The sequence below is a fragment of the Tasmannia lanceolata genome, unplaced genomic scaffold, assembly GCF_043159265.1.
Source record: "Tasmannia lanceolata isolate RefF3 unplaced genomic scaffold, GAP_Taslan_0.1 ptg000005l, whole genome shotgun sequence".
In the NCBI taxonomy this organism is placed as follows: Eukaryota; Viridiplantae; Streptophyta; class Magnoliopsida; order Canellales; family Winteraceae; genus Tasmannia; species Tasmannia lanceolata.
This window is the reverse complement of record NW_027518682.1, coordinates 7,225,656-7,369,834: the sequence shown is the minus strand read 5'-3', so window position 1 is coordinate 7,369,834 and position 144,179 is coordinate 7,225,656. Positions and strand designations below refer to the sequence as shown.

The 144,179-nt window shown below is 38.7% G+C and overlaps 6 protein-coding genes and 2 pseudogenes across 9 annotated transcripts; 5 read left to right on the top strand and 3 right to left on the bottom strand.

The window, feature by feature from the left end:
• Positions 1-3,083: 3,083 nt before the first annotated feature.
• Positions 3,084-21,825, bottom strand: LOC143877314 (DNA-directed RNA polymerases II, IV and V subunit 6A-like). Its single transcript, XM_077379310.1, has 6 exons — positions 21,676-21,825; positions 4,696-4,729; positions 4,410-4,585; positions 4,260-4,311; positions 3,512-3,579; positions 3,084-3,428 (listed from the first exon to the last, which is right to left on the bottom strand). Exons 1-6 carry the CDS (start codon positions 21,708-21,710, stop codon positions 3,359-3,361), a joined length of 435 nt encoding a protein of 144 aa, XP_077235425.1. The 5' UTR covers positions 21,711-21,825; the 3' UTR covers positions 3,084-3,358.
• Positions 12,620-14,199, top strand: LOC143876869 (putative (S)-N-methylcoclaurine 3'-hydroxylase isozyme 2 pseudogene; annotated as a pseudogene).
• A 32,096-nt stretch (positions 21,826-53,921) lies between the features above and the next one.
• Positions 53,922-56,707, top strand: LOC143876328 (putative (S)-N-methylcoclaurine 3'-hydroxylase isozyme 2 pseudogene; annotated as a pseudogene).
• A 10,316-nt stretch (positions 56,708-67,023) lies between these two features.
• On the top strand, positions 67,024-75,140 carry LOC143877313 (ATP-dependent zinc metalloprotease FTSH 2, chloroplastic). The gene is made up of 5 exons (XM_077379309.1): positions 67,024-67,218; positions 69,627-70,880; positions 70,996-71,309; positions 73,986-74,226; positions 74,574-75,140. Exons 2-5 carry the CDS (start codon positions 69,702-69,704, stop codon positions 74,904-74,906), a joined length of 2,067 nt encoding a protein of 688 aa, XP_077235424.1. The 5' UTR covers positions 67,024-67,218; positions 69,627-69,701; the 3' UTR covers positions 74,907-75,140.
• Positions 75,141-77,643: 2,503 nt separating this feature from the next.
• Positions 77,644-80,737, top strand: LOC143877312 (F-box protein At5g51370-like). The gene is made up of 2 exons (XM_077379307.1): positions 77,644-79,020; positions 79,809-80,737. The coding sequence occupies exons 1-2, from the start codon at positions 77,834-77,836 to the stop codon at positions 80,074-80,076; spliced, it is 1,455 nt and encodes a 484-aa protein (XP_077235422.1). The 5' UTR covers positions 77,644-77,833; the 3' UTR covers positions 80,077-80,737.
• Positions 80,738-89,653: 8,916 nt separating this feature from the next.
• Positions 89,654-100,720, top strand: LOC143877310 (P-loop containing nucleoside triphosphate hydrolases superfamily protein). 4 transcript variants are annotated; one of them, XR_013250589.1, is made up of 16 exons: positions 89,655-89,946; positions 90,047-90,130; positions 90,232-90,305; positions 90,397-90,430; positions 91,215-91,273; positions 91,556-91,670; positions 91,784-91,821; positions 92,737-92,834; positions 92,992-93,047; positions 94,028-94,298; positions 94,495-94,589; positions 95,660-95,716; positions 95,849-95,914; positions 99,436-99,510; positions 99,944-100,284; positions 100,368-100,720. XR_013250589.1 is itself a non-coding variant. In XM_077379305.1 (15 exons), the coding sequence occupies exons 1-15, from the start codon at positions 89,812-89,814 to the stop codon at positions 100,431-100,433; spliced, it is 1,323 nt and encodes a 440-aa protein (XP_077235420.1). In that variant the 5' UTR covers positions 89,656-89,811; the 3' UTR covers positions 100,434-100,720. The 4 variants fall into 4 exon arrangements, 2 of the variants coding, with proteins under 2 accessions (XP_077235421.1, XP_077235420.1); XR_013250590.1 differs by lacking the exon at positions 90,047-90,130 and having other exon boundaries at positions 89,654-89,946; XM_077379305.1 differs by lacking the exon at positions 99,944-100,284 and having other exon boundaries at positions 89,656-89,946.
• Positions 100,721-100,949: 229 nt separating this feature from the next.
• LOC143876537 (NAD(P)-linked oxidoreductase superfamily protein) lies at positions 100,950-103,164 on the bottom strand. Its single transcript, XM_077378247.1, has 5 exons — positions 103,019-103,164; positions 102,626-102,801; positions 101,890-102,133; positions 101,379-101,558; positions 100,950-101,236 (listed from the first exon to the last, which is right to left on the bottom strand). The coding sequence occupies exons 1-5, from the start codon at positions 103,136-103,138 to the stop codon at positions 101,009-101,011; spliced, it is 948 nt and encodes a 315-aa protein (XP_077234362.1). The 5' UTR covers positions 103,139-103,164; the 3' UTR covers positions 100,950-101,008.
• Positions 103,165-105,025: 1,861 nt separating this feature from the next.
• On the bottom strand, positions 105,026-143,601 carry LOC143877309 (transcription regulator). Its single transcript, XM_077379304.1, has 51 exons — positions 143,358-143,601; positions 139,700-140,000; positions 139,333-139,561; positions 138,865-139,234; positions 138,286-138,399; positions 138,070-138,198; positions 137,767-137,958; positions 137,481-137,675; positions 136,162-136,299; positions 135,909-136,031; positions 135,561-135,814; positions 131,594-131,697; positions 128,245-128,339; positions 127,925-128,167; positions 127,109-127,324; positions 126,880-126,994; positions 126,676-126,773; positions 126,133-126,278; positions 125,930-126,038; positions 125,690-125,836; positions 122,515-122,562; positions 122,302-122,430; positions 121,933-122,172; positions 121,710-121,850; positions 121,531-121,616; positions 121,334-121,439; positions 121,144-121,239; positions 120,818-120,970; positions 120,033-120,215; positions 119,565-119,800; positions 119,345-119,459; positions 119,136-119,255; positions 118,981-119,025; positions 118,512-118,589; positions 118,315-118,431; positions 115,965-116,091; positions 115,778-115,881; positions 115,510-115,647; positions 115,306-115,392; positions 111,233-111,379; positions 111,000-111,137; positions 110,823-110,870; positions 110,574-110,720; positions 110,404-110,465; positions 109,303-109,456; positions 108,968-109,159; positions 108,783-108,887; positions 108,346-108,480; positions 107,030-107,281; positions 105,705-105,806; positions 105,026-105,383 (listed from the first exon to the last, which is right to left on the bottom strand). The coding sequence occupies exons 1-51, from the start codon at positions 143,454-143,456 to the stop codon at positions 105,249-105,251; spliced, it is 7,383 nt and encodes a 2,460-aa protein (XP_077235419.1). The 5' UTR covers positions 143,457-143,601; the 3' UTR covers positions 105,026-105,248.
• Between the last annotated feature and the right edge of the window lie 578 nt (positions 143,602-144,179).

Here is a 144,179-nt window from a genome sequence, read left to right as displayed (position 1 = left end):
TACAGCAGTGACGTAAGAGCTGAGCTGGATGAACAAAAGGAGCTGAGTCCTGGGGGACCGAAGTGAACGAGTAGTGAAGTGGCTAGAAGCGAGTCCTGCTAAGAGGGCTGAGTCCTGCACAAGGCAAGCGAGGTCAGAAGACCAACCCGGGTTTTACTCCGGACAGGCCCTTCGACACTCAAGTCAGTATGAGCAGGAGTGAAGGGGAGAAGTCTAAGAGTTTAAGTGGAGGGGGTTTTTTCGTATTACCCATTGGTCTGAGCTTTGATCCCCTATTTATAGGGAAAAACCTGGTGAGGTGTCCAGGACAGGTGGCAGCCTGTGAGAGGCTGGAGTTTACCTACTCCAGGACAGGTGGCGGCCTGTGAGAGGCTGGAGCTCACCTACTCCAGGACAGGTGGCAGCCTGTGAGAGGCTGGAGCTCACCTACTCTGGGACAGGTGGCGGCCTGGTAGAGGCTGGAGTTTTTACACCCCATCAACTATTAAAATCCCCATGACCTTGAGAATAGAGCTCTCCATTTCAGATGATTGGATTCGCTCGTCAAGCGTTCGATGAAATGACTGAGGGATTAGATTTACATATATTATATGTTCTTCTTGTTTGATTAGATATGCATTTTGGATTTGGTTGTTAAGGGCAGCAGATTTGTGTCTTCTTCTTTTTTTGTTAAGATTAGAGTGAGCTTTGGGTTTTTGTTATTTATGGTGTTGAAATTTCATTATTAGTGATGAGTTATTCGATTGGAAATGGTTTAATGGTGGCCCAACAAATTAACTGTTTCAATCGTCCTTTGAAGTGGGTCCACTGTATCTCTGGAAAATATACTGGACTGCACGCCCTCACAACATATATGTAATTTCTCTTTAAAACTAATCCCTTTGAAGAACAAAATATTGTGGTTAGAGTTAGCGCAATTGATGAGAAGGAAGTGGTTGCTGCACTGTACATGAAATGAAGGGCTGAGATTAATTATAAAAAAGTAAGAAGGAACGCGAGTGGGCATACTCTGGACCTATTAGCATCAAGGATTCCAATGAAATGGCTGCGAGGGCTTCTCTCCAAAGCTTCAGACTGTTGGCCAGAAGAGCCTCGGATAACATTATTATGGAGGGTGATTCCCTTAACGTAACTAGGTGGTTAGATGGGATGCCCACTCCCCCCATGGAGATTTTTAGAGATGTTGGACGAGATCTTCGATTCTGTGGAGGGTCTCTTGGTTCGATTTCAGCATACCCGGAGGCTGGCTAATAGGGAGTAGACCGCCCGTTGTTTAGAAATTTTCGAATTTTTGCCTCCCTGACATCTTAGTAATTTGATTCCTTCTTGTTCTCCTTATGCACTCTGTGTAGCTACATTTTTATAATTAATAAATCGTCACCATTTGAAAAAAAAAGAAAAGAAAAAAAGAAAAGGAGGTATGCATTTGGCAAATCCTACATTTTGAGCAATAGAAAGCATAATTTTTATTTTTTTTTGAGTGATAGGAATCGACTCAGGCGATTCATATTCTCCCATTCCCGCTTCATTAAATAAATTAGTTTTGGATTAAGTGCAAAACCTACTTTAAAATAAGACACCAACTCTATTTAAATGAAAAAGGTGAGCTTTTCATATAAAATCAACCCCATTATGCTAGTAATCAAGTTCCAACGACTAAGAACTATTCGTCCTAATCCGTTTAAAGGAGTTCCTCTCTTTTCGTAGAAGATATCGGATGAGTTTTTGGAGTATCTTGGCGTTGATTAGACATGGCCAATATGATGTATAAATTTTTACTGGTGATGTTTGATATGATATTTGCATCTGTGAAGTCCAATATTTTTCAAAAAGTACTGTGGGGCCCGACTTCATACGACCATCCAAACATTTCACTTGTTGGGCCACATCTTCAGTAGGCTGTACCCCCATAAACCATCTCCCTAGGATGATCCTATATCTGTAGATCCGAGGGTCAGAATCATCCTAGGGAGATGGTTTATGGGATACAGCCAACCGAAGTTGAGGCCCAACAAGTGAACGGTTTGGATCGTCCTCTGAAGTCAGGGCCCACGGTACTTTTAAAAAAATACCGGACTACGAACTTCATGTGCACACACCATATAAAAATCTCTTTATTCGAAGAAGACTTATCGGCCAAAATCTGACATAATAACCGATATATCAATTCATCCCTTAATAGTTTGCATTGCTTGAATGGTCTAGATACTCACATTCTACGGCCAAGATGATTTACTAGCAATGGGAGCTCAAAATGGAGGTGTTGGGCTTTATAAATTTGGAAGTGATCAAAATATGGCCTAAACAGCCATTTGGAAAATTGATTTTGAGTGCAAAACTGATTATTAGTCTGTTTTTGTGGGTAAAAAACGTAGGGAATTTTAGAAATATTTTCCCTTTACAAAAAATTCCTGCAATCCAAACAGGTCCTCGGGAAAAAACTTTGTCTACACAATTTATAAAAAAAATGTTATGGTATCTAGTTTCCACAATTCCGAGGTAAATGATATGATTATGACTTAGAGGGATATCATTATCAGTAGAAGGTCCCTCTAAATAAAACTTTGAACTGTCCGGTGGGGGTTTTCAAGGGTAATCAAACAATGGAAAAGCAGGAAATACTACAAAACAATTTCCATTCCAAACTTTTCCAAAAAAATCTTGGAATCCAAACAGGGCCACAGGATGCACAAAATCAGCAGTAATTACAGAATCTCAATCTGATAGTTGCTTGCAAATGGACGATGCCAAGATTAAACAAAAGACCAAGAAGCACCCTACCCTAACCCTTCTGTCGTGTTTGTTTTCGATTTTGAGTCCAATAATCAGTTTTGGACCCTCAATCAGTGCTCAAAACCCAACCTTAGGATCACACGATTGCTTGCAAATGGACCATGTCAAGATTCAACAAGAGACCAAGAAGCGCTTCTAACCTAACCCTTCCGTTGTGTTTGTTTTGGATTTTGAGTCCAATAATCAGTTTTGGACACAATCAATTTTCAAAACCCAACCTTGGGAACACACGATTACCTCTCTGTTGAAGAATCCACATCAACCCAGTAAATCACCATACACCCAGATCATTAGAAAACAAAAGCCTTGTTCAAATCGTCCACATACTGACTTAAATATCCATATAGTTTGTAAGACCTTTGTTCCACTTGTCACTTCGACAATGTGTGACACAGTCTATGAAACAAGACTCGATATTATCTTTGTACAGACCATATACGATGACATTATAGATGCAAATAGTTACCAGCCCAAATCTATGAAACGCGACAATAAAAACAAAGTATTTAAAGGTTCAAGCTTGTTCATACCAATTTATCAGGAAAAGAAAGAGATTGAAGCATCATCAGTCACCTCCCACTTGCCTCTTCCAGGAGTCCTCTACTATCAGCTCATCAACTCCCCAGTCCTCCCAACTGTAACATTTCAAAGGCTATCAGTTTTCAAACACTGACATGGATGGAAAAGGAAAGATGAGCGTAGTTGGAAACAATCTCACCTTTTATCAGGCAGGAACCGACGGATGGTGAATGGTATCTTGCGCTCACGAAGCTCTTTCATAGCAATCTAAAATCACAAGATAATTCATGAAATATGATGCATAACCCTTTGACATTTCCGAAGAAACAAAATTTTGCCTGACTTTCTTTGAAAACATGATCCAAAAGTCATTGCAGCAAATGATATGTTTGTTCTGATGTAGGAGATAATACAAAGTTGAAAATCTTTCCATGAAAGCAATGCGAGGGAAAGTCAGCAATGGGCAAGTGCCATGCCATTTCACTCCAAGATTTCAAGATATTAAGGCCCTGTTCATTTCGGATTGTGACAAGGCACTGATTGTGGACGCCAAACCGATTATTGGACACAGACATTCTAAGACGAACAGGGCCTAAGAGAACAAATGCTGACTTATTTATTAAGCGTGGTGTGAGATTGACTCCCTTTTCAGTCCTCTTAACTTTTTGACCGAACCAGGTTTCTGTCATCAGTTATAATCCAATGATGTTTACGAACAATTTTAAGGGAGTTGGTATTGGCACCCCCCGGTTATTTCTATTAGCATGCCATCATTTTCATGAAAAATTCTATCCACAGCCAAAAAGAATGGAACAAGGTCAGTAGTCTAAAATTGGGAAAATGGGACCCCGTTAGAAACAACAAGGGGTTGCCAATAGCAGCTCCCTCTAGAAGAAATAAGATAAAAGCAAGTTTCTGTCATCATTAGAAATTTGGAAACAGCTTACCTCAAGTGGGTCGGTTTCGCCTTCCAATTCAACCATCACAGGTGCATTCATGCTGTGCTCAACCAAGGTATGGAGTGGATTATAAACAGGTTGCTCCAATTAAGTCATTAAGAACAAACTTTGAAGACGACTTAAAGCTTGTGAGCGAACCTGATCTGTAGAGCACGTGTACCCAAGATTCTTGCACGCTCATACTTAGTCATGTATTTTGACGTCTTTCGAGGCTTTTCTTCAGGTTGTTTACCCTCTTGTTCCTCAGCTTCAGTGCCTACAAAAGCGTCAGCGATCTCTTCATTATTATTTTCCACATCCTCTTCTGCTCCTTCCTACAAATAATCCAATTGATATTTGAACATTTCAGTTACATCCAATAAGAGGATAGCCCATCAAGAAGGTATTTGAGAGAGAGAGAGAGAGAGAGAGAGAGAGATCACACCTCAATCTCTGGTTCCGGAGGCTCATCCTCGTATCTGCAGCAACAATTTCCCCATCAATGAGTGCATATTTGATGCGAAGATCAGAAACAAGAAGGAAAAGCATAATAGGATCAGATAAAACATATTAAGAGGTTTTAAATACTTTTTACCGTTTAAAAAATAAATAAAACATATTAAGAGGATATGGAGATTTTCATTTCAACTACTTCACTAGGGCATCTGAAGCAACTGAACATTGACAGCAACCAATCAAAAAATCAAAATCAAAGAGAAGAGGATCAGATGAAACCAAGGATATATTATAATATCGCTCAAAAGCCTTTCTTTTCCACCAAGATCTATCAATCGTTATACATATGATAGACGCAGTGGCAAGGAGAAATATAAAAGGGCTCACGATTTCTGAATAGGACTGGGACTAGCTACCAAATCCATGTGCACTATGATAAATAAAACAACAAAAAAGAACTAAATAAAATGCAGCATACAATTTTAACATTTCAATTCATATAAAAGATAAAAAAAAATATCAAAATCAAAGAGTAGTTGGGTAAAATCTCCAACGCATAATCTAGTTATAATAAACAGTTTCACGAAATATATTGAGGTAACTACAATGTGTGGATCTAAAATGCAGTTATAGGGTCTGCATCAGCATCTCAGTGTGATCCAACATGGTCTACACTCTATTACATTGTAGTGAAATAGCCTAAACTAGGTAATTAGTTCACTAAATCAGTTTCCACTTGGTACACGACAAATGAATTCAACTTTCAGACTGGTCCATTTAGTATGATTTTTAAGCCAACGCAAATGGCCTTTTATGCATTAGTTAATATTTTGTTTGATAATTTTTAACCATTGTAGGGTAACATTTGCATCAAGTGCCAACTTGTAGCACATACCCAAGTCAGTATAAAGCAAACTCGGACCACACCCTGTGAAACCGAGCAAAGCCATTCCAACATTTATGTATGATGTATCCATCACATCGATGCAATATTAATTTTGAAAGATCACAATTCCTAGATATGTTATAACAAAATTGATATGAGGAATCCATCTTCATAATCATTAAAAACAAAAATAGCCGACTGAAATATTAAACATCAAATTATGTAATTATTGTCATGGTAAATTGCACGACTGAGCATTAACCTGTAGCTACACACACACACACACACACAGAGAGAGAGAGAGAGGTAATTCTATATCTTTTTAGTCTAAGAATTTCTGATATTTTATTAGTTGCATTGGTACCACTTTTTGTTTAAATAATAAATGTACTGAGACACGGACCAAGGATCCAACCAAGAGTTATAGCAAAGGTTGAAATGATCCTCACAGAACAAAGGAAAAAAAGAAAGCTAAAACTAAAGAAGATAAGAATCAGAAATCATAAGAGCACTGAGCATTACAGTCAGATCCAGCTTTAGCCAACCCATCAGTGAGCATATTCATTTTTTTTAATGGCAGAAAGATTAAATTAAAGAGAACAAATATTAAATTGAAGACAACAAAAATACAGAAACCACGACTGAGATGGTTGGAAAGCCAAGAAGAGGCAAAAGAAAAAACAAGATAGAAAATAAGGCTGCAACTGAAGGGGGGAAGATAATCAAACACTTTCAAGAGTTGCCTTTCCATCCCTGCTTTGGCAAGAGCATCCGCATCACTATTGGAGAAAGCCCATTTGCTGGTCAACAAATGTGAGCAAAAATCAACAATTATTTCCTTTTTGATGTCTCAAATGCGCGTGATAGGTTGGAAATCTCCATTGGCCAATAGAATTGCTAAGGGTCCAAGATATGACAACAAGTGAGTCACCTTTCACATGAAAAGTTAAAAGAAGTTAACCAATTCTCTCCCTTGCCGCAATGGTTTGGAATGTTTATTAAACCTGAAAGGTTGAGGTTTCGAGGATTGGTGCAGGCGAACCCAAAAACCTTCCACATGAGAAGTGTTTCCTTGAGTTGTTGTGAGGATGTTCAAACCTTCTATGAGCACCTTGAGGTTTGCTTTGTTAGAATCCACAGACAACAATGGGACCAATGAAAGTTTTAATGATCACAGCCCTGTGGCTTGTAACCACACCACCAATACCAGCCAGTCCAGGATTCCCTTTGTTGAGCTCCCATCAAAGTTAAATTTGAGCGTGTTAAACAGAGGAGACCAAATCAAGCCAAATTTATTTTTAGACCCTTTATCATTAACAACTTCATACCAGCATCTAAGAGTATTGGTGACCAAGATGGAACAGTCTTTTCCATTCAAAAAGAAAGAAAGATGGACCAGCTTTGATGCTCCGATGTCGCCCACTTCACAATATCCAATTTTATTTAGGAAACAACTTGTCTACCTTTGTTTCAATTTCTTCGAAAATGCAACCATTACATTCATTCCATAGTCTCCGCAAAGGAAAGTTCCACATGAATCTACCTTTCTTTTTAACTTCACTGATTTTCCAGCTACTGATAAAGTAAAACCAGAAATCATCGTCCAAACAAAAGCAGCCACCCGAGGTGGCGCAACAGATCTCCAAGCCAGAAATCATAGTCTCCGCAAAGGAAAGTTCCACATGAATCTACCTTTCTTTTTAACTTCACTGATTTTCCAGCTACTGATAAAGTAAAACCAGAAATCATCGTCCAAACAAAAGCAGCCACCCGAGGTGGCGCAGCAGATCTCCAAGCCATTCTTTTAGGACAGGGGACTAGATCTCTTTTGTGTTGACATATCTACAGAAAGACTTTGTAGCAAAAGCTACAATGTTGACTCCCATATCCAGCATCTCTTATCAGTTTGAGAAGCTGAGATGTAGATCTGATCCAATCTAGAGATAACCTCGAGAAATCGCCGATCTTGAAGAAACAGCTCAAATTCTAATTCCATTCAATCTTATAATGACCCATTTACATTTCAAAGACTTTGCAATATTTTTTCCTACAGATCTGATACAGAGAAAGGGTATTAGATTATTAGTTGCAAAGAGGAGTGTTTCCCAACCAACAATATTCTTCGAAGTTAAAAGAACTACATTGGCCAAAAGAAAATCTAATACTTAATAGAAATATTTTGCATCCGAGCTGGTCGAGGGCCATGCAACAAATCCTATTCTAGTAGTTAGTCTTTTAGTGGTCATCCATGGGGAGGTGTGTGACTGCCATAAATCTTAACCTTACGACACAGAGAATATAGATTCCTCTCCGTATCTCCAAAACCATTTGCCGAGAAGGGAGCAGTTTCTTCCAGGAATATTGCCAATGCTCGCCATACTTTTTTTTGGTCTCCTAACCTCTTCCCAATCTATCAAATGGTTATACAATTTCCTTTCCAGGCCAAAGGAAGTCGCACTGAAGTTTTTCTATCTTCTTTGCAATGAAGGGATCTTAAATAAAGACATAATAAACTGGAAGGTATTCTCCCTACCAAAATACAAATATTTTTTCTTCCGTGAAGCTAGTTTCCTTTCAATTCTATCGACAACCACCAACTACAATGATTTGAGGGAGTGTCAATCCCCAAAGGAAGACCAAGGGAAGTAATAGAAAGATTCCCCATCTTGCAACCAAAGGGTTCAATCATTTCAGACGATCGGGATTTTTTCACTTTAATGCCTATGAGAGAGCTTTCCCAATAGTTGATCTTTAAATCTAAAATAACCTCGAACCATCTAAAAATAGCTATAATATTAATGAGATAATGCAATTTGTTAGCAAAAATAATCACATCATCAACATATTGATATAATGAGTTGAGGGAGTGTCAATCCCCAAAGGAAGACCAAGGTAAGTAATAGAAAGATTCCCCATCTTGCAACCAAAGGGTTCAACCATTTCAGACGATCTGGATTTTTTCACATTAATGCCAATGACAGAGCCTTTCGAATAGTTGATCTTTAACCCTAAAATAGCCTCAAACCATCTAAAAATATAGCTATAATGTTAATGAAATCATGCAATTTGTTAGCAAAAATAATCACATCATCAACATATTGAATATGGGAAATAGATGAAAGGTTAGGACTGATTTTCACCCTTCCAAAAAATCCTTTGGACTCCACCTTAGTGAGGATTAAAGTTAAAACTTCCCCCACAATTACGAAGAGAAACGGAGAAGGTGGGTCTCCCTGTCCAAGGCCTCTACTGCTTAGTAACCAACCAGAGAGTTCTTGATGAGCAAGAAGGATGCAGTTGGGATAGGTATCATGAACAAGGATCTCCAAGTCTTGTCGAATCCCATTTTCCAAAAGATGTGATCTAGGTACTCCCAATTCATTTTTTTTTTAAGAATAAAAAAAGGAACTCCCAATCCATAGGATCATAATCCTTCTCAAGATCGATCTAAAAAGGAAGACTTCTACTTTGTTTTGATGAATAGAATCAATACATTTGTGAGCCAATCAGAATTCCATCAAGGTTCTGCCTTTCTCCGATAAAAGTCCCTAGTACCTGAGAGATAATGCTTGGCAACCCAACTTCCAACCTCGTAGCTAGCACTTTAGAAAGAATCTTCTAGAGACTAATAACCAAGCTGCCTGGCCGATAATCTTCGGTCACCACTGCCCCTTCCAATTTCAGAATGGGGACCATTAAGGTGGAGTTCATGCTTTTGTTAATTCTACCAAAATGGAAGTACTCCTCAAAAACTCCCATCGTATCTTCTTAGATAATAAGTCAAAAGACTTGGTAGAATGTCAAGGGGAATCCAATTGATCTAGGAGCTTTATCCCTTGGAATAGTGAAAAACAGCCATCTTCACTCCTCCCTCTTCAAACTTTCCCATAAGCAAATGCTTATGAGGTTTAGAAATTGAAGAGACATTGATGTCATCGCATTTAGGTCTCCACCAATCCTAATGTGAGTAAAGATCAGTAGAATAATCAATAAATGCTTGGTTAATGTCATTCTGATTAATTAGTAACTAAATAATCATTCCTGATTATTTTTCAATGTCAATCGCTGGTTTGGAAATCCAAGGATTTGATCAGGATCCAAATCACAGCGCAAAAAGGGCTACAAATGCGAGAAATCCAAATCAAAATCTTCTCGGCATCCAAACAGGCCCTAACTTTCTTTTGTCGGACCCCGACTTGTATGGGCCATACCCCACAAAACTTCTCCTCATCCTAAACTTTCCAATCCGTGGAGGTTTAAAATGGAAGATACAATATAGAAACCTCCACAGATCAGAGGGTTAGGAACATCCTGTGGAGAAGATTTTTGGGCCACAGCCTATTGCGCCCACTAAACCTGCGGTGGAGAATTGAGAAATTATAGGCGAATATTCCAATTTTCCCAGATATATTCTCCCCTTTCTCTTACTCGGTACATCATAGGGGGGCTGTCCCAAGTAATAAAATGGAGCGAATATATCACATCCCTAAAACAACAATGAGGGTTCCCGTTGTTTTTTTTAAGTTAGGGTTTTGGGGGTCTCACTTCCAAAGAAGAAGAAAACCTCTCCAAAAGTAGCGAAGCGGAAGGAAGAAGAAGCTACTCTCCATCAATGGCGGAGAAGACTACAACGATATGGATATGGGGTTTATTTTTCTCCCTCTCTATATGCTCTCTCTTTCCTTTTAATGTCTATTAATATCGTTATTCTTTTACTGAAAATGAAACAAGAACCATGGATTAGGCTTTTGTAATCGCAATAATTAGGGTTTATTTTTCACTGTCTTTACAGATTTGTTTTCCATTGTTTACCATTGTTGTGAAGGTTCAGTTGAGTGCAAAAATATCAAAAACTTGGAAACCTGTTTTTGTATTTCCGAGTTTGAATTGGATGAGTCGACGCAAAGCCTAAAAATGGTTAAAAAGCAAAAACGAATGTGGAAACAACTTGCAAGAAATGAGTTGTAACAAATTGGGCACAATTGAGAGAGAGAGAGAGAGAGAGAGAGAGAGAGAGAGAGAGAGAGAAATTAGTGTATGGTTTAATGAACTGTGGAGAATAAACGGGACGCATAAAGGTGATTACTTGAATTCTTTTAGAATGATAGTGATGGATTCTTTAGTGATTGGGAATGCGTGTGAACGGAGCCAAGATTAGAATCTCTGTGTGATACATAGTTTGGCTATGGAACCTCGAGGTCCTACGTGTCTAGTGTCATAGGTCTTATACTTTTCCTCAATCACAAACCCTCAACGCCCTAGCATACTATATGCCAAGTTCAGTCTGCTTTGATGCAAGGCCCAAAAGGCCTCACACGCTTGGCACCTCTTGTGTTTTCATTTACGTTCACGAACTACAAGCCACTCGAGTCATATTGTGCTACTTGCTTGCTCTCTTCGTGCTAGATAACCCAAATCAGTCCCTATAATCAGATCAAGCATTCAAGAAGTAATTGAATCATGCTAGGATTTGCTTACGTTAAATTAGTCATTGAGATAATTCAACAATGAGCTTGAAATCAATCCCAAGCGTGCAATGCTACTAATAACTCACATCAAAGAAAGACTATGTAAATGTGACTGCAATAAATATTAAGGCCTGAATACAAATTGATAATAAAGAAATAGATAAATCTAAGGCCCAAACTTACTACCCATCTAGAGAAAAATGGGATCAAGTGTAAGATATATGCAATGGTAGCAATCCAATGGGTGTCGGTAACTCAAAAGGGTATAATATGGCCAAAACAGAGTAGGAAGGATCTTACCCAAATAAGGCAGCACATCAACCTCGAATCTCGTAAACTAGAGCCCTATGAGAATGGTGAAGAAGTCTGGAAAGTCTGAACAGTCCCAAGGCTACGGTTATCAGTGATAATATGTGACCTAGAGTGAAAATCGATGTAGATATGGAAGTGTGCAACTCCAAGCAGCAAAGAATCCAGGAAGGAATAAAAACTTATAGTAAAGGGGTATACTCTGAGCGAGAATCAACAAGAAACTGTCCCGGACAGCAAACTGCGCAGCACGAGTAGTGGAGGATCAAGAAAGGACAAAGAAAGGAGACAAGAGGAGACTGTTTAGAATTATCAACCCTAAGATACTTTCTAATAGTCCTAAGGACAGTTGGGACTGCGAGAGAGAGAGAGAGAGAGAGAGAGAGAGAGAGAGAGAGAGAGATGTTTGATCACAATTAAGATACTTTCTCATAATTGTTCATCGCATCAGCATTCTTGATCACAAGTAAAGGTGCCGCATGAAACCCACGTTTGATGGTTGAGATCCAATCTCAAAGGTGAAATGCCTCATACTTGTCTAAAGTTGACTTGACTCCTCCCCCAAGTCAGGTCAAATATTTAAGTACTTTGAGGGCCTTTGGATAATTTTAACCATTTACTTGGGCCCTTTGGAAGAAGGGAAATAGATTCCAATTAATTTCTTTATTCCTTTTTCTCTAGATTTGAGAGGGAAGTGAAGAAGTTAAAAAAGCTTGCATTTGTCTGTCACTAGGCCTCTATACAGGACTGAGGACCCAGTACTATGTAACTCATTAGAATATGCCAAGTGATATTCGCCCCCTTTTCTTCCCTGGGACAGCCCCCTCTAGTTTATTAATGAGTACACTGGTCTGGCCCAAAGGGGGGAATTGTTAGAGAGAATCTTTAGGTGTGTAGCGTGTTGGGAGGATTGTTAGAGAATTATAGAAACAACTCTGGATCGCTCCAAATAATATCATGTTTTTAGTCGAAATAAACGGGGGAAATCTAGAAACAGGCTAGCCGAATGAAATTTCTAGGATGATGATCTTTTTGCTTCTCTCATTATCGATCTGCACCTAAAAAAGTGAAAAAAAAAAATATCTATACCACCACCTTCATCTCCTTATAAATATCCTCTAATTGCTAATCAAAATCCTTACCACCTCCTTCATCTCCTCTATAAATATACTCGAATTGCTAATCATCTTTCTCAGTGCAACTTAAGCTCGATCCTCTGTTTAGAAACTACTCATATAGCTGCTATAGTAATGGCTTTAACCACAGATAACCAATTCTTCCTTCCTTTCCTCCTTGTACTACCCATTCTTCTCTTCATCTTCAACCGCATTCGAAAAAAAATTTCTTCAAAATCCACTCTCCCACCTGGCCCGACTCCATGGCCCATTATTGGAAACCTTCTTGACATAGGAAGGAAGCCCCATGTTGCCCTAGCCAAGTTAAGCCAAACCTATGGTGCACCCCTAATTTCAATAAGGCTCGGCTCACCCCTCTTAGTAGTGGGCTCCACCGCAGCCGCAGCGACTAAAATTCTCAAAACCCACCACCGTCTACTCTCGGCCGGACATGTACCAAACATAACCAGCGCCAAAAGGCCAGATCCTCACCGTATTTAATACGTTGGCTAACATATATTTATCAAAGGATTTTATTCATTGGAGGATGGTGTAGTGGCTGGAGAAATGAAACAGCTTTTTTGGAAAATGGGGGAGATGACCACCACTGCAAATATAGCTGACATTTACCCAATGTTGGCACGGTTTGATCCCCAAGGCCTAAAGAAGAAGGCTTGGGATTTTTTGGATAGAGCAAGTTCTATATGGGAGATTTCTATTCAGAAAAGGAGAGATGGAAAAGATGGTGACGTTTCAAGGAGGAGAGATTTCTTGGACATTCTGATCCAGAATGAATTCACCAACAATCAGATTAACAACTTGCGTATGGTACAGTGACTCTCTCTCTCTCTCTCTCTCTCTGGACCCTTTTCCTACTTTTCCTACTTTTCTTACGTGCTGATGCTGGCATGTGTCAAGGTACTAAGCATAGTCACATTTTCTAATATTTCTATAAGAGAAAAGATATTTTCATCGTCTTTTTTGTTAATTACACCACGGATCATGCACACTACGAAAGAAGTTATTCTTAACAGTTTCTCTTGGATGGGCAGGAGCTTTTCACAACAGGCGTTGACACCAGTGTGACGACCATTGAATGGGGAATGGCAGAGCTCATCAAACACCCAGAATCCATGAACAAAGTTATTGAAGAACTGAAAAGAGAGATCAAAGAAAATGTGGTGGAGTCTAATCTCCCTACCCTCCCATACCTACATGCTTGTGTAAAGGAGACCTTGAGATTACACCCTCCTATCCCTCTTCTCCTTCCTCACCGAGCTCCGGAAGACTGCGAGACGATGGGCTACAGAGTCCCCAAGGACTCTTTTGTTCAGGTGAATGTGTGGGCGATTGCAAGAGATAACGCGACCTGGGAAGAGCCCCAGAACTTCAAGCCGGAGCGTTTCCTCGACTCCAATTTGGATTACAAAGGGAACGATTTTCGGTTCATACCTTTCGGCATTGGAAGAAGAATTTGCCCTGGACTACCCATGGCTACTAGGCAAATTCATTTGATTATGGCGTGTTTGATCTACTACTTTGATTGGCCCCTTCCATGCGACATGAACCAGCTAGACATGAATGAGAAGTTTGGCATCCCTTTTAAGAAGGAACAGACTCTCTTCTCATCCCCAAATTCAAAAAATAATCAATTCATCTTGCACGAAAGTGTTTTTGAGATGGGTCCTAATAATATCTTAGGTTTTAGTACCTAGGAGGTGCCCCTTTCGGAAAGCATTAGTTGTCCTGAAATATTGTCGAAACCAAGTATTATGTTGAGTTATACGATGCTTTTGATTTAGCTTTTATTAAAAAATGAAATGATATCCATGCTTCATTTATTTGATAAAGGAACTCCTCTCTTTATTTTATACTTTTTTAATTAGCAATTATAAGAAAACAGAATCAACTACCTGCCAACCTGATTCATGCGAAAGATATGTAATATGGGGTATTCCCATGAGATTACCTACGTGGCTCGGGTACCACACCACATTGATACCCCATTTGTAAAATCAATGCATACAAAAATCAACAGTTTAATTCAGCTACTTATAATATGCATTATATTAAGTAAACTAAGGAACTTTAGGGGATATTAGAAACTCTAAACAAGCATTAAAACTAAAGTTTACCTATATGCATGCAAACAAAACTAGAAGAAAGCATAAACTACAAATTATACTAGATATTGTTAGAAGTTTATATCTTCGAAACATGCTAACCATCAACCATGAGTATGGCCTTGCATTAAGGCAACTCTCACTTTTGGAAACTAACCACCTAAGTTTGGGAAGGTTCTTGGTTTGTGCTAAAGGACTTCTTATTCTTGTGCCCAAGATGCCAAACAAATTTGGCCGAGTTAGGAAAGTTTTATGGGAGCTCACTTGGCCTATGAAAAAGGCTTTTCGTCCCTCTTCCTCTATTGATTTCCACCTCTTGTTAGGGTGAGTTCAGGCCAGAAAAGAAAGGTTTCCTATGAACTGGATAGAGAGGAGAAGGAAGAGAAGAGCAAAGGGCATTTCTTGGTAGATCTTGTGCTTGGGGAAGCAAAGACAATCCATTGGATTCATCGGTTCTGGGAAGCGGCCAAAGGCGCGAGGTATGTCTAACCCTTTTGTTAGAATTAACGTTTTTCTTTGATTTGAATGCCCAAGATCCAAATGGATCAATTTAGGCAATGTTAATTTAACACATGTACGAGAGCTATCGGTTAAAGGCATTCAAATTAGAAGAAAAATCAACCATTTCTTGAAAAAGTGCTCATTATAGAAAGTTGATGGAATACTCTGTCGCTGGTGACCGGTGAGATTTTTCCGGTGACCCGCGGGGGCCATTGTGTTCCTCCTCAACCGATGAACCACCCTCTAAAGTTTCAAGTCAATCCGGCAGCTGGTTAAAGTTATGCCTGTTTCAAGAAAATATGACACCCAAAAGCCAACTAATGAGTTTCATGATCTTCTCATGAAGACAGCGAGCCGTAGAAATCCAACCTTTTGCGATCCATGCAACCATTGGTTTTGGTTTGTTAGGCATAGGGTCTAAAATGGCCTCGCAATTAGCAATTTTGAATTGGCAATATCACTTAGGTTTTAGAAGGTTCTTGGGATTTTGCCTTTGGATTTTGAGGGCTGTGTCCTTGTGGGCCAACAAGGAGTCAACGGTATTCCTGTCCTTTCCAAGGAGTTTTGAAATGTTAGAATCCGGTGTAGATGGGCGAGAATGGTTGGGCTTTGTGCCAGAAGAAGAGCAGGAAGTCATGGGCGGGGTAGCATTTGAAATTTCAGATTGGTGCCCAGCACATCCCTTTCCATTGTCTGAAATTCCAATGCGGTTTATCAAGGGGAGGATATTCTGACCAGCTGGGATATCTTTATCCTTTGGGCGGTCGATGGAGAACCAATGAGTCAAAGGTTGAACGTTTACCCCGGATTGGAGATGGCAGACCGTACCATCATCACTTCCCATCACATTAAATGCAGACAGACAAGGGGATGCAGAGGTAATTGAAGATGGTCTTAATCCTCCGCATATAAGCATTTCATCACATGTTTGGTTGTGCAAAACTGGGTCAAGGAAATGGCAGAATCAAGAGGCTGACAGCAGGGGGTGGCAGTGAGTCTCTCACGAAAGAGGAAAAAACTAGCTCATCTCTAATCGAGGACGAGTTGGGAACCGAAATGTGGTTTTCTGGTTTGAGGTTGGTGGTATTCCGGCAGTGGATACTCTGTTTTGCACCGGAGAGAATGAAGTGATCCTCGAGCAAGGGGGAGAAAAGTTGTAGTCTTCAGATTCTTCCTCCCCGATGAAGGTCTGGATGCTTCTCTTCACAATGCGCCGGGAACTGTTCCTCTTCTTCTTGCTCGAAGAGCTCGATAGCAAGGGTTTCATATTGCATTGGTGATCATTAGTGCGGGAAAGCTCCTCCTTGACATCTTTAAGAATATCCATTTTAGCATGAACAGATAGATAGATCGTCGATGTTTCTCTTGGCTATAAGATCTTTCAATTTCCACAATCTGTCAGTCAAGAAGGTTTCATTTCAAGCTTGTGTGAAAGGAGCTGGGTGAAGGATGACTTCCATTCGTGGCTCTGTTCCATTTTCCTCAAGGTGGGAGCCGGAAGGAGGGTCAACAAGGTGGGGGCCGTTAGGAGTGCCATGGCTATCATCTGTGTGCTTTCCTTTTCTTCAACCGGGTCAATCTTGTCTTGCTCCTCCACATCTAGATCATCAACAGATAATACTGGAGATTCCAAAACATCATCAGATGGAGTTTGTGTGGTAAGTCCGGCGGAATGAGAAGAAACAAGAGGAAGAGGATCAACAGAAACTCTTCCATAGCTCAGCAACATGTCATCCACATCATGTCTCACCTTCAAGGAAGATGGCAAAACAGAACAAGCACTTTTGGGTTTGAGAATCTAGGGCATCGTCAAACCCTAGGTCTTCTAAACCCGTGATCTATCCTGCAACTACGACTCGGGATTCGATTTCGCCTATGTATCAAAACCCTAATTTCTTTGAAGCTACTCCAAAGAAGAAGATATGGAAGTTGAAGCCCTTGGGTTTTGGGCAACCCCTCTTCAAAACCCCAAGTTAGGTTTGTGAGACTCTCTCTCTCTCTCTCTCTCTCTCTCTGAGAGAGAGAGAGAGAGATGCAAAACTTATAAGAGGAAAAGGGACCAAATGTCATGTATATAGGAGAACAAAGCTCCCATTAGATTTTCCATTCACATCTTAATTCTCTTGGGTTCTTGGGGCTAACCATAGCACCGAGGAAGAGGGGCTATACGACGAGGGGGGTGTGCGAGATAGAGGGGCATTAGGCACAAAAGGTTGCCCGAGAGAGGGATCCTCAATGATGGGGGAATCCATGGGTAGAAAATAAAAAAGAAGAGGCCTACTGACAATAAGGAGCGACTCTGAGAATGGAGATCGAAGAGACCAATGATGGAGACCGCGGCTCCGAAAGGAGACAACAAGGAAAGAGGGCATGAGATAACCTCTAAGACATAAAGAAAAAGATAGAAAGTCGGAGCTGCGAAGAGAAGAGAAAAAAAGGTACTAAGGTATTTAAAACATGAGGAAAAGAGAAGGGTACTAGGGTTGAAGCTTAGGAAGAGAGAGAGGAAACAAAGGAATTAGGGTTTGTAAAATTAGGGTTTTAATGGTAGTGAGATAGGGAGAAAGGAATAAAGAGAGATTTTTTCTGAAAGGGCGCTTGCCATCTTCTTCGATGAAAACCCTTTTCTTTGCTCTGACAAAAGAGGGCAATAATCTAGTCTTTTTCTTTTTCTTTTTCTGCCACGTCATTTTCGAGGGATTCCAAAGGTCGAAATGCAATAGAACACACCCTTGGATTCCTTCCCTTCTCTCCCCTCTCCTTTCTTCCTATTCTTTCTCTCATCACATCATTCATCTCTTTCTTCCTTGTTCACCTCCATGGTTTCCCACCTCTAAACTAGTCCCTTGACTGATTTGTAGTCTCGGCTGAATCTAGCCTATATTCCCTCTTCTCCGACCCCCTTCTCTCCGTCTCTCTTCACTTTCCTACGCCCCTTTTGCTATCTTTTCTCTTTCATTCAATCCCATCCATCCATAGGACTGTTGGAAACTATTTTAGGGATTGTTCATCCTAAAGGCTCTCGTCTCCGTTCTTGATCCTCCACTGCCCGTGCTGAGTAGTTTGTTGTCCGGGGCAGTTTCTTGTTGATTCTCGCTATGAGTACACCACTTTACTACAAATTTTTATTCCTTCTTGATTTCCTTGCTTCTTGGTGTAGCATGCTTCCATATCTGCATCGTATTTACTCTATGGACACGCATTATCGCTGATCACAGCCGCCTTGGAACTGCTCAGACCTTCCGAGCTTCTCGACCATTCTCTTGGGACTCTACTTCATAAGATTTGAAATTGATATACTACCTTATTTGGGTAAGATCCTTCCTAGCTCTATTTTGGCCATATTATACCCTCTTTTGAGTTATTGACACCCATTGGATTGTTACCATTGTATATACCTTACCCTTGATCCCATTTTTCTCTAGATAGGTAGTTACTATGGGCCTTAGATTTTTACTTTTCTTTATCATCAGTATGTACTCAGACCTTTATATTTATTTCAGTCATATTTATATAATGTCTTTCTTTGATGAGAGCTATTAGTGTTATTGCATGACATTTATATTTATAAATCATACTCACAAGTACATGAGAGAGGGACCAGGAGTCCCCCATGATTACAAGTATGAAAGTATCCTAAAAATCTCCAATGCCAGGAACATAGAATCTTAGTAAGGTTCAAAAAAACTAAAAAAGCTATCTATTTAATTTTCTGAACATTCCTTAACCTAGCCAGCATACAAATCCTTTACGACCACCTTGATTTCAAGCTCATTGTTGAACTATCTCAATGACTAATTCAACGTAAGTATCCTAGCATGGTTTAATTACTTCATGAATGCTTGATCTGATTATCAGGACATGTTTGGGATATCTTAATTAGAAAACTAACTCATTAAGCTCCTAAGTTCTCTGGGATTACCCGCGAACCTCTACATTTGCACCACAAGCCGGATCACGAGAAGTAGGCTTAGAGTGGTGAACGAAGAGGGCATGCTAGTAGCACAGGTGGACTCGAGTGGCTTATAGTTCGTGAACATAAATGAAAACACAAGAGGTGCCAAGCATGATCAGGGCCTTGCATCGGAGCAGACAGACCTTGGCATACGAGTATGTTAGGGCATCGAGGGTTTGTCATCGAAGAAAAAGTGAAGACCTGCGACACTAGACACCTAGGACCTCTTGATCCCATAGCCAAACTATGTATCACACAGAGATTCTAATCCTGGCTCTGTTCACATGCCTTCCTAACCACTAAAGAATCCATCATTATCGTTCTAAAAGATTTCAAGTAATCACCTTTACAAGTCTCATTACAGTTCATTAAACCATACAAACTAATTTCTATCTATCAGTTGTGCCCATTTTGAAGGTAAAAAGGAAACCCCATCTGTCGAGAGTACGAAACCCTAATTCATGCAATAAAGATATTAATAGACAATTAAGGTTAAGGAATTGATATGGATAAACCCTAATTCATGCATAAACCCAATCTGTCGAGATTATGAAACCCTAATTCATGCAATAACGATAAACCCAAATTGTAATGTTGAACTAATGAACATAAACCCTAATTCATTGCGATAACGATATTAAAAGGAAAGAAACAGCAGAGAGAGAGAGAGAGAGAGGGAGGGAGAGAACCCCATATCCATATCGTTGTAGTCGTCGTCCTCCATTGATGGAGAGAAGCCTCTTCTTCCTTTCGCTACGCTACTTTAGGAGAGAGGTTTTCTTCTTTGAAAGTTAGAGGCCCAAAACCCAAAACCCTAACTTAAAAAACAACGATTTCAACAAGGGAGCTGATTTTTTTCACTCCCATGTAGGATATTGCGCTCCCCTGTTAACGTGAATTGTGGGCACTTTAACGTTTTTTAACGTCAAATCAAGTTAAAAGTGGCACGCATTATCCTACCGAGGGAGGTGAAAAAATCATCTCCCCACCTCTTGTCGTTTTGCGGGTCACATTAGTGAAGTGATACATTTGCCCCATTTTCTTATTTGGGACACCCACATCTAGTGTACCAAGTAGGGTTGTAAGTTGTAACTAGGGTCTAGTTTTACCCGGCCCGCTGCAACCCGATCCGAAAAATCCATGGGCTGGGTTTAGGGATCTCGGGATTTTTTATTTTTATTTTTTGGAAAAATAAACCAACCCGAAGTAAGAACTACTCTGTCGAACATGTTGATCTTCTACCGTCCCAACATCTATAATGTCACAAGTAGACCCACCACTTATGGTCTGTTTGGTTGCCAGTAAAAATTTTATCCTAGGAGCTTTTTAATCCCGACAGTAAAGTCAACGGGATTTGCTAGGTTTTTTTTTTTTCCTACAATTCCTAAAATTCCCGCCAAAATTTAGGGGTGTCATTACCAAATATGGGAAGGGAGGAGAGAGAGGGAAGAGAGAGAAAGAGAGAGGCATCATTCCCTAGGAAAGAAAAAGACGGGACAAGGAGTCAATGTCATACTCATAAGCAATCATTACAAGAGTGAGATTAAAAAAGAGAGAGAAAGAGAGAAAACATAATAAGACAAGAACTTCTTGAGATCTCCTCAAATTTCACCGAAATGGTGAAATGGTGAAATTTGGGGAGAAGATTAAGGGTGCGCGGGGGGGAGACATCTCCGCCAAGTAGGATAAAATGTAATAATGATGTCTAGAAGTTGTCTAGTGGTCAAAGTTCTAAATGGCAACCAAACATGCTTTTAGATCTTTGGAAGATCTCAAGCATTTGAAACTCCTACAATCCCTCCAAAATTGGCAACCAAACAGAGCATAAGGAAAATACTTCGAAAACGGAACTCCCAGATAAGGGCCTAACTCTAAGACCTAGCCCGTATTGGATCCAAAGGCCCAGTGGGTCCACTCCCAATCGCCATTAGAGTTCGGTCCAATTACATCCCAACCGAAACTGGGCTCTTCTCAAGGTCCTCTAATAAGCCATCCAGTTCTATCAAAGCCTTCTCTCTCTCTCTCTCTCTCTCTCTCTCTCTCTCTCTCTCTCTCTCTCTCTCATAAAAAAAAATTCTTCTCTTCTCTGGAAACAGAGCTCTCTCCCTCCATTCCAATTACCAGAAATATGAAGAAGAAAAATAACGAAAACGAAGCTTCTTCCACGGCTATGAAAGAACTAACCTGGTTCGGGCCTCGCCCCATGCATCAAACTCCTCCTAATTCCAGCCTATCACAGCACCGATTTCGAAGTCCACAGACATTGGCTCGCCCTCACTCATTCCCTCCCCTTATCCATCTGGTATCTAGACGAAATAAGCCCTTGGACCCTTGATTATCCCCCTCTATTCTCCTATTTTGAAAAATTCCTCTCCATCTTCGCCAATCTCGTAAACCCTAAAATCGACGATCTCCACAATGGTCTAAATTACGCTGCAGACTCCGTAATAATCTTCCAGAGGCTCACCGTCATAATCTCTGATCTGGTTTTGTTCTATGGACTATATAGACTTACTAGAAATCTGCTACAATTAATGAAATAAACCCTAATTCATTGCAATAACGATATTAAAAGGAAAGAAACAACAGAGAGAGAGAGAGAGGGAGAGAACCCCATATCAATTTCGTTGTAGTCGTCGTCCGCCATTGATGATGGAGAGAAGTCTCTTCTTCCTTTCGCTTCGCTTCTTTAGGAGAGGGGTTTTCTTCTTTGGAAGAAGAGGCCCAAAACCCAAAACCCTAACTTAAAAACAACGATTTCGACAAGGGAGGTGATTTTTTTCACTCCCATGTAGGATATTGCGCTCCACTCTTAACGTGAATTGTGGGCACTTTAACAATTTTTAACGTCAAATCACGTTAAAAGTGGCGCGCATTATCTTACCGAGGGAGGTGAAAAAATCATCTCCCCACCTCTTGTCGTTTCGCGGGCTCACATTAGTGAAGTCATACATTTGCCTCATTTTCTTATTTGGGACACCCACGTCTAGTGTACCCAGTAGGGTTGTAAGTTGTAACTAGAGTCTAGTTTTACGCGGCCCGCTTCAACCCGATCCGAAAATTCCTTGGGCCGGGTTTAGGGTTCTCTAGTTTTTTTTTTTTTTTTTTTTTTTAATAAACCAACACGAAGAAAGAACTACTCTGTCGAACATGTTGATCTTCTACCGTCCCAACATCTATAATGTCACAAGTAGACCCACCACTTATGGTCTGTTTGATTGCCAGTAAAAATTTTATCGTAGGAGCTTTTTAATCGAAACAGTAAAGTCAACGAGATTTGCTAGGTTTTTTTTTTTCCTACAATTCTTAAAATTCCCGCCAAAATTTAGGGTTGTCATTACCAAATATGAAAAGGGATAAGAGAGAAGGAAGAGAGAGAGAGAGAGGACATCATTCCCTAAGAAAGAAAAAGACCGAACAAGGAGTCCATGGCATACTCATAAGCAATCATTACAAGAGTGGGATTAAAAGAGAGAGAGAAAGAGAGAGAGAGAGAGAGAGAGAGAGAAAACATAATAAAACAAGAACTTCTTGAGATCTCCTCAAATTTCACCGAAATGGTGAAAGTTGGGGAGAAGATTAAGGGCGCGAGGGGAGACATCTCCGCCACGTAAGATAAAATGTAATAATGATGTCTAAAAGTTGTCTAGTGGTCAAAGTTCTAAATGGCAATAACGATATTAAACCCTAATTCATAAACCTAACAAATCCTGTCTAGTGGTCTACTACTAGACGGGATCTCAATTTTATATGTAACTTATAAAAATGTATTAATAAACATGCAACCAAGAGACAAGAGATGCAAGTGAGAGATTTCAAAGACGGAACGAGACATGACATGTCTCCAATAATGAAACTCACAAGATTTGAAAGGTTTAAATATGTTTTGGAAGTGATCATATGAGTTTTAGATGCGAAGTTGTCATTTAGTTCAAGAACCAGAAAAATAGAGCAAGCTTGTTCGTGATGTGTCTCTAACAGGTCTTAGCATCTTTTAATGCTTAATTTTAGCTTCTTTTATATATTTTCAGCATGTTTTATTAATGTTTGATCATGATTAAATCATTTGTTTGTATACATCATTGATTTCAATCACTTAGCATTGAAAATGTATTGAAAGCACAAACACAACATGCAAATTTCACTAAAAATACCCAAAATTCAAAAATAAATCATAAGAATTACTCCATATATGATTTATAAGCTGCTAGTGTGCTCAACATAATCAAAAGCATCAATTTAAATTAATCAAAGCTCAAAACAATCTTTAAAAAAAATCTACTAAATATGCAATTTTTACAAAAATGTCCAAAAATACTTAGTAAATCATGAAAAACATCCAAAATATGATTCATGACTTGCTACCAAGCTCAAAACATCCAAAAACAACCACTAAAAATGATTAGTGCTCATGTTGTCCATGATTTTCAAGAAATTGCACAGTTATGTTATATAGTGTGAAAAATACAACTTTGCATTGAATTTCAGATCCCTCAAACATCAAAACCATCAGAAATCCTACTAATCAAAATTGTAGATCTCAGCATGAGTGACATTCTCTCAGTTGAAGTGGCCGGAAAATTGCCGCTTCCGATCCATCGCCATTAAAAGACATATTAGCGTTTCAGCTGAAAGTTCACGCTCAGTTTTGACACTCAAAACATCGTTTGTGGAAAAATTTGCTCAAATACAAAATCTTAGGAAATCATTCATGGAAAAAAAAATTCTTCTTCGGCCAGAAGTGCTTCAAAAATAACCGATAAGCTGTTGTTACAACAAATATAGTTTTTCATAAAACTGAAATTTTGAAAGTGATTTTTGACACACCAGACATTGTTTCTGGAAAGATACACAGCAGAATTTTATTTTTTTTTGAAAAATAAATCAACCCGAAGTAAGAACTACTATGTCGAACATGTTGATCTTCTACCGTCCCAACATCTATAATGTCACAAGTTGACCCACCACTTAAGGACACTGTACCAATCTTTATATGTTATGACATATAAAAATATTCTATCTCAGAGCATACGAATAGAACACCCAAAATCCAAATTCACTCACCATGAGAAGTGATTATCTCTAGAGACAGTGAAGACTGAAGACACCTCCATTGACCTATATATTTCTCCTCATCTACCATTACTATCGTTGTATTACTGGAACTCTCATCCTTCTACCTCTTCCAAGAATGCTATAAAAAATTCACTTTATATGACCATAATTCTTACAATGGTAATATTACACATCTTTTTTGCTGACATGTAAGATCTTGACCTATCTTTTTTAGATCCCTTGTCAAATGACCTATCTCTTTGATTCTCCTTACAAGCAATCAATCTATGATGGGATAAAATATGTATTACAGGAACGCTCACCCAAAACCCACTCATGCTTCTCACTTCTAGTGGTTGGAGAGGGGCAATCAATCTCTTTAATTCTCTTCAATTGTTTGTCCTCAAAGACTAGGCTTTCTCCTAATCTAGTTTTATAGCTAGGAGCGACACAATGACATCTTCCATATGACTACATTTTTTTTTCTTAGGCAGTAGCTCTTCACTGCATTTTCGTATGAATTAGGAAGGGGGTAAGAAGAAATAAAATATGTTCGACATAAAAGCCTATGTCCATGGGCGATGAGTTGATCTTCTCACCATGAGAAACAGATAACTGTATATTTCAAGAGGTTTAATACCAAATCTCATAGCCCATAATCCTCTCCTCTCTCTTCCCATTGAAAGGTCTCACTCACCATTCAAGAGACAAACCTCTCGTCCAAAGAAAATCCGCATCACTTTGCTCTTCTTCTTCTTTTTTTTGGTAGGTAAGCTGGGGTTAGGCAAGACCCCTACCAGATTTCATTGAAGAAAATAAAGAGAGAACAGCTAAGGGGGCATAAAAGCCAAGCAAAAGGGAACATGCTCCCATAAGACAAGGAAGAACATCATGATGGAAAATAGCATGAAACTACCGTCTTTGGTAGCAGACTCCTTCTCTATCAGAATTGAAGATGGAAAGAGGAGATGTGCCAATGATGGAAATGATTTAGAGCATGCCTCTTGAGGGTTCGTAACATTTAGAGATGTGCGAATCGGGTTCATAACATTTAGAGATGTGCCAATCACTTTGCTCTTCTTTCGTAAGGTATATAATATACCTTATATAGTTTTGTTTAACCTAAACCAAACTGAAAACCCACATACCCCACATAGGTGGAAAATAAGACACCCAAAAAGCCAACTGATGAGTTTCGTGATCTTCTCGTGAAGACAAGGATCCATAGAAATCCAACCTTTTGTGATCCATGCAACCAGTGGTTTTGGTGTGTTAGGTGTAGGGTCTAAGAAGATTTTAATTTAAAGGCCTTGCATCAAGCAATTCTTGAATTGGCAACATCACTAGGTTTTGGAAGGTTCCGGGGTTCAAAGTTTTTGCTCTAGCAAGTTGCTAAAGTATTACGTGCATGACAATCTGCTATGTGTGATGTGGTTGTTGGGATAAGCATGCTGAGGTGGCAGTTGAGATAAGCAACATGTGTTTTGAGTAGATTTTAGTTAATACGATTTGTGTAGGTTGTTTTTTTATCACTTTGCAATTTTTAGGAAAGTTTGCTAATGTTGAGGGTTAGTATTGCATGTAGGAAGTAAGTTAAGTTCTATTGGATTCATATAAATAATTGTAGCAGATTTAACGGAGGAAGGAAGAAATTCATCCCCAAAAATTCTGTTCAGCACAGAAAGGAGGACCCTTCCCTTGAAGCAGGTCAAGAGGCTGATCTTCCCTCTAAGAAGAACAATTCCGTTACGAGATAGAATCGGGTTCGTAACATAAAGTTAGCCTCAAGAACCCAAAAGAATTTGGATGAGAATGGAAAGTTTAATTGGATCTTTGTTATCCTATATATATGACACTCGGTCCCTTTTCCTTACTCTTATATGTTTCGCATATCTTGAGAGAGAGGATTCATGTCATGGCTGGTTTCCCATTGACCAAGGAAAGAAGAGCAAGAGACATTTTCGGAGAAATCATAAAGGATCTCCCATGTACAAAGGGTAAATACACAAAGGGGATTTCATTGAATAATTTGTTGAAGTATAAATGATTAAATAACACCAACTCTAACAGCTTATGGTTTTTGAGCAATTAATTGTTTAACATGGTATCAGAGCTATTGCCTCACGGCATGGGTTCAAACCCCAACAACTTTTTGATATTAAAAATCCATGTGTACGGCCAATCCAAAAAAGGTCCAGACGTACGTGAGGGGGAATGTTAAAGTATAAATGATTAAATAATACAATCTCTAACAGCTTAAGCTGTTGGTTGTTTCACATAGGTTGCGACTTGAAAGGGGTGTGAAGAGAAAGGCAACCCCAGGTAGACTGAACAAAAGGAAAGGGAGGGGGGATTTTGAAATCTCAACTATGAGCTGATTTTTCAATATATGAGAAAACTCATTCTTGGTACCAGTTGAGACAGAGAAAGCCCTAAGCGAAAAAACAGTCTTACTACAAGAAATAGAAGAGGTGGTAGGAAAACTCATTCTTGCTACCAGCTGTCCAGAGCACAGGGATACCCATAAAATCCATCTTTCCTTTTGTTGAGCAGCCCCAGCAAGAAAAGCAGGCGCGAAAAGGATTTCATTTACTTACAAGGACCCTCGCTGTTGTGCTCCCCTCCTATACTTATTCGGACATGTAATACTTGTTATATACAAAGGACAAAATTCATTTCGAGCAGTAGTAGTCTTTCAAAGAAAAAACAAGATTGTTGGTCCCCCATTATAAAGAAGCCATAACCACCAAATTGGCCAGTCCCATGTAGAAAATTTTGGCTTCAAATTAGAGTGTTAATACTGTCTAGTATAGAAATTTTTTGGTTTACAAGGCATCCATTGTAGGGCCTAGTAGATAAATATTTTGGATCACCAAATTGTTAGACACCATTTAAACTTTCGTTCCAGGCAAGCATCTTATAATTAGTCAAATTTATAAGTGTTAATACTAATGGTGCCACAAGCGGCATTTCATTAATGGGGGATCTCAAGAAAGAAGTGGAATGTGCTGGGCTGTGGAACCCCATTTGATGCCATCACCATTCTTCACATTTTTTTATATTTTTTATTCTCTACCGAGAAAAATTTGCAGAAGCGCTCTAGAGAAGGGTTAAGGAATGCAATTAGTCGTGGGGAGAAGCCTTATGATACTGACCGAATACTAATTCTTTTTTTTTTGCACACAAACAGTTGTATAATAGTTCTGATTACCTTTTCAAATGACAAAAAATTCTCTTATTAAGGCGAGAATTCGGGTCAATCCTACATTAAGCGGTTCTTGGTATCATTATATTTTTCAAATTGACTTGGTAAAAACGACTTTTAATTAAAGAACATTTTTTATCGACTGCTTCTAGATTTGTATTAGAGTTTACGCGCAAATTTCACCGAAAATATGTTAAGGCTGTACACCAACCTATCTAAACCTCAGACTTTGTAGCATCCTAATCCAAAAATTAAGGAAACAAATTGAAAAAGAAATCATTGTTTTATATTATATTGGTTTTTCGTTTTCATTGACTCTCTCTCTCCCTCCCTCTCTCTCTCTCACACACACACATCTAAATATAGAGAAAGTTCAATACACGGATTCCCTTGTTTTGATAATGACGTTTCTTACTCTTGAGTTCTTTTCTTAGGGTGATGATAAATTCATCACCCCGTGTAGGATAATTCGCACCCCTGTTAACGTGAATTGGTGTAAAAAAGGGGGTGCGAACTTGTCATCTCCCTTTACTTACCGCTCTTGTTGACAAATTTTTACTCTCAAGTCCTTTTCTTATATATTGCATGTTGACAAATTTTAGAGATTTTTTAAGGAATTGTTAGCTAATTAGAGAAATGTAAAATATAGAGAGGAGTTCATTGAAATGCAAAAGAGCACTAATATCACTTCCCCACGCGGCAACACACCCACATGAGAAATGATATATTCGCGCCCTTTTCTTCCCCCGCACACCACATTGCAGCGTAAAAAGAGTAGTCATAGGGAGTGGTCCCAGGAAGGAAGGGGGGTGGGGGACGATATATCACTTCATACCTTAGATGTAACATTGTATCATTGTCAAAATCATTTATTCCTTCGATGTAACAATGTATCATCATCAAAATAATTTATGCTTAGTGTTTGAAATAGTAATTTTTTAAAAATTTATTTTTGGTGGTCCTACGAAAACGTCTTTCCTGAGAGTTCTCAATCTCAATCATTTAAGATGATGTGAACTAACTTCCTTCGCTTTCCTGAGAGTTTACTTCCTTTGAATTGAAAGCGAAGGAAGTTAAATTGTCTTCTTAGATCGAACAAGTCATCTTAAATGATTCAACAGCTGACATCAACTGTATAACAGAAAGATTAATTGCTATTAAATTCTTTCAGTTCAACTAATAAAAATAGATTCAAAATCAAATCCTTTACTACTAAAAAGGAAAATCCCTGAAAAATCGTCTGCTTCTTTCCTGCTATTTCCTTATGCGTCCCGCCTTAATTTCCATAAAACTCCCAAATATGTCCTTTTTCACTACTTCTTATTCGTCATTTCCGCTTCTCATATGCTCTTCCACAAGAGTTAAAAAAAAAAAAAGACGATGTCTCCTTTTTTGCCTTTTTTGTCTGTAATTGTCATAATTTTTTAATTTTATTTGTAGTTTTGGCCGTAATTGTCATATTTTAGTACCCTCGTTCGGTATTTTTTTCGTAATTTTTTAGCTTTGCTTCCATTTTCCCGTAATTTTTCATTTAAAACTTACTACCCGCGCATGATTATTATTTATTGCTATTATGTATTGCTAGCCACCTTTGGACAAACCGTACTTCGCCGCAAATGATGGGCGAACAAGCAGAAAAGTACGCTCGGCGAAGGTGGCTAGCAGATCCCTATAAAAAAATCTTGATTATTATTTATTGCTATTATGTATTGCTAGCCACCTTTGCACAAACCGTACTTTGCAGCAAAGGATGTGCGAACAAGCAGAAAAGTACGCTAGGCGAAGGTGGCTAGCAAATCCCTATAAAAAAAATTCTTAAAAACATACGTCAAAAAACCGGTTGACCCGAGGGCCGGGTGCGGGTCCAAGCCCAATGACCCGTAAAATTTCTCGCGTCACTTTGACCCGGCCAGTTTGACCCGTTTCCCCATGATTTAGAGGGAAATGATGTGATTATGAGAGTTTTTATATATAGTGTAAGTCCTTACAGTGAGTATTGGTTTTCAAAAAGCACTGTATGGCTTACATCTTAGGATATCCAAACTCTCCATTTGATGGGCCACAATGTAAGTAGGTTGTGTGCCAATATTCATTTCCATAGGATAATTACAACCCTCCAATCAATAAATGTTTCCTAAATATGCCGTTCCTCTATAGACTGCATGGCTAGGATCATCGCATGGAAATGTGTTTTTTGGGAACATCCTATTTACGATGTGGCCCATCAATTGGACGGTTTGGATCATCCTATGGTGTAAGTTGCACAATATATTTTTTTAATAGGAAGTGTAAGAAATATGTTTTTGGTTTGCAAGCTTTGTCACAAAATTCTTGTTACAATATATATGGTGTAAGCCCATGTAGTGAACTATTTTTTAATAAGCCGGTAGGGGTCCTCACAAAACCCCAACTTACCTATCAAAAATTGGAGTGAATATTTTACCGCCTACACCATAGGATGATCTAAACCGTCCATTTGATCATTCCGAAATGATGATCGCATCCCTACAATCTATAGATAAATGACATAATTTGGAAACCCCGCAACTGTGTTGAGATCATCCTATGGAAATGATTTTTGGCATACAACCTATGGTGTAAGTTCGTACAATCAAGTATTTTTCAAAAGAATCGTACGCCTTGTATCATAGGATGATCCAAACCGTCCATTTAATGGGCCACAATATAAATTGATTGTTCCCAAAAAATAATTACATATGATAATTCCATGCCCTTCTTTTAGAAAAACTTCCTACTGTATCCTATTAGCTGGGGGCATTTAAGTCATTTTGATGCTAGAAGTTTCTCAGAATGAGAAATGATTTGAGGGTACAATCGTCAATTGCATACGAAAAGTACCGACATATGGCACCTGTCTATGACAATTACGAAAAAAAACTACCAAAAAGAGGTATAGACATATGACAATGACGAAAAAACTACGTTATATGACACATTCGGGACAAGTTACAAAATATTGACGGATGCCGAGCACCTGAAGAAGAACAACAATTATGGAAACCTCTATCGATTGGAGGGCTACGATCAGCCTATGGAAATGATTTTATGGGCACAACCGATTGATGTTGTGTTCCATCACATGGACAGTTGGATCAACCTATAACCCTTTATAGATCGGAGGGTTAGGATCAACCTATGAAAATTATTTTTAGGGCACAACCTATTTAGGCAGTGGCCCATCTAATGGACGGTTTGGATCATCCTATGGTACGGGCCATACCGTACATTTTAACAAAGTGAGGAGTGCAATCATCAAAATACGGTGAGTAGTGCCATTATAAAATATGGCAGTGAGGACATTAGCACTATATATAATTTGAAACCATCGATGTTCTTGGATATTCCCACGAGGGTCGGGTTCAACCCCGAATTTGGGTTGGGTCGGGTTAAGATTTTTCGCAAATCGGGTTGGGTTGGGAAAAATCAACCCGAATTGGAAATCGGGTTGGGTCGGGTTGGGTTCTCAGGCAACCCGACCCGACTCGAAACCCGAATTTGGGTTCCATCTGAAGAAGTTCTGTATATGTGTTTTTCTTTTTCAACATTGAAATAGTCTCCACAGTCCACAATGGACGGTTTGGATAATCCTATGGTGCGGGCCATACCGTACTTTAATCAAGTGAGGACTGTGATCATCAAAATATAGTATTGCGGATAACATTTCCCTTTGTTAATTGTTATTCCCTGTTTGTTTTGGATTTTGAGAACTGATTGTGAGTTAAAAACTGATTATTGGTGACTCACTATTGGTTCCCAAAATCCAAAACAACCCGGCTTGAGTTGAGGTAGTCAACAATTGGTACCATATCAAATTGGGTCAACTCGACCCAACCTAGCCCGAATTGGAAATCAGGTTGGGTTGGGTTGAGGAAATTGCAAATCGGGTTGGGTCGGGTTGAACCCAGCCGGGTTGGACATCGGGTTGGGTCGGGTTGGGTTGGAAAAATGGGTTCCTCGGGTTGGCCTCAACCCGACCCGAGTTACATCCCTAACGATGACGAAAAAACTACTTTTCCTTATTCACTATGTGAGGGTCAAATTACGGAAAGTTTGATATTACGAATGCAGGACACCTGTAAAAATATTGACGAATTCCGGGCACCTTAAGAGGAACAAAAATTATGGAAACGTCTATAGATTTGAGGGCTAGGATCAGCCTATGGAAATGATTTTATGGGCACAACCTATTTATGTTATGTTCCATCACATGGACGGTTTGGATCAACCTATGATGTAGTGAGTACAATTCTTTGTCGGCGCGTGCATTGCACGGGGCCCTTGCCTTCAATGCTGCAATGTCCCTGCCATTTCACTGAGTCGGATTTGTCTAGGGTACTTTCGCCATTTCACTACTGCAATGTCCCTGCCATTTGCCATGTTATTTGTGGGAATTCTTATTTTTGTATATTTTTTTATTTCTCAGTCGGAAATCCTGATAAGGTGCCTATGGTTTTCAAAAGAAAATCCGTATAGACTGTATAATATATATTCTAACTTGATTTACATTTTATTTTTATCAATCTTAGTAGGTAAAATTGTTACTAAGAGCCAAGTCTCTCCGATGGATCAAAAGCTTCGGGAAGAGTTGTGCGTGTTCTGCTGATGTTTTGAAATAGGGTTTGGAGATTTTTATCATGCTTTTTGTTCTTTGGTTCTTAGAAACCGCTAGATAGCGAGATCTTGTTCGGTGGTGGAAGCTGGCAATTGAAGAATTGTATGTTGATAGGTTGCTGAAATGATAGAATTAGGTTCTGCTGGAACTATCATTATTATTTGGTTTTTTATAGATTCGAAACTTGATGCAGATTTGCTTAGGTTTGTGATATGTATATGATACGTTTACAGTCTTATCTCTCTGCCTCTTAAACACTCCCTCCTCCTTGCAAAAAAATATCCCATTTCTTTCAAGAATAATGCTGAATTGAAGGGAGCCTCTGGAAAAACTCAGTTTCAGGCAAACATTCGATCCATGCCACCTCACAACATTTATTTCTTCCTCCAATAAATTAGAGAAGTTTATTTGTTCTTTCAAAGAAATTTTTTCCCTGTTTCTTCTACTAATTGATCATGTTGCCATTTCTTTGATTATTCTAATATAAAATTTCTTCTGAAATTAACAATAATTACGTAGTAATATTGAACAATATTTTTAAAAAGTTATACTAATTCATTAATAAATATTGAAATAAACAAATGGTAAAATACCTTAGTGGCACGTGCGATGCACGTGCATATTTTACTAGTATCTTTAATAGCTAATTGGAAAAGTGTAAAATGAAGAGATGAGTGCACTAATGTGCGTGTGATATTTTCTACACCTTTTCTTCCTCGGGCCACCCCCTTGTAGTGTAACTTAATAACTTTGATTATCCCCCTTTTTTGGGGTGCAACCAAACGGACCCTAAGGAGTCTCATCTTGTGATTTCGTGGCCCAAAAGTCAATTGATTATTCAGTCTTAACAATTTGATGATAAGGGCTTGCAATTAAACTACCAGAGCAGTGCTGCTGGGGAAGTGGGAATCCGTCTTGTGAAAAAAAGATAGGGGCACCATTATTTGGAGCCACGTCCAGTAAAAGACAAAATAAAGGAGCCTAAAGAGTAAAGACCCATAAAAGAAATAAACACATCGTCAAAAGGTTAAATCAATGGTCACATTACTCCCATTTTTATTTTCCACAAGGAATCCCATTTTATTGCTTTTATGGACCCGCTACTATATAACTCATTAGAATATGGGAAATGGAGATTTTATATGTGTGGACCCCGATCCTGAGGACGATGCCGAGGGACGCGAGATCCCTCCTGCAATCCTCTAAGATCTCCACAAAGTGAAGGAGAGCTCTGCCAAGGAACTCTCGAAACTGATGCCACCCTCATAGCATAGCTCGAGTGGCGATATAAAAAGAAAGAGATATGTCTTGATCCGGAGCCAGGGCTCGAAACCGAGACATACCTAAAATAAACTCAGAGTCGCCATCCATGGACATGCCATGGAACCAAAACAAATGCTCTGTTTGCAATGGATAACCAGAGATACAAAGGGTCCGTGCCTGATGACGAATGGGGAAGGGGTTAGGCGCCCCCAATTCGCCCAAGTGCGAACACTTGGTCTCTTATGCCATTTTTCATTAACTTCGAAGAAGTTTGGGTAAAAATCATGTGAAATGGGAACAAATATCCCCGAGTGAACGTCTACCTAATCATGCATGACTCGGGGATGAAATAATAAACACACATAAAATAAAATGAAAGATGTGTCACCTAAGCATAGCTAGGTTATGAGTGACATGCCTAATGGGTGTCTAAATTCTGATGTGCAAACACATGCAAGCTACAGCAAAAGGTATAGGATCAGTACGAGAAAGTAAGAAAACACATCAAAACATATAATAACAACATAATAAATCCTAAGACTCTAAATTATTAGCCCGAGTCCTCGGATGGTCTGGTATTCATCCAAAGAAGCCTACGTATCCCCGCCTCCACGAGAATCAAGGCAACGTAGTTCTTCGCGCCTATTCTAAGCTATGATGCCTAAGACACCTAGACCTCTATCCTAGACTCGATCTAAAAGACCGGACTAGTTATTAAAGTTTATTATATGATTATTTAAATTCCAGTGAATTGTGGATTTTAGGACACCATATATGCCCTAACTAAATGCAGATTAGCCCTAGGCTAATGCAGGTGGTTCCTACAACCTATGTGTAACTAGGCTGTATTTCCTAAGAAAAACCAAAGGTGGACTAACGTATCCTACTCTAGTCATCACTCGGCGATGTGGATCGCCGACTGACCGGACGGAGGCGCTCCTATAACTCTAGGACAGACCCCTAACTCTAAAACAAGCACACAGCAAACAAACAATCAAACAACCTATCAAAAGAAAAAAACCTAACTCTAAAAACTCTCTATCTAGGAGAAACTCCTAACTCTAGAGGAAGATCTTTTGAAAACAAGATTTTAAAGGTTTTTGAAGAAGGTTTAAAACGTTTATTTACAAAAAAGTTTGGCTGGACTTGGGATGTAAATCCCAAGCTGCACTACGTACCTCGGAAGAGGATCAAGCCAACGTAGTTCGAAATGAACTCTCAAACTACGCTTCTAAAAGAAACACTCACACTTCAGATTTTTTAAGGTTTTTTATATTTTCAAATGTTTTTGATATTTTTAAAGTTTTCAAATGTTTTTGAGTTTTAAATTTCTAATTTTTTTTGGATTTTAAAGCTTTTCCAATGCTCTAAACCTTAAAACGCTTTCAATCTTAAAGGGAACACGCAAGTAACACCATAAACTAGGGCAAAGCCCTAAATCCAAAGGGGAAACCCCGAATACGCAACTAACGCCTCAAAGAGACGAACCACAATAAGAAACTGGCGTCTCAAAGAGACAAACCACAACAAGAAAGATAGCGACCCAAGAAGAGAGAAAACGATCCAAGATCCCAAGCAAGCAAAGCTCTAATAAGACTGAGTTAGCCTCTAGTCAAAGCGAAGTAATCAACAACTCTAAAGGAGAAACTCCGAACTAACTACACTAAAGAGGGGGAATAAATGAGTCAGAGACTCTCTAATAACACTATCGAGTCAAAGACTCACTCTAAAAGAGGAGGCCACTCTAACATGAGGCTAGGTAAGCCTCCTAAAGGGGAAACTCTCTACATGAGACAAGGCTTGTCTCCGAGACACAAATGACGTAAAAGGAATAAGAGACCCTGCGCATATTTGGCAAAGGTAAAACACCTAGCCGAGCCGGACAGCTACCTAGCCCTAGGGTGCAACAAATGTGCAACCAGATACCCATATAGGATAGGGGTATGAAGCCAAGCCGAGTAGGGTGTTCTCCCAAAACCAAACGACGCACAAAGAGGAGGTTTAGCAAGAGAAAGAGACTGGGCAAGTCTCCTAGACACAGAGGTAGGATAGAGAAAAATGCTAGCAAGACTAGGCAAGTATCCTATATATAAATGAGGGGTATGCTACTTGGATTGAGCACGCCCCCTAAGGGTGGGCTTGGGCTAGCGCCTTCATCGCCCTGATACAAGCATTAGAATCAATATAGGCTCAAAACAATCTAAAAAAAATAGAAAAGGTAAAATTTCCACCTAACATGTAATTTTCACCAAAAATGGTCAAAAATGCCAAACAAATCATGGGAATGATTCAATATACGATTTGTGACTTGCTAGCAAACTCAAAACATCCCGAACACTCATTAAAATTAAATAGAGCTCATGTTGTCCATGATTTTCAAGAAATAGCACAATTATGACATATAGTGTGAAAAATGCAACTTTGCACCGATTTTTGGACCCCTCAAACATCAGAACCATCAAAAACTCTACCAATCAAAATTGTAGATCTCAGCATGAATGACATTCTCTCAGTTGATCAGTTCGTTCGGATCTGGCCAGAAGTGGCCGAAAAATGGCCTCTTCCGATCCATCGCCATTAAAAGACATATTAGTGTTTTAACTGAAAGTTCGGGCTCAGTTTTGACACTTAAAAGATCGCTTCTGGAAAAATTCACTCAAGGATAAAGTATTAGAAAATCTTGTGAAGAACATTTTTTCTTTGTATGGCTTCGGACGAAACAGATCTGGAATAGCCTAAAAATGGCCAGCAAGCTGCTGTTGCAGAAATGACATTGTTTTCAGAAAAACTGAAGCTTGCAAGTCGTTTTTGACATATTAAAAAGCATTTATGGAAACATTTACTCAATAAGACAGTTTTAGGAAACATTATAACAAACACTTTTCCAGTTGACAGTTTTGAACAATTCCGATCAGAAGCAGCCCAAAAATTACTCGACACGATAATTTCTAAAACACTTGGAACAAAAATATCATTATGGACTAAACTTTAAACGAGCATAACTCACGTCTTTTGGCCAAATTTGGGCCGCCATATGTCGAACTGACCGGCTTGACGAGATCTACAAGATTGATGATGTTTGCTTTTAAAAGTTTTGAGCATTTGAGATCGAAAAATGAAAATTCAAAACTAAAGATCACTATACCTATGAGAACACACATACACATTCAAACACATACATCTATTTATAGACATGCGCATATATATCTTCTCACATACATTCTCATTCAAACACATAGTCACAAGCTCACGTTTACATGCATGCAAACAAGTACACATCCACATACATCTTAGTGATGCTATTACTCATCCATGATGTACTCATACAATCTCTATGGAGTAAATTTTTGTGCTAGACAGAGACTGATTTCATAGGCTGAATTACAAGTAACCGGGCTGATTCCATAGCAGAGAACATGGACTAAACAACAAGAGATTGAACCGTCATTGCATTACATCAAACTGAATTGCCGAAACTAGGACTAAACCATGAGCTGAAATGTGTAAAAATCTATGACGGAATCATGGGCTGAATGTGCAAAACAGGGAGCCGAATCTTGAACTGAACTTTTGCGAAACTGGGACAGCAGTTATGGATTGCTGGACAGCAGACATATAGTGTAGGACAGCAGTTATGCATGTAGGACAGCAGTTATGCATGTAGGACAGCAATTATGCAAAATAGGGGCTGATTAGAGGGCTGAACTCATGCACAAACAAGGTGGGGCTGCCATCGTAAAGGACCATGGGCTGTTAGCACCAAGAGTGTAAGTGCTGTCATTACCAAAATGAAGAAGTGGCTGCTATGGATATCATCATGCTCAGCCAACAAAATGAGGGCTGAATTGGTGGACAAAATTGTGCCAAACAGAAGACAGATTTGGTGGACAGAATTTGCGTTAACAGAGGACAGATTTGGTGGACAGATTTTATGCATCAATTGTGCTGAAATGTGGACATAATGTGCACCAAAATAAGGGTGGAATGCATGGACAAAACTAGGCCAAAACAGAGGTTGATTATGGACAGATTCGCTGAAACAAGAGCTGAATCTGTGGACAGATTTGTGCCGAAACAAGACAGATTTATGGGCAGAAATCTGTACAGAAAATTAGCCAAACCCGCGCCAAAAGATGGCAGATTTATGGGCAGATTCATGAGCAGAATTTATGCCCAAACAGGGGCTGAAGTGGGGCTAAAAACTGGGACAGATTTATACTTAAAACAGGGACAAATTCGCGCTCAAACAAAGGCAGAAATTAGGACTGACTTAAACAGAACTGAAATGAAATGAAATTATGCAACTTACCTGTCTAGGAACTTGGCTGCTGTTGGTGAAGAGAAGGTGGCTGATGGTGGTGGATCTTGGGAAAGTTTGGTTTTTAGAAAATGGGTTTTGTGGGTGAGGGTGGTTGGACGAATGGTGGCTGTGAAGTGGGTTTGATGGCTACGAAATGGGTTTGATGTGGCGGAGGTTGCGGCCGATGGAGGTGGGCGGCTATGAAATGGGTTTGATGGCTGTGAAGGGGGTTTAATGGAAGTGGTGGCTTGGTGGAGGAGGAAATGGTGGAGATTCGGCCGGAATCCGGCAAGGTTGCCGGAGGAGGTGGAAATGGAAAATAAAAAATGGGTTTGGGAGTTGGATTTTCGAAGTGGGTTTTGGGGAAAATGGTAGAGGGTGGTTGGTGGCGGTGGAGAGGTGAAGATGAAGGTAGAGGAGAAGAAATGGGGGTTGTGGATGGCGGCTGGATTTGCAGAGGTGGGGTTTGGGCAAAAAATTGAAGAGGGTTTGATGGAGATGAATAGGTTGTGGTGGCTGGCAATGGAAGAGGGAAAGAAGAAGAAAGTGGAGGATTGATAGGCTTGCCGGATTCCGGCAAGCTTGCCGGAGAAGATGGATATCGGCCGGAGTCCGGTGGATTTGAAGAGGGGTTTTGGGTGCGGTGGTGGTGGTTGAGATAGGTGATGGGGCAGCAGAAATGGTGGAGATGGTGGTGAAGCTCGGGCCGATCGGGTTTGCAGAAAAATGGAAGAGGGTTTGGTGGATGAAAGAGGTGGGGATGGTGGTTAGTGGAGGAGGTGATGGGGTTTACAGAGATGGGTTTTAGAGGTAGAAAATGAAGAAAAAGAAAGGTTTAGATGGGAGATGGAGATGCAGGTGGTGGGAGGATGAAGAGGGTTTCAAGGGTTTGAAAGGGTTTGGGTCGGGTTTAATGGTGGATGGTCGATGGGATGGAGATGGCGGATGGCGGTTCAAGGTGTGGCCGGGTTTAATGGAGGTTGGCCGGAGTTGATGCCGGAGAAGAAGAACGGCCAAAATCCCTCCCTTTCTCCCTTTGCTCTCTCCAGCCTCTTCCTCCTTTTTTTTTTTTTAAAAAAAAAAAAAAAACGAAAAATCCCCTTCTTAATTTCTGAAAATCTCAGATCTAGATCTGAGATTTTCTCCCAAAATCTCAGATCCAGATCTGAGATATTTTTCATTTTCAAAATCCTTCTTCTCTCCTCTCTCCCAATTTCAACGAAAATCAATTCCTCCCCACTTTTTTTTTTTTTTTTTTTTATCAAAAACGAAATGATAAATTTGACCCCTCTGTTCTACCCGTGGACAACCCCCTTTAAGATGATTCACCCTCCCTTTCTACATCTGTACTACGCACATTCTCTCGGCTCGTTGGCTAGGTGAATGGGTTCAAATCTCGACGAAATTTTGTGAGGATCTGGACGGGACCCTAATCTACGCTGGGGTTAAATTTGGGGCACGTACTCACTCATTGGACAGGGTTTTGCACAATCAATACGAATTTGGGTCTGGTCAAAATGGGGTGTTTACAGATGCCCCTCTTTGGCAGAGCGTGTGTAACACGCGAATGGCAAAGCTGAACAGACAACGCATTTTGATCGACCCGAAAACAAAAGAAATTTTTTTTTTTTTGGGATTTTTCGGTTCTAAGAACGATACTTACAAGGATAAAATGGATTTTGGTTTTGAAATTCAACACTCAACATGACTTATGAGTAATTTGGTAAAAGGCGGGACACATAACTCGGCAATCAAAACATAAGAGAAACTCTCACCAGACATAACATAGTAACATATCAAAGAAACAAACGTAGGCATACCTAAATCCACACGTGGGTGGCGGCGGTATACTGCAGAACAACAAATCATGTAAAACATGACCCAGGCTTTCATTACGAACAACAAAAATAACAAGATAGAGTTGCGGTCCAACTTTTTACCAAACTAGACAAGAAAGAACAACAGTTGAATGAAAATTTTGATTAAGGGTCCATGGTGATAAGCCACGAAGAGCCTTGAAAGCGGGAATCAAGGGTCCACGGTGATAAACCGTGAAGAGCCAAGAAAGAAGGAATCAAGGGTCCACGGTAATAAGCCGTGAAGAGCCAAGAAAGAAGGAATCAAGGGTCCACGGTGATGAGCCGTGAAGAGCCAAGAAAGAAAGAGCCAAGAAAGAAAGAATCAAGGGTCCATGGTAATAAGCCATGAAGAGCCAAGGAAGCAAGGATCAAGGGTCCACGGTGATAAGCCGTGAAGAGCCAAGAAAGAAGGAATCAAGGGTCCATGGTAATAAGCCATGAAGAGCCAAGGAAGCAAGGATCAAGGGTCCACGGTGATAAGCCGTGAAGAGCCAAGGAAGCAATGATTAAGGAAAGGATCAATGACATGTAAAAGATATGAATGGAATGACTATGAATAGTGGGTCCATGATATATCTGAGAGGACACATCACGAAGAGCCACTCAGGGAGCAAGGGTTCATGGTGTACCTGACTGGTAGACCATGAAGAGCCAAGGATGAACAAGGATAATGACAAGCAATGGAGATGAATAGAATGAGTATGGATAATGGGTCCGGGATATAACTCGAAAGTCAGATCACGAAGAGCCACTCGGGAAGCAAGGGTCCATGGTATTCCTAAATGGTAGACCACGAAGAGCCTTGAATGAATATAGAGGACTAATTTATTGAATGGAGAATTGATTTTTGGATTTTTTAGATTTTTCTGGAATTAGCTTTCTCTTGCCAAGAAAATTGGGAGTATGAGTTCCTTGCTGAGGATCAGACTTAAGTACTTGACGGGGCTTTCAGGTGTTTACCCTTCTTTAACAAGTGAAAAGCATTCTGCTGAGGTTTGACGATTGTGGGAGCAAATTCTAGATTCCGCTGGGGAAATTGATTTTCTTTAGAAATTGACTCTTTTAAGAAAGAGGGCTCATTTAAAGAGCTCGGAGATTTGGCTCAAAACGTGCTCGCATCTCTCTTACTTCAACTTGTTGTAAACATTGGCACTGATTGCCTTTGTATGCTTGATATCTTTTATGACGCAAGTCATAAAAGATGCCCCTAGTGTATTGTACTTCCATGACAAGAGTCTCAAGAAAAGTAGAACAAGGATAGATAAGGAAATTTTTGATTTGCATGGGTTCTTTCTTTGGAATAAAGATGGGATAATGGCTAAGCTCCAAGACTTCTCCTCTCATTGACCACTATGTGAGGTTCGCTCTTTCCCCTACCAACTGCATGAAACTTGACATATTCAGTCTGTCAGAGTAGGATACCTAAACCAGGATCTTTCATTTTGGAAGGTATACACCCCTTCCTTCCAGTGCCATACAACTTTTTAACCTTGAAAGAAAACAAATATGAATGAGGAATAGACTCCCAAGGACTCTATCAAAGAAGGTATAGATTATTCAAGGGACTCGACTACATTTTGATTCACCTTTAGATAAAATATGTTATTTTTTTATGGTAAGGCTAGCCACTCCTAGAGTAATCTCGAAAACTATGTCAAGAGGCACTTCCTTCCGTCATCGGGATTTTCGTCATGGTTATTACCCCCTTCGGATTGCTCAGTCTTAATGCCCCTAGTTTAGAAAAGTATCAAAGCAAGTCTTGCCGACACTACTCGGATCCTGGGATCCTGCCCTGTTTGAGAATGATTCTCTGTCTCCTTGATTTCTCTCTCCAAAAGAAGTCACAACTCAAACTTTGAAAATTCTGCATAACTGAAGAACTCCTTCGATATCTCATCCATTCTCTCTTCATGGGAATTCTTTGCCTCTGACTAGATTACCTCTTCAGATTTTCAATCCAGCAGACCGCTACCCTTACCTTTGCATAAGCTAACTTCTTTGGTTATTGACTTAGCAAGAAAACAACTTTCACCTTTCTCTAGGCCGCCCTTTCGGGTTTTCAACCTAGTGGGTCTTCAGACTTTCATTCTTTTTTCTGTTTTTGCTTTCATTTGCCTTGAATCTTTGCTTGTTTCACCAGAAGGACTTTCTAGGTGGGCTTAGGTTCAAAAGGGTGGGATATTTAAAGTTCAAACGATGGAGGATCAGATCTGCGTAGTTCACCATGGGTTAAACAAATGATGGTTTAGCTTTAAGCTTCAAAATTTTGAAAGGGGAATCATTCAGCTTTTATCCCCAAGGTTGACCGAATCTGAATTAATCAGACGCCTACGTACCCCTGAAGAGGTGGGGATCAGGTCATAACGTAGTTCAAACTTCTTAAAAAAAATGCCCCTGGTTTATATTGTGGCTAGAAAGAAAGGGTTTGATTTGACTTTTGGCCCAAAAGGTTTACAAATGGATTTTACGACGTTGGGATCTTGGCTATAAAGGTTCAAACGCCCAAGGATGGCCTCTTGATATATTTGATGTACAAGCTCTTTTGAGTGAAGAAGGTTCAAAGGCATTGAATCTTTTTGTTGAGGAGTCTGGCGGTTTTTCAGGCAAAACTTCAACCGCTGTGCTCCATTCCCACATCGAAGATCTTGAATTTATGCTTAAGGTTTCACAACCCCTTGTCTTTCTTTTTTTTTTTTTTTTTTTTAGGACTCAAATTTATCATACTTCCTTGCCAGAAACTCTTCTCTCAATATTTCATCAGCTCCAAAGGATGTCTGATGTTTCGCTCTTTAAAATCTTCACTTTTCAACTGGATGTCTAAAGCCAATGAAATCTTGCTTTGAGCAACGACTGGGCATTCCCCTGGTTTATCCTTATAGGATCAAGCAAGACTACCTTAAACCCCCCTAAACAGGTTTATCAATTCTTTGCGCTCCTCGGGAGATAAAGTTTTGTCAATCCATCTTTTCCGAGTTTCGGATTTCGATACCACTATCGATAGCTTCGATTTCTTCTTCAAGTGGCTATGCTAGACGCTCTTCCTCTCGTTTGACCTTTTCAGATCTTGAGGGGAATTTCGTCTGCAATCTCATCCAAGAGGGTGTCTTTAGTTATTTAAACATTAGATCTAAGAGTGAATCATAGAACATCAAAGATTCGAAACCAACAACTTTATTGAATTGAAGACTCTTAAGTACATCAGTAACTCTTTTTTTTTTCTCTTTTTTTTTGGACGCACCTCGATGGGCTCTACATTAAACTTGACAAATGACGTAAACGACAGACTCTGAATGAACACGACTGACAAACATGACACACTCTTTTTTTTTTCTTTTTTTTTTTGACATTAACATAGTAAGACTTACCAACTCTGAGAGAAGAAAGTTGGTACAAACTCAATGAAAGACAAACCTTAGCAACACAAGACACATTTTTTTTTTTTTGATAATGACGAACTAGCACTGAAAATATATGAGTAGTACACCTTCTTCCATGACGTCAATGACTTGGGGTTCAACCCTGGCGCAGATCTTGTCGATCCGGCTTAAGCTGATCTTCAATAACTGGCAGTGGTGATATTCTTTCTGGCATATAACCACCTCCTGACATCTCAAACTCTGACATTCCCAAATTTGTAACTGAAGAACTCCCTAACTCAAAGGTGGGATGAGCGGTGATAATAGGATCCTCAAAAGGCTCAATGATCGAGTTAGCTTTAGTACCAGCTGAAGAAATTATAACATGTCTTGGCAAAGGATGTTGTGTAGCATTAAACCCGGGCCAAATGGGACGATCTCTATCTACGAGGTCTTGGATTGCAAATATGAGAGAGCGACAACGATTAGTGATGTGACCAGGGCCTTGGTGATATTCACAATATTCATCCTTGTTGTAGAACCTTGGGAGAACCTTAGGTGGTGGCTTTGGAGCCATAAGTTTCAACTGCCCATCCTTAACAAGTTTTCGGAGAATGACTGCTGGAGGTCTCGGCAATTGAGTGAATATCTTCTTAGGTTTCTTTACTGATTTCTCTTCTACTTCATCAGACTTATGCATGACAATTTGAGATGCCTGATGAGATGACTCAATACCGCCGATCTTCTTGGAATAAACAACAGGTTTGTTATCGCTCTTTGGGTTCTTCACATTCTGTTGATCAAAGGTTAACTTCTTAAGCTCTTTAACAAGTTCTTTCGCCTTTTCTTCTGAAGTAGGAGTTAGAAGACACTCATTTTCAACATGTTGCTTACCTTTAAAATCATCAAGACACGCTACTGCGGCTGGTATAGGAACAGAGACCATAGGAGGTAATTTCTCAACTTCTTTTGCAAGTTCTTCCTCTTTTCTTACGGCAGTGGGAGGTGGCAAATTCTTCTCGTCAACATGCTCCTTGTCTTTAGAACCACTGATTGGTTCTACAATGGCCTGGACAGGAACAGAGATCAGAGGAGGAGGATTTTGGACTACAGAGTCCTCAACGGTCAAAGACTTCTCATTACCTAGGTTTTTCAGCTGGTTCCAATCCTCCTTCACATTAGAGAACTCCCTAGATAGGTTCATTACCGATTCTTGCATTTTCTTTAGGAAATCTTCAGATATGGCCATTTTGTCTGAGCAGGGAGGGAAAACTGATGCTGTCAACGGGTAAGGTGAATTAGGTCAGACTCATGTCATGGAATTGACAGACACTGACTTTAGTATGAGGCAATCTCATGAAAATGATATACACAAGTTGAAACAAGAGATAATACAAACACATCTCTCCCTAGGATAAAACTAACAGCAGAACTGTAAGCAGGATCATGGTAGGGTAAGCACATGACTTATCAATAATCCCAAAGGATAACAATCATACTGGAAATGAGTTGAGTAAAATCCGGCAGCATGACGGCCCTAAAAGGATCGTGGTAGAGTAAACTCATGGCTTATCGATAACTCTGAAAAGATAGCGATCACGCTCAAGGTGTTTATATAAAATTCGGCAGCATGACGGCTATACAGGGTGATCCTCACAACTCAACATAAGGGTAAATGAATAGAAACTCAGTAATGTAGGACTCTCAGCAAGGATACTTGCACTCAAATAATGATGGCAAGATAAGCACACAATCAGTAAGCAGAATATGGTCACCACGGAGATGTAATCACATGAAAGACTGGCAATGAATGACGACGAGATGACAGATTATGGTTTCAACAATGGCAAGGGAAATGACACCAACCAAATCAAGAGAATATAGATATGATGAATTAGACTAGGAATACCCACCGAAAATGGGTCCTAATCTAGACAATCAACTCAACAAATGGTGTAGGTACAAGAAGGTAACTAGAAATCGACTCAGCAAATAAGTTATGTACAAAGGAACGACACAACTATACACTCGAGAGACAAAAGGCAGACCATGGTCAGAATAATGATAGAGAAAAATTACTGACCATGTCCGAAGGCTGGGGAATGAAACAATGTGGCTAATGGATAAACCAGAAAACTTCATTGATAGACATGCCCTGGTCTAACAGCTAGCAAGAAGAATGGATAACAAAGAATCAAGAAATGAACACAGGCTATAAAAGGTGGTGAACAAGAATCAACAGCCTGATCCAAGAAAGAAATAGTGAACAAACTCTAATCGGTGATAATAGGTCAGAAAATCTCAGTAGAAAGTAGGCCCCGATCTCAACCGACAAAAACAGATATAAATCCGAGATATAGGAATAATCATATGATAAAGATGACAGGGTAGACCGCGATCTGGATGATGACCAAGCAAGAGCAAGAGTCATCGACCGGGTCTGAAAGAATGGTACGACTGAACTAGATAGAGAAACCTTATTCGGAAGGATAAGCCCTAATCTAAGAATAATATACTATACACACACATATATATATATATACATATATACCCTAACCAGGGGCACCAGCCCTAATCTATCTAACGGAGTCGAGAAAGTCTCGACTCGCGACAGACCAGTGAGTGTACTAGAACCGCGCTGTAGCCACATAAAGTGAGCTACCCTAGTCTACAAATGGGACAAGGCTCCTAACTCTAAGCTTCACATGTGTGAGCAACACATGTTCAACCCCATATGAATGCAATATACTTATATAAACACGGGTACTTCCTAGTTGGATTTCACTAAGTCAATACGTATATACATAATATATAAAACAAAGTAGGGCTCCGGACTCAATCTAATGGGTACTATGCGTATGAAACATACTTAATATGTATAACAAAAGTACGCCCAATGTTATACATAGTATGCTTCATTGCTCATCGGCTGCTGTAAACACAAGTACGCCCAGTGTTTACGGCTGCAGCACCGGCGCATAGCTTGGAAATAGATTCAACAGTACCATCAGGGTGTAATGACATCCCAGTCGGGCACGCATTCAATCTATCCCGTGGAGCCAATAATAATGAAAAACAATGAAATAAGTAAAGAATAAACAATATGATAACATATGATGTGCAGTGTGTGAATCCCTTGTTTTAATTATGCACCTATCTGGTGCCCCTGGATTCTAACGATAGAATTCCCATTTAAAATGATTTTAGCTCAAATTTCTCCGAAGTTAGTAAAAATAGCATTTTTATAGAGTTAGGCAATGTTTCAAGAACTCCCCAGCAGAGTCGCCAATCTGTGGACCCCGATCCTGAGGACGATGCCGAGGGACGCGAGATCCCTCCTGCAATCCTCTAAGATCTCCACAAAGTGAAGGAGAGCTCTGCCAAGGAACTCTCGAAACTGATGCCACCCTCATAGCATAGCTCGAGTGGCGATATAAAAAGAAAGAGATATGTCTTGATCCGGAGCCAGGGCTCGAAACCGAGACATACCTAAAATAAACTCAGAGTCGCCATCCATGGACATGCCATGGAACCAAAACAAATGCTCTGTTTGCAATGGATAACCAGAGATACAAAGGGTCCGTGCCTGATGACGAATGGGGAAGGGGTTAGGCGCCCCCAATTCGCCCAAGTGCGAACACTTGGTCTCTTATGCCATTTTTCATTAACTTCGAAGAAGTTTGGGTAAAAATCATGTGAAATGGGAACAAATATCCCCGAGTGAACGTCTACCTAATCATGCATGACTCGGGGATGAAATAATAAACACACATAAAATAAAATGAAAGATGTGTCACCTAAGCATAGCTAGGTTATGAGTGACATGCCTAATGGGTGTCTAAATTCTGATGTGCAAACACATGCAAGCTACAGCAAAAGGTATAGGATCAGTACGAGAAAGTAAGAAAACACATCAAAACATATAATAACAACATAATAAATCCTAAGACTCTAAATTATTAGCCCGAGTCCTCGGATGGTCTGGTATTCATCCAAAGAAGCCTACGTATCCCCGCCTCCACGAGAATCAAGGCAACGTAGTTCTTCGCGCCTATTCTAAGCTATGATGCCTAAGACACCTAGACCTCTATCCTAGACTCGATCTAAAAGACCGGACTAGTTATTAAAGTTTATTATATGATTATTTAAATTCCAGTGAATTGTGGATTTTAGGACACCATATATGCCCTAACTAAATGCAGATTAGCCCTAGGCTAATGCAGGTGGTTCCTACAACCTATGTGTAACTAGGCTGTATTTCCTAAGAAAAACCAAAGGTGGACTAACGTATCCTACTCTAGTCATCACTCGGCGATGTGGATCGCCGACTGACCGGACGGAGGCGCTCCTATAACTCTAGGACAGACCCCTAACTCTAAAACAAGCACACAGCAAACAAACAATCAAACAACCTATCAAAAGAAAAAAACCTAACTCTAAAAACTCTCTATCTAGGAGAAACTCCTAACTCTAGAGGAAGATCTTTTGAAAACAAGATTTTAAAGGTTTTTGAAGAAGGTTTAAAACGTTTATTTACAAAAAAGTTTGGCTGGACTTGGGATGTAAATCCCAAGCTGCACTACGTACCTCGGAAGAGGATCAAGCCAACGTAGTTCGAAATGAACTCTCAAACTACGCTTCTAAAAGAAACACTCACACTTCAGATTTTTTAAGGTTTTTTATATTTTCAAATGTTTTTGATATTTTTAAAGTTTTCAAATGTTTTTGAGTTTTAAATTTCTAATTTTTTTTGGATTTTAAAGCTTTTCCAATGCTCTAAACCTTAAAACGCTTTCAATCTTAAAGGGAACACGCAAGTAACACCATAAACTAGGGCAAAGCCCTAAATCCAAAGGGGAAACCCCGAATACGCAACTAACGCCTCAAAGAGACGAACCACAATAAGAAACTGGCGTCTCAAAGAGACAAACCACAACAAGAAAGATAGCGACCCAAGAAGAGAGAAAACGATCCAAGATCCCAAGCAAGCAAAGCTCTAATAAGACTGAGTTAGCCTCTAGTCAAAGCGAAGTAATCAACAACTCTAAAGGAGAAACTCCGAACTAACTACACTAAAGAGGGGGAATAAATGAGTCAGAGACTCTCTAATAACACTATCGAGTCAAAGACTCACTCTAAAAGAGGAGGCCACTCTAACATGAGGCTAGGTAAGCCTCCTAAAGGGGAAACTCTCTACATGAGACAAGGCTTGTCTCCGAGACACAAATGACGTAAAAGGAATAAGAGACCCTGCGCATATTTGGCAAAGGTAAAACACCTAGCCGAGCCGGACAGCTACCTAGCCCTAGGGTGCAACAAATGTGCAACCAGATACCCATATAGGATAGGGGTATGAAGCCAAGCCGAGTAGGGTGTTCTCCCAAAACCAAACGACGCACAAAGAGGAGGTTTAGCAAGAGAAAGAGACTGGGCAAGTCTCCTAGACACAGAGGTAGGATAGAGAAAAATGCTAGCAAGACTAGGCAAGTATCCTATATATAAATGAGGGGTATGCTACTTGGATTGAGCACGCCCCCTAAGGGTGGGCTTGGGCTAGCGCCTTCATCGCCCTGATACAAGCATTAGAATCAATATAGGCTCAAAACAATCTAAAAAAAATAGAAAAGGTAAAATTTCCACCTAACATGTAATTTTCACCAAAAATGGTCAAAAATGCCAAACAAATCATGGGAATGATTCAATATACGATTTGTGACTTGCTAGCAAACTCAAAACATCCCGAACACTCATTAAAATTAAATAGAGCTCATGTTGTCCATGATTTTCAAGAAATAGCACAATTATGACATATAGTGTGAAAAATGTAACTTTGCACCGATTTTTGGACCCCTCAAACATCAGAACCATCAAAAACTCTACCAATCAAAATTGTAGATCTCAGCATGAATGACATTCTCTCAGTTGATCAGTTCGTTCGGATCTGGCCAGAAGTGGCCGAAAAATGGCCTCTTCCGATCCATCGCCATTAAAAGACATATTAGTGTTTTAACTGAAAGTTCGGGCTCAGTTTTGACACTTAAAAGATCGCTTCTGGAAAAATTCACTCAAGGATAAAGTATTAGAAAATCTTGTGAAGAACATTTTTTCTTTGTATGGCTTCGGACGAAACAGATCTGGAATAGCCTAAAAATGGCCAGCAAGCTGCTGTTGCAGAAATGACATTGTTTTCAGAAAAACTGAAGCTTGCAAGTCGTTTTTGACATATTAAAAAGCATTTATGGAAACATTTACTCAATAAGACAGTTTTAGGAAACATTATAACAAACACTTTTCCAGTTGACAGTTTTGAACAATTCCGATCAGAAGCAGCCCAAAAATTACTCGACACGATAATTTCTAAAACACTTGGAACAAAAATATCATTATGGACTAAACTTTAAACGAGCATAACTCACGTCTTTTGGCCAAATTTGGGCCGCCATATGTCGAACTGACCGGCTTGACGAGATCTACAAGATTGATGATGTTTGCTTTTAAAAGTTTTGAGCATTTGAGATCGAAAAATGAAAATTCAAAACTAAAGATCACTATACCTATGAGAACACACATACACATTCAAACACATACATCTATTTATAGACATGCGCATATATATCTTCTCACATACATTCTCATTCAAACACATAGTCACAAGCTCACGTTTACATGCATGCAAACAAGTACACATCCACATACATCTTAGTGATGCTATTACTCATCCATGATGTACTCATACAATCTCTATGGAGTAAATTTTTGTGCTAGACAGAGACTGATTTCATAGGCTGAATTACAAGTAACCGGGCTGATTCCATAGCAGAGAACATGGACTAAACAACAAGAGATTGAACCGTCATTGCATTACATCAAACTGAATTGCCGAAACTAGGACTAAACCATGAGCTGAAATGTGTAAAAATCTATGACGGAATCATGGGCTGAATGTGCAAAACAGGGAGCCGAATCTTGAACTGAACTTTTGCGAAACTGGGACAGCAGTTATGGATTGCTGGACAGCAGACATATAGTGTAGGACAGCAGTTATGCATGTAGGACAGCAGTTATGCATGTAGGACAGCAATTATGCAAAATAGGGGCTGATTAGAGGGCTGAACTCATGCACAAACAAGGTGGGGCTGCCATCGTAAAGGACCATGGGCTGTTAGCACCAAGAGTGTAAGTGCTGTCATTACCAAAATGAAGAAGTGGCTGCTATGGATATCATCATGCTCAGCCAACAAAATGAGGGCTGAATTGGTGGACAAAATTGTGCCAAACAGAAGACAGATTTGGTGGACAGAATTTGCGTTAACAGAGGACAGATTTGGTGGACAGATTTTATGCATCAATTGTGCTGAAATGTGGACATAATGTGCACCAAAATAAGGGTGGAATGCATGGACAAAACTAGGCCAAAACAGAGGTTGATTATGGACAGATTCGCTGAAACAAGAGCTGAATCTGTGGACAGATTTGTGCCGAAACAAGACAGATTTATGGGCAGAAATCTGTACAGAAAATTAGCCAAACCCGCGCCAAAAGATGGCAGATTTATGGGCAGATTCATGAGCAGAATTTATGCCCAAACAGGGGCTGAAGTGGGGCTAAAAACTGGGACAGATTTATACTTAAAACAGGGACAAATTCGCGCTCAAACAAAGGCAGAAATTAGGACTGACTTAAACAGAACTGAAATGAAATGAAATTATGCAACTTACCTGTCTAGGAACTTGGCTGCTGTTGGTGAAGAGAAGGTGGCTGATGGTGGTGGATCTTGGGAAAGTTTGGTTTTTAGAAAATGGGTTTTGTGGGTGAGGGTGGTTGGACGAATGGTGGCTGTGAAGTGGGTTTGATGGCTACGAAATGGGTTTGATGTGGCGGAGGTTGCGGCCGATGGAGGTGGGCGGCTATGAAATGGGTTTGATGGCTGTGAAGGGGGTTTAATGGAAGTGGTGGCTTGGTGGAGGAGGAAATGGTGGAGATTCGGCCGGAATCCGGCAAGGTTGCCGGAGGAGGTGGAAATGGAAAATAAAAAATGGGTTTGGGAGTTGGATTTTCGAAGTGGGTTTTGGGGAAAATGGTAGAGGGTGGTTGGTGGCGGTGGAGAGGTGAAGATGAAGGTAGAGGAGAAGAAATGGGGGTTGTGGATGGCGGCTGGATTTGCAGAGGTGGGGTTTGGGCAAAAAATTGAAGAGGGTTTGATGGAGATGAATAGGTTGTGGTGGCTGGCAATGGAAGAGGGAAAGAAGAAGAAAGTGGAGGATTGATAGGCTTGCCGGATTCCGGCAAGCTTGCCGGAGAAGATGGATATCGGCCGGAGTCCGGTGGATTTGAAGAGGGGTTTTGGGTGCGGTGGTGGTGGTTGAGATAGGTGATGGGGCAGCAGAAATGGTGGAGATGGTGGTGAAGCTCGGGCCGATCGGGTTTGCAGAAAAATGGAAGAGGGTTTGGTGGATGAAAGAGGTGGGGATGGTGGTTAGTGGAGGAGGTGATGGGGTTTACAGAGATGGGTTTTAGAGGTAGAAAATGAAGAAAAAGAAAGGTTTAGATGGGAGATGGAGATGCAGGTGGTGGGAGGATGAAGAGGGTTTCAAGGGTTTGAAAGGGTTTGGGTCGGGTTTAATGGTGGATGGTCGATGGGATGGAGATGGCGGATGGCGGTTCAAGGTGTGGCCGGGTTTAATGGAGGTTGGCCGGAGTTGATGCCGGAGAAGAAGAACGGCCAAAATCCCTCCCTTTCTCCCTTTGCTCTCTCCAGCCTCTTCCTCCTTTTTTTTTTTTTTAAAAAAAAAAAAAAACGAAAAATCCCCTTCTTAATTTCTGAAAATCTCAGATCTAGATCTGAGATTTTCTCCCAAAATCTCAGATCCAGATCTGAGATATTTTTCATTTTCAAAATCCTTCTTCTCTCCTCTCTCCCAATTTCAACGAAAATCAATTCCTCCCCACTTTTTTTTTTTTTTTTTTTTATCAAAAACGAAATGATAAATTTGACCCCTCTGTTCTACCCGTGGACAACCCCCTTTAAGATGATTCACCCTCCCTTTCTACATCTGTACTACGCACATTCTCTCGGCTCGTTGGCTAGGTGAATGGGTTCAAATCTCGACGAAATTTTGTGAGGATCTGGACGGGACCCTAATCTACGCTGGGGTTAAATTTGGGGCACGTACTCACTCATTGGACAGGGTTTTGCACAATCAATACGAATTTGGGTCTGGTCAAAATGGGGTGTTTACAATATGGTGTAAGCCCTTATAGTACCGTATTTTTCAAAAAAGTATTGTACGGACCACATCATAGGATGATCCAAACCGTCCATGTTATGGGAACAACGTAAATAGGTTGTGCCCCAAAATTTATTTCCATAAGCTGATCCTAGTCCTCTGATCTATACAAGTTTCCATATTATGCAGTTTCTCTATAGATCGGAGGGGTAGCTAGGATCATCCTATAGAAATGATTTTTTGGGCACTACCTATTTACGTTGTGGCCCATCTCATGGAAGGTTTGAATCATCCTACAATTAGGGCTGGCAATTTCACCCGAAAAAGCGGGGATCCGCCCCGCCCCGTTTGGGGAGGGGATTCCCCGATTTGAAAGGGGAAGGGGAAGGGGAAGGGGATGGAGTTGTCCCCGCCCCGCCCCGCCCCGCCCCGCTAATCAATGCCATTTTTTGTAAATTTTTAAGTGTTTTTTTTAAGGAAAACTACTAGAAACTCTGTGGATCGGCTACAAGATTCCCCCAAACATAAACTTAGCTTGTCTTTTCCTTTTAATTAGCTTCTGAGAGCATTTTGGGAACTATAATAACCTTTTCACAGATGTTGAAATAATAAAGACAAGCTGAGAGCCTGAGACGCTGAGTGTATGCAATTATCAAAAAATCGTAGTGCCAACTGAATTTTAGGGTTGGATTGCAAATTTTAATTTTCAACAAGAAAAATTTAGCTACTAGAAATTTGTTTCATGTTAGCACTAGATTGAATTGCAGTTAAAAAAATAAGTCATTTGTTGATTTTGTTCTCTTCTCCATTCTCATTTCTCATGCTCATCTGAGGGTTAACATGCTATACAGAATGAACTAATGAACATTATTTTGCGTGTGTGAGCGCCCACTTATGGACTTTTAAAGTTCATTGTGACTACTGAAATAGTTACTTTTTGCACATTGGCTGCCTGTTAATGAAGGTAATCCTGATGCTCATTTCCTATTTATCATTCCATAATTTATGCAGAAAATTGCTGAAAGATGAGGTCCTGTTGTTATTTATGTTTGTTGTCTCATCCATGCATTTCTGATTTTGTCTATCTGTTTGTTGATCACATGAATAGAATCATAGCATTCATCACAATATTGTCTGTAATGGACGTAGAAGAAAGAAGCTCTGTTTGCTGGTTTGGTTGGGTTCCAAAGAGGGGGCGGGGCGGGGATTTTGTCCCCGAAGGATGCGGGGAGGGGAAGGGGAAGGGGAAGGGGAAGGGGATTAGATATTCCCCGCGGGGAGGGGAGGGGGATTCCCCACCATCCCCGCAGAGGGGAAGGGGAAGGGGAGGGGGAAAATTCCCCGCAGAGGGGAAGGGGAAGGGGACCCCAACATCCGCCCCGACCCGCCCCGTTGCCACCCCTACCTACAATGTGCTCTGTATAATACTTTTTGAAAAATACGAGACTATTAGGCCTTACGACATATAAAATCTCTGGCAAATGATATATGTGTCCCCTTTTCTTCCCTAGGACAGCCCCTAGTGTATTTATTATGAGTACCCTCTTGCACTGCAAGTGGCTGGCCCAACGAAGACAAAGCGGGCGAATATATCATTTATTTTAAAAGTTAATATATGTGGGGTTCCATTGATGATAGTAAGTCAATAGAACGTTCATTTTCACTTTCTGGGAAACAAGCATCCGAATACTTTGAGGAAAAAAATTCTTATTTTCATGTTCATTGAAGAAGACTTTCCCGCTTCTCTCTGTCCCTCTCCCTCCTGTTGCCCCCATGTCAAACTTTTCTGATTATCAAACAATATTTTGAATGGACGACCTTTCCTTTAACTTGTTAAGAGTTGAACTTGGCATCCACGTTAGGTGGCCACCTCCTTCTTCTCCTCTATATATACTTCAATTGCTAATCATCTTTCACAGTACAAACCTCCTCTCTCTAGAAATTGATCATGTCTGTAGTAATGCCTCTACTCACAGATAACCAATTCTTCCTTCCCTTCCTCCTCCTACCCCCCATTCTTCTCTTCATCTTCAACCACATTCGAAAAACATCTTCTTCAAAATCCCCTCTCCCACCTGGCCCAACTCCATGGCCCATTATAGGGAACCTTCTTGACATGGGAAAGATGCCCCATATTGCCCTAGCCAAGTTATGCCAAACCTATAGTGCACCCCTCATTTCACTAAGGCTCGGCTCACCCCTCTTAGTAGCAGGCTCCACCGCGGCCGCAGCCACCGAAATTCTAAAGACCCACGACCGCCTACTCTCGGCCCGGCATATCCCAAACATAACCACCATCAAAAGGCCAGACCCTTATGATTGGTCTATAATTTGGGCACCTGAGTGTACCGATCAATGGAAGCAACTCCGCACGATTTGCCGGTCAGAATTGTTCTCAACTAAATCAATCAACGGGCAAGCGCCGATGAGAGAGAAGAAAGTGATGGAAATGGTGGATTTTCTAGTTGGAAAGGAAGGTAAAGTGGTGAAGTTGGATGAAGTGGTGTTTGGTACTGTGTTTAATATGTTGGGTAACATATATGTGTCGAAGGATTTTATTGAATTGGAGGATGGTGTAGTGGCTGGGGAAATGAAAGAGCTTTTCTGTCAAATGGGGGATCTGACCACTGTTCCAAATATAGCCGACTTTTACCCAATGTTTAAACGGTTTGATCTCCAGGGCCTAAAAAAGAAGGCTTTTGATTTCATAGATAGAGCAAGTTCCATATGGGAGGTGTCTATTCAGCAAAGGAGAGATGGTAAGGATGGTGATGTTTCAAGGCGACGAGATTTCTTGGATGTTCTGATCGAGAATGGATTTACCAACAATCAGATTAACAACTTGCTTATGGTATGGACTCTCTCTCTCTCTCTCTCTCTCTCTCTCTCTCTCTCTCTCTCTCACACACACACACACACACTGGACCCCACTTCTATTTTCGTTTGAAAAATATTTGTCTCTATCTCTCTCTTATAGGACCCCACTACTAACCTCTCCTTTCATACTATCCTAAACCTATAATATTTTTTTTTCAAATGAAAAAAAAAAAAAACAACGGTTATATTCTTAATGAAACCTCTAAAAATTAAAGTTATTATGTTTTTTTTTTTTTTTCCAGAGAGAGAGAGAGAGAGAATTTTGGTCCATGGCTCATTCATGACAAGGCCTAGTAGATAAATGGTTTGGATCATTGAAAAAATGGTCTCTACTTGCACTTTCTATTCATATTTTTTAAAAGAGAAGTAGGTGCATACATCACATAATAAATTATATATTTACATGACCCACAGTCATTTTTAATATGAAATAAATGCTACTTCAACTTACTTCTTTGGTGGTGTAAGGTGAGAAGTGAGAACCCACGCATCAAATAAGAGATACTCTTCCCCATAATTATTGGGAAACTCTTTTTGGGTCATTTGACTTTTTTTGGGCCATTTTGTTTAAAAATAAACCTATACTAACTTCCCGCTTTCTAAAGAACTATCTAAAGAAATGTGTTTGCAACTCATTTTCTAATTCTAGAAACTCATTTCTTATTTTCTTCACTTTAAGAAACTAATTATTTCCCACTTTTCTTGGACTGTTTTCTTTTTCCTTCACCTACTTAATTCTATAATTGTTTCACATATTCAAGTTAAAGAATTATGAGAATTAAATTATCTTTATTAATATAATTCTATAGTTGTTTCGATTTTCTAATACTTGACGAATATAGTTTGAATAATATCACTTTGAATTTTTCAATTGGTTGAGTGCAAGGGACATAGAAATAGAAAATAATAATACAAATAAAACTTTCATTAATTATGAATATACTTTTTAAATTTTTTTTTTTGCTTAATTGCTATGTATAAACAAACTTATGCTTCTCTTTAAAAAATATGACTTAACTAAGCTCTTCCCCTTGGAATCCTAGCACAAAGGTTTTATTTAAGCATTTATGACATGTTATTTCAACACCCCAACCACATCGCTATGCTTACGTCCTGATACGGGCATGTCACAGCATTAAGAATGGTCTCATTGTCAAAAAAATTCTAGTAGGGAAAAGATATTCCCACCCCTTCTTTGTTAATTACACCCCTGATCAAGCAAACTCCAAAAGAAGTTGTTCTTAACAGTTTCTCTTTCATGAACAGGAGCTTTTCACAGCGGGCGTTGACACCAGTGTGACGACCATTGAATGGGGAATGGCAGAGCTCATCAAACACCCAGAAGCCATCAACAAAATTATTGAAGAACTCAAAAGAGAGATCAAAGAAAATGTGGCAGAATCTAATCTCCCTAACCTCCCATACCTACATGCTTGTGTAAAGGAGACCTTGAGATTACACCCTCCTGTCCCTCTTCTTCTTCCTCACCGAGCTCTCGAGGACTGCGAGATGATGAACTATAGAGTCCCCAAGGACTCTTTAGTTCAAGTGAATGTGTGGGCCATTGGAAGAGACCCCGCAACCTGGGAAGACCCCTTGAACTTCAAACCAGAGCGTTTCCTCAACTCAAATTTGGATTACAAAGGGAATGACTTTGGGTTCATACCTTTTGGCGCTGGAAGAAGAATTTGCCCTGGACTACCCATGGCTACTAGGCAAATTCGTTTGATTATGGCTTGTTTGATCTACTACTTTGATTGGTCTCTTCCCTTTGACATGCACCCTAACCAGCTGGACATGAATGAGAAGTTTGGCATCACTCTGCAGAAGGAACAAACCCTCCTTCTCATCCCCAAATTCAAAAAATAATCAGCTTAATTATCTTGCATTATAGTTTTGAAAGTAGAGTGGAAGTGTATTTAATATGGATCCTAATAATATCTTAGGTTTTAGTACCTAGAAGGTACTAGACTTGTGATAAGCTGCTCCTTGGATTTATACTAGTAAAGCATTTTGTTGTCCTGAAACAGTGTCAAACCCATTTATCCTGTTATATTATCCGATGATTTACTTGTATTGGTTTAACTTTTATTAAGAAAGGCAATGATATCCACACTCCATTTATTTGATAATGGAAACACATCATCTTTTAATTTTCTAATTAGCAATAACAAGAAAACAGCACCAACTTCGTGCCAACCTGATCCATGCAAAAAATATGTGATCATAACTTGATCTGGGGTATGCAATTTTCATGAGATTACCTATATGGTCTGGCACTATACCACATTGATACCCCAGTTTTAAGATCACTGCATACAAAAATCAATGGTTTAACTAAGCAAATGTGTTGAAAATTTTGAAGTAAAAAAGATACCTTTTGAACCAAACTTTTAGAGGGAAGATTAAAAATAAGAATCTCCCTCTTGTTTTAGATACCTTGTGATGATTTGAGACTCGAACCCAAAACCTATAAGTGCGTAAAGTGGGTTTCAACTCCAATGCAAAACTTTTAGTTCCACATTGGAACTTTCAAGAAACTTTCAAATTCTAATAAGAGGTAGAGTGGAGGAAAGGCTTGGGCCTATTAGGGGGCACTGGAATTTGTTGGGTGACCCAGTTGTACATGAACCAAAGTTTATATAACACACGAGCAAGCGCCGTCTCGTGGCCCGGGGTTTGTGTTTGGGTAAATAAAAATATCTTTTTAGTAAAACAAGTTTTGATCTTTTTACTAACTCCTAAAAAATATTTTATTTCCTAAACAGATTTGCAATTACACCCTTTAATATTTCTTACCGTTTCATCTTCTCCAAAAGTGGAAGAGAGACATCATTCCTCTTTTTATTGGGCATTTTATCCTCCCAATTGCCATCTTCTTCTCTATAAAAGAGAGAGAAGACAACACTCAGAAACATGAAACAATATCATGGTTTTACAGAAAACAGACATCTTCTTCCGTTATTGCTCCATATTCCTCCTCCGTTCTATTCCCTAAGCACACACTTTCAAGGTGATTTTAAGTGGACCAGTAAGCGAATACACATCTACTAGAGACTATTTGGGTTGTTTTATCTTGGAGCGTCGATTCCCAGATTTCGGTTGCACCGTATGAAGCGGATATGATTCTTAAGGAGAGTGACAATGTGGCATGACTTATCCGTTCTTCCTTCTTCAACAACAATCTGATTTTATGAAGAAGTTTTCGTCAAATTAGTTAAGTGCAATCTTATTTTTACACTTATATCTTCATTCTAACTTTTACAACTCAACCCAACCCAACTAAGCCTTTGTCCCAAACTAGTTAGGGTCGGCTAATAAATCCTTTAGAAATTTTTCATGAAGAAGGTCAAAGGATCTTCCCGGCTCAAATTGACCCAGTCTAATCCTGACACTAGTTGGGTCCGTCTACATGGGCCATTTTCTTCCATTCTCTCCTATCCAAGGTCATGTTCTCCGTGATGTTCTTAGCCCTTCTTTCCTCACTATTTCTACCCAAGTTGTTTTCGGTCTGCCCCTGCCTCTTTTTACTCCATCAACTTGGCACGGGTCACTTCTTCTCATTGGAGCATCCAAAGGCCTACGTTGGATATGCTCATACCGTCTTAAGCGGTGCTCTCTCATCTTCTCCTCAATTGGTGTCACCGTCACCTTTTTACGGATGTCTTCATTTTCAATTCGCATATCCACTACACTCATGTTATGCACATGTTGCTTATTGGTGGCCCAACATTCTGAGCCGTACAATATGGCTGGCCTTGCAGCTATTTTATAAAACTTTTCCTTCATCATGGTAGGTATTTTACGGTCGCACAAAACTTCTCAAGCATGCTTCCACTTTAACCAACCTGCTCTTATTATGTGGTTAACACAGGATAAAATTTAGGTTCAAGTAACACGAAATTCTTGTTTAACTAACCAGATTTGGGTTCGAGTTACACCAACTAAGGAATTTTAGGAGATATATAAACTCTAAACAAGCATCAGAATTAAAGTTTACTTGAAAGCCTACAAACAAAACTAGAAGAAAGCATAAAGTACAAATTAAACTACATACCTCTAAAGGAGTTTGGCCCAAGTTTGTGTTTCTCTGACTTTCCTTTTACAAAGCTCTGAAACTCGACCAAAGATTGTTTCTCTTGGATTTCACTTGAAAGCTTCAAAACCGCAATGTTTCTTAGTATTATTAGAGTATTATAGTATTATGATTGCTTGAAAGAAGTATATCATTTAAAATTTCTCTCAGAGTCTTCAAACTAGGTTTGTGCTCCCATATCGTTGTTAATAAACCGTCATTCGACAAAGTAAAAAATGAGTGATACACCAAAGGGGTTTAAAGATGAGTGATACACCAAAGGGGTTTCTAGTTATACCATTCCGGTGTTTGTTTGGCTTGATTTTGGTATCCTTAGAAAGGTTTTTCGGTTACCTATCTAGCGAGCCTAAGATAACATGATTTAGACGTGATTTGATGAAGTTATGAATAATTTACAGGCGTGCTACACATCTATTATGGGATTTCTATTTTAGAATTATTTTAATTATGAATCTAAACTGTTTTTTGTTTCTTTGTATGGAAGATTGAGAATTGTTAAAGGTTTCTATTTTTTGCGTTTTGGCCGAGTTTTTCTCCCAAACCATGGTATCGGTTTTCAAACCCCCACGAGATGATTTAATTGCTTCTTATGTGATCTCTATCTTGTGTTGCTACTCGACGATCCCTGCATCAAAGATTATGCAGAAAAAAAGTAAGATGATAAAGGTGGCAACATATTTCACAATGACATTGTGATCTTTAAAATTATGGCAAAAACTGCACCAAGATAAAATAAAAAAAAGGTGATTATTACTACTCTCTGTCTCTTATTGTTTTGATATTCTTCTTCTCAAAACGTCAGATGAATAGCTTTACTTCCAATTCGTTTATGCCCATGCTCATCTTCTTATTTTTCCTTTTTCTTTACTAGTAAAAACGCACGTGAGCTAAGGTATTTTACAATAAAATTTAGTATAAGCATAGAAAACTGATTTTGTAGAAAATTTTCATTTTCCAATTATATGAAATAAGTTGTCAACTAATTAAAATAAGGTGATAGAGATCGAGAATTGCCAATACCAAATAAGTTAATTGTAATACCAGCTTTCTATAAAAAATTTTGGAATTACTACTATTATGCCAAAAAATTATAAAATATAAAATCATGTTGCTTTCTACTATATATTGGTATCATAGCTCTCAATATTCATGAAATTCCTAAATAATAGGGGGAAATGATATCCTGCATTTTTGTACTTTGATAATGACACTTCTTAGCTCTCATTATTTATGCAACCTGAATAATGGAAGGAAAATGATATACTGCACTCTCATACTACGGTAATGATTGTACTCGCTTTGTACACTTCTCTAATTGAAGTAAGCCTAACAGCTCTGAAACTCAGCAATCAGATAAGGTTTGATATCATGCAATCCAAACATGGCCTTTTGTCAATCTTATTGATTTTCCAATTAAGTTTTAGTGCATAAATAATACTAATATGCCCCCTAACATTTACCCAATAAAATAAAATTTTAAAAGTCAATTTAGGACCAATATAGCAAAAATATGAAACCATAACATGTAATCGTAGTACTAAGTTCATGTAATTAAATCCCTGTGTTGTTTGAGACTTTTTAAGTTATGCCTATATGTGGACCTCAATCTGAGAAGGACGAGTGCGGCGAGGGACGCGAGATCCCCCCTGCAATCCTCTAAGATCTCCACATGTGAAGGAGAGCTCTACCAAGGAACTCTCAAAATAGGTGCCACTCTCACAGCATAGCATGAGTGACGATACATAATGAATGAGGTACATCTTGATCCGGAGCCAGGGCTCGAAACCGAGATGTACCTAAAAATAACTCAGAGTCGCCATCCATGGATACACCATGGAACCAAAATAAATGCTCTGTCTGCAACGGATAACCAGAGATACAAAAGGTCCATGCCTGATTACAAATGGGAAAGGTCCGAAGAGCACCCCAAATTCGTCCGAGTGCAAGCACATGGTCTCTTATGCCATTTATTATTAACCTCGAAGAGTTTTGGGCGAAAATCATGTGAAATGGGAACAAATATCCCCGAGTGGACGTCTAACTAATCATGCATGACTCGGGGATGAAATAATAAGCATACACAACATAAATAAAAGAAGTGTGTCACCTAAGCATCGCTAGGTTATGTGTGACATGCCTAATGGGTGTCTAAGTTCTGGTGGGCAAACACATGCATGCTACAGCTAAAAATATAAAGTCTGCGCATGAAAGTAAGAAAACATAGCAAAACACACAACATAACAAAACAACAAATCCTAAGACTCCAAACGATTTAGCCCGAGTCCTCGGATGGTCTGATATTCATCCAAAGAAGCATGCATATCCCCGCCTCCACGATAATCAAGGCAACGTAGTTCTTCGCGCCTATTCTAAGCTAGGATGCCTAAGACACCTAAACCTCTATCCTATACTCGACCTAAAAGACCAGACTAGTTCTTAAAGCTTCTTGAACGATCATTTAGATTTCAGTGAATTGTAGATTTTAGGACACCCTATATGCTCTGAATAAATGCAAGTTAGCCTTAAGCTAATGCAGGAGGTTCCTATAACCTATGTGTAACTAGGCTATGCCCTGAGGAAAACAAATGGTGGACTAACGCATCCTATTCTAGTCATCAGTCGGCGATGTGAATCGCCAACTGACCGGACGGAGGCGCTCCTATAACTCTAGGACAAACCCCTAGCTCTAAAACAATCACAAACAGGCACACAACAAACAAAAGACAAACTCCTAACTCTAAAACTCTCTATCTAGGACAAACTCCTAACTCTAGAGGAAGATCTGGTTGAAAACAAGGTTTTGAAGAAAAATGGTTAGAGCATTTATTCACAAAGTTTGGCTGGACTTGGGATGAAGATCCCAAGCTGCACTACGTACCCCGTGGAAGAGGATCAAGCCAACGTAGTTCGAAACAAACTCTCCTAATACACTATAAAACTCAACACTTTAGCAGATTTAAGGTTTTTTTAATGTTTTTCAAATGTTTTTGATATTTTTAAAGTTTTCAAATATTTTTGAGTTTTAAATTTCTAATGTTTTTAGATTTTAAAGTTTTTCCAATGCTCTGGACCTTTTAATGCTTTCAATCTTAAAGGGAACACGTAAGCATAACCACAAACTAGGGCAAAACCCTAAATCAAAAGGGAAAATCCCGAACAATCAACTAATGTCTCAAAGAGACGAACCACAACAAGTAAACAAGTGTCCCAAAAACAGAGAAAACAATCTAAGATCCCAAGCAGGGAAGGCTCTAATAAGATTGAGTTAGTCTCGAATAAAGAAGGATGACAATTCTAAAGGAGAAACTCCTAACTAGAAAAACACCAAAGAGGGGTACAAATGAGTCAATGACTCTTTAATAATGCTACCAAGAAAAAGACTCGCTCTAAAAGAGGAGGCCACTCTAACATGAGGCTAGGTAAGCCTCCTAAATGGGAAAATCTCTACGCGAGACGAGGCTTGTCTCCAAATAGGGATTCTATAAATGAGGCAGGGCATGCCTCCTATGGGTAAGCTAAGCTCTCTGCTAAAACTGAAATGGTTCTCCTAAGGGGTAGGTTCTAAATGACAAGGCTTGTCTCCAAAGGAGCATGGCCTAATGAGACATAGCGTGTCTCCTAGTGAGGGCTCTAGATGAGGAAAGATAAACCTCCATAATTTTGACAAAATGCAGAAATGACCTATACTCACATACATCATGAAGAAATGATTCCCAAATCATATCTCCTATGTACATAATGGAGGGAATCTCAGCTACCTTGCAAGTATCTAAGACAACTTGAGCTTACAGATGTTACAAGGAGATGCTCACCGCAACATATGCCCAGGCATATATATAAAAAGAACAGGAAATTTATGTTGCTTTGCAAACATCCCAAATTTCACAAAAAGATATTCACCCAAGCATCAAATTGTAATCACACCGTATTCACCTCGTCCTTTACTACTCAATGAAGCATATGCCTATCAAAACATGATTGAGCTATAACCTGATATCATTCAAAGAATTGTCAAGATATCATCATAATTCTCAACAGGATCTTGCAAGCTCGCCAAAAGAGAAAAAAACATTAGGTCACTTACATGCCAAACATCGTGGTGTCAATATCAATAACTGCCAATTAACATCCATGTTACTATGATTTAACAATGGCCCTGTTCTTTGACAATAGTATTACCGGAGATATTATACCCTCTAACTATATCTTCCTAAACTATGCTCATCTTTGGCTGTTTCAACAAAAGTAAAGGAGCATCATGGCTACCATGTACTTTTAAGCAAGTTATGGATCTAATCACACCAAGGTTAAGGCACCAAGACCCTGGAATACCAACATGGGTCCCGCAAATGGACAGCAGCTTAAATGGGAATACATAATCTGATATTCTAATAAAGCCTACCCATGTTATTTGGTGTTCAAAAGATGGGCTCGTATCACCTGATGATCTAGCAAAGTAGATTCACATTGATCTATGATTAAAGGATGGGGAGCTCATATGATTGGATGACCAGAACATAGCTAACCCGAATTACTCAATGAGTTAATCACTCACTTGCTGACCTTCCAATTTTTAATCAGAATCAAATGAAAACACTTCAAAACCAAGTTCAAGATCATCTTCTCCTTGGAATACACCCAAAACCAGATGATAACCGCATCAAGATGGTGTATTTTTATCCATTTCTACCATGGAAAATGTCAGTCAAAACTCCGAAAAATTCCTGTCACTTTTTAAATCGAAACACCAAGAGCCGATACCCGTTGCGAGACAAATCAACAAACTCAAAACCCATTACAAATTCTATTCAAATTTCGATAACTGATGCCCAAATTCTATTCACTGGAACTAAACAAACTAAGGGATACTTTTAATAAAACATGGCAAATCATGAAGAAAAATCTGCGATCCTTAGTAAACATATACCCAAAAACCGTGAAACAAAATATACTCTGATTTCCATTTCCATCAGGATTCACAACCCTACAATTAAGTAATTCTCAACACATACAGATCCTAAGAGATTGAATCATGAAAATCAAACATAGCCGGCAGACGAAAATTCTAGAATAAGAGTAAAAAGGAAATAAGCACTTATAGATGGACCAAATGGGGAAGACTGTGCGCCTTTCCTTCTTCTTGCTTCGGTGATTGCTAAATCTTCGTTGCACCTCCTTTCTCCATCTTCGGATCGTGCACACTGAGCGAAAATGATGAGAAGCAGATGGGTTTCAAACCAGCAGATGTTAGGGAATTAGATTTAGGAGGAGATATGGTTTGTGAGATGGGTGTTGATGGCAAGGAAGGTGGATTTGGGCTGATAGGCTGATGGAGGGAAGTGGAGGTTGAAAATGGTGGTGGGGGTCAATCAGAGGAGATGAAAGAGACAGGGATTTAATGGGGGTTTGAATGGTGGAAGATGGTGGTGGTGTGAAGTGCGGCTGATAGGAGGATCAGCCAGATTTGGGTTTTGGGTTAGATGGGGTTTGGAGGTAAAAATGGGGAGGGGAAAAAGAGGTGAGATGGGGTGGTAACAGAGGAGGTTGAAATGGGAAAAATGGAGGTGGGTTTTGATGGGAAGGAGATGGGGTATTGGCCGGAGACGATGGGTATCGGCCGGAGGAGAGGGTGGGGATGGAGAATCCAAATGGGTTTGACAAAAAAATAAAAATAAAAATAAAGATGAAGACGATGGCTGTGGTGGTAATGGTGGTCGGAGGTGACAGAGGTGGCCGGAGAAGGAGCCGATGAAAATGGGTTTCAAGGTGGATGGGGTTGCCGGATTTAACGGGGTTGGCCGGCGAAAATGGGTTTAATGGAGGTGGAAGATGGTAATGGGTTTGGGTGTTGCAGGTGGTGGGATAGAGGTGGAGGTGGCGCGGCTGAGATGGAGCCGGAGGGGAGAAGATGGTGGGGCCGAAGGAGATGGCCGGAGTTAATGGCCGAATTTCTCTTCCTCTCTCTGGTTTTCTTCTCAACGAAAATGAGGCTCTGCCCTTCAAACCCTATTTCGTTTGAGATTTTATTAGACGAAAATACTAAAAATTCAACCCCCCCTTTTCCTTCGAGACAGCCACCTTCAGTGTATTTTTAATACCTTTTATCACACAGGGGGGGGGGCAAGTAGAAAACAGGGGGAAATATTTTTGAGAAAATATCTTCTCCTCCCTTTTGATCCTAGCCCTTCAAATCAGCTTTTTGTTTAAGGGCTAGGATCAAAGGAAGCCTAACCACCCAGGAAGCTTCCAAAGATTCTCCCCTAACTAATTTTGTTACACACTAATCAGTATACCCCCTACATCTCTCTGGACAACCCATTACGGACAATTTGAACTGGTTTTTCAGGTTCCAGCGCACCCCCTTTTCTGGCTAAATCGCTACCCTTATAAACCTGCAACACGACACTTACCTCGTCTCGTTTAATAGGCAAACACGCTCGGATCTTGACGAAATTTTACAGGGACCTTGGTGGGACCCTAAGTTAGCCTAAGGTGTAATTTAGGGTCCTAACACACTGATTTGAAAAAGTTAAGCACAAAACATGGAGGTATAGGGCACGATCAAAATGGGGTGTCTACACTATAGCAAACATTAATTATTATACAAATCTCATTTTGGTCAGTAGAAATCTATGTCTAGAATCATAGCAAAGTGATATATGTTTACATGGTTCCCCTTTAGTGGATAATTTGAATTGAAATTATAGTAAATTACTAGCTTTATATTATTGTATTTTGTATTAGCTTTTGTTATTGAATAAATTATCAAAATCTTTGAAATTAATTTCTTTCATTGGATTGTTTGTCTAATATGTAGATTTATGTACAACCCGGTGTTTTTTATTAGCATCATATGAGGATCCAAAAAATTTCTTGATATTTTTAAGAAACTACAACAAAGTTCGTATAACTGATGAAAATAATATTTACGTCCTACAAAATGAAAACAAACTATGGCTAGATGCCTAGATCCATCTGAGTTGAACATATGACTTAAGCCACCTAAACTTTATTTTCTTCTATCATTAAAAAAATTAATTAATTTCTTCTTTTAGCACAGAGCAATAAGGGTCTGACACTGAAAGTGAAACTTTTCACTTGTATACTATAGACATGAAATTCCAAACCATTAAAGATACTTTTAGAATAGTCATGATTTTCCATGGTTTTCTTCCAAAGATGATAGCAAACCATTTGACTTAAATTAAATAAGTTAGTGATATTGAGGAGATTAACAAGGGTTCTCATTTGCTTAACATGATCATATATATAACAGAGAGGCTTGATATCAAAAAAGGATTTCAAACCATAAGAGGGTGTTTAAACCGTAGTATTTGTCTTAAATTTGAAATTTTAGTGGGGAAACATCTTTATTCTTTCCTTCACATCCCAAAAGTAATACTCTCAAAGTTTTTAAGTCTCATATCTTATATTATCCTAAAACATAAAATGTTAACCACTCTTCGCTGCGAATCTATTCGATAAGATAGAAATGTACGTGGCATTATTTTATAAGAGGAATTAGAGCTCAGCAGATCGGAGGGTCAGGATCAGCCTATGGAGAACATTTTCAAGGCACAACCTTTTTACTCCAGGGCCCAACAAATGAACGGTTTAGATCACCCAAACAATGTGGGCGCCACTGTTTTTGTTGGGCTACATGGGCTACAATGTACATAGGTTGTGCCCGAAATATATTGGAGGGTTAGGATCATTATATGGAGATGACGTTTGAACCATGGCCTATCTTGGGCGACCAACAGATGAATGGCTTAGATCATCCAAATATGTGGGCCCTTACTTATACTTTCCTTGGAGAAATACCCTCAGGCATCCCATAATTTCTCTAGTTCTTATATTTTTCGCAGAGTATGACAGAACTGGCCTTATCTTATCTTCTCCATTGGACCCCTGCCGTAAATCACAGAAAATCGATTTCTGCCAAATACAATGGCCTTTTCGTCAGAATACAGAATACAGAATACAGAAAATCTCAACCGTCAATTTTCATCCAAATAATCTGGACCGTCTGTAACAATTCTTATCTGGCCTTAAACATCGTCCTCTTATCAACACGGCGAGGCAGGAAGCCACGTTTACCTTTGAAGGTCGTGGTTCAAATTTAGCCATTTTCCCGTTTTCATTTCCCACAAAGAAAACAGGAGATATTTTTTCCCGATTGACGTGGAGAAATAAAAATCATTCCCCATTTCAACTTGCGAGAGACGTAAAAGGAACCCTGCCCTCGAACTCCTTTCCCAACTAAAATCCTCTCTTTTAACAGGTATGTTGCTTGAATCTCTGATCCGAAAAAAGTTAGATTTTTTCTTCAGAGTCTCAACAATGGAAAGATTTCCTGTTCTTTTTGTTTTTGTTTTTTTTGTTTATCATTTTAATGGAGTGGCTCTGTTAATTGACTATATATTAGGGTTTCTCATCTTGAATTGTTATTGTTACTGAAATTGAATTATCCACTTGCAGTTGTGCTTCGTGATTTTTGTTTTTCTATTTTTTTATATTTTGATTCTCTTTTAAGTTGCTTGTTAGATTTCTGTGAGATTTTAGGATTCGATTGAAAACGTTTGAATGAAGAACAGTAAATCTGCTTAGATTCGCCTCATAATTCAACTTTTGACTCATTTTTTATGCAAATTGTATGGTAAATCAAGAAACAATCCATGATGTTATAGTTATGATAAAATTATACTCGTGTTTAATCAGTCTGATTATTAACTTTTTTTAATCCAATGTATGACTTGGACGAGAGCTCAGCCAAGGTATGGGGAGTTGACTCAGGCGAGTCTATGTTCATTTGGGGTGTTTTTAAGCAGTGATTTTATGTGTATGATGACTACCTGTTGGAGCATCACATATATTTTTTTCAGGAGATTTTTTTTATCAATTTGCTCTTGTTTCTCCATTTAGTGCAAGTCTGATCCATAGGCAAACAAATTCTAGTGGTGATGGGCGCACAGAGTGACTATGCTTGAGTTATTTTTCTGCCGTGATTGGCTTCTTGAGGCTCTCTCTTTTGTAGTGCTTCTTTCTTTTAGTAGGGTTTCTGTAATATTTCACTTAGGCTCTGTTTGGATGCTTAAGCATTCTTTGGGCAAGTAAAGTCCATGGAGAGGGGCAGGATTTTAAAACCCTGGTAAAGCCAAGTCCAAGTAAAGCCCCGGTGTTTATGCAAAGTTAACCTGGAAAGGTAGAAGGAGAGGGAGAGATAGATAGATAGAGAGAGGATGATTAACTATGAAATTTCTTCCTTTTTGGGTTATTTCACATGGAAAGATATTTACGTGATGGCACATCACCAGACATGCAATTGTTACACCTGTTTCTTGTCTTGTAGTTTTTAGGGATTTGGATGCTACACTGGCTTCCGAGCACTATAAAGTTGAAGAAAAGTGCTTTTTTTGTTTGCTTGGAAATTGTCCGAGGATGCCTTGCATGTGGCATCCAAACAGAGCTTTACAGCTTGAACTGAACATAACCTTTCTCCTGTTTCTGGCCCCTGTACTCCAGCTGGACTTTTCTATTTTTCTATATTAGCTCGGAATGGAAAGAATAGATTTTATAAGAAAAACTGCTTTCAACTGGTCCGGAGCCTCTATTCAGCCACTTGTTAGAAAGAAGTCCAGCTTGATTGGCAGGCTGAATCAACAGGAAGGAAAGATTGTAGTTTATTCGATTTCTTCATTTGGTAAGGAGTGGTCGGTGATGTGATTGGAATTCGTCTTTTCTTTGTTCGTATCACTGAGACACCAGCTATAGCTGAAACCCTTGAATCTCGAGCTGCTTGGCGTTTCAACACAGTTCCAACAATGCACTTCTCATAAAGAAAGATGTTGAGTCCTTAGAGCTGTCCTATTTCAATACGTGTGTTGTAACTAATATGAGATGACAGATAGTCCTTGCTATCAAACCATAGGATACCGATATGGGCTTCGGGTTCTGAGTATATACAATTATTCATCGTCTTGTGTTTCTCTTCCATACTAGGAAAGCATTGTCTCTTCATAGTGAAAAATATACACCTAATTTTCACAAGCTTGTTGTCTAATCCTGCATTTTCTTTGAAAGTTTATGTTTTGCAAATATCAACACCCTACATTTGGCGGAATGGTGTTTCTTTCTATTTGGTCCTGCTAAGTCTGTAGACTTGTTACTGTTGCCAGGAATGACTATTTCAGCAGCTTTAGCTCACAAAATATGACCTTCAGAGCATTTCTCTCATGGTGGCATTTTTGCTGCTTTTTTCCTTCTTCTTTTTTTATGTTATTTATATTTGTCTTGGTTTGGTACTCAATTTTACTTCAGTAAAGAACTTTCATTTCCTTGAATTTTAGATGTCCAGACTCCTGATGGACATGTTTGTAGTTATGACCATTTTTAATGAACATCTTTTTGAAATCACAAACTTGTCTACTTTGTATGTGCAAGAGATCTTATTTTCAGTAAATCTAATTCCACAGCTCTTGAGTTAAAGTTATGTTGTCAGTCGGTTGAATCAGCGACTTAAAACTAAATTATTTGTGTTTCTTTTGTAATTGTTTCTATTTTTTATGCTCTTTTGAATTTCCATGATGTTTGTTTAAATTCTTTTTAATGAAATTCAAGCAGCCCTAGTTCCTGTTGGTTTTGTTCATATTTTAGTCGGATATTCACTTCTGCTTCTTTTCCATTTTCCAGTCTTGTCTTCCTCATCCGTGGGTTTCCTTGTCCTTTAGCATTCTCATCCGCGGGTTTCCTTGTCCTTTAGTATAGATGGCAACCTCTTCAGCATGCCTTGTTGCAAACGGGTTAACACCTTCCAGTAGCAAACTAAGTTTGAGCAAAGAAATTTATGGTAGGCACCTAGTTCCTACCTCAAGCTTGCCTCCATTGGGCATAGTTTCTAGACTAGCCTCCGCAAAAGCATCTTTGGACCAGAGACAACATGAAAGAAGAAGAGGATTTCTAAAGCTGTTGGCTGGAAATGTTGGGCTTGGTTTAATGGGTGCTGGGAAAGCTTATGCTGATGATCAAGGTGTATCATCTTCAAGAATGTCATATTCAAGGTTTTTGGAGTATCTGGACAAGGATAGGGTGACTAAAGTGGATCTGTTCGAGAATGGTACCATAGCGATTGTCGAGGCTATTTCTCCCGAGTTGGGTAATCGAGTGCAACGTGTACGCGTGCAACTCCCAGGGCTCAGTCAGGAGCTCCTCCAGAAATTTAGAGAGAAGAACATCGACTTTGCTGCACATAATGCTCAGGAAGACTCGGGGTCTCTTTTGTTCAACTTGATTGGGAACTTGGCTTTCCCTCTACTCCTGGTTGGAGGTTTGTTTCTTCTCTCGAGGCGGTCATCTGGAGGAATTGGTGGGCCTGGAGGTCCTGGATTTCCCCTTGCTTTTGGCCAATCCAAAGCCAAGTTCCAAATGGAACCAAACACCGGTGTGACATTTGATGATGTTGCTGGAGTAGATGAAGCAAAGCAGGATTTCATGGAAGTAGTGGAGTTTCTAAAGAAGCCCGAGAGGTTTACTGCGATTGGTGCAAGAATTCCCAAAGGCGTTCTTCTTATAGGTCCCCCGGGTACTGGAAAGACGCTCCTTGCCAAGGCAATTGCTGGTGAGGCAGGTGTTCCTTTTTTCTCTATTTCGGGGTCTGAGTTTGTAGAAATGTTTGTTGGTGTTGGTGCTTCGCGGGTTCGTGATCTTTTCAAGAAGGCTAAGGAGAATGCTCCATGCATTGTATTTGTTGATGAAATTGATGCTGTTGGTAGGCAAAGAGGAACAGGAATAGGTGGGGGGAATGATGAAAGAGAACAGACTCTTAATCAGCTTTTGACTGAAATGGATGGTTTTGAAGGCAACACCGGTATCATTGTAATTGCTGCCACTAACCGTGCGGACATCCTCGATTCTGCTTTACTCAGGCCTGGGCGTTTTGACAGACAGGTTAATATGACTTTACTTATTTTGGATTTTCTTTGCAAAGTTTGCTTTCATGGGGTTTTTTATTTAGATTTCTTGTGCTTAAATAGTGCTTAATATCTGTTAAATTCTGGTGCAGGTGACTGTTGATGTTCCAGATGTACGTGGACGAACAGAGATATTAAAAGTGCATGGTGGGAATAAGAAATTTGACGGCGACGTTTCTCTTGAGGTGATAGCCATGAGAACACCTGGTTTTAGTGGAGCAGATCTTGCAAACCTTTTAAATGAAGCAGCTATATTGGCTGGTCGTCGTGGGAGATCTGCGATCTCATCAAAGGAGATTGATGATTCCATTGATAGAATTGTCGCTGGAATGGAGGGAACAGTTATGACGGATGGGAAAAGCAAAAGCCTTGTGGCATACCATGAAGTTGGGCATGCAATCTGTGGGTAAGAAGGCAATTGATTTTCCATATTATGCGACTTCTTGATTGAATCTCTGGTTAATTTTATATTCTCTGATCAAGATGTTACTCTATTGAGTTTGATAAGAGTGACAGACGTCTATTGAGTTTGATAAGAGTGACAGACATCATCCAAGTTAACTTGGAAGAAAATAAATCCACCGTACATGTGGCACTAGTAATTGGTGATTAGGACCACTGATTTAATGAGCCACCATCATGAGATTTGTAGGTCCAAGTCACATGCCTGTCAGTGATATCGTTGGAAAGATCAAGGCTACTAACAATTTATGGTTGAATTTGTTTTTGGGCAAACTCTAAGATGAGTAGATGACCTTTTTTCTCACCCTTTATATTAAGATTATAGGATCATCTCATGGCAGTGGGACCGCAGTGGATTGGATTCATGGTGGCCAATTAGATCTGCACTAACGCGCAACGGCTTTCTCTAATGGCTTGAAAACTTTGCTTGTTCAAGTTCAGCCACCATGTGACTTGGCCCATGACCATCCAAATTAAAATGGACAGTCCTTGCTCCATAAATCTTTTTTATTTTATCCATTAGCCTGGTAATTATATTTTTGTCTTTAATTTCATGTCTGGGAACATCATATGGTAAGTTCACCGTTTGTTTCCTTCACCTGGATGCTGTTGCAAAATGTTACTCTTCTCATGCCAGATTCAACCCTGCTAAGGTCTTCAACTTCTCTCCTATGCCCAAATTTGGAGAGGTGGCATTTGTCCTCATCTTTGTTATCTAAGGAACTGAGAGAAAATAGCCTCCTTTGTCTGGTTCTTAATCAATTACGTCCTCCCTTATTTTGGCATTTAGGTTCCTCTCACCCATCTTGCTCCATTTTCAATGCTTTCTAAGATTAAACCCATATCCTTCCTAAGTCCCTCTATTATCTCTCTTCCTACAAAAGAGCATATTGAAGTGACCGAATCAAACTGATGATACTTCCAAAGAAAACTCAAGGTAGCAAAAGTTCTTCATAGCAATAATACTCAGTCGTAGTTGTGGTCGTCTTATGAAGAAGTTATTGATTCCGTTTCAGCGAAAATTTTCATTCTGTTTTTGAAAACAAAAGAACACTGAGTGAAACATTCATCCCAAAAATCTAGTCGGTTTCTTTCTGATCTGGTCCAATCTGGTCTATTTCAAGATTTGATTTTTTACAGTAATTTTTTTGTTTTTTCCTTTTTAGTGACAATTTTGTGTTTGTTTGAAGGGCATTTCATGTCTTGCAATCCTCTCAAACGAATGGGAGGGGTTTTGGTATGTATAAGGTCGCAATGACTTTGATAAGCCGAGAAGGGTGACTTTGATCAACCAAGGTCAGATTCTTGGTACATGACTCAAATGTCGGAGAAAGCAACTGTCTAAGATCTCAAGTCTGATACAGATGAGAGAACCAAGTAACATGATAGGATGAGGAACCTTAGGTTTTCAAAAAAGTAAAAGCTCTCATTTTTTGGTGGATGTAAAAAAAAATTTAACCCTCGATAAATGAAAACTCTCTTTTCTTGAATCCTTGATTACCTTGCTGTTAAGGAATGAAAGATATCTTTCTTATATCCTTGATAATGTATCCCTAATATTATGTAAAAGTTCTTGCAAGCTTGTGCGCACGTGTGTGTGTGTGTGTGTGTGTGTTTGTGTGTGTGTGTGTGTGTGTGTGTGAGAGAGAGAGAGAGAGGGAGAGAGAGAGAGAGAGGGAGAGAGAGAGAGAGAGCACCCTCAGAATTCATGGGGCTTCTATTATACTTTATTTCTCATTGTAATGTACAACACTACAACCCTTATCATATCTTTATATAAAGATCTAAGTTACATAATCACAAGACTGCCATTAATGAAAAAATTCCATAATATACTTGTGTATACACCATACTGAAAACATTGACTTCCGTTTCTAACAACTTCGTTCTAGAATCGATCCTACCATGTTTTCCGTTTTTGTTTCTTCGCTTCTCATTATGCGTCTACGTAGCACAGAATCAAAACTGCTTGTTTAGTCCCTTATTTATTCTTGTGGAGGATTTTGTTATGTTTTCTTTTGTTTCTGAAAATTTTCTTGTTTTGTTCTTACAAATTGGTTTTCTGGTTGAACCCTCGTTTCATTCTTGTTATCAATCCATGCAATAGTTTCGCATCATTTTTCATCCATTTTCACTATCCCAACCTAATGGAAAATACACCTGCACTCTTGTTTTCATGATGGTGGCTCCCATTCTCATTATCTTACACTAATCTAGTTAACTGCTGCAACCGTTACCATTCCCAAAAAGTTGTCAAAAAACAATCAGATCAAGTTTTTAATATCGTGTAGTGCCATTATCAAAACAAGGGAGCTCAGATATCATCTGCATCACATTTCTGAGTTTCTTTAATGTGGACATTACTTATGAATAAAAGGTTCTCTTAGCTTAAGTCATTGACTCCAATGTAAGAGCCAGTTGGCTTCTACAGAGATTAACCATGTTGGAAGCTGCATTGAATTTCATTTGGCTCCTTTTACTTCATGAATGAGAAATCTGTACTTAATGAAAGAGAACTCGTCTATTAGTAAATCTGGCTGTTTGTTGTTTGTATTTGTGGTTCTTGCCCAGATTCACATGATATGTGTCGGAAAGCTAATTTTACATCTCTTTTATGTAGAACTTTGACTCCTGGACATGATGCAGTTCAAAAGGTCACACTAGTCCCCCGTGGACAAGCACGCGGACTTACTTGGTTCATTCCTGGTGACGATCCAACATTGATCTCAAAGCAGCAACTATTTGCGAGAGTTGTCGGTGGGCTTGGTGGCAGAGCTGCTGAGGAAGTCATCTTTGGCGAACCCGAGGTGACAACTGGTGCGGCTGGTGACTTGCAGCAAATTACTAGTTTGGCCAGACAGGTTAGCTAACCTTCACCATGCATTCAAAATTTTCTTCCACTCCAAATTATCAACCAAACAATCTTTTGAAAGATAAAAGAATAAAAAACTTGCAATGTTATTCATTGTCTGTTCTAACCAATTGGATAAACAACTGGATCAATGTTGGGAAAATTAATAACTGAGACTATAATTATTGAGTACTCTTTTTGAGATACAATGTCACCTTTATTTTTCTTCGAGTGAACCTGACCATCTGAAGATATCTTTACAGGTGTACTATCATATTGTCCAAACTTATTTAGAATAGTCTCAACAGTCAACCAATTGTTTTCATCAAATTAAAATAGTGGTGTATTTAATTTCAGATGGTGACCACATTCGGAATGTCGGAGATTGGCCCATGGTCACTCATGGATTCATCGACACAAAGTGATGTAATAATGAGAATGATGGCGAGAAATTCCATGTCAGAGAAGCTGGCAGAAGACATTGATGCCGCTGTGAAGCAGATTTCAGACCGTGCGTATGAAATCGCTCTGAGCCATATTCGAAACAACCGTGAAGCCATTGACAAGATCGTGGAAGTACTTCTCGAGAAGGAAACAATTGTGGGCGATGAGTTCCGAGCCATTCTTTCTGAGTTTGTGGAAATTCCTGTTGAAAACAGGGCTGCTCCTGCGACACCTGTTGCTGTCTAAATAACTCAAACCCATACAACAGCCCTGTTATTGAAAATCCCTCAGTTGCCCTGTTTATACTTCCTACGAGGCATTTATGTCCATTTGCTAATTTTATCCTACATATGTATAATCTGTATAATTTTTTGCAGGTTTTGTTTGAATGTAACTGAACCAAAAGCTGTTTATGTAAACTCAAAACCTTTTGCGTCCTGGTGCAGTTTTTAAATTGAGGACATAAGCCGTATTGTTCTATTTTGTGGTTGATGAGGTTGATTCTAGATTCTTCTGTATTATCATTGAACTTATGTAGCTAGTGGATTCTTTTATATTCTCATTACTAACCTCAATATCACTCATGCAGTAAATTATATATCTTTGTATCTCAAGATATGCCCATTTATTTTCTTGAGAGCTGATTTCTGCTCTCAACTTGTTTGTTGAAAGTACAATTCCTAGCAAGCTATGAACAGGCAAACAGGGCACTGTTCTGGTTTTACACTTTTATGTTTAGCTGTTAATGGCTGTTACAGTTTCAACAGCAAAAAACAAAAAACTCTACTATAAGCCAATCAGAAAGTGTGCAATGAGGAATGCTATCATCAAAACAATGGAGGGAGGTATCATTGCCCTTCATTTATTATACCAGAGATGATAAATACGGCCCTTTGTTTCCTAGGAACACCATCAATAATGGTTGTATGACTAGGGAAAATGCTAATAAGAAAGTCACTTTTACGCTCATTCCAAAAAGACACTTATTGGGCCCCACTTCCGCCTTGTTAAAGAGATTGAATCCGTTTACCTGACCTGCAACCATAACAGACGCCAGCCAAATGGAGTTGAAATCACCTTGATTGGATGATGCTAGGCTCTCAATCGATCAAGCGCCTACAAACTGTTGATTTTTTTTAGTCCTTTAGACCATGTTTGGCAACCCCGAATTTTTTTTTCCATGGAAAGTTGTACCCATTTAAGAGGTGATGATTAGGTGAACCTTCTATACTTTTTTGTGGCTAATGTATTCCCAAAGAAATGCATGAACATTACAAGTGTTTGTTTGTGAAGGGCTGAGATTTTTATCACTGAAAAATATGTGTTTTTAATTCCAGCCTTCACAAAAAAGTGAGAGGCTGATCTATGGGGTGACGCAACTGGTCGTGTCCGAGGAGAAACAAACTCACCAAACAGAGACTCTCTGATGATTTGTTGGTCAAATTGGCACCACAAGTCCAGCCAAAATCCTGTTGAAAGCACCTTCATCGCATTATCTTATGTAATTGATTCATTCTCTGTTTGGATGCCAGAATTATTTTAGTTCTTGGGACTTTTGGTGAGGAAAAAAACTCCCTGGAAGTATCCCAGTAAAATAAAAATCTCATGTTTGGTTGACCGGACTATGGTGGGAAAAAAAATCCCTGTAAAATAAAAATCCCATGCTTTTTTTGGTTGCTTGAACTGCTGGGAAGAAAAAAAGTTCTTCTTTTGGTTATTTTGGTTCCTCGGATTTTGCGCAGGATTATTTTGGTTCCTGGGATTTTTTTTTTCCAGCTTTGGGTTTCGTGCGGGGTTATTTTGGTTTGTGGGATTCTTTCTTGCCCACTATATAACTAGCAACCGAACGTGGGTTTCTTCCGAAAATTCCACAAAAGTCCCAAGAACCAAAAAAATTCTGACATCCAAACGGAGCAGGGTTCTGCTAACAAAAGATAAACAGTTGATTTTCGTTGTTCTTTTATCTTATGCATGAGATGATTCCATGTCAAAGACTACAAGATCAACAGTTGTGATTGATCAAATGGAATTGATCGTCAATTTCATCCGCAAGTAGTGTCTGCCTAGTTGTTTTCTTACAAATATTTTGTTTGGAATGACTAAAATACCCTTGTTTATAAAAAAAATCTCTGTTCGACATTTTGGTTTTGAAATATAGGTGGGCAGTCGGGTGTCTTCACGTTGGGGTTTCTAAATTTAAAATGGCATAACTAACGGCTATCAAGTGGGACCACATCATATCCGTTAAGTGTCTGGACATTTTTGTCAATATTAGAAAAAAGTGAAAGCAGGACCCACATTTCTTTGAATATAATTGCAAAAGGACAAATTCCTCCTTTGACAAAGCAGTCATTTTAGAAACTTATAATCCGCATAATTTGCTCATAAACTACATGCAAGTACAATACGTATATAAAATAAATCTCTCTTAGAATTCGATTCTACCAATCAACCTGGGTCCCACTATGGACACGTGTGAAATCTCGACCGTGGATCTTGTTGATTAACAGTCGAAATGATGCAAGAAAAAAAAAAGGGTCATTGGTTGGACAATTAGAATCATTGATCAAGGCCATCTTTAATCTAAGATGTTATCCATCAATTGAACGGCCTAGATCAATAGGAATTGCAACAATACTGAGTCTAGATAGATAGGCGACACAGTTCGGACCTAGAGAATGGGCCCTAGTGTAAGAATCACATCTGTCGTTCGATTGGAAATTCCTATGATGGGGGCCACTTAATGACAGGTCATGATCTCATTCATGTATACATTTACACTACCACCTAACAGCAGTAAAGTAAGTAAGTTGTTATCGGACGCAATTTAATAAGACAAATGTATGTGTCCATAGATTCTGCCGAGACTTTTCAAATACGTACCTTTCAAAGATGTAGTGGCATTTTCGTGATATTGTTGAAAAAACAAGTCTAGTTTTAGAAAAAATTCGAACTAGGAGAAACACACATCCAGATGAAAAACAACCAAGCGAATAAATAAAAGATAAAAAAGGAAAGGAAGAAGAAAGAGCCCACATCAGAAATCAAATCCGTTTTTGAAGAAGAAGAGAGAGAAAGGGCGAAAATCAAAGGCGATGCAGCAAAACTGTAGTAGAAGCAGAAGCAAAAACAAACTCAGATCTTTCTGAAATTTCCATTTTCAGAAACCCTAGATGCCATTTTCACGAGAGAAAAAACCCAAACCCTTGAAGAAACCCTTGAGCTGGCCTGACCTTTGGTTCAAAGACAAATCTCTCAAGCATGTGGTTTTCAAGATGCAGCTCGATTCCCTCACAGAAAAGAAAAAGGAGGAAGAAGAATATAGACATGGAGATCAGAAAACCCTGACCCTAGATTCCTCTCACGGTACTGACCTCACCTCTTTGCTCTCAGATCAGCTCCTTCTCAGAATCCTCTCAAACCTTCCTGAATCTCAACGAAACCCTAATTCCCTCGTTTGTAAGCGCTGGTTTACCCTCCATGGCCGCCTTCAAAAATCAATCAAGCTCCTTGACTGGAATTTTCTCGAATCAGGTGGCCTTGTTTCTCGTTTCCCCAATCTCACAGACGTAGATATTGTCTCTGCCTGTATTGGATCCCCAAAAAATTCAGGGATTTTGCTCACTCATAGCTTCATTTCCATCCATCTAGACTCACATTTCTCAGACGGAAAGTTCATTCGTGAGGAGCAGTTATTACCCTCAGATGTGATTGATCAAGGGCTGAGAATCCTCGCTCGCGGATGCCCTAATCTCCGAAAGCTCGTTCTGATTGCTGCCACGGATACTGGACTCGCGAGCGTGGCTGTAGAATGCCCTACTCTGCAGGAATTGGAGCTTCATCGGTGTTCGGATCTCTCGTTAAGGTCAATCTCTGCTTGCCCTAATTTGCAGATCTTGAGATTGATTGGGTTTGTTGAGGGGTTTTATGACTCTGTGATTTCGGATATTGGGCTAACAATATTAGCGCACGGGTGTAAGCGGTTGGTTAAGTTGGATTTGAGTGGGTGTGAAGGGAGTTATGATGGGATTAGCGCGATTGGAAAATGCTGCCCTATGTTGGAGGAGCTCACGCTTTGTGATCATAGAATGGATGGTGGGTGGATTGCTGCATTGTCATTTTGTAGTAATTTGAAGGCGCTGAGGCTTCAGGGGTGTAAGAGGATTGATCCGGACCCTGGACCGGCTGAGTATTTGGGTTCGTGCCCGATGCTGGAACGGTTGCAGTTGCAACGGTGCCATCTGCGAGATAAAGAGAGTATGAATGCGTTGTTTATGGTCTGCAAAGCTGTCAAGGAGATTGTTTTTCAGGATTGCTGGGGATTGGGCAATGATATGTTTGGCAGTATCAGTATTTGCAGGTATTTGGCTTTGTCTTCACTTTCATCTTCCTTGATTGCTCATTACTGCTTCGAAACTTTATTAGAGAAGTATAAATAACTTGAATGTGGTGGGTTTTTACTTTTCATTTCCCAGTAACATAGGATTTTAATGTGTTTAACTATGAATCCAATAAAAGGCCTAATGGATGTTGGATTTGCAATAAGATTTATTTCTTGCGTTATTCTGCCACTGCTTTACATTTAAGTTTTTGTATAAGTTACTACAATAAAAAAAGATGGATTATCTGGGTTAAGTTCTCATGGGACTGCAAACTCCTTGTTACTAAAGGACAGTTGCTCTTTTATAGGACTACCTAAAGATGGGAATGCTAAATTATTCATCTAACTGACTGTATGACTAAGAAGAGATGGAGAAGGAAGCATGGAAATAAGCAATAAGGCGTTGAATGGAACTAAATGCATAGATGTAGTCCGCATAGTTCAGCTGTTCTATTATCCCGGTGTTTTAAACTTCCACAACTCGACAGCTGTAAATTTTATTGAAGTATATGGCAGCAAATTGCAAGGCTGCCTGTTTCTTAGTTAATCATCAATATTGCATTTTCTGAATGGAATGTTGGTCATAAGTTTTCTTATTTAATCAATATTCAATTTGGTTAGATATCTTATGTTTCCACATGCAGACAGAGGTTTCACAATAACTGATTTCTCAGATGGAAAGGAGTAACTTGATGGAATTTGATTATTTAGTATGCAGCATTTATGAATTCAGACATTGCTTTAATGGGTCATTAATTTCTTCACAGGAGGGTAAAGTTTCTATACTTGGAAGGATGCTCCTTATTGACGACAGAAGGTCTGGAGTCTGTAATTCTTTCTTGGAAGGAGCTTCAAAGGCTCAGAGTAGTCGCATGTAACAATATAAGGGACAGTGAAGTCACCCCTGCCCTTGCAAGTGTGTTTTCTGTTCTTAAAGAGTTCCAATGGAGACCAGATTCCAAGTCTGTTCTTGTGTCAAGTCTTGCAGGAACCGGAATGAGAATTAAAGGTGGAAGGTTTTTCAAGAAGGCATGAGGCCTGAATGCTTATTACCTGATGCTGAGAAATGCAGCTTCTTTATTTATGCTTACTCAGAGAAAATGAATCATATGACAACTCCAAAAGGTCTTTTAGTGATACGGCTGTTCCTACACACTGTCGTTGCTTACTCATCTATTTTAGATGGTCAACATATGTGACTTCACAGAGGATGACTTTCCTTTTGTTGCTTACATTAGGCCAGCTGAAGGGAGCTTACTCATTTTAAACATCCATTCCTTCTTCAACCTTGTTATTGTTGTTGGAGTAACACGTTCCACAAAATTTCACTTTGCCATCTCAAGATTCAACGTTGATGCTTTTACGCTAGCTCTATCGGTCTTATACTTTGTTTACTAGTTAACAAGGTTAGGAATGCTAATCCCATTTTTATTGGGTAGATGAATCAAGATGCTGCGTAGCTTCATGAAGTTGTTGTTGTAGTCAGACCTTTGTATATCACATTTCGTAGTTCATTTATCTTTTTTGAAATGGATCGTAGTTCATTTATCACAATTGATATATTCATAAATCCTGGATGTATAACGTGCCAAATGTGCATTGATAAAAATTTCCTTTTTTTTGAGCCGTGGCATCCATTCAGAACATTTGTGCATTGTATCATAATGAATAATTTCTAAGTGTTTTGTTCAAAGCCTTCAAGTTCTACTGGATGGCGATGCATCATCTGTTGGTAATTTTTTTCTTTTTTTACGTCAGTTTTTAGCTGTACTGATATCCAGGCACTCCAAACCGTTCTTCAGATTTGGATGTTTCGGTTGATTTCTGACACGATGCACCAAAGTTTGGCTAAGATTTACGGTGTACCTTTGTGACATGTGAAAAAGGTAAGTCTTGTTCCCTTGCAGCAAGGCATGCTTGTTTCATTACTACGAATTTCTTTGGAAGTCTGGAGGCGATGATCTGGTTGTTAATAATTAAATTTCAAATATTAATGGAGCTGTTAAATTTTCTTTTATCCTTATCTTTTGGTCAACAACAATGGCCAGCTTCTGATAAAAACATATAGGAACAAATACACTGGAGCCCTGTGAAACCAAAGTCAGGGTAAACTATTACCTATACACAATAATATTTCATGTTCGAGATCGAGGCACACCGATCAGGTGAGCCTGTCCTATTTCACTCCTATCTTGCTGCCATTACCCTTTTATCAGCCTCCACTTACCCTCATACCCTTTTATTCATCATATCCTATCCTAGTTCGGTGATTTTGGCCCCTAGTGTTTATCATTTTTCTTAATTCAGATTGTAGACATACTTTGAGACCTTACTGCCTTTATCTATAGATCTACCTTCATTTGATGCGAGATTATTGGTGCATATTTTGTTTGGAATGAATTAATATTGTCCATGAATTTATCTTTACATATGTGAAAACCTTAGCTAACAATTGGAGGCGAGGTCAGCCACCCTTGGAGCTTTGTTGATGCCATAGAGGAGATCGAGGAGAGATTGGAGGGTCATAGTACTAGGATGTATCATGTGTGGTTGACTGCCAACTCATAGGTAGATGCTCTAGCTCGGTCTGAGGTGTCTAGGGGGTCGATTATCCTGATAGATCCCCATGCTGAGGTGGTGCCATCCTAGCTGATGTGAGGATCAGATTCCTAGTGCGTGCCGTCTTCTTTTTGGTTTTGTACTAGTGCTGCTGATATAGCTCCTGGTTGTATTACTATTCTTCCCCTTTTCTCCGTATACCTTTCTTTTAACTTGTACTTGACCACCCCTGTCATTGGGTTCTGTCCATACATTAATAAAATTTACCACCATTAAAAAAGCCTAGCAAACAATTTCTAGACACTTTGTTTCAGCTGATTTGGATTGATAGTGCTGATTCTAATTGATAGTCTAGAAACTTTATGCACCTAAAATTTCTATAAACAACTCGCAAACCCTATTTTTGCACCAACGAGTGAGATTTTTCGTTTGTTCTTGGTCTATCCAGAGCGGGTTGTGTTCTTCTTGGTCATATAGCTGATCACTTTTGAGTCTTGGGTCTTCGTTCCTTGGTCTTCTGGAGGTCGAGCCCTTTGGGACCTAATTTTCGCTGCTACGCTTTGGCTGGTGTGGAAAGAAATGAATACGATTCTTTAAAGAGGTATCTAGATGCGTGCGCAACATTCAAAGACCAATCTTCGTTGTTGTTATCCAGCAGGCTACACACCTTCCCTTTTTTGGGGTATTCTGGTCAGTGGTCACTTCTTTCCACAGAGCTTGCGAGGAGATTTAGATGAGCAGATGATGGAAACATCGGAGAAATGGGTGTAAATGTGTGTTCTGGAGGGTCAAGAAAGTCTACAGGAGAAAGGTGTGGTTGCGGGATGCGTGGATGAGGCCCCAATTCTCAGTTAGCCCCCATCCTTATAAGCAAGGAAGAGTACATGCCTTTAGCCTTTAGGTTGGGAATACATGAATTGCGTACCTGAATGAGGTGATAGAGAAGCATATTTTGGTAATCAGCGGAGTGCTGGACCTATCTTTCTGTGGACTAAAACATGACTTGAGAAGGGTTTTTCTTAAAGGAGAATAGAGGGTTAAATAGATGATTGATCCTTTGGAGGAAGGAAGGCCAATCAGAGAGTTCCAGGAAATTGTTCATGGATATGACGTGGCTCTAATCCTCACAGCCTACAATGGGGCTATGTCAAGTTGGCCCATGGGAGGGGCCTAGGCAAACATGGAGGAAACATGCCTCCAGGGGGGAATCTTCAAGTAGTGGCTTTACCATAAGGGTTTTCAGCTGGAATATCCAAGGACTATGATCCCTTGGAAAAAGGGCCCACAATCACATTAAGCAGCTATTGAAGAAGGCCAAACCTATTATAGTAGGTATCCAGGAAACTTAGACGGAAAACTTGAATAGATCTGTGCTTAGAGCGATGAGGTGGCAGAGGAAGCAGCCAGAGGCTTCCAATTGGTTTGTGATAGTTCGACTTCTCTTGAGGATGAGCATAGAGAGAGGTTTTTTATCCCAATTGTTGTAAGAGATATTGTAGATAAATTGAGTAGGACCTTCACTGTAGTTTGTGGGCCAAACCAGGTGGCGGAGCGCCCTAGTTTCTGGGAAAATCTTGCTGGCATTAAAGACAAGTGGACCAACATGTGGTGTATTTAAGGAGATTTTGTTGTGACCAAATATATTAAGGGGATGATGCATTAGGAGTTCTACTAGTATGGTGGCCTTTTCTGACCTCATCAATAGACATGAGCTCTTGGATCTCCCCTTGAGTGGAGCCCAGTTCACTCGGGCTAGAAACTAGAGTAATGGTTGGTTAGATAGGTTCTTGATTTGCCCCTGATGGAGCTCTCTTAATCCTAACTCATTCCAAAGCGCGCTGGCCATGACTGTTTCAAGTCCTTGCCTGATCCTGTTGGACCATTGTTTTGGAACCTTGGAGGTCATTCCCCTTTCGCTTTGGGTTAGCCTTGTTGGAAGTTCTTAGGATGAAAGTAATGATAGAGGGATGGTGGAAGGGGGTCGCAGTCTCGGGAGTGACTTATGTGGTCTTTGGGAAGAAGCTTTGTTATGTGAACAACAAATTGAAGAGGTGGTACTAGGCTAGGTTCCGCTATTTGGTCAGTAGAAAACCTAGCTTGCATCTCCGTATTCAAGAGATTGATAACAAGGAACAAGCTGCATTGTCAAGGGATGAGAAAGGGCTGGAAAAAGGAGATCCTAAAGGAGTGCAACAGGATGATGTCATAGAAATATACTGGAGACAGGTCCAGGTCTAGATTGCTAAAAGAAGGAGATAAAAATACTATTTATTTTCATGGGATTGCTGGCGCCGAGAGGAGGAAATTGAACCATGTCGCTTTAGATAAAGGGCTATAGGTGTGAAGATAAAGAGGCTATTATGAAGGACATAGTGGACTTCAATATGTCGTTATATTCTGTTGAGGAAGGGTGTCAGCCCAAGCCAGATGGTATTGATTTTAATCAGTTGTAGGATTTTCTTAAAGAAGCCGTTAAAAGAAGAGATCAGATCTAGTTTGTTTTCATTGAGTGGAGATCGCGCCCTGGGGCCCGGATGACTTTTGCCTTTTTTCCAACAGTGTTGGGAGGCGATGCAAATGGAAATTCTCGATTTTTTTAAGGCTTTTCATGAGAATCTTGAGCCGGACAAGAGTACTGGGCACCACTTTCGCTGTCCTGATCCCTAAAGTTGATGGGGTTGATAAAATTTTGGACTTTCGGCCTTTCAGTTTGGTGGGTGCACTTACAAGGTATTACATGGGCTAAGGTCTTAGCTAACATGTTGAAAAAGGTGATACATAAAATTAATGTTTCAAAACATGGATGCGGGTCAAAATGTTGACAAAGCAAATTCTTTTAAAATCTTCCATCTGTACCCTTCTGAAACTGCAGATAAAACTGGTTCTCCTAACAAATACCTCTGAAACTGCGGATAAACTGGTTCTCCTAAAAATACCAAACTTGCACTCTGAAGCTCTAAAACTTTGGATCTAACATAAAACTCTAAGAAAATATAGCAAGGCTCGAATATCCAGACAGGAAAACCTAAGCGAAAGTTAGAGTCGGCCTAAGCGAAAGTCAAAGTCTCTCAAGCCATGATTGTTGAAAATTGAGTACTTCTGGATATAGACAGGTAACTCACAATGCTATTTGAACGTTAGCTATCTTGGATGATCGTCAAGAATATTTACCATCAAACAACCTACAACCCAGTTTTTGAAAATCTATATTAACAACTAAAACCTCCAGACTAATTAAGAAAAAACTACCACCATCAGGCAAAAAACTAAGGAAGGAGTAAACCCTAAACAAGAGACTGAGGATTCTCAACCCTAAACAAGAGTCAACCCTCATCTACTCCTTCCTTACGCTTTTTTATCCTTACATAGATGAGGAAAGGGCCTGTGCAGGAATTTTTTAAGATACGAGCATTTCTTTCATTCCAAATGACCCAAATAGTAGCCCAACAATGCCCCCCTCCAAAGGAATGTCAGTCAAAAAACTTAACAGCTTGAGGAAAGAATACCCAGGAAACCCCAATCCTCCCAAGAATGTGATTCCAGACTTCTCTAGCTACCCTGCAGTGTAAGAAAATATGGTCCACGGATTCTCCAGCCTATATATAGAACGCACAATGGTTAGCAGTTAAGCCTTTTCGATTGCGAACATGGTCTTTGCCCAGTCACAATTTCATAGCACCGGAGAATACCTCTTAAGTTCATGACTTTGTCCGCGTCTGCCTTACTGAAAATAAGAGTATCATCAGCGAACTGAAGGTCAGTAATTTCCAACCCCAGAGACCCTACATTGAAGCCTTCAATCAGCCATCGCCTCCTTCCTTTATCAAGCATACAATTGAGGGTTTCAGCTATAATTGAGAACAGAAAAGGAGAGAGTGGGTCTCCTTGCATCAAACCCAAGACAAATTGGAAAAGCCTTTTGGACAGTCATTAATCAACACAGAGAACCAAGCAGAGGATACGCATCTAATAACCCAAGCTCTCCATTTAGCCCAGAAACCCATCCACCCCATCAGATAATCTAGACACTCCCAAACAGTCTATCATAGGCTTTATTTTTATTTTTATTTTGAATGGTTCTATCATAGGCTTTATCCATAACCAATTTGCACATAGCTTCCTTGAATGAATTTCTAGAACAGAATTCAATGACCTCATTTGCTATCAAAGCTCCATCCAAGATCTGATGGCTAAGGGTGAAGGCAGACTAATTGATAGAGATGACTTTATGCATAGTTACAAAACTCCCCCGCACCATGGACTCCCTTTTACCTTGGCCACGTTATGGTCCAAGTCCGTATTTTACCCTATAAAGTTAGTCAAAACTCCTTGGACACTCCCGAGTTATGACCACATCAACAGAATACTCAACTGCTTTCTTAATATTAATGAAATATGTCTACTTTAAAAAAAAATTAGGCATGATGAGTTATTCGCTTGAGTTTTGAGCGTCAAATGAGTTACTCGCACTGTGCCTGTTATGTACTTATGTTGTGCTGGAGGAAGAAGTAGCTGGCAGTTAGCCCTCAACTACTAAAGTTGGACATCAAGCATGGCTAATCAATGCTTGATAAGATCAATGGGCGGCAGAGCATTGCTCCTTCCTTCTCTATTTTTGACAAAGGATGTGCAATTTAACTCATTGTCCCTCCATACTTCCAGGTCTGCAACCAACCCATGGAAGTCAACTACACTCACTTTCAAGGCTATCAGTGATGAGATGATTTTAATTCAATAATTTTGGGCAAACAAGTTGATAATATTTTTCTATTCACAAGTCGGTGATGGATTGGTTTACCTTTCTTGCTGGCTGCATGATCCAAGGCCTGGGAGGTCTGGAGCTTTTACTGGAAGGTGAGGTGAGACCTTGCAATTTATATTCAGAAACTTGCACTCATTTCGTGGATTTTTTACTTTCCAATCTGGTATATTCTCTGTCAACTTATTCTATATGAATCTCTTGCGAATTGATTACTTTTGTTCATTTAGTTGACCACTGGTTAATGCACTCTTTAACGAGTTTAACCACCTAATTTATTATTGGATTCTGGACCATGATTCTATATAGGCCAGCCAAGTTCAAGCTCATTGATACCTGCCCACGATCGAGAGTTTCAGCCCCAGGTCCTGTTGTTACATTAGAAAGAGAAGTTTGTGTGTATTTCTTTCTTTGATTTCTTTCTTTATTATTATTTGGTAGCATTCTCATATCGATATCTTCATGCAAAATTTTCGGCAGTATTCATTAGCCGACCCTAACTAGTTTGGGGCAAAGGCTGAGTTGAGTTGAGTTGAGTTGAGTTGAGTTGAGTTGAGTTGAGTTGAGTTGAGTATTCTCAGATCGATACCTGCAAGATGCTTGTTGCCTAGGTTGAGTTACGGCTCATAACTCCATGCTTTACTTGTAGTTAACTAGGCTAATTATGTAGCAGATATTACTGAATAGGGTGTTCTTAGAAAAGTTAGTGTGGTCAATCTCTGCCCATTTTGTAATTTTCTCATTTAATAAAGGGGACTGATATCTGCACTGCCATGTTTTGATAAATGCGCTACTGATTTTGTTTTACACTTTTATGATCCGACGTTGATTGCATCTTGAGTATTGTAACAGCCCTCAAAAGCTAATTAGAGAAGTGTAAAACAAAGTGAGGAGTGCATTTATCAAAATATGGTAGTACGAATATCGAATCTCTGTCAGTCCCCATAATAAATTGTCCCTTCTCGTTCAATAAAGATTTGGTTGGTCCGTCTGTGGGACGATCATTAAAATATTTTTGTCATTGATTGTTTGGTGTGTTTAGTATTTGTTGAAAGATTTCTTGTATCCTGTTTATTCCTCTAGCAGATACTGTTATAAAGGAGAAGCTTCTGGTTAAGAGAATCTGAAGAGGCCTTTTAAACTCGGTTCTTTCCTGGAAAGCATTGCTTTAGAAAACACAATGGTAGAAAACAGAAATACAGACATGAGGAGCTTCTTATCTGCTTACTAGTCAAGAGACAAAGGTAAAATGAATTCGACCAGTTCTCATTTTCTCAGTCTGTGAAGCAAAAGAAAGACTATACTTTAATATAAAAGGGTATGCTAGTTTGTAACTTTGTATTCATCATTGAGATGGGTCTTGATGAAAATGAATATGATCCAATGCACTCACATCATATGTGCTTGGCGATCCGATGTTGAACGAAGATATATAATTCACAAGATCGTGTGGAATTCAATGGTGGCATTTTAATGGATGTCTTTTTCATCATGATCGAAGGTCTTAATTCATCCAATGTGGGTGGGACCGATGCAATAGGCTGGAAGTGATGGCCAACAATATTCGTGGACCCACCATTCAAAAAAAAAAAAAAAAAAAAAATTCGTGGACCCAGTCACCATTCATGTCGATGAAATTTCCCCCTGGGTTGTTTCGATGTGCATAAGTAAATTGCAGGCGTAAATCGATTTTGGGTTGCGGACTCTAATTACACACTGAAGGGCCGCTTGGATACGTGGATTTTAGAATCCCGGATTTCTTCAAAATCGTAGATGGGAGATGAGACAAGGAAACCGCATGTTTTGCTTCTCTCTAGAATCTTGGATTTTAATTAAGAAATCCAGGTCTATCCGCCATCCTGAGATTTCCAAAACCTGTAAACCTAGGATGCTCTCCTATCTCTTGGTGACGGAAAGAAGGGCGACAAATCAGAAAACGACGGCTGATCTCCTCCTTCTCTCGTCTCCGATCTACGATTTTGAGGAAATCCAAGATTCTAGAGTCAGCATATCCGAACGGCCCCTAAAATCATTTTAATTTCCCTAAAAGATTAACAACTGTTGTTTGGCTAATAATTTCAAAATAGTTTGACTAATCCATAAATTTAAAATTTTAAAGATCATGAACAACTTGACCCCTAACTAGTTTGGGACAAAGGCTTTGTTGTGTTGAGTTGAGTTGAGATGAACAACTTTATGGGCCAACAATTACCATATTATAGAGGCGTGGTAGAAAAATGCAATCACGTTTTCATTACCATTACCGCGTGCTTTATATAAAAGAAGAAAAAGTGTGAGGAATTGACCAAATACTTGAGTGAAAATTCATGTTTAATTACATAAAGAAGAAAATGCTCTTAACTAACAAGTTATCTCTGCCGATCAAAGTTTTACTGCTCAGTTGATGGTGTATCAAAGGAAAATTCGGCTGACAAAAGGATAACCAACTGCAGTAGAAAATTCAATCTGAAATCTACGTTTGGATTTTAGATTGATTATATGACTACAGCAAGACTATAAATACGGAAATCTACGTTGGAAGCCACAAATTGAAGTTATGAATGACTTAGGAAACATTAAATGAGCCTAATTCTTTTCAAACGAACGTCATTCTTTTATTTTTCTCTTTCACCGACGGAAAAGTTGTTTTATGGAGAATTTATATGATGGGTGGCCGTGGAAACACGTGAAGTTTTTTTTATGATCCAAACCGTTCATCTATTTGGGCACAACGTAAATAGGTTGTGCCCCAAAAATCATTTCCATAGGATGATCCTAACCCTCCGATCTGAACTGATCTGAAATAGAGTGCCCCAAAAATCATTTATGGAATCTTCTACAAATCAGAGGGTTAGGATCATCCTATGGAAATGAGTTTTGGGGCACAACCTATTAATGTTGTGCCCAAACAGATGAACCGATTGGATCATAAAAAAAAAGTGGGCCGTACCTACTTTTTTAGACTTCACGGGTTTTCATGCCCACCCATCATATAAATTCTCGTATAACAGTACACCAACGTATGCTACAGATTTTTATGGGATCGGGTTGACTTTTCCCAACCCAACCCGAGCCAAAATCGGATTGAACCCCTTGTGTTGGCGTTGAGCCCGAACCAAGTCGCACCCCAAAAATCTACGGATTTATTAGGAAAAACGTTTCCTAGAAAATAGAAAATCCAGGATTCCAGGGTTTGGTTCACAACAATAACGCAGATTTTCGAATTCTCGGATAAAACTTTCCCTTGAAAATAAAGGAAAGAAGACCCCCCACCCCGTAAACATATAGTATTTCATTTTCCAGGAAAATACATTCCTAATTCATCGGGGATATTTCTTCCTCCCTTACCTGTTTTCATCCAGCAACAACAGCAAAACCCTAATTCGCTATTTTCATCTTCCTCAAAAACAACGTGAAGAAAACCCTAATCCTCATTTTGATCTTTAAGTAGTATGAAGAAGGGAAAAGGAGTGGAGGTTGTCATTCCTCCGAGCCAAGAACCCTCTGAAGAAAAAGGCGATTCTTCTTCCCCACAATCCACCCGATTTTCCACCCGAAACGCTTCTTCTAAATACGATTTTGTTAAGGTCATTCACATCTCTCTCTCTCTCTCTCTCTCTCTCTCTCTCTCTCTCTCTCTCTCTCTCTTACAATTTCTTTTCTTTTTTTCTTTCTTATCTCGATTAGGTTAAAGTATGGCTCGGAGATAATGCCGATCATTACTATGTTTTGTCTAGATTTCTCCTTAGTAGAATGTTGACAGTCACCAAGGTAGATACAATTTGTTTTGAAACTTGTTCATATGAAGCTAAACTTATGAAAAATTAAGTTGTATTGATTTTTATTATTTTATTATGGCTTGTTTGTTTCAGATCCCTAATCATGTTGCTATTAAAATCGCTCTCGAACTCAAAAAATTGCTTATAGACAACAGCCTTCTAGATGTGTATGTTATCCTTTCACAGTCCTTTATTTCTACCTTACCAATTTCTGCTTATTGGTTTTCTAACTATTATGTGGATTAATATTTTCTGCAGTTCTCAATCTGATTTGGAAGCTAATCTCTTTAAGGTACTTTTCAGTAAAGCATACAAATCCTCTAATAACATAGCTATTTTCTTACTATAATTCAATAAATTAAGGCCATATCTTTGATAGATGTTTGCAACTATAACCACCACTTTTATGTATCTTAAATTGTTCCTATCTCTAATGATTCCTCCAATGCCTGCTTGCCCCTTACTCCCCCAACTCAAACCATCAAAATTCATTTCAATACTCTCCATTGGGGGGTGGTTCCTTTCAATGTTCATTTTGAACTCCCCATTGGATAAAATCTGTTTGTGTATAGCAAATGCTAAAAGGAGATATGTACTACTAGAGGGAGATATGTACTACTAGAGAGATGCTTAAGAATTCCTGCAATTTTGATGGATTTGAAATCGTACATCTCTATTGATCCTTCAATGGAGATTTTATATTTGATCTTAGAGGTGATATCTCATTTGCCATAGCTTATAATACTCAAAGGGCTGTAAAGAAATTACCTTAGCTATCACAATATTTTTGAATGAAAGATATCAGAACCTCCAAATGGGTAATGTTGAAATGCCACCCGTCAATATTTATTGCCCCAATTTTGGTACTTTCCACCCATATCTTTTATTTTGAATCTTTTCGTTGGTTTGTACATCTCATTGTGAATTGTACGAACCACTGAGGCAATGACAGATTTTAGTACAAAAGGGATGTGTGGGAAGTACCAAAACAGGTAGGTGGAAATATAGAGGCATTTTTTGAATTTTTTTGATTGGGTATGATAATAGAAACCCTACTTACGGAGTTCTGTATGCAGCTTATGGAGAGAAGGGGTTACGGAGAAGAGTACATAAGACGCTATAAAATGATGACCAGGTCAGTGAGCTTTTTGGGCAGTGCAATTCAAGTTTTTTCAAATGACTATAAGGTCCTCACTGAACTCATCAAGGCTCAATCCAAATGTTGTCATAATACTATTCACCTTAACCAATTGCCACTTCTTTTGTGCTGTTTTTGTCTTTCCATCAAGTGTCTTCTTGGATTGGTGTGTCCCTATTTTTGTCGTGATGTCCCCACTTTTCTTTTTGTGTATATTTATTTTTAATTTGCTTATAAATGCTTGTATTTGACCACTTGTCCTCATCGTTTATCTTTTAGATTTCATCACCAAAGAGTACCATTCGTAATACTCGTTTGTGGAACTGCCTGTGCTGGGAAATCCACCATTGCCACGCAACTTGCTCAGCGGCTAAATTTACCAAATGTTTTACAGGTGAACCTATTCTATATCTTTCAGTAGGAATTTGTTTAGAATTATGCCTTGAGTTCTTTAACAATTATCTTGCTTATACTCACTCTTGACAGTTTTCTTTCCTAATTTTACAGACAGATATGGTTTATGAATTACTACGCACATCAACAGAGTATGCTTTCTTTCCCATGTTTCTCTTATGAGAGATTTACTTGTGACTTTATATTTTGAAGCTCAAACTTGAGTTGGGCAATCATATGTGGTGCTTTAGCTTATGTACATTTAGAATCCTTGAAAAGTATTATTTGTGAATGAAGCAGATTGGTTTTGTGGTATTGACTCCTCGCAACAATTGTTAAAGTTAAACATGATGTCACTAGTATTGGGAACCCAGAGTTGGGGGATGACCCTTTACTTAAAGTTTGTAGGAGCTTAGAAATTAACATGATTCCACATCTCTCATTTGTACATTTTTCTTTGGTTTTGAATGATATTTTTCACACTTTTTGATATTTTATTTTGGCTGTGATATGGTAAGTACATGTGCTGCCTCAAATGGATCTTGATTTGTAGAACCCTGGTATTTCTCTCTTTGATCTTTCATCCAGTTTCCTTGAAAAGATCTAGACCCTGGTTAAGGATTCCATTATGGCCATAGAGCTGTCTCCTTTCCATGCTGAGAAAGATAGGGAGGGAGTTCACAGAGAATGAATACATTACACCTACAGGAGGAAAGTTGAATACATGGAGACAAGAGCTGCAAAGCACTAAGAGTCCTAAATTGAATGAAGCAAAGGTTGAGTTGAAATGGCTTTCAATTCTTCGAAGCTGCTGCAAATCCTATATTTCATGTAATGAATAAAGATATTGAAGTAGCCTGCCAATTTTTCTGATAATTCTCAATGATATTGTTCTTAAATTCCTGTGTGTGTGTGTGTGTGTGTGTGTACCACCTCTTACCATTGCCCACTACTTGTTAGCCGTATTAATACTTATAATCTGTGTGTTTAAAAACTCTCGTCAGCTTCCTACACTATTTATATTGCCTGAGCATTAAAATACTTATACTTCATTACTTCATGTGTAGTGCACCGTTGGTGTCTACTCCGGTATGGATGCGAGACTTCAGCTCTCCTGAGGAACTCATTACTGAATTTTGCCGAGAATGTAGAATTGTTCGGAAAGGTGATCTCATGGTTATGGTTTGTATGCATACTTGTTTTCATGTGCAGGCATAGCAGATAATACTCATTTATTTTCATATAAATTGTTCTACGAAGATTTATTTCTAAAAAAATTTACACCTTTCATGACTTGGACTTTTGTATTGCGTGTTTGCTAGGCCTGGCGGGTGATTTGAAGAAGGCAATGAAAGATGGGAAGCCTATTATAATTGAGGTGTGGTTATTCATCTTAGTTTTTGGTATGAAGTGGTGAATTTCATTTGTAGCAACACACATTGTTCATGCTAATCCATTATTCCATGTGTTTTATACCACATATATTTTTAATTCTATTTTGTCCTGATCTCTTCTTGTTTGTTTAGAAATGAGTACAGAAAGAAATTTCACTTAATTTACATTTTCAACTGTCAAACTGAGGGTTTTCATCTCAATAGGTCTTGTAATTTCAACTAAACTTCTGATTTTTTTTTTTAATGATAATATTAGCAAAAAGGCGGCCACAAATGCTCACAGACCGAGCTGGTCACAAGCTAGAAAGCAAGAGAAAACATAAACACAGCCAAAACTATGGCTCTGACACTATCCGGAATGCAGTGGAAGAGATAATAAGAGGTCTAATGTCTACTTCCCTGGCTAAGGAGTCCATGGCCAGCACACATCTTTGGAACAATATTATGTGCCATTCGAACAGGACTATTATCTCCTCGAAGTGGTCTGCAAAATGGCCAAGGAAAGCCTTCCTTGCTTTAACTACTGGGCTATTATTATGGAACTATGGACACTGAGATTGGATTTATTTGGAGCGTCAGAGCTAAATAGACCGAGGCCTGTCAGGAATCTGGCTCCAGTTTTGAAATGGTTTTTAAGGTTGAATGATTTTGTGTACTATGTGAGTGATCAATGCTGGTAGTGTTCACCCCACCCTTTCAACTAAGATGTTTTGACTTATTAGTATGTAGTACATACCATGTAACAATATTTTCCTGGAGGAGAACTAATTCCAGTCGTATCCATATTTGTCTATATGCTTTAGCTTCTCTATGTATATTAACCCGGTTATCGTTAGTAATTTTACATTTGTCGTGATAATATTTTCATCCATTGACAATTTCTATGTTTCTCATTTGCATAGAGGATACCTTCCATGTATGTCTTATGCCTTCACTTTACAGTCTTTCATGAATTCTATTTCAGGGAATACATTTGGATCCAAGTATTTATTTAATGGACAAGGATAATAGAGAATCAGTTAACAGATTAACCAACTCACATAAAACAAATGAAGACCCAAAAGTGCATGGGACTTCAGAGGTTGACAGTGCGTCAGTGACAGTATACAGTGAGCGTGACAGGTCCCACCCTGAGATGGTAAGCACAGAAGAGGGGTCATCTGCTGACCAGGTGGCCGAAGTTACAAATTGTCTGAGATCGGTTAAAATAGCAGATAATATTTCTGAGCATCAAGGTTATCTCATCACTTGATATAACTTTTAATTTGTCTTTATCTACTTACCATTGCTTTCTTCATTTTTTGACAGTTCTTTTCTTCTTTCATTTGCTTCTGACATGTTATGCTTGAACTCATAAGATGGCTGCGACTAGCAATGTGATTTCTTACTGTGTTTGCTCTAGTTCTGAAGCGAGTATTCTTAATGATCCAGATACGAAGACAAATAATTCTGTGAAGAAAGAAAAGCCTGCTCCTGAACCAATAATTGTACCAATAGTCTTGAGGATGGCGGAATTTGATCACAAGGTCTGATTTATTACATCCATTATCAAATTGTATTTGCTATGGCAATTTTAGCTTTTGTTCTTTGTTGACATCATTCTTTTTGCTGGATATTGAAAGTGTCTTGTTGGGTAAGAATTGTAAGATTTTTAGCAGTCCTGGAAAATAACTGATGCGCGAACAGTTATGGTTCTTTTTCTTTCCATAAAAAGCGGTGTTCTTTTTAATTTTCATTGGGGCTTGGTTTTTATTTTGTTCATGGGTTTTATTTTAGTTCGTAGGGTTTTGGTTTAGCCGTATGTTTTAGGTGACTTAAGATGGTCGGCACGATCCACATAAGTCACTATCTTATAATTTGAGTGAACCTTTAATAAGTTTTAAGTGGTGAAGACTATCATTTTAAGTTGTTTTTTATGTTTGTCATTTAAAAAGGATTTTAGGGTTGAGATTAGAGTGGTTTACAAGGCTTTGATTTCTTTTAGGGTTATGACAATGTTCTGTTAAGGATTTATTTATTATATTGCAGAGCGCGAATTTTTTATCTTAAATTCATATTTTCTTGATTATTTTCTTCCAAACATGTTACATTTTCTCGTTTTTGCTTTTAATTGTATAAAAGCTAACCATAATATTTTGTTGTGCTCATGGATTTTTTTTAACTTTATTATTTACTTTGTTTTGATCTATGAATCAAGTTAATTGCATGATGGGATATGCATGGAATGCTGAGCTACAATTCATTGCAACTATAATTATGGATTATGTCTTCACATTGGAAACATAATCGGATCTTGCTAAACTTGACTTAAACCTAGTAACTTTTTTTGCTAAGCAAAAATTATTAACACCAAGGGTGTATCACAATATGAGTCTTATCTGTAGGACACTTTTGGAAGTTTGGCTCATCTAATTCAAGGATATATGCAATTCTGACATTAGATGTATCTGTAGACAAGGCATATAGCTTTCCCACTTGTACTTCTCTAGCAATCTTACCAGTAAATTTGATGTAGACATTATTCCAATTATGTGCGGGCATCGTATATTATGAAAAGAATGCTATTTCTCATTGGCCAATTTTTTCTTGAATGTAGGCATTATTGGAGGAATGGATCTCCACTAGAACATTTGGGGATAAATGTCTACAGCAGGTGTTGTGGATAACTTCTACTAATTGTATTTGGATATTACTGCATGCACTTACTATGGGCAATATTGTGATGGTTGCTTTTTGGCCGTCTTCATAACTAAATGTTAGTTTTCTTTATAAACATTCTCTCCAGGATCAGGATAAGCTAATCAGCAATTTGAAAACAATTCAGGATTACCTTTGTTCATTTGAGTCACAGGTATGCTCTTTATCAGCATTCTTTTGGCTGAAAAAACATGTTTGCATCTTGGTGTGCAATTTAGCTCCATGATGTTATTATACCCTGCCCTTTATAAATAATGCTCAATTGGTATCCCTTGCTTACTGATGGATCAACTTTTGTGCATGAATTTCATAAAGTTACGTTTAACAGCATTTAGACAGTTCCATATTCCATTTCTCGGCCATGTATTAGCATTTCTGGATAATTGATCATCAAGGAATGCTGCTTTGGCAGCAATACATACCATGGTGCTATAATATTGAACTTCAATGTTTGAAAAGAACATTGGAGACATGTGATGTTACTTCAGGTTTGCGCTTGACCACGTGTTTCTGCTTGTAAGTTCCTTGAGTTAGCACTTAATGCTATGAGTCGTATACCATAAAAATGGAACTAATACATAGAGAAACAAACGGAGGTATTAACTACACAATGAACCTCATAGCCGTCATTAATTCAGTCATACTTCCCACCACCACCTTCTTTGATGTCGCCTTCATTTTTCTCCTATATCACATTTTTTCTGCTTAATTTCTCCTCGCCTTTACTGTCCTCAAATGACTTACTGTTGCTTTGTTTAAAACTGCAAGGTCTTGATGTACCATGTTCCTAGAGAATCGGCTCTTTCTCCTTACTAGATGACTGCTGATCTTGCAACATTTTGACTTGACAGAAGAAATCCACACAACAAGTTCTGTATCAGGAAAGTGAAATTAAAATGGTATTCACAATTTTGTTTTACTTAGAGAATATTACCACTCAAATGCAGAAAGTTTTGGGAACTACCAAACAGGTTTGTTTTTGGTCAAACAAAGAAAGAGGTCTATCATACATGGAAAAAGATCGAACTACTACCCTTTTGGACCCTCCTTTATCTTTTTAGTCCTTTTCTCTCATTGTTCGGATTGTTTTTGTTTTTGTTTTTCTTCTTATTTTTAGGGTTGTTTTCAGTTTTTGTTCTTTTTCCTCTTTTTTTAGGTTTTTTGACATTTACTTTTCTTCTTTTTCTTCTTCCTCTCTTTTAGGATTTTTTCTAGGGAGATGTTTTTTTGCCCACCCCCGCGCGTAGGATTATGCGCCCCCCTTTTTCATGTGAATTGTGGCAGACTTTAACGCTTTTTGACGTCAAATCATGTGAAAAGGTGGGCGCATAATCCTACAGGGGGTGAAAAATCATCGCCCTTTTTCTATTATTATCTATTTGTCTTCTTTATTCTTCTTACTCTTTTTACCATTAAAAACAATTATTTTTACTCTTTATAGGACCGTTTTCTGTTTTTCTTCTTCATATTCCATTTTTTTTTTATATTTATTCTTCCTCATTTTTTAGGATTTTTCTATTATTTTCTATTTTTCTTCTTCCTCTATTTTTTTGCATATTTTTAGTTTTCTCTTCTTTTTTTCCTTCTGCTTCCTCTATTTTTTGATTTTTTGTCTCATTTATTTTCCATTTTTCTCATTTTAAACGCAAACTTACAGTGGATAACACACACTTGCTGCTGATATAAAAACTTACCGCGGATACACAAACTTACCCTGGACATGCGAACTTAGCGTATATACAAAAACTTACAGCAGATATGCAAACTAATTGCGGATGCACAAACTTACTGGGAATAGGCAAGCTTACTATACAAAAAAAATGATCTGTAGGCTTACAATTACCCATTTTTTATATTATCTCTTACAAAATTTACGTCAAAAAAGTTTTATCACCATAGATATCTTGTTAAATATGTTTGCGTATCCGTGATGAGTTTGTGTGTCTGCTTAAAGTTTTCGTATCCACGTTAAGCTTGTGTATATGAGTAAGTTTTTGTATCCGCTATAAATTTATGTATCCACAGTAGTTTTGTGTATACGCTGCAATTTTGTAATCAGCGGTTAGTTTGTGTATCCGCAGTAAGTTTGCTTATCTTCGGTAAGTTTATTCATCCACTGTAAGTTTGCTTTAGAAATGAGAAAAAATAAAAAAATAAAATAGAGAAACCATTCAACAACAAAAATAGAGAAAGAAAAGGCTCAAGAAAAATGAAAAAAGAAAAAAATTGGGAAAAAGAAGTGAGGAAAAAACAGAAAATGGGAAAAAGGAAGAAAAATTCCTAAAAAAGGAGGAAGAAGAAAACCGGAAAACAATGAAAAAAATCCTTAAAAATGACGAAGGAGTGGAGAACAAAAAATGACAGAAATTCTTAAAAAGCAGAGGAGAGTAAGAAGAAGAAAAACAACAACAAAAATAGAAAACAATCCGAAAATGGAGGAAGAAGAATAAAAACAGAAAATAATGGAAAAAACCTATAAAAAGATGCTAAAGGAGAAGAAAGGCAAAAAAATCCTAAAAGGAAACGAGGAAGTAGAAGAAAAATAGAACAGTCCTAGAAAGAGGAAGAAGAAAAATAGAAAAAGCGGAGAACAAACGTAACAAAGAGGAAGAAGAAAATTTAAAAAAGGTTTATTGGTTTTTGCTTTGGGACAAGAGAGAGGGAGGGAGGGTTGTTCGGTCTTTTTCCACGTACGAAAACTACCTTCGTCGTTTGACAAAAAATAAACATGTTTGGTAGTTTCAGAAACTTTTTGCATTTAAGTGGTACAATTCACCTTTTTTTGTTTGAACAAATGATAAAATACTATTACGAACTAAAACTAGAGAGACATGTAGAAACCCACTAAGGGGTTACTGAAAACAAAAGCTATACATGTGTCATATAATTCTGGGTAATTGTTCCACCACAATTTTCCCCAATCTTTGCTAGATGATCAGCTCTGGTCTTGCTTTCCGTGTGTATGCGAGAGATCTGATCCACTCATATCTTGCCGAAGTATTTTCCATGTCCCTAGACAGCAGTAGGAATTGCCATGCTAGAGGAGATTCATTTTTCAACCATCAGATTACAAGTAAAATTCTCCCTTAGTTCAGAATTTCAGATCTTCGATGGGGAATACAAATCCTATGCCGCAACAGAAAGAGCATCCCCATTGGTTCCTCTGAAGGAGTCATCACTGTTTCCGAAAATCCTCTCAGGAGTTTAAAGTACTTTGTTTCACACGTGTTAAATAGTGTCCATATGTAATGCTCTAAAATATGCAAGGACGCCTATACTTACTTTCTGACAAGTAGACGTCTATTGAATTGCTACAAGATTTACATCATGCTTATTAAAGAAACTTTGTTAAATAATTGGTCTCCAGGTAAATGTCCTGCAGTGTACCACTGGTCACATAAATGAGAGCCGTGTGCTGAGGAATTAATCCTTGGTTATGATTGCTGTATTGATATTGTCATTTGGTCATTGCATATGCATGTTCTTATTTTCTATAACTTAAAATGTCTAGCAACTTCAAGTTTTTTTATTTACTCCTGAAGCTACTTAGTTTAGTACATTTTTAGTACTTTTAGCATGAGCTATGCCAATCATTGGAAATGCATTTAATCTAGTAACTTAAAGAATAAACTAAATTATGTGTTTCTCTTCTTTTTCTTTGTTATTTTGAAACAGGGTTTGACGGTGGTTAATATTTCAGCCACTACATTCCCTCAAACTTTGGATTGGCTGCACGGCTATCTTTTACAGGTATAAATGACTGATGCAGTTTGTAGTTTTTACATGATTGCAGCTTTTCTATGGGTAGTCCAAGCACCTCTAATGCTTTTTCTAGGGGGCTGTTTGCTTCTTTTTTTCTTTGGATTCAAGAAACTGTTGAGATTAAGTTGTCAGGATAATATATTATTATTTGGATTTGCTTTGACTGCTTTCTCCATTCCTGCCTATTGCATGTGCTTTTAGTTCCCTCTGCTATCTTTGGTGTCCTTTCATTTATTCCGAAGTACTGTATCGCTTGATACCATCTAGCAGTGTAATATCCTCACTATGAAACACTTTTACTGCACTAGGACTACAATGAGATTTTTAGATAACTGCAAAATCCATGTCCCATTATTTAAAAAAGGAAATGCATGTAAAAAGATCAAAGAAATTGTAACGACCTTGACTTTTTCTTGCACAGACAGATGGGAGTTCCAATTGGGTGCTCTCTGTTAGGGTTGGATACCTGTGGATTGTTAAAATTGGTCTTCAAGCTTGTCATGACTTTCTACAGCTTTCCCTCTGTGTGTGATTGCATAGGAACATACTAGAACTTTGTTTCTCTGTTTTGTTTTGACAAAACTTGTTAGTAATCATTGGAAAGTGGGAGTGCATTCAAAATTAAAGACCAGAGCAGATTAAAGATGTGAGAGTTTTGCTTCTGCTTAATGATGGCAATAACAACAATATCAACCTATATGGGTTCTCTGTGCTTCTTGCATCTGTTCTCTTTTACATGGATTATAGATGCCCTCAGAGCAGGTAAATGGAAGTTTTATTTAAACTGCCCATTGTGGTTCAAATATACAATTTCCAGGGCCTTACGTTTATACCTTATGTTTCAGTGCATTGAGCGAGGCATTTCTCCTGAATCCTCCGCTGAGCCCAACAGACAATCAGATGTCAATTAGGCAAATCACTTTTTGTAGCGGAATTGCTGAGGCGCCAGCTGGTATATGCAAAGCTTTAGTATCTGCGAGATTGTAATTTATGTGCATTCACGACATATTTCTGGAATGAAAAATGTACAGAAAGCCATATCTGTGGATTTTGATCAATGAAAAGAGTGTTACCTCTGCCTGTTTGTTCATCTGGATTACCAGAAACAATAGCTTTTCTATGTAAGAACTATCATTTTATGTTACTCTGGAGGTATCATTTTTTGTGATTGCAAAGAGCTTCCACCCTATTTTTCCTACCTTTTGTTTCAGTTTGTTCAATTTATTTCTGAAGATTTTACACCACAAAACATATTTTAAATTTTATTACAAACCAAATTATCAAAAGTTTAACTTCTTCTAAAGCAAATGAGAAAACTTATTCGAAATATCATGTATTGATCTAAATCCGGAAGGATAATTGAATTTGACATGTTAGTTTCTTTCATATATCCGGATATGGAACCTTACATGCACAATGAGTGGAGGACAATTTAAATACACCAAATGTAGAATGAGTCCTCTAAAAAGACTAGATTTGCAAATTATCAAATCTCGTCATCCCACAGTTCTTGAATTGTCTTATAAGGGCTTGTTGTCCCATTGACAAGAAATTCTCCTCTCATGAGCTTCCTTTCATCCAACATCTCCATCTTAATGTGATCCTCTTTGTCTAACCTCAGTTCTAGAGCTCCCATGTTCTCTTTCATCCTCTCCTGGTTGAAGCTCTTTGCAATCACGCTCGCGCCTTTCTCCAATCCCCACCTCAAAGCAACCTTGCCAGATAATAGAAACAATATGTTACCTCATATACCCATTAAAAATTAAAAGCTCTTTAACTCATATTAATGGTTTTGGATTTTATCAACAACTTCAGTACTAATTTTATGGGCATTAAAGTTGTGGGTTTTGACTCACCTGAGCTGGAGTTGCTTTATGCTTAAGAGCAACGGATTGGATGATAGGGTTTTCCATCACAGCATTTGATCCCCAAGGACAGTTTGGTGCCCCAAGTGGTGAATAAGCGCTTACATGGATTTTCATCTCTCCACAGAACTCTCTAAGCTGCTTTTGCCTCCATAAAGGGTGCATCTCAACCTACAGTAAACTAATAGCTTCGTTATTATTGTTGTCGATACCAAGGAACATATGAATACGAAGGAACATATGTTATATATCAGTGTTTTAAAACTCGAACTCAGTTGAGAACTTGGCAAAGGTTACCGAGTCATATTATCGAGTTAAACATTGATGCGGTCAAATTTTCATTCATCTGAAGAGTCAGAGAAGTTTTTGATCGACTTATTCGAGCAAAAAACTCGGCATCCACATGAACTCAGTCAAGGTAAAACCTAAGTCTACTTAGGCAAGTCAATGATTGACTCAGGGAGTTTTCATGAGTGGTACAATGATAGCTCGCATGCCTTACCTGGTTGACGGAAGGAGGGATGGAGGCATGATCTAAGAGGTGCTCAATCTTGGCGCAAGAGAAGTTGCTTACACCGATGGATTTGCACAATCCCAAATCGACGCATTTTTCCATTCCTGTCCATGTTGACTCCATGTCTAACTCCTCGAAGTCGTCTTCTTTAGGCACAGGATAGCATGCTGATGCCTTGAATTTCGCAGGCCAGTGCACAAGGTACATGTCTAGATACTCCATCTCTAAATTCCTAGGACAACACAACCCACATTCTAATAATCATTTGCTCATTTACTGGAGATGCACATGACACCTCCATCTTGTTGAGAAAAAATTCCAAATCACCCTTAATTTCAGGACTTGAAACAAATGCCCGTAATCATGAGAATATTTCCTTGTGAGAGAGATGATTTTCATGTACATTTTATTCACTTCAAATTTGAAAAAGGTGAGAAGGGGGGGATGTTAAAGTAAAAAACTCTAACTAAGATAATCTACAATAATGTCTGGATTGCAGAAGGTATAGCCATAAAAAGGTATTATGAGGGACAACCTTCTGCTAAGTCGATGACCCCCACATTGAGAATGTGACAACTGAACAATCAAGATCAAATGGTATCTGATAATCACATACACTTAGAATTTAGTCTAAGCAATGACATCACATCATTCCTAAGTTGAGTTTGTGCATTTGAGAATGAGACTCAATCAAACCAAGAACAGATGGATAGGTTTTACTTACTTTAGTGTCTGCCTGAGTGCTCTAACCGGGTCGTGGTGATCGCTCCCCCAAAGCTTAGAAGTAACGAAAATCTCTTCTCTCGTCACCATTCCTTTGTAAATTGCATCTGTTAAAGCTCTTCCCATGGCGGGCTCTGCGCCGTAGACCTTTGCTGTGTCAAAATGCCTGTAGCCCACCTAAATTTCAGTGTCATAAAAACAAACAACTCCTCACCCAACATCTCTAACAAACACAAGTGAAAAACTGAAAATGCTTACAAGGGGTGGAACTATCATTTCCCATTGAAAATTACTTGGGCAAGACGGGACTTTTCTTAAGCCCAAGTCACCATGAGAAGGTGAATGATAGCCAAAAGTAAGGCACATAGATGACAAAGAAAGGTAAGATTAGTACCTCTAGAGCTGTTCTAATTGCCTGTTCTACACCCTTCCCATTGTAAGGAAAGGCAGCTGTCCCAAATCCAATGAGAGGCAACTTGGAACCGCACCATAACCTCACTTGGCACCCCCTCATGCTTTCTTTCTTTCTTTCCCACCCTTCTACTGCCTCTCATATATGAGTGTGTGATGTGTGTACATATATATAGAGAGACCAGCATCTGTAGGGTCAAACATCCCCTCTTTAGCAAAAGCACAATGTTCGTTTGTACTTTTTAAGCACATTAATACTATCTACAAAGTTTTGAGGAATACCAAAATAACCCTTCACGAGTTTTCAGTTTCTAATATTGAAAGTGATATTAAGGCTACTGATATTGGCACTACCATGTTTTGATATTAGCACTATCACATCTTGTCTTTTATTATTTAAAGAGCTGTCAAAGGTTATTACAGTTCCCAAATAACTCCCACAAGCCAATTAAAAAGGTAAAAACAAGCTGAGTTTGTGCAATTAATAAAACACGGCTGTGCTGATATCGTTTCCCCTATATGTATAAGCTTCCTTTTCACAACAATCCATGTAAAATTAGATGTATAGAGTGACTGCATATGAAAGAGAGGATATTTTGGTAAAAGTGTGAAAAAGATTTGTGAGGGAAAGCGGTGGAAGAGATTGGGTTGGAAGGTGTGTAGGTAGGAAGGGAAAGGGATCCTCCATGTCTCAAGGGATTTGAGCAGATCCTCGAGGATTTTTTAAAACTGTTAGAATATAAGAATAGGGTTTGTTTGGCAACATAAAGGAGCCGACAGTGTATATTTTATTGTTTTAGAGGAGATCTAACACATCAACTTATGAAATATTATTACAAGGCTCGGCCAAAATCCCACGTACTTTCATGTGGGATGAGGATTTTAGCATACTGTCAAGATCTTGAAAAGGGTTCCAGTTACAACCTGTTTGGGAAGCAAACATCTGTTAGGTTGGTTGGTTTCAGACTGGATTTCTTGTGATGATCTTCACATGTGAAAACTGTCCAGTTTTTGTCTTATGGTTTATGGAATTGCATTGCAGAAAGTATAGGTGGGGCCCACGTATATCTGAATCGTTCAAATGGCTCTCTGGATGAACGTGGGCCATTGCCTTTGTAACCATACATCGAAAGGGGACATGAATCAGAGGTTTAGGATCAATGGATGTGCATGGTTTGAGTCTTGGCCCATCCATGCAAGGCTCAATGGTGAATGGTTTTGTAGAAAATCTGACGGGCCAAATCCGATAAGAACACTGAACAAAACAATAGAAATATGCAAGCACAGCCACAAAGATAGGGGCTGATAAATCCCATCCCCATTAACATCCTCCCCCCCAGCACACACACACAATGTAAACTCTAGGGGCGCAACTCAGGTCGGGTTGAAGCCAACCCGAAACTCTAATCCGCCAACCCAAATATCATTCTTCCAAACCCGCTCGACCCGATTTCCCAATTCGGATCGTGCTGACCCGGGTATCCCCGGGTCGGGTTGACCTGGGTATGGGGATTATCTTGCTGGTAATCTTGAAGTGATGATTGATTCAGGTATGGGCCCACATTGTTCGCCTGGTAATCATGGGCCCATTGTGTTTTTGGTAGTGTTTGGATTCAGGCATGGGCCCACATTGTTTGGATGATCCAAAGCGTTCATTTGATGGGCCCTAACATAGATAAGATGTGCCCAAAAAATCAGCTCCATCAGATCATCCTGGGGCCTACCTTATACAAATTGAAACCGCAGGGGGTCTACTTGTAACTTTTTAAACATTAGGGCAGAAACCACAGGGGGTCTAAGTGTATTTTTCCCGTGTTTTTATTTACTACTTTTGTTTTGGATGGATCCCCTTACACGCTGAGGTTCGTAAACTAGAGAATGTGAAAAATTCTTTGCATAAATTGGTAAGTAGGTCATGTAGAGTAGCATCAAACAAATGGAGACATCAACTCAAATTGAGGACTACATGATAAAAACCATAGCAGTTGAATGATCCTCGATAATAAGCTTTACTTGTGCACATTGAAATTAAATTGTTGGAAATTTTAGGTTTTAACTATGCATTTGCAAGCTAGTTCGAATGGTTTTTATGTTCCTGCTTGAATTCTCTCCACCACGAATAAAGTCAAACAATGTAATATACACATTCCTAAAAGTAAATCTAATGAATTACATGTGATTTACAAGGCGGCCATAAGACATTTGATGGGTGACTAGAGTCCACCAGATACCATTCCATCATCCACAGCTTTTGGGCCGCCGCATGATCTCGACACTGATTCAAACAGCTTCTCAATCTCAGGTGCACACCGAGTAAATGACCGATTCCAGAAATTATACCTTGGATTCTGCATAGATACAAGGAACCATCTTATGCAAAATAACCCAAAAATACTATAATATGGAACTGTGATCGGTTCTATAAAAAATAGAGACACACCCTTATCACAGATGTCCCTAACAGCCCTCCCTAATGCGCCACATGTCAAATCATATCTTAATAACTGTTTTAAATGACACAAATATCCTTCTCTTTAGTAAAATGACAAACGTAGCCAGTTCGATACAAATGGCAATATTAGGAGGGGTGTTTGGGATGACTTTGACACAAAATGTCTTAATTTTGTTTTCCAAGAGAAAATCGACAAATAAGTTCCCCAAATAAATACCTTGATAAGCTCAATAAACGTAATTAGAAGACCCCATGGATGGGGCCGGTTGACAATGAGGCGCTCCAACAATACTCTTGTTATTTGTTCCTGGATGATGTCCTGCAGTGACAACGATAGTAAACAAATTAGCACTCACAATGTAGACAACCCACATGGCAGAATTTTATTTTAAAAAAAAGTAAAAAAACAAAATCTCAAGTGAGAGGCCAGGGTTACCCAACAAATAATACATCTCTACGGACCTCATTCATTGTAACAGACTTCGCTAAATCATTAGCACTACTAGGGATAATAAAAAAATGAATCATTTAAATCATCAATTTATGTGCCAGCCTCCATGGACCAGAACTCTTTTTTTTTTGTGTGCAAGCTATAATGTTTGATGAATCACCTTCCACTCCCAAGAGAAACACTCAGAACTGTCAGAAAAACTATGGAGTCCGGTAACAATGGCACTGTTGAAGTATATATGATTAAATAACACCAACTCTAACAGCTGAAGCTTTTGGAGTAATTGGTTGTTTCACATGAAATCCACATGGACCACATGTATTTAGCCGACCCCAACTAGTTTGGGACAAAGGCTTTGTGGAGTTGAGTTGAGTATTCAAATTTTATGAGCCGAGCCGTGTTTCTAGAATAGTAGCAAGGTGTTACCCAAGTAAAACCCAAATTTAACACAGATTTGATAAGTAGACCCAAACCCGACTCGGGTAAGTGAAAAATCAGCCCAAACGCCGGCCAACTGGTTTACTTACTCGGGCTTTAAAGCTGGCCCAGCCCAACTTTCACCCCCCTAGGTCTATCTATACCACACTTACCCCCACTTTCGTTCAAAGCGTGTTGCACTTTGCTCCTCCGTGTGAGACAGGCCCAACCTCGTGAAGGCTGATCTGGAAAAAATCACAATTCGGCATCTTCCTTTTCAATTTTAGATGCAGCAATTCTTGAGCTTCCCTGTCAATTTTTCTTTTACATTATTTTCTTGAATTTGTCCCTAAAAGCATTGTTTAACCCCTTCAATATCTGGAATACAGGATATACCCCTCACAACTTAATTCCATCCCCATCTCCTTTTCTTTTTACACCAGCCACCTATTGCCATGTCTGCCTCCACTGAGTGACAGTTTCAACCTAATATAATAACAATAAATAGTAGCAAAGATAACATTATGAGGTCATTTGCTAGAGCAATTTTCTCAGGGATGAAATTTCAGATAGTTACGCCCAGTTGCAAAAAAAAGAATAGAACAGAATAACAGCACATTGACTAACTACTGAACTAAAAGAATATGATTTAAAACATGAATACATAGCCTCACCTGGTTAGCTTCTACAAACAAGTAGAGGAGGACAAAGGAGAAATAATGTGTATGGTTGTTCGGGTAACGTAATTGGTTGGCAACAGCATTGAGGAAAAGGTACCGCCCTTCCGTATCCAATTCTCCAATCAGAGTCTGGAAAATATCCATGGCAGCACCAACCAAAAAGGGATCCATGGGAGCAGTGTGGGTTAATTGTGGTGTAGGAGGAACATGCTGTGGCGAAGACTTGCTCTGTAGTTGCTGGATTGCCTGCAGGCTCCAAAGAAGGTATCAAATGAGGGGATTTGTTTATTTTACATCAATATCCGGTAAATATATTATTTTCTACTAAAATGTATAAAATCAAGTCCATATACTTATTGCAGCAAAATAAATATGGAAATAAGCATGTGTAGATAGAAAGCACCACTATACATCCTTATTTTATGGAAAAAAAACATAGATGATAAAGCCAATTTAACAAATAACTTGATTCCCACTGAAAGGGGCCATGCATAGGATCCCAACATGTAAAGAAGACGCTTCTTCTTTTTCCTTTTTAAATGATTGAAATTTGTTAAAACTTCAAAGAGACAACAGAAGCTACAGAGCTTCCGGGGCTCAAGAAAAACCACCAACACGGATTAAGGCAGGGTGTCCATAGGAAGAGAATCCGACACAGAAAGAATCACCCACCTTTAAAAGACACTTATTTCTTGAAAGTTTCTGGTTTATTATATTATAGAGAAATTCTAAAATTAAAATAGCCCAGATAATGTAACAACGCATAATGTGGAAACAAAGAACAACATAGTTATTGGAAAAGAATTAAATAAACAACACATTTACAATGTCTTCTGTTTCAAATTGAATGAGATACACCATGCACCGTGTTCATAATACCAATCTCACTTCTTTATATCTTCATATCAGGTGATGGAAAATACACTACATGTAGGCTAACATAAAATTAAGTACTTGCATAGAACAACATGTATAAAATGTTGATGTCACCAAATTCATATGGGAGCAGTTCGGATCTGGGTTCAGTTTCGTTTGGGCCAACACAACCTAACTTGCACCCCAATTGAAATCAATTCTCTCAGTTATATAGAAAACTGATTAACAATCAAAGAGTTTTTTTTTAACTTCTTTTAGAGAAGAAGAAAAAACAGGGCATTTCATCCACCGGGGTATTTTCTTAAGCTCCAAAATTCTAGGAAATTTTCCCTGGCCGGGAATGCTTGAACTAGAGAGTTTCTAGATTCGTCCTCTTTGTAATCCACAAGATTTAGAAGAAAGAAAAGAAACAACAATTTAAAAAAAAATGTTACCTGCATGCCTACGTAAAGCACAAGCGAGTTTATCAGGGGTACATTGTACCGAGTCCCTGCCAGAGCAGCCTCGTTCTGGGGAAGCATCAGTCTCGGCTTCAGTTCCGCTAAAAATGAAGATCCCTGTTGCCTAGTCTACAGAGCTCCAAAAAGAGAGAAAATCTAATGAGTAAAAATATCAAACATATAACCTTTATACCATGGTAGAACATAAAAACCAGACAAATAATACTAGCAACGCCCGTGTACAATATTGGTGTCTTAAGTGATACCCCATGAACAGTTTAGGTGAAAATGAAGAACAAATGCAAACAAACAAAAACAATGAGCAAAGATAAAATGAGAATTGGTCCTTGCATTTTTAATTTTTATAATACTAAACTCATATTTATTTAGTAAGCATGACCAAGGTAAACCAAGATAAGGACTAAAATTACCTTGAGATACTCATCAATGTCTGCCTTAATCTGCTTCACTTTCAAAGCAGCATCAACCTCAGAGAGAATATGTGGTGATTGGCTGATTTCAGCTAGGAGATCGATCTGCATGTGAAAAGGAAAAGGAATAAAAAGTCTAATCCGTGATTGGTAATTGATGTTTAGAAAGTGCAAGATGGACCCACCTTTAAGTTGGGAGTAGACGGATCGGGCAACCTCATGTTACGAGGAAATGCACTGAGAATAACATTTCGCATTTGAATGCAACTGGGAGGGATCACATCACAAAAGCTGAAATGATAATCACAGAGGAATTCTGGAAAATCGTGAAGCAGAACCAACAGCACCCTTAGGGTGCCTTTGTACAGAAAGTGAACCTGCAAACAAGTAATTATAGATAAATTTTAAAAAGTAAATATAGATAAAATTTAAACAAGTAAATATAGATAAATCTTCAAAATGACACTTTAAATAACTGATCTTACAGCCAAAAAAGCACCAGCAATAATATAAGGCATACCGGTTCTCCTAATTCAGCATTCCTCAAGTATGGCTCCATGAACTTGAACAAGTCAACAAGCAAGCGTTGAATGAAAGGCCAACCTTTCTGAGTGTTGCTCATAAGCAATTTAGGCATGAAACTTCGATGGCTCACCAACTCGAGCCATGCAAAGCTGGAAAAAAAATAGATCACTGACCTCACGGACCAAAAATAAAGGGAGGACAAACCTAATAAAGAATGAATAAATAATCAAAATGAAAAAAAATAAAAATAAATAACTAGGATGTATCATTTGAATAGTCGCATTGCATGAGCTAGTCTACACAGTTTCTAAGTGTGTATTTGTCCTTATTCTAGCATTTCCAGAAATTTCATCTTTAAATTCTATCATTCGCATATGTTTCTATGATTTTACAGAATTTTCACTTAAATTTCCATCCGAAACTGGAACTTTTAGTTTCCAGGGCGACTGAAACCGAAATTTAAAACCTTAGATAAAACATGCTCTGTAAATCAGGTTGAACATCTTCTGACCGGACAAGGGCCCATTCAAGCATTGTCATAAGGCAAAATAACGTCGAATCTTATTTTTTCCGCATAGAACAAGAAACAAGGACATTCCAACACCCTCGCCTTCCGATGCATCTACCGGCCAAAGTTGCTTCTCATGGAGAAGGTTTTGAAAAATTCTATTTGATACTATGGCTCCGAGAGATCTGCGGCTTTTCTTTTAACAACTACATAGCTAGATCTTTGGTTGCTTTATTGTGACCTGGTGGTCACGGGTTCAACTCACGGAAACAGCCTCTCTGCAAAGCTGCGTACATCTAGCGCCCCCCCCCCCCCCCTCAGACCCCGCAATGGTGGGACCTCGTGCACTGGGCCACCCTTTTTTTCATAGCTAGATCTTTCTGTTTTTTTTCTTTCTTTATTTTTGAAAATTTAAAACTATTCACGGTTGTAGCTAGATCTTTCCATAAGCATTAACTTTCAGCTAAACATCATTTTTGGTTATCACATTAATGAAGCTTTCAAATAGACTTCTGGCATCTTAAATTACTAAGACTCTATGAACACTAAAATTAAGGAATGGATGACAATTAAGAGCAACATGCTAACCTCCAACTAGGGACCTTCAGAGGTTGCAATGCATGGAAAGCACTTGCAAAGGATGTCAAGACCTGAAAGTAGCAAATTCACATCAGATAAAGAGACAGAGACCAGAATGATGACACAAAAAGTGAACTTCTTGTACATCATTCAATAGAAGAAAAGTGAACTTCTTGTACCTGAAAGTTGGCACCATCTAGGACAGGGTCGGGCGACCCAAGGTCCAAGAGCCAGTTTATAAACAGCCTGAAATATGGCCTTGGGTTAAAAGAAGACTTCTTCTCTTCTGCGTCCTTTTGGATTACTCTCACAGTCACCGACAGAATCTGTCCATATCAAAATGAGAAGGATGGAAGTAAAAACAACGGAAGCAAGAAATTAATTAATTAATTAATAATAAATAAAATATATTATTTGAGGATTTCAACCTTGGGCAAAAGAAAAACTTTATTCACTCCCTGATCAGCAGCACAGAACTGACAACAACAAAGATAAGGAGTTATAAACCACAACTAAGTATCAACGTCTATTGAGGCTGATGTGATCCAACAAGGTCATTTTCAAACAAAAATACATATAAAAAACTTAGTGGAAGATATTATTACCTTTATAACTAGAACCAGGAGCTTTGCATACATATCAACAGCTATAAATGAGAGATGCTGACCATGTTGAGGCGATTGTAGAGACAATGAAACTGGATTAATTGCCTCAGAGGCAAGGCAATGTGCTATAGAAAGTTCCTAAAATTAAAGAAACAAATAGGATAATAATGATGATAAACTTACAAATAGCTAATCGTCAGTAAAAACACAATTAAAGGAACAAGAAAAATTACGGTGAGAATGCGGAAAAAACGATCAGTTGTATCATCTCCTTTAAGCAGCCCACTTTGATTCAGCTGCGAGATATAATGGGTATAAACTGTATCCGTTGCACCAGGAAGTTCACAAATCCGACACCATTCAGTGAATAAAAGAGAAACCTGCAGTGTATCCATGCAAGATTTTAAGGGTTACAAACCAGAAGATATAGTTGTTTTATATTAACAGTGCCCATAATGAACATCATTTTAAAAAAAACGGTCTAATCATCAATATCTTAAAGTTCAATTTCCTACATGTTATGTGCCCAGGGATGACGATCATCATTTACGAATTCCCACCGAAGTTTTAGGAAATTTCCACCAAAATTTTAGGGAAAATTTTACAAGATTTCGGCCGAAATTTCCACCGAAATCAAAATATTTTGATTTCGGTGGTGGCAGAAACCAACACCGAAAAGAGATTTAAAATCATGGTCCACATGTGTCGACACTCCTTTCAACATTTTAATTGTACTCCTCGAAGTGTCAGACTTAATGTGGGCGTGTCAACATATTTTTGTACCGTGACAAGTGTGAGATTCTGTTTTATTATTGAATATTGTGTTTTATCTCTTTTATCATTAACTCTTCTTTTATTATAGACTTTCGTTTAGCTCTTTTTTAACTAATATTTGATGTTATATTCCCTCCCCTAAACCTAAAACCCCATATCCTATTGGTCTCTCTCTCTGCATATTGGAGACTAAAGCGAATAGATTAAACTTGATGAATGCATTATTTGTGTATCTCATGTTTGTTTTAGATTATAGTTGATTAATCCTAAGATTTATCAGCTTTTTAAATGATTTTTTTTTTTTTTTTGAATGGTAACAGAATTCATTAAAAAGAAGACTGAGAAGGTCCCCCCTCAAGTACAAAGACACAGATACAAACCAAGAAAACAGAGACAACCCTGCAATTATACAATTAGGGTGTAAAAAATCAAAAAGCATTAAATCCTGCTTAGAAACTCCATCTTTTGCCAACTTATCTGCAATAGCATTAGCAGATCTTCTCGTATGCTGATATAAGATCGAAAGCCCTTTCAATATGTCTTTTATCTCATCAAAGAAACGAAGAAATCTCCACGGCGGAACCGAAGAGCCCCTGAGCCACCTTATAACATTAAGCGAATCACCCTCTACAATGCAACTGCTCAACCTATTCCTTTCCAAACACAAAAAGCCTTGATGAACTGCTCTTACCTCAGCTTCACTCGAACCGGCTGTCCCAATCGGAGCCGAATAAGCCTTAATGACCTCGCTGGCGCAGTCTCTTAGGACACTCCCTATCCCGGCTGGGCCAGGATTACCCAAACTAGAACCATCGAAATTTAACTTTAAGAGTCCATCAGGGGGAAGACGCCAGGCCTGAATAATAACATCAACATTTTCCTTACTATTACAAACTACTCTCCAACCTTCCCAAAGTTCGAAAGCCGAAACAAATTGGAAAAGCGGTAGAGCCCTAACCTAAGAGATAGTTAAAGCAACAGCCTTGATAAACAGAAAATAAGAAGATTTAGCTTTACCTTCAAAAACTCTATTATTCCTTTCGATCCACAGAACCCACATTGTGGCCACTAATGAGAGTGCCCATAAAACCTTTCCTTTTTTCCTCCAAGGATTACAGGATCAACCTTCAAAGAAATCTTTAAGAGTGGAAGGAAAAAACCAATCAATAACAAACCTTGATAATATCTCGCCCCATACCTCACGAGCAACTTTGCAGTGAATGAAAATGTGATCCACCGACTCCCTGATTCTATACACAAAGCACAATGATCAACAATTAGCATTTTCTTCTTTCTCAGAAAGTCCACCGTTTGGATCCGACCGCATATCGTAGACCAGCCAAAGAAACAAACTCTTGGAGGAGCCTTGATCTTCCACACCTTTGCTGCCATTGGATTTTCCTGATAAGGAACCAGGCCCTTATAAAAAGACTTGACCGAAAAGAAACCGGAAGAATCTAAAACCCAAAGCCTTTTATCAACCCCTAATAAACTGATGTACGTCTTTTCAAGAACCTGGAAGAATCTGAGCACCGAAGGCAGTTCTCAATCAAAGAAATTCCTCCGAAAAGTAGGTTTCCAAATAACTTTACCATCTATTCTCTCAAAACAATCTTTCACTATCGCTGACTTATCAACAGCAACTAAGAAAAGATCAGGGAATAAATCTTTTAAATGAATATTGTTGCAAATTATGATAGTGATATATAATTTTATATGTATGTACGTGTATGGATGCGTCACCATTTTAGATTTTCAAGAGTTGCCATGTCAAACACATCGTATCCGTGTCAAAACTTGGGGCACGAATCTGTGTCTACAAATCATGATTATAAGGTTTTTGTTTTAGCCATGTCCCCGTTTCTAAATTTTGGGGGGGTGCCATGTTGACATGCGACACTCATGTCCATGTCCACAAATCATAGCAATTAACATATTTTGATGCTAATTGATTCTGTCCATAGCTGGTACTTGCAAATTTCTTGCTGCTTCTTTTGTATCATGGAAGTGAAAGATATGGGATACGGTGTCAAAATCAAAACAAAAGCAGAATACAGAACCATGCCCCCGATTTGAAAAAAAAAATATTGTTTTCTCCACAGCTAAACAAACGGAAACCACATCCACTAAGTCTTTTAACTACTTGGTTGAAAAAGTAACATATGTTGATTTTCAAAGTTTTCTTGAGATGGTGTGTGTTAGTTGTGGTGTATATGACACAGATGATATTTGCATAATCATATGGTTTCACTTGTCATTATGTAAATAATAAAAAAATTATTATTATGTAAATAATATTTAAAGTATAAAAGATTAAATAAACGCCTTCTCCAACAGCTTAAGCTTTTGGAGGTACTGGTAGTTTCACATGGTATCAGAGCAAATGCATGGGTTCAAACCTCCTTGATAGCGAAATCCACATGCAATGGCCAAACCCAAAAGTGGGGCCCACATGTGTCATGTGTAAGCCAACCCAAAGAAAGAGGGGCCACTCATGAGGGGGAGTGTTAAAGTATAAAAGATTAAATAACGCCTTCTCCAACAGCTTAAGCTTTTGGAGTAACGCCTTCTCCAACAGCTTAAGCTTTTGGAGTAACTGGTAGTTTCACACTAGTTGACAACTAGTGGGCTAAAAAATCAAGTATTGCCTGCAAACTTTTCGGGTACCAACAAAGTTAGAGCTTTTAAAGAACATGTGGCATTTAAATGAGAATGAAGTATCGCAGTTCAGCATATGGACACAGAAAGATGCATATATTGAAGATACAACAGAAAGATAAAATTACACCTAAGAATGTAAGAAAGAAAAACAAAATTGAAGGAAGAAAACACTTATGGGTATCATACTGTATTTTAAAATTTTAACAGTGCAACATATGTGAGTTGCAAACCGACCACAATTTTCAAGACAACAGGTTCTGCAAAACATTCTGTTATGGTCTCAGGGTAATGGATGCTCTATTTCAGAAAGATTGAGAAGAAAAACTATAACTAGGCTTGATAGCAATTCTATCAAGTTTGACCATCAGGTGACAAGAGGAAACAAGTGTACTTAGGAAAAAGGAAGAAGCATTTGAATTTTCTACAGATAAACTAGCATTGGAAAAGACAAATGGTCCTACAGATATTTATCTTGGTCCTGCCCATACAGATAAACTTTCTACACTCCCAATTCCTTGATGCAATGAAGGATTTAGTCGTGCTCCATTTTTTTGTATAGTCATTTCGTTCTATTAATAAAATATTGTTACCACTCAAAAACAACTCATGAAGAAACAGTGTAAAGGTATAGAGCTACAGAATATAAGTGGAAATCATTTTAGCAGTATTACATAATTTGATGAACACAACCCACTACAGCCTTCGTCATTCCCTTTAATCGTGTTTAATTATAATATGTTTCTTATAAACAACCGTGTCCAATTTTATAATTTGTCAAGCTGTTCCTACCAGTTCCTTTGCCTTGCCACTTTCATATAGGACATTGACAGATAGTAATGTATTCAAAATGTACAATATCACTGATAAATACCTGCTCACGAAAACCAGAAGGATCTGCTGCTGCAGACTCAGTAAGACTATAGTCCTCCCTACTTGCCATAGAACGACCAGATGCAACCTGTTCAAAACGGAAATGCAATTAAGAATATATGGTCTTTACAAGAAGCAAGTACATGTTCCCAAAAGATGGAAGTAAAAAGGCATTAATAAAGTGACTATTAAGATTTCAATTTACCTTTTTGTCCCTAAATTGTCTTGATTTATCATCCTTGCCAATAGTAAAACCAGGTATAGACATCACATTGGCAGTGGGATTCCGGGCAATCTCAACCAGCTGTTGCAAAGATTCCGGAGATCCAGGCCTCATGGCAAGCTGCACACTCAAACCGATTATGAATTAGAAAAATGTAAATTATAAATAATGAACAAATGTTGAAACTAATAGAATAAGATAATCCTTTCTGCCATTCAAAAAAAAAGTTGAAACTGAAATGTATTTGCACCTTTGCCAAGGCATCAATGAGGTTGTAGAGTTCTGAGACACTAGCTCCAGGTTCCTGAACCACCAATGTTTGGACAAGAGAAATGGCAAACTCTGTAGCAGCTTCTGCAAAGGATATACAACTAGTTAATTGAGTATCAACTGACAGAATGAATTAGATTCTAAAAGTGAGACTTCTAAACACGTACTATTCCTTCCACTATCAATAAGTTTTGCCAGATGTACATTGTACTCTGCCAGGTTTAGTAATTCCGAACGAATGAGACCGACGGTTATGTCTTTGTTGAACTTACGCTCCTCATCCGAGTAAATCACCTAGTAAACAAAAATATATAGTGAATGAATAAATTGGAAAAGAATGACAAATATACGAAGAGAAATAAGTCAAATAACATAAAAAATAAAAATAAAAAGCAGAAGATCCCATTCATCTTTTAGAAATGATGGTGCCTAAACTAATCTCACATCTTGATATCCCTAGAAAAATATGTATTTCCCCAATAAATTAATAAAAAATAGCAGCATAACTTCATACAATAAGCAGTGAACATCGTGACAGATTGTGGGGTCTCAGACTATGATGGTAGACCATAGACCAGCCTTCCCAAAAGAACAGAAAAATGAGCAAAATATGAGATTAAGGCCCATTCAATAAGCTTTATGGTTTCTCTTCATTTCATTGGAGTATCTTTGCCATATTGGGTATGTTGAGCTTTTCTAATTTTTTCCATGTAATTTGGAGGGTTTTAATAGTTTGTTTTAATTGGGATTGGCTATTCACGTGAAACTATTCACACAACTATCCACGCGCATGTTAGAGTTTTTCATTAGTTTTACTTTTGTGAGTTTTAAGAATAACTTCTAGAGATTAAGGTTTTATTTGCTTAAATCATTGAGACCATTTATTATTGTTTTAATAGGAGAAGTTTCTAGAAATTATGGGAGAAGCCTATATAATGTACGCCTGAAGGGCATTGAAAACGGAATATTGAATAAAAGTTAGGTTTTGGTTTGCTCTTGTGCAAATTGTAGGGAACTCCCACATCTTCAAGATGGGATGTCTTGGCACACTTGGTGAGACGCCTTAGAAAGGTTAGTGATATACTAAGCCATCTATCTATCCATCCCTTTACAACTCTCGTTTAGCTAGTCAATTTTCATGTTCTCATAATTCATAAATCTATTGTCCCCTAGTTATGTTTCTATTCTGTGTTTCTTATCTTTAACTCCTCCCTTCGTCTGGAATAATGAAACGCTATTCTAGATGCCTTTCAGGCATGGTGAGACGCTATGCTCTATTCTTTCCTATTTATTTCTTTGCTCCTCTTAGATGCAGCCCATAGGACTGTTTTCTCTTGTTTGGCTGTTCCATGACAGATTTTCAGAAATCCATGTTATCAACTTGACATTAGAAAATTCAAGATCTATAATCGCTGAAAATCCATGCGCTTTTCTACAGTTTTCGTATCTCTTCCTTCCCCTAGCTGTCCTACATCAGACTACTTAAAAAGATTAATTTATCTCACATTAAGTCAAGATGTACTAATAATATAATTCACATGATGCGTAGGTATTTTGTCATTATCAGATGACAACAGATTAAATTACTACCTAATACAATATAAATTTAGACAGATTAAATCACTAATAGTCTAATTTACACAGATTAAATGGTATCTACAACCTAATACAGTATAAATTACTTGAAATAACAAACCTACCATGAATACAGCACTGCAGCGCAAGTTAACTATATAATACTAACATATACATCATATGAATTAAGCAGCATGTCACTAACATTACTGAAAAGATTTTCTACACAAGAGCAAAGGTATGGCAATGGGTCAAACAAACTGTCCCCACAGGATCCCTATCAAGTACCAGTTTCAGTGGGGAACGGAAACACATGTTTTTGGACTGATCAATAGCGGACAGCTCCTCATAGAGAAAGCAAGAAATAGAGAACTTGTCGACATCCGGATAAAAATTTTGGAAGCTATGCAGCCATCTGGGTCTTGGACCTAACTTATCTCGCTAACCACCTCCCACTCGGTAAGTGGATATCCATTTTGGGCAATGCCTCTTCATCTAAACCAGCATTCTGATGAATTGATCTGGTGTCCTATATCCGGCATATTTACCACGTCCCCAGCATGGCAGCAGATTCGAACTACAGGGCAGAAGTTTCCTTGGTAGTCAGCAGTATGGGGTCTGCTCTCAAATAGAATCCAATGCTTTTGTTGGAAACATTTCATGAATGCCATTGCAACAGATCTAAGATCCAATGTATATAATCTACCAAATATTGCATTTAATTCATATAAAAGTAATAAAAGAAAAAATGAGGGTATAGAACTATTAATCATGGACAAAGAAAATTTTGAAAACTGGATAACATAAAAACACAATATAAATGCATACAACCCGCCACATTCATTTTTGAAGGGTTATTATAAAGTGGAAATTTCTGGCCCACATAACACTTCAGCGAAAAACTAATCAATCTCAAATGTAAGGACAGAATCAAGGACATACCCAACTTGTTAATTCCTTGACAACAAGCTTGCAGACATCTCGAATAGCGACCAGAATTGCAAGATGGGAAGCAATGTGCAGACTGTTTGAAGCATTCTCATATAAACTCTTGAAAACCTGCCCCAACATTACCAGATGTTACAAATTCGACATAACAAACATAAAGAAAGTCCATAAATCGCAAGAAAGATAGACACCTTTTGGGCTATAGCCAAGGCTGCCTCATCTCGGCTTACACATCTGAGTATGATTTCAGGCACCTCGGCAATAGCTCCCTGAAAGCAAGCTTAAACCTTAGATAACACAAATGAAATCTATTGTTACAGATACAATACGAGATAGCTGTAGGGATATGGTTTTAAATTTCAACCGAAATTTTGGATTTCGGTTGGGACCGAAACCGAAATCACCCTAACCCGAAATTTCGGCCAGAGTACCAAATTTCGGTACAATAATTAAATTTGCTTTGATTTTTTACCGAAACCGAAATTTATATCCATGGCCGTAGGAATGACTTTACTGTGAAGATGTATATGTGAAGATCACACATTAAAAATTATCCAAGGTGTTCCAGATTGATATGAAAATAAACACAGGCACACATTTTGGCTTGGGTCCCTCGCTTGCAGTACCCTAAAAATGAGGGGATAGAAAAGGAAATCCTACCTGAATTTCTGGATCTCTGGCATCTTTAGCAATAAACGTTTCCAGCTGAAAAAGGGAAGAGCTTCAACTAAGACATCAAATCAAAAATGCAAACTCCAACAACTACCAAATGCATCAATGGAACTACCAACTATTATGCTAGGGGCAATTGTTACCTTCTGTGCTAAGATCTGGTACTTGTCCAATGCTTCGCCTGTCGTCAATAGAGGTTCTGATATGCCACTTCCCACCATACCAGCAGTTGTAGGTGATGGTTGTATACCAGTTCCCAACTCCTTACACCAAACCAAATAAAAGCATGTCAATAGGAAGGGAATTAGGTAATCAATTACTATCAAACTACACAGATGGCATTTTTCCTCACTTTCACAGCACTAGAGGGTTCCATCGAATGCAGTTCAGTGGCGGAAGGGACAGCAGAATTGATATCTGTGCCTTGCTGGATAACACCATCTGAGGCCCCAACATGCATTGAGGCACTGTAAAGGGTTGCAGGTGGATTAGTATTTAAAATCCATAGATATTTTGGGTGTATACTGTATACTGTAGGCAATGGAAATATTTAAAAGCCTAAGAAATATAACCTAAGAAGTTGTCCTGAACCAGGGTCCATGTCTTCAGAAATCAGATCTAATGGCTGTGGAACTGTACTGAATCCTGGAGCCACTTGTGCAGCTGAGTAGATGCTTGAGTTTAGCTGCCCAGAATTAGAGCCATAAACACGAGACAGACCAGAATTAACAGGACCACCAGATGAACCAGCAGGCACAGCATTTGAACTCTGGCTTGACTGATTTTGCCATGGAAACCTGACAAAATCCTGATAAAACAACGATACAATAGATTAAAAGGGAAAGGATTAATGTCCTGCTTGTTTTAGATTATGACAACTGATTGTGGATCCCCAACCGATTATTGGACTCAAATTTAGAGCAATATTCGGTTCAGTAATCAGTTGGGGACTCCATAATAGGTTGTCATAATCTAAAACAAAAAGGGCCTAAATGTCATTTAAACAGAACTAACAATAAATCATATGGAAAGCAGCAAACCTCATAAACTCGCTGTTGGGCAATAGACAAGCGACCAGGCTTGGGTCGAAGTGCCTCTGGTACACGCGCAAAAGGGCTTTGTGTGTAAGTACTGGCATCATAAAATGAAGAACCAACCCCATCTCTCTGCTTCCTTCTAAAAGAAACGATCGGAGCTATATCTCCATCAATAGATTGCAGTGCCTGCCATAATAGGCCGAAACATATCATCAAGACCCTCCAAAGTAAACAAGAGCAAAGAATTACAATGATTCAGTACAATGCAGCCAGTACTTGAATCGTCTTGCATTTCATGGGTTGAATCCCACAATTCAAATCAAAGCATAGAAAACCCAATTCAAATTCAGAAAATCATTTCAAAAAAACAGATAGAAGAAGGAGGATATATGATGAATCATACAACTATCTGTGTGAATGGTAAACAGTTATCTCAGAATGATATAATTTTTTCAAGATTAATTAGGACCATAAACTTCTCCTATTAAATTGGTTTGTTGATTTAATAAAGAAACTGTGTAAATGGTATGGTTCTCCTAGAAACTTTTTTTTTTCAAATATTATGACGACTATGAGCTCCTCCTTTTGTTGGTTGCTTTCATAAAGATGTATTGGATTTATATTAAATTCATAAAATTATACATCAAACTCCATTACAACTTCAATTCCTAGGAAAAATTTAATAAAAAATAGTTAACACCGTGTAGGCTGTTTTCTTAGTGATCTCAAGATTACTGCACAGCAGCATAAGAAACATGCTCATAAGATAAAGGAAAAAGTAAGCCTACCTTCTCAACTGCAGCTTTTTCAATCAATGCACAACCCAGATCAAGATTATCATTCGTAACAAGCTGCACAGCCTGGTCAAGAAATTCGCTAGCAACACTCAACGATTGAAGCAAACTCCGCAAGTGTGTTGACATGGCAACACGGAGAGGTTCCTAACAATACCCGCAACAACCACATTATTTCCAAATATAAGAGACCACACAAAAGAAACTTTGGAAATTCTAAAAGGGGCATTCATATGAATATGTAAGTCATAACCTAACATTTCGGGCAAACATTTATTTTGCTGGAACTATAACAAACATCAATGGGTGAACGAAGAAACCTTGCATGTCACATGAGCTAAACTATCCGCTAGACTCGCCACCATTAAGTGTGCAGCATTATATATGCGATTTTCGTCCGATTCCATAGCAAAATCCTACCATTCCCATTGGTGCGGTTAGAAAGATTAGCATCCAAAATAAAAACGATCAGACAAAATAAAGGGGAGATAAATGTAATAAGTAATGAACCTTCAGTACAAGTTCCCTAGTCGTACGGCATGCTATAGTGGCACTGCGTGTAACAACAGGTGATATTATCTCCTTGATGGCCCTCTCCATGGCCGTGGGAAGGATTCTGTAATAAATAACTCGATGCTAAGATCTATCAAGCAATTATGAAAGGATTGACTCAGTTAAAAACAGATGATTGCAAATAAATTCCAAACCTCCGGAATTGCGACTGCAGGCCCAAGGCATTAAGCCTTGAGTTAACAACAACATCAGATCCAATATTGGGGAATGGTGTTGGAAGCTGCAGAAAACACTATCATTAGATGTTCACCAAAACATGTAAATCAATCGCATTAAAAATAAACCAGTGATAAAGCATGGTGTCCAACAAAACCTGGCTAACAGAAAATGGTGACGGAGATGGAGCAACTTGTGAGTGTCCCTGACTAGAAGGAAGGCCTTCGGACAAGTTTAAGGTTCCCATCTTGTCATCCTCCCCAAATGGACTTGATGCAAGATGAAGAGGTGCAGCGTACTGCAACCACAAACACATTCGCATTCAACATAGTAGTAAAATACCATGAAGAATTAGGATCCAGACCAAAACAAATACAGACCTGGGCCAATACATTTGGATGGCCAGTGGGGTGAGACGGATTGGTGACCTCAGGTTGCAGCTCAACTAGACTTAATGTAGACATCATTCCCGAGTTAACTTCAGCAACCATTTGGGGCTGGGATATACTATTGTCTTTATTGGAAAAATCAGGATTTCCTTCAATTTCCCTAACCCGCTCTTTGAGAAGGGACGTTGGTTTTACATCTTTCATATCCACACCAAGATTTTTAAAGAGGACCTAAAATGCGACGAGAAGGAAGCTAATGATAAAATGTATCTAATAAGTAGCACTAATCGAACAGCAAGCAAAAAACAGAGAAAGAACTAGAAATAGATTGAGAAAGAACCAAGAACATCATCCACATACCTCAATGTCAAATTTTAGGTTCATTTTAAGGTTTGGCAGTGCATAAATCTCAGCAAGTAACCCAAGGATTCCCATAGTCCAGGGATTGGGAGGCTGATAAGCTAGACTGCATTGGCATGGTTCTAAAATCTGCAGAAAATATCAGCAAATTAAAAACACGGTGGCAAAGGAACTTGAGAGAGAAAATAGATGAAATCTTCAAGATGGCTACACCTTTGAGGTAAATGGAATTACAGCAATCATCAATCCCTTTTCGTATGCCTGTCAGACAAAAACATAAAAACACATTACTGGTGAAAACATAATTAGAAGATTTATCAATCAGCACTTCCTTGAAAGGATTTCAAAGATTTAAAACAAATAAGAGTCCTGTCACAGTGCATTCTGTCATTTGTCCTTTGCAGTTATAGTAAATCCCTGATTGACCAATTGTTCTTCAAGATGATCTATTGACTCAATGATTGTCGCAATTTTGAAATTTCGGATTTTGGCATAGATTTCGGCCGAAATTGGGTCGACCTAAAATTTATTTTTTTTTTTAAAGTTTCAGTGGGGACCCTACCGAAACCGAACTTTGAATCCTTGGTCGCAACTACAATATGCACTTATTGCAGCCAATGACGCACAGGATAAAGACACATTGGGACTCGGGAGCATACCCAAATATGGTTTCTTCTGAATGTTGCATAAGCATATCAGTGTCTAATACGCCAAACTGACACCGAGACAGTTCATAAAAGGTCACAAATATGTACCACATACACGTCTGATACGGCAATATTAGTTATAAATTTCGTAGGGATACTGCAATCAATACCGTATGTATCGATGGATCAGTTCTGCATATGTATGTTAGCTATGGATACTTCGATCATTACTGATTTCTTGGGATATTTACATCCTTTGATTATAAGGTTGTGTGCTCATTTTAACTAGTAAAACTATAAGAGAGACAGAGAGAGGTAAGATACCTATTTGCATATTCTGTCTTTTTTCTCCATTTGTCATTTCAACTTGGTGTCATAGCTCAATGTAGGGCTTTTTTCTCTTGTCCTTTCTAAAATTTAAAGACTTGATTCCTTGAGATGCATAGTTTGAGGTCTTGATTGGGGGGAGATGACAAAGTGGTACCGTACAACGCATCATGACATCAGCAATTACAACGGATGAGGCTGACGTTGATTAGCAACGAATAATCCATCTGGTAAAGGATCATTTATCATCCTTTTTTTTTTTTTTTTTGCTATGAGTATGATAGGGTCAAATAGCATTTTAACCAATAAAGAATAAAGTAAAATAAAATTCAGATCTTTCCTAGAGTTGATTTAGGGATGAGTAGAAGAGGAAAGGATTTTCCCTTGGATTTGTTGAACTAGCCATAGAAAAACATCACTTTACTTTGGCTCAATTCTAGGACAAAATGAAATGGAGGTGACGACTTTTATGGAGGAAAGACGGCAACCACTTTTTTGAACTTAGAATTGATTTTTATGAACTGATCAGAACCAGGCCATTGATTTTTGGATCTTTGGAGGGTTTTTTTTTTTTTTTTTTGAATGGTATCTTTGGAAGTTGTTAAACACGGAAGAAGTAATGTTTGTGTCATTATCAACTGGACAGCTTAAGAGATGCCGTTTAACAATTCCATGACCAATACCGAAACATATCAGAGACAAGCATAGAGTCCATATTACCTTTGTTAAGTTAAACAGAACAAACTATATATAACGGTCCTGAGCAAAGATCTTTATTGAAAGGTGGACAAGCTGGGATATGTAAATGGAAAGGTAAAAGGGCCGAAAGATCTTTATTGAAAAGCGGACAAGTTGGGATATGTAAATGGAAAGGTAGAAGGGCCGAATGAAGATAACCATCATATGAGAAGAGGGAGATGAATAGTGCTATTCAGTCCGCACCTTCATCTGACGTCCCAACTGTTTATGAACTTCCATCCCAGATTAACTAGCATCTTAAGCTTTACGTGAACCAAGATAAAAGCTGTCAAATTTGCAAAGAACATGATTTTGAAAATGATCAAATACGGATCCAGAAAGAAACTTAAAATAGGATAAAAGAATTGCAGAGCAAATAGGAATTGACAACTCCAGATCCAGTGCGTCAGATTCTAAGTAAAATGTAGTCAAAGGTGTCCAAGGTGCTCCAATAGGCAAGCACCTCACGTCTGTCAAGGGGGTCTCTCCTAGGCAAGCCCCTCAGTTGGAGAAAATATATAAGCAAGTGCCTAGGCTCCATCTAAGCGCCTGAAAAGGCACCTAGGTTCACCTACATTACATGTCACCAACAGCAACTCAAGTAAGGGTATTGGGTCCTTTGTTATTCAATATGGGAACAGACAGATTAGTAGAGGGTAAAACAAAACCCAACCCAAAAACAACAAAAGCCAAGACCCCCTAGCATTGGTGAGAAGCCCTCTTTTCTTGAATTCCTCGAACCTCTTTGCTTTCAGTTTCATTCTTCCACAGGTGTTCCCAAGCACTAAGTGGCTTTCTTTTGGTGTTGTCATAGTTGAATTTTTACGAAATGATTGCATGGATGGTTTGATGGGTCATTGACTTATGGATGCTTGACTTTTACATAATTTCATAATTTGAATGGTCCATTAAATGGAAGATGCTTAGTTGCTCTAGCTTTTCTAGAATTGGAATTGTTTTTGTTTGATTCCTTGATGGGTATGCTTATTTTTAATTATTATCATGATTCTTTGAATGATTATGTGTCTCTACAGTTTTAATCAATTTAAATGTAGTTTATTGGATTAAAATGGTATTTTAAGCCACAATACTTCTTGGTCAAAATATTTTATTAATAGATCCATAAATATTTATATAAACTATGAGTAGTTTTAAAACTCCCTCCGACATCGTGGACTACCCCGAGTCAACTCCCTTCGCCTTGGCCGCATTTTGTCGCCGACACCATGTTACACATTTTGACCTACAAAGTCAATAAAAACTCCTTTGACTCTCCTGAGTTATGACAGCGTCAACCGAGTACCCATCCTGAAACTACTATATTTATAAATAAAAAATGGGCCTTGAAGATTAAAACTCATTTTCGAAAGAAATGCTAGGCAAGTGCCTGGCCACTTTAACAACACTGACTCTAGTAAACCGAACGCAACTCAGAATTCGGTCTTTCAATTTTTAAGTGTAACTTGACCGAGTCAATGTAAGCCTCATCAGTTTTATAAAGAAAATAATTGAACTTCCCAGTACTATTAAAAATCACTCAAGTCGATCATCCACTCCCAAAATTTGAAACAAGTTTGAACTGAAAGCTCCAAACAAGGCCAAGCCCAATGACCGCATGAAGTTTCAAGACAATCATTAGGTACATAAGTACTGTACCAGATGCACATGGAAAATACCTCAATTATTAAAACTTTAGGATCTATTTCGCGGGCCCTTAATGCTTGATTCCTGCCAATTGTGAATTTCCCAAGCCAACTTCCCAGATTTTTTAGTAAGGAACGCTCTTCTGAACTTGATTTTATGAGCTCTGATCTTAAAAGAACCTGAAAGAAAAAATAAAATAAAAGCTAACAAAAGAATTCATTGATAAAATAATAATGGTCAGGGTATAGTATATGTAAATTTAGCGAAGACACCTTGCAATTCTCGTAAGTAGCTTTCACAATTTCTTTATTCAACTCCCTTGAATTAACCTTGTCAATGAACTTCAAGTACAAGTCATGAAAATTTGGCTCAATGCTTGCTCTGTCAAAAAGTAAAGTTTGTATTAGCTAGACAGGACAACCAAAACCTTTAAAATAGGAGAACCTGTGTAAGCCCATTGTCAACATTGTCTCACCTTTTCATCACCATATACTGAGCAAACCATGGATAGTATTGCTCTTTCAGGAGTTCAGTAAACTCTTTTGCCTTGGCATCTAGATTTGTAACTGAAATATTATTAATCATAAATAATATCTTATCCTGAATCTCTGATGCAGGAGCCTGCAGATAAGAAGTGAAAATATAAATTTGTAAACATATAGTGGAGGTACGACGCAATAGCAACAAGGTAAGCACAAAATACAAAGTTGCATCCTGCAGATGAGAAGTGAAAATATAAAGAGGTATTTTAAACTGAAAGTCCCCCTTGCAGAAACGGGGTGAAAGTGCGCCCCCTTTAGCTGCAAGGAGCGGTCATGCATTTATAATAACTAAAAGTCAAGTGCATTAAATGCATGACCACCCCTTGCAGCCAATGGGGGCGCCCTTTCACCCCATTTCTGCAAGGGTGCCCTTCAGTTTAAAATACCTCAAATATAAATTTGTCAACATATATGGATATAAGGCACAAAAGCAACAGGGTAAGCACAAAGTACAGAGAAGAAATTGCATTAAATACCTCTATAGGAGTATCCCTTCTTTCAGCAGCTGCGACTAGTGTCTCAATGTTCAAAGCAGAACCAAAACCTGTGTTATATGAGTGCTGTCTAGGCATACCTAGTAAAAACAAAATAAGGAGCGGGATGCAAATTTAAGACAGCAATCTTTGGAACAAACCAGCACATAAGCCACAATTTAACCAACAGAAATTGTGGTAGATTACCAGATGTTATTCCTCGAGAAGGACGGAGAAAACCAGGAGAGGGTGACGCAGTAGTTGTGGGCCCACTAGCAGGATGCAGGGAAGGCACAATTTGCAAGGCCTGTGAGGCAGTTGCCTACACAGACAAGAGCGCAACATAGAAGAATTAAGATGGAAACCACGAAAGATATAAACAATACAGTCAAGTTTACACATCACTTGCTATTAAATTTGTTCATGTACGGTGTACCTTCTGAGTGCTGATTAAATCAGTATGGGTGGAGCCCAGAGAAGGTTGCCCAGTAGAAGATAGGAGCGGCTTCATGTAGCTAATAGAAGTTGTAGAAGCTTTATGCCTGTCATCCATAAAACCTTGATGCCTCTGTTGCGGCTGCAGTGGAGAAGAAAGCTGTTGCCCAGACTGTATGGCGCCGGAACCCATTAACTGCCATGAAGCTTCAGATGCCTGAGAACAAACCCAACGAGTAAATTACACACCAAAACAGCAAAGCTAATATAGCACAATGAACAAGTCACCACGGAAAAGAAATCCGAACTTAGGACTTCACTATTATAATTGAACATGCACAAACTTAAAGTTTCATCTTAAATATCCATCGTTAAACCATGGTTGTCTTGCTTATGTGATGGTTTCTAAGTGTGTACTTGTGCTTAATCTAGAATTTCCTAAAGTTTCATCTTAAACATCCATTGTTTGCTTGGACTTCCATAAACTTCCATGATTTTTACAAACTTTCAATGGACATGATTAAATAACAAATCTTATCCATCAAGTGATAATTAGTTAAAAAAGAATGGCAGTAGGGAAAATCATATATTCACTACTATATGGAGTATCAACAAGGAATATATTCGAATCAGCAATTTCACAATGCAATGCGCAAAAAAGTTGAGCAAGGTCATCAGGGAAGATCTTCATAGGACTACTGATTTGTGTACTGAAAAACTAATGTCCCCTTCTATCCTCTTTCCATTCATGATTGACAGCCCCATGAATTGTTTTAAAGGATCCAACCTCAGCAAAAAAAAACAGTCCAAATCATACCTCCATGTTTTCCACGGTAGCCTGCGGAGTAGAACCCTGGTGCTGATCAGTAGGGGCACTGTTTCCCCCATTTGCTTCTGACTGGCCAGAAGAAATGCGTGCAAGAGCTCGCTCGATGAAAGCAACTAGGTCAGCATGGGTGCCACGCAAATGAGATATTTGCAAAATATGATTACAATACTGTGGCCACTCTACCAATCGGTCCACAAACTGCTCCAAAGCCTTGGCCCCAAACAAGAACATCTGAAAAGAAGAGAGTTGGTAAAAATGTCATGTGATAAAACTTATAAAAGGGAAACTTATAAACGATCAATACTAACTTTTGAATCAACAGATTTTCGCAATGCATCCAGAACACCACGCAAGGCAATACCAAGAGTGAGATGGGTCACAAGCTGATGCTTTATAAGGGAGCCTGCAGAAGAATTCGAGAAGCACAATGTAAGAAGTAAAATTATGAAAATGAACGTTCTTCCCAAAAAGACTATTGCAGACATTAGCGTTACGTCACGGGAGAAAAGTTGCTTCAAAAGAAAGATATTTAGAGAATTAAGATAACAATGACAGAAAATCCATTGAAAAGTTCAGCACATCAAGACAGTAATCTCAGTCTAAGAAAGCAGATGAAGGCCTACAAGGAATCCCCTCAATACAGAGGAAGTCTGCTATTAGTGAGATGGAAGGCACAGATAAATCCCTGCCTACTGTAGAAAACCTTAAACTCACTAGAGAGAATATATGCAATGAAAGACATCCACCTATTATATATTTCTATTATAAGTAACAGCATGAGCATGAACATGTGATCAGAGTGAGTACTAGTGTGGGAGTGCAGGGGCACAATGCGTAAGATTGGCAAAAACCAAAACTTAGGAAACGAGGACATGGCTACTTAAAGGATACAAAAATGCATGCAAGAGGGTATCCTCGGACATGTGGGTGCTATACAGTATACACTGGAATATGAGTTGCACCAAAAAATTTAGTCAAGAAAAGCATCGATAACCACATCATACCCCCCAATATGCCCCACTAAAAAATAATACAGTGCTCAAAAGGCAGTATCTTCCCATCTCTGAGTTTACTCTTCATATTTTTATTTTTTTTGATCTCTTGTTGAAATGTTACTCTGTCAAATTTGTTCGAAGAAGAAGTAAGCAATAGTGACATCTAGTGACATTTCAAATATATAAATATCTTGAAAGAGCCCTGCAGCAGAATCTGAAATAGAAATTCTTCAACTGAAAACCAAAAACATCAGCATCATCGTAAACATGCTTGCTACGATTTTCTTTGTGGGAAACAAGGACAGACTGGGATTTTATTTTCTTCCGTAATGGCCATAAACAAGGTCGGACTGGGATTCGATTTTCTCCCCTAGTGGCCCATCATGAGAGTGCAAGATTTTACTCTATTTTATTTCATTTGAATGGAATAAGTTCATGATTACTCATTACCATCTCTGCATAGTTACCCAAAATATACATTTCGATCGACCAACGAAGGCAACAAAAGGCCAGTTAGCTTAGAGGGGGTTCTGTTATTTTAGGGCTAAGTTGCATTTACGCTATATCAATTTCTAGAACCAACAAAATGCTTGTGAAAGTTGCTGGTTGTTGCCCTCCAATATGTCTTTCCGTATTAAAGATGACCCTAAAATGCCGTTTGGTGGCTAAAGAGAAAGCTTTGATAAAGAGAAAGCTTCAATTTAAAGGGTTGAGTGGCTCTTTCGAGATTTTCTTCTTTCTAGTGTCACGTTCAAGCCATCCAGGTGCTCCCCATCTCCATAAAAAAGGGAATCATACTGCACAGGCTGGCTAACTAGGTGTTTCTTTATTCAGGCTAAATGCTTCCTTATCCGCTTCTAAATTTCTAGCAGGAGTGCTTTCGACTTTTTTACCATGAGTTTCATTTTCAAACAGGGTTAGTGAATTTCGGTTAGCTTTCAAAAAATATATAGAGCTGTCCCTCAAACAGGCCGCCTTTTCTGTCCCACCCAACAACTCCTCCATCCTACCATCCTTCACAACAAAGTAAGCCCAATTGAACCATAAAAGAAAACTTTATTTTGTTCTCTAACACTAACAATGGGATTCAAAATCTCCAAGATCCAACTCCTCGGCCACAACTCATCTTCATAGCCATTACAATGACTGCAACCCCTGCTTCAATATCATCCTTGAGATGAAAAGGGTGATGGCAGCAATCATTCTTAGAAGTTCCACTTCTCCCTGTTCCTGAAAATCTTCAACGACCCCGCTGCAAATTCCAAATCTAGTGCCATCGTTGAGACCCCAAAACCTGCACTGAATTCGATCGATCTTGATGCCATGGTTCAAAAACTGGTTAGAAGTTTTTGGTTCAAGAACTGGTAGAAGTGCAACTACTAGGAAGTGTAACTAGTAGGAATGGGTAGCACAGAGAGAAGTGCAACTGCTTGGGAGTGTAACTGGTAGAACATGTAGAAGTGCTTTATATTCTAACCCTAAACATGGGGTCGAAGATCTTCAAGATCCAAGTCAACCACTCCAATTCCTATGCAATTCTCCTAATAAAGATCGTCCGCCTTGAGATGATAACAACCACAACTGGAAAGACAGACCTACAGAAAGAGACAACCAACTCAGTGGACAAGGCATGCCATTAATCATAACCCTCTTCGCTAATTAAATCTTGCCTTATTTTACGGACCTATAAATTTCAGCACAAATTTGAAAGTTTGAAATCAAAGATTGAATTCAAGTTCTAAGGGAACTAAAATTAAATGCAACCACTGGGGGTGGTTCTCTTGAACTGATGAACATTTGGTGTTGGAGACTGTGACTGGATAGGGTAGAACTCTCCAGCTTTTCAGGCCAGGACGATCCAGTCCAGTAGCGGTCGCCCTAACTGGTTCTAACCATGGCTCGAAATATCAGTAACATATCGGCCGATACATAACTGTATCATTGAATCTGATACAATTATACAATATTTTCCAATATTTGGCAGACTTAGTAAATACCGACAGTATATCGGTATCGGCCAATAAAGACACTAGATTGCCTGTATCGATTCATATTGGCCAATACCGTGCTATAATTTCTCATGTATCAACTGGGATTCTACAGTTTTAATAATAATTCACATGGGATAGAATGGATAATACAGAACAAGAAGGAAGCAACTTGGAAACAGTTGCAAGAAACTCCGTGAATTGAAGAGCAAGAAAATGGCACGCACTAACGCCTTATAGATATTGGCAAGCGCCCAAAAAATATGACCGAGATTTTGGAAGCAACTCTGTGGACGGGAAAAAACCCACACGTCGCAAGAAAAAGGCACAAACTAAAACAACAAGAAAAAACAGAGCTCGATATACAGTAACGTGTATCATACCGGCTTTTATAAAAAACAGAGCTCGATATACAGTAAGGTGTATCCCAACAATTTATCAACGTTTCTGAATCACTGCCTCTTCAATCAAAACGTAATCAGTCACTCAAAAGAGATTGCTGGGATAAATTGTATAGATGCAATCAACAAAAATAGTATGTATATGTAAAGAAGTGAATATCAAGAGCAAAACTACAAATGGAAGTATGAATAGAATTCATAAACCCAAGAACACTAACTGAACTGATAAAATAGTGATATGATAACCATAACAAGACTACAATTAAACCTTACCAAAGAGAACAGCAGCAATTTTAAGCTGCCTTTCAGGATACTTAGGAAAGAACTTGTACTCTTCAAATAAATTTGCTATCATGCACCCGAAGATTGACTGCTCCCTGTCAATTTTATAGGGGAACCCTTAAGTAATTAGTATTAGGCAATAAATCATCAAGGAAGTAAATAATTTTATTTTTTTTAAATGGTGAGGAAGTACATAATTTCTCCATGGCAATATGTTCGAAGATATAAATGCAACTACATGACCAAACCCTGATTGTTTTATAGGGTGTATAACTTGGCTTTGAAGTGAGAATTTCATGCCAATGACATAAAGTATAAATGTATACACAAATGCATGTAGACGAATGCTAACCTCAGGGGCAACCTTGCAAAAATGGGCTGAAAGGGCACCCCCATTGGATTAACGTCACCAGTGTTCATTTAAAATGGCTGCAAGTCAAAGAGCATTAAATGCACTTTGGCGACATGCAGGAAGTGGGGGCGCCCTTCTAGCCCATTTTTGGAAGGGTGGCCATGAGTTTTAGCAGCCAGAGTAAGAAGCAAGTACGAGAAGCAGGAGCGGCAATATGTTCCAAGATATAAATGCAACTACATGACCAAACCCTGATTGTTTTATAGGGTGTATAACTTGACTTTGAAGTGAGAATTTCATGCCAATGACATAAAGTATAAATGTATACACAAATGCATGTAGACGAATGCTAATCTCAGGGGCAACCTTGCAAAAATGGGCTGAAAGGGCACCCCCATTGGATTAACGTCACCGGTGTTCATTTATAATGGCTGCAAGTCAAAGAGCATTAAATGCACTTTGGCGACATGCAGGAAGTGGGGGCGCCCTTCTAGCCCATTTTTGAAAGGGCGGCCTTGAGTTTTAGCAGCCAGAGTAAGAAGCAAGTGCGAGAAGCAGGAGCGGCAATATGTTCCAAGATATAAATGCAACTACATGATCAAACCCTGATTGTTTTATAGGGTGTATAACTTGACTTTGAAGTGAGAATTTCATGCCAATGACATAAAGTATAAATGTATACACAAATGCATGTAGACGAATGCTAATCTCAAGGGCAACCTTGCAAAAATGGGCTGAAAGGGCACCCCCATTGGATTAACGTCACCGGTGTTCATTTATAATGGCTGCAAGTCAAAGAGCATTAAATGCACTTTGGCGACATGCAGGAAGTGGGGGCGCCCTTCTAGCCCATTTTTGAAAGGGCGGCCTTGAGTTTTAGCAGCCAGAGTAAGAAGCAAGTGCGAGAAGCAGGAGCGGCAATATGTTCCAAGATATAAATGCAACTACATGATCAAACCCTGATTGTTTTATAGGGTGTATAACTTGACTTTGAAGTGAGAATTTCATGCCAATGACATAAAGTATAAATGTATACACAAATGCATGTAGACGAATGCTAATCTCAGGGGCAACGTTGCAAAAATGGGCTGAAAGGGCACCCCCATTGGATTAACGTCACCAGTGTTCATTTATAATGGCTGCAAGTCAAAGAGCATTAAATGCACTTTGGCGACATGCAGGAAGTGGGGGTGCCCTTCTAGCCCATTTTTGAAAGGGTGGCCTTGAGTTTTAGCAGCCAGAGTAAGAAGCAAGAGCGAGAAGCAGGAGCGGCAATATGTTAAAAGATATAAATGCAACTACATGACCAAACCCTGATTGTTTTATAGAGTGTATAACTTGACTTTGAAGTGAGAATTTCATGCCAATGACATAAATTATAAATGTATACACAAATGGATGTAGACGAATGCTAATCTCAGGGGCGACCTTGCAAAAATGGGCTGAAAGGGCACCCCCATTGGATTAACGTCACCAGTGTTCATTTATAATGGCTGCAAGTCAAAGAGCATTAAATGCAAGTGACATGCAGGCAATGGGGGCGCCCTTCTAGCCCATTTTTGAAAGGGCAGCCTTGAGTTTAGCAGCCAGAGTAAGAAGCAAGTGTGAGAAGCAGGAGCGGGAAGTGAAAGTTCTAAGGAAACTAAAGAGAAAATGTGTAAGTTAACATGAAGAATGTAGAATCCTCATTGGAGGGTATTTTAGTCTTTCTTTCTTTTTTTGAAAATTGACAAATATATTCATACCAGTAAAATTTACAATGGGGACCAATAGTCCCACCAGATTTACATAGTATGAATTGCCCAGGAGAATTCTCGGCCCAAAAGAAAAACCCATTACCCAATAACCTCAAATGTATCGAATCCAACAAAAAATGCCATATTGTGGGGCCCACCAAGTCAAGATCATGACCTGCCACATCACACAGACTTCTCTACCACATTTCGAATTCGATTTTCAAAAATCCCACTCAAGAGCCCAGAGCTATCGTGCGCCCCTTACCGTGCACGATAGCCAACCACCCAACAGCATCGTCGGATCTCCGGCGACCTCCACTCGTACCACCACCAATCACAGGCATCCTCCTCGCTGACGACCACCTCCTTTTCCACAGTTACCATTTCCAACCCCTCCACATAAATCATCTCCGCCGGAGGTGACTCGGCCATCGCCATCGTCATCAAGAATCCGGCACTTGCACCACGCCAGTCCTCAGGCCACCAGCCACGATCTTGATTACAAAGGCCACAGCCTCCACAGCCACGCCCAGCAACCCCATTGCTAATCCGGCAATCCATAGAGGGTATTTTAGTCTAAATGTGGGGAGCAAGTTTTTACAGTCAATAGAGTGTATTTTAATCTAAAAGTTTTAAGTTTTTTTTTAGGGCTTTAGAGCTTTCTTCTCTTTCTATATGTTGTAAGCCCCATGGCACTTTTCTTTAAATAGTGATGATGAATAATGATGACTATTGATGCTATGAATGAATGAAAATCAGTTTTTTTCATACATTCTTACAAATCATGGATGTGAAGTCTACTTTCCAAAGATCCAAGGCCTAGGGTTCCCTTGGTGCAATGCCTAGGGTTCCCTTGGTGCAATGCATCGAGATTGTTAGTGGGATTCTAGCACAACTTCTTCTTCAAGGTGTGAAGCTTTGAAAACTTTAGTGTAATGCCTAGGAAAGCTCTGGAGTGATTCCAGGTCTGATCTTTTGTTTAATCTCTTGCTGTAATCCTCTTTATTTTCAGTTCGTGATCTCTACATCGGTCTCCCTAGAAAAATTCTACATATCATGTAGAGAAGAACAAGCTCTCAAAATACTTTCTTGATTTCTTTTTCCTTTTTCGAACAAGTGCACTATCATTCATAAAAACAATCTACTATTGTTCAAGGACAAAACAAAAAAACACTAAAAGTGGAAAGAATCCACCAAATCATGCCCTATCTATCAAGCATGTACGTCCATGATACTAAATTAATACGTCAAGCTCCAAATTTTGCTAGTGTATTTGATTTTGAATTTTGGATTTACCTACCTTACAAATGTGGGAAATATGAAAGTTTAAAAACTCGGACTCAGACGCAAACTCAGCCGCGGTAAAAAGAAATCGATTTGGGCAAGTCAATGATTGACGCAATCAACTTTTTATTAACCCAGGCAAGTCAATGGAGTTTTTTTACCGACAGTTAAGAAAGAACTCGGATTCGGACAAGAACGCAACCAAGGTAAAACCAAATCAACTTGGGCATGCCGATAATTGACTCAAAGAGTTTCTAAACGTAGGGAAACATATCCAACATTAAATTCAACCAGCAATACTTCCTCTACAAGGATACATTATCGATAATACAGTGAAAGGTCAAGACCAAAATTTGAAGTAAAATGTCTTCATCCTAGCTTAGAAGTAATATATGATCATCCATAGTGTTGTAAGATGATGGAGAGCAGGTCTGGAGATGCAACAATACAAAATGCATTACTAGAATGGCGGAAAGGCAGTAATGACAGCGTAAATTTAAAAATTGGAGAATTTACGATCACGAAAGATGAATATCAAACATTAGAAGAGTATTTCATAATCTACATATTACGTTGAGCCACCAACCTTTGTTCAGAAGATTCCTTGAAACGAGCAAGCATTTGAACCATCGCATCAATGGTTAATTGCTCAGAAAACATTTGATGGAAGTAAGAGTTAGCTTCACCCTCAATATCAGCTGGATAGCCATCAGCTGTTGATGAATCTGTAGCTCCACCAACTTGTAATCTTGTATTAGCATGCAAAGAAGCCGCATGCAAACTTTTCAATTCCTCAGAAAGTTGGCGAGAGATGAGCTGCCCAGAATGGGCTTGTAGAACCTACCAAATTCATGTACATTAAAAGATGTATAGTGGTCTTTTAGGACACCAGCAGCGCCAAAATAACAGCACAATAAACTTGTAGCAGCAAAACCTTGAAAAAAGTAGAACTTGTCTCTGGAGAAAGATTCACAACAGCACCAGAATGTTGGAAAGGATTAGCCACTACATCATTTGCCACATCAAGAGGAACTTCTTTCAAGAACTTGAGGCAATCCTGGAACGAAAAAATAAAGGATCATTCATGAGTGACTCTTATGCTCAAGAAACATTAAAGAATACAAAATGCAGCACATCTCAATGAAAAGCTCATTCATAATGTTACAACTAAAGAAAGCAGATGTTACCTCGAAGAAAGCATCTTTATATATGCTCAGATTTTCAGTCAACCATTTATCAAGATTTAAGTGTTCCTTCCGAGAAGCAAGAACAGCCAGTTTAATACTGAATGTAAATGGAGTCATCTCCAATACTGACGATAAGATCTGTAAGATACAAAAAAGGAGCAAGTATAAAGAGCAGCAAAGACGAGAAAAAACACCAAAACAAAGAAGATGACAATCATGCATTTCATTAAAAAGACGACCAAATCGCCAAGGGTATTTTTGAGAACCATTGAGCCAACAGATTACATTAAGGGAATCCCCTTCTACCACCACTTTATCCAGGCAACCTCTATCTAACAACTTCCCAACTATCATTAGCCCTATATCTAAAGCAAAACGTATATGGATCGAGACTTGTACATAGTTGATCCCAACAATCCTCAAGTAGTTGAAAGCAACTTATCAGATGATGAGATGGCAAACTTATTCAAAAATTGCTAAGCTTTTTTTTCATCTAAAAATCAAAATAGTAAATAAAATAAGCAAGAACTTGTTTAATAGAAATTACTTTGATAAAATTACAAAGTTTTCGTAATGAAGTTCTTGTGAACCTTCTATATGGTAGCAACATCCTCTTAAACCATGAAATTATAACTAAGAACCTGCTTTTTATATAATTCCAAAAAAGCCCTTACCTGAGAAAGATGAAATCTCCAATCCTGAAATATGTCTAGATTGCATGAGACAGAGATTTCGAAGGGAAATATTGTAATTTTTCAGCAATGTTTGCACATTATTCTCAACAAAAAGTTGGCACGGCATTTTGCAAGTGCAAAAAATGAGGGTAGCTAATGAAAGGGCAATATTGGGAATATGTAAAAGGAGGGATCTAATTGTAATTTTAAAGTTTAAGAGGATGTTGTCACAAAGGGCTTCCTTATGAAAACATCTAAATTACCCCGCAATGTAGGCCTCACTTGAATTGTGAGGATGTTGTTACAAAGTTTAAGAGGATGTTGTTACAAAGGGCTTCCTTATGAAAACATCTAAATTACGCAATGATGTAGGCCTCACTTGAATTGTGAGGATCAAGTTTGACTTAGTTAGGCAAGACCGCAAGAGTCTATTTACCCAATGATGTAGGCCTCCCTTGAATTGTGAATCGAGTTTGACTTAGTTAGGCAAAAGTCTATTCTGACCAATAAAATTTGAGTTTAATTTGTTCAAATCATTCACCATTCAAAAAAAATGAATATCATTTGACCAAAAAAAAAAAACTTTATTCAGAAATGAAAAAATTAATGACTGTTGAATAAAAGAGTAATATCGAAAGAATTTACCTTCAGCTCTTGACAAATGTCTAAAATTCTACTAATTATGTCGGGAAAAGTGTTGTGAATGTCCATAAAACCCCGCAGGACAAGACTAGAATTAACATGCCAGAGAAGATGAATTATGCCACTTCCAGTGGCATTTCCAATTATCATGGGAAATACAGTAGATGAAACTTCATACTGGAGGAGGTTAAATGCAGTCTGCAATGAAATAAAACCCACTTTCATTAATCACCATGAAATGCCTTCTAGAAAATGAAAATTATGAAAAATAAGATACAGATCAGCTTACATTAATATGGGCCATCCCAATAAGCAGGACATCAGGACAATGTTTCAGAGGGAACTCGAGCATTTTTCGAACAGAGCTCGCATGGCCCCTCTCAGCTAGTTGACATAATACCTCTAAAAGATCAAGACAGTGCCATGCATGATTTGCATGACCATGTAGAAGCTGATCTCCATGCAGTGCATCAACATATGACTGTAAAACAGTTGGCCACGGCATCATTCAAAAAAATAATAATAACAGTTGGCCACGGCAATCAATCAAACCAGTGTTGACTAGAAATCTACAATAGGTGAAACAGTATACCAGTTGCCTCGAAGAATGTGCAAATGTAAATATTTCAGGCGGTGCAGATATGGCATATCTTAGAAATGATAGCTGGCCTTCAGCATTCTTCCAGACAGACCCACAGATGGCATGGAGTGGGAAAGGATCCTAAACAGATTCATGGCCATTTATTCAATAATGATTCAACAAAAAGAAAACACAGTCCAAAGGCACATGTTCACACAATAAACTGACCTGGCATGCACTTGAATAAATAGACATGAACAAAGAAAACGCCTCTTCATCAGGAAAGTAGAACTCCTCGTGATCCAGATTTTCCATAACCAATGTCCAATCAGTTTCAGGAACCTGAAGTTTGGCAAAACAGAATTAGAATGAATTATACATTTTCCATGTCCTTTTTGCCTACAGTTGCTACCTATGTCACAAATATCGTTCTCAGGAATTTCTCGGCAAGGGAAAATCTGGGATATATTAAATTTTTTTATTTTTTCGGGTTTATATCGGGAAATTATTTTAAAATATATATAATATATACAATTTAAGAAAAAATATAAAATACAAATATTGTAAAAATATCATGATATTATCATGATATTTTATGATAAAAAAAATGAAAACATCCCTGTATTTTTAAAATATAGGGATTATTCTGGGATTTTGTCGTTTTATAAAAATGTTGCTATAAAAACGCAATAATTTGAAAATATCAGAGATATTTGTGACATAGGTTGCTACAATAGCAAGGAATAAATGAGAAACAGGGGGGGAAAAAAGACAAGATGGAAGCTTGACATAAGTTCTAATACTCACGAGTTGTTTAATCGAATCAACAAGGACATCAACACTCCAAGAGTTCAAGCGTGACGAATCAGGAGTTGTTAAATCAGCAGTTGATAAATCAGAAGTTGAACTGCTACCGAGAGCAGAGCAGAATGTTATGTATGTATTTTGACTGTCCTCGAGACCAACATGGGTGCGTGCAATTGTGCCAAGTATCCTAGAAAGAGCAACTTCATTAAGAGGTGAAAAAAGAGATAGCATCTCTTTACAATTTGAAGCATTAACTGTACATCCATAACCCAGTTCCTTCATAATATCTGCCATGCTCATTTCCTTCTCGATCTCAGCGAGAACAGCATCAAAATCATTTTTGGTGCATTCATAGAATAAATCCAAATGCCTGCAACATAAACAACATGGATGACTTCTCTACCAGTACAAAGTAATGAAGAATTTTTAGTCAACTGCGTGGTTATGATAAAAGTGAGAGAGAAAAACCTCAGAGAGCTGATTTCAGATAAATCATCTATCAGCATTGGGGCTAGTACAAATGGGGTCCTCTCTCTCAGCTGTAACAACGACAGCATCTTTATAAAAGAATCAACATGCTTGGCAAGGCCGTGAGATCGAGAGAGAAACATAACAATATTTTGAATTTGCTCATCGGAGACAACAGTTGCAGGATTTGAACATAACTCCTCGATCTGAGCCATGCAAAAGTTTTGCCCTGTAAAGAAAAAGAGTTAAATCCAAAACTTCACACGAACAAACAGAGATGTAATCAGAGAATAAAATAAATTGAGCAAAGGTATAGCACAACTAGGTCATTGAGAAACTTATATCCAAATAATGCAACTCGGCATACCTCTCAATCTCGAATCCAGATTTTCTGAATCTGACAAAGCAAGACCGATACCAAGTTTCTCAGATGTTGACAAATGCAATGCCTTTGAAAGATCGCCAAGAAACTCTTCGGTCATCACCCTATTTCTTATTGCTTCACAATAAATTGTACTGAAATTCGGTCTGTCCATCAAGCATCTAAATATGGCTGCAAGAAGGTCTGGTCTCAATGGCATGTTCTGCATGTCCCCAGCATGAAAATCCACCTGATCTAAGCAAGTTTGGAGCAGTAAAACGCTGCCCTCACTTCCATACTCAACAAACTGCACACAAGAAATAGATCAAATTAGCAAATACAGCATGAAAATGGTAATGCAACGTCACACTTATAAGGAATGGCAGTATTTGATGATTCAGCTGAGCATAAGTTAAATGAAAACACCAAAAACAATGACAATATGGCCCCGTTCGTTTGAGATTGTAACAACCGGTAGTGGGCCCAGACCGATTATTAGGCTCAGAATTAAACATAATTTTGACTCCAATAATTGGTTTGGGGACCACAATCGGTTGTCACAATCTCAAACGAACAGGACCTTAGGATACTGAGAATCAATTGTCAGTACAAAACTTATTATTGTGGACTCAAAATTATGGTTAATTTTTAGTCAAATAATCAGTGTTTGGACAAACACATCCAGAACAAATCAGGCCTTAATTTTGAGTCCAATATTCAATTTTTGGACTCGCAATTGATTCTCAAAATCCTAAACAAACAGGCCTTATATTATACCTAATTGTGAGCTCAATATCAGTTTTGGACTCACAATTGGTTATCAAAATCCAAAACAAACATGGCCTTAATTTCGACTCTGCTAATCTGTTTTGGACTCACAATCGATTCTCAAAATCCAGAACAAACAAGGTCTATCCAATTTCTATGACCTAATAAGGTTTTCTTTTTCATTTGTACAACAAAAGTAAGTTACCCTCACGGTGATTTCCAGCTTCTAATATAGCTATGATTTGTGGACACAAACAATAGTGTCGTGTGTCGACACAAACACGAGTGTCGCGTGTCGACCTGTGTCGACACGGACACTGCGGCATGTCGGACAAGGCAAACCCCCAAAATTTAGAAACGAGGATACGGCTAAAATAGAAAGTATATATAACATCAAATATTAGTTAAAGAAGAGCAAAAAAAAAGTTTATAATAAAAGAAGAGTTATTATTAAAAGAGGTCGACCAATATATATTATAATAAAATAGAACATGACATAGCACAAAAACGTGTCTACAGTAGGTTTTTCTAAGCTGAATTTTGACGGATCAAGCTTAGGTAACCCTGGTCCAGCTGGGATCGGGGGTGTCTTAAGGAATTCAGAGGGGGATGTTGTGCAGGCTTTTTCCGGGCCTATAGGTGTCACAGATTCTACCGAAGCTGAAGTCAGAACCGCTTACCAAGGATTCCTGATGTTAGGAAGCGAGAGGGTAGCGAACACTATCGTGGAAGGAGACTCCGTAAATGTCATTACGTGGCTTAAGGGTTCAGTGAATCCTCCTTGGAGATTTCTTCATTTATTCGATGAAATTAAGGATATATCGGTCGGTTGCTCGGTAGATTTCCTTCATGTTAGGCGATCAGCCAATGAAATCGCTGATAGATTGGCTAAAGCGGGTGTGGTCAAGCAGTCTCTGGAGCTTTTCGACTTTCTCCCCCCTTAATTTCTTTTTGTATTTTTTCCTTTCTTGCTGTGTGTAATTCTGGCCTAGTGGGGGGTGCGGGAAGCCTTTTTTCGGTCTATCCCTTTTCAATATATTCAGTTACCATTCAAAAAAAAAAAAAACGTGTCCACACACGGTGATTTCCAGCTTCTAATATAGCTATGATTTGTGGACACAAACAATAGTGTCGTGTGTCGACACAAACACGAGTGTCGCGTGTCGACCTGTGTCGACACGGACACTGCGGCATGTTGGACAAGGCAAACCCCCAAAATTTAGAAACGAGGATACGGCTAAAATAGAAAGTATATATAACATCAAATATTAGTTAAAGAAGAGCAAAAAAAAAGTTTATAATAAAAGAAGAGTTATTATTAAAAGAGGTCGACCAATATATATTATAATAAAATAGAACATGACATAGCACAAAAACGTGTCTACAGTAGGTTTTTCTAAGCTGAATTTTGACGGATCAAGCTTAGGTAACCCTGGTCCAGCTGGGATCGGGGGTGTCTTAAGGAATTCAGAGGGGGATGTTGTGCAGGCTTTTTCCGGGCCTATAGGTGTCACAGATTCTACCGAAGCTGAAGTCAGAACCGCTTACCAAGGATTCCTGATGTTAGGAAGCGAGAGGGTAGCGAACACTATCGTGGAAGGAGACTCCGTAAATGTCATTACGTGGCTTAAGGGTTCAGTGAATCCTCCTTGGAGATTTCTTCATTTATTCGATGAAATTAAGGATATATCGGTCGGTAGCTCGGTAGATTTCCTTCATGTTAGGCGATCAGCCAATGAAATCGCTGATAGATTGGCTAAAGCGGGTGTGGTCAAGCAGTCTCTGGAGCTTTTCGACTTTCTCCCCCCTTAATTTCTTTTTGTATTTTTTCCTTTCTTGCTGTGTGTAATTCTGGCCTAGTGGGGGGTGCGGGAAGCCTTTTTTCGGTCTATCCCTTTTCAATATATTCAGTTACCATTCCAAAAAAAAAAAAACGTGTCCACACACCCGCATTAAGTCTAACACTTGTAGCAGTACATTTAAAAGTGTCCAAAAGAGTGTCGACACATGTAGACGTGTCGTGTCGGACACGGCTCAGCAATAAATTCAAAATGTCGGATAAATCACAGTAATATAGTGCAGTAAATGCAAATTTAATTAACAGTAAAATGATCTAGAAACTCAGTGTAAAACTCAGTCCACCTTATAAACAAATTGTGCAGAAAAAAATGAAACAAATTTGAACATCTGAAAATGAATACAGAATTCTGTTGAAGTTGCAGTATAAAAGAACCATAAACATTACTCCAGACTAAGCTTCAGAATGCAGAAACACTCGTTTAGCAGATCAGAGATGTGGAGACCAGCCTTCACGAAAAAACGGAAAGGGGCTAAATATGATGTGCAGAAACACTCGTTTTGCATAAATAAGTTTAATGACGAAAAATAAAAAATCAAGAATATGCAGGATGTCAAAGCCTCGATAAACAGCATGAGTTATCATACGAAACTAGACATAGATGATAGAACCCACAATTAAGAAAACATGAAAAAAATAATAAGATGAGGAATGGAAACAGAAAGAGGATATCAACAAAATCAGCACCGACAACATGTCCAGGGTAAGTCCAAATTACCCATTCCAGAACTAATCATCCCATTACAAGATATTCAGTTTCCAAAAGAGCCAAAAACCCTACTGACCGACTTAACCTAAAAGATGACAAATTCTCTGAATAGCGGTTTCGATTACTAAAAAAAAAACTTTTTTCGAAACTTAAGGAAGACAGGAAGTGCATCAAGTAGATAATTTTGATTCGTGGACTTAGTAGATATACAAAATAAGATCTAGGGTTTGCAGAGAACACGAAGAGCGAGAATAGCAGAGAACACGTATTTAAAAAAAAAAATAGAGAAAACATGATCTAATGGATTTATGAAAAGAAACTCGGCATACCTGACATAGCTCGCGAAAGACCGAGTCGAAGTTGGAATCGTTCACGCTCTGCAACAGGAAGCGAATCTGATCTGAAACGGTTGAAGAGAAGAGAAGCATTGTGTTAGCGATTTTAGGGTTTCTTGAGGTGGATGAAGAGATTAGATGGAACGAGGGATTTGGTACTCCTGATGAACGGAGAATGGGGCTCTCAGGATCGAATGCCTTTGCGCAAAGACGAAAGAGAGCGTTTGAGAAATGAGACTTAACCCCACTGATAATTTTATTTATATACTGTGAGAGATTTACTTATCTGCCCCTCTAGATTATCATAATGGTAAATTGATTTGCGGGAAGGCTACGATCCTGACCATACACGTGTCAACCAAACAATGCGTGGGGAAAAATTACCAATGGGAGACACTAAAATACAAGAATTTTGAATGTGGGACACGAATTTGAAAAATTGTTAAAGAGGGTTGATAACCCCTTTTTGAGAGTTTGATAAACGCCTTTTAGAGCGTTGATACCCCATTTCGTCCCTCTCTAACAATTTTTCAAAAGTGTGTCCCCCGTTCACAATTCTTGTATTTTGGTATTCCCTATTGGCAATTTTTTCATATTGCTTCTCTACTGATGAGAGTTGGGAGACACTCTCAAAGGAATTCTATGGAGAAGTTTGGACAGGAAAAATATTTCTAGAGGTTCCTACAGTTTTTTAGTCGTGAAAAATGATAGCTTGAACCAGCTTTGTTCAATTTTTACTTACTATGGGACCTTCAATTTATGATAATATCCCTCTAGGTTTACTAATAATCCTTTCAATTCACTCTAAATCGTGAA

Bases quoted from the DNA above. Each gene is read 5' to 3' on its own strand.
- LOC143877310 (XM_077379305.1), top strand. From the start codon at position 89,812: ATGAAGAAGGGAAAAGGAGTGGAGGTTGTCATTCCTCCGAGCCAAGAA. The intron at 90,431-91,214 runs GTACTTTTCAGT...TTCTGTATGCAG, and splicing joins TGGAAGCTAATCTCTTTAAG to CTTATGGAGAGAAGGGGTTA. The intron at 95,717-95,848 runs GTGTTGTGGATA...CATTCTCTCCAG, and splicing joins GGGATAAATGTCTACAGCAG to GATCAGGATAAGCTAATCAG.
- LOC143876537 (XM_077378247.1), bottom strand. From the start codon at position 103,138: ATGAGGGGGTGCCAAGTGAGGTTATGGTGCGGTTCCAAGTTGCCTCTC. The intron at 102,802-103,018 runs GTACTAATCTTA...ACTGAAATTTAG, and splicing joins CAATTAGAACAGCTCTAGAG to GTGGGCTACAGGCATTTTGA. The intron at 101,559-101,889 runs GTAAGGCATGCG...AGTTTACTGTAG, and splicing joins TCCCTCCTTCCGTCAACCAG to GTTGAGATGCACCCTTTATG.
- LOC143877312 (XM_077379307.1), top strand. From the start codon at position 77,834: ATGCCATTTTCACGAGAGAAAAAACCCAAACCCTTGAAGAAACCCTTG. The intron at 79,021-79,808 runs GTATTTGGCTTT...ATTTCTTCACAG, and splicing joins GGCAGTATCAGTATTTGCAG to GAGGGTAAAGTTTCTATACT.
- LOC143877313 (XM_077379309.1), top strand. From the start codon at position 69,702: ATGGCAACCTCTTCAGCATGCCTTGTTGCAAACGGGTTAACACCTTCC. The intron at 70,881-70,995 runs GTTAATATGACT...ATTCTGGTGCAG, and splicing joins CTGGGCGTTTTGACAGACAG to GTGACTGTTGATGTTCCAGA. The intron at 71,310-73,985 runs GTAAGAAGGCAA...TCTTTTATGTAG, and splicing joins GTTGGGCATGCAATCTGTGG to AACTTTGACTCCTGGACATG.
- LOC143877314 (XM_077379310.1), bottom strand. From the start codon at position 21,710: ATGGCGGACGACGACTACAACGAAATTGATATGGG. The intron at 4,730-21,675 runs GTTCTCTCCCTC...TTGTTGCTGCAG, and splicing joins TACAACGAAATTGATATGGG to ATACGAGGATGAGCCTCCGG. The intron at 4,586-4,695 runs GTGTGATCTCTC...GATTATTTGTAG, and splicing joins CTCCGGAACCAGAGATTGAG to GAAGGAGCAGAAGAGGATGT.
- LOC143877309 (XM_077379304.1), bottom strand. From the start codon at position 143,456: ATGCTTCTCTTCTCTTCAACCGTTTCAGATCAGATTCGCTTCCTGTTG. The intron at 128,340-131,593 runs GTAAGGTTTAAT...ATTCTTCTGCAG, and splicing joins AATTGCTGCTGTTCTCTTTG to GCTCCCTTATAAAGCATCAG. The intron at 118,432-118,511 runs GTGTCTATCTTT...ATGTTGGGGCAG, and splicing joins CCTTGGCTATAGCCCAAAAG to GTTTTCAAGAGTTTATATGA.